Source organism: Phyllobates terribilis, unplaced genomic scaffold (assembly GCF_046119375.1).
Source record: "Phyllobates terribilis strain yellow unplaced genomic scaffold, ASM4611937v1 Scaffold_144__1_contigs__length_4642544, whole genome shotgun sequence".
Lineage (NCBI taxonomy): Eukaryota > Metazoa > Chordata > Amphibia > Anura > Dendrobatidae > Phyllobates > Phyllobates terribilis.
In genome coordinates, this window is record NW_027362904.1 from 2651825 (window position 1) to 2790622 (window position 138798).

The window sequence follows — 138798 nt, forward strand, 5'->3', positions numbered from 1 at the left end:
TTTGTGCATTTCCTCTATAATTCCTCCTGCAAATGTAAGAACTTTACTTTATGCACTTCCTCTGCAATCCCTCCTGGAAATGTAAGAAATCTACTTTGTGCACTTCCTCTGTAATCCCTCCTGGAAATGTAAGAACGTTGTGCATTTCCTCTGTAATTGCTCATGGAAATGTAAGAACATTACTTCATGCACATCCCCTGTAATCCCTCCTGGAAATGTAAGAACTTTACTTTATGCACTTCCTCTGTAAATCCTCCTGGAAATGTAAGAACTTTACATTGTGCACATCCCCTGTAATCCCTCCTGGAAATGTAAGAACTTTACTTTATGCACTTCCTCTGTAAATCCTCCTGGAAATGTAAGAACTTTACTTTATGCACTTTTTCTGTAAATCCTCCTGGAAATGTAAGAAATCTACTTTGTGCACTTCCTCTGTAATCCCTCCTGGGAATGTAAGAATGTTGTGCATTTCCTCTGTAATTCTTCCTGGAAATGTAAGAACTTTCCTTTATGCACGTCCTCTGTAATCCCTCCTGGAAATGTAAGAACTTTACTTTATGCACTTCCTCTGTAAATCCTTCTGGAAATGTAAGAACTTTAATTTGAGCACTTCCTCTGTAATCCCTCCTGGAAATGTAAGGACTCTACTTTGTGCACTTCCTCTGTAATCCCTCCTGGAAATGTAAGAACTTTAATTTGAGCACTTCCTCTGTAATCCCTCCTGGAAATGTAAAAACTCTATTTTGTGCACTTCCTCTGTAATCACTCCTGGAAATGTAATAACTTTGTGCACTTCCTCTGTAATTCCTCCTGGAAATGTAAGAACTCTACTTTATGCAATTCCTCTGTAATTCCTCCTGGAAATGTAAGAAATCTACTTTGTGCATTTCCTCTATAATTCCTCCTGGAAATGTAAGAACTTTACTTTATGCACTTCCTCAGTAATCCCTCCTGGAAATGTAAGAACTTTACTTTGTGCACTTCCTCTGTAAATCCTCCTGAAAATGTAAGAACTTTACTTTATGCACTCACTCTGTAATCACTCCTGGAAATGTAAGAACTTTACTTTATGCACTTCCTCTGTAATCCCTCCTGGAAAAGTAACGACTCTACTTCGTGCATTTCCTCTATAATTCCTCCTGGAAATGTAAGAACTTTACTTTATGCACTTCCTCTGTAATCCCTCCTGGAAATGTAAGAAATCTACTTTGTGCACTTCCTCTGTAATCCCTCCTGGAAATGTAAGAACGTTGTGCATTTCCTCTGTAATTGCTCCTGGAAATGTAAGAACATTACTTTATGCACATCCCCTGTAATCCCTCCTGGAAATGTAAGAACTTTACTTTATGCACTTCCTCTGTAAATCCTCCTGGAAATGTAAGAACTTTACTTTATGCACTTCCTCTGTAATCCCTCCTGGAAATGTAAGAAATCTAATTTGTGCACTTCCTCTGTAATCCCTCCTGGAAATGTAAGAACGTTGTGCATTTCCTCTGTAATCCCTCCTGGAAATGTAAGGACTCTACTTTGTGCACTTCCTCTGTAATCCCTCCTGGAAATGTAAGAACTTTACTTTATGCACTTCCTCTGTAATCCCTCCTGGAAATGTAAGAACTTTACGTTATGCACTTCTTCTGTAATCCCTCCTGGAAATGTAAGAACTCTACTTTGTGCACTTCCTCTGTAATCCCTCCTGGAAATGTAAGAAATTTACTTTCTGCACTTCCTCTTTAATCCCTCCTGGAAATGTAAAAACTCTACTTTGTGCACTTCATCTGTAATCCCTCCTGGAAATGTAAGAACTTTGTGCACTTCCTCTGTAATTCCTCCTGGAAATGTAAGAACTCAACTTTATGCAATTCCTCTGTAATCCCTCCTGGAAATGTAAGAACTCTACTTTGTGCATTTCCTCTATAATTCCTCCTGAAAATGAAAGAACTTTACTTTATGCACTTCCTCAGTAATCCCTCCTGGAAATGTAAGAACGTTGTGCATTTCTTCTGTAATTGCTCCTGGAAATGTAAGAACATTACTTTATGCACATCCCCTGTAATCCCTCCTGGAAATGTAAGAACTTTACTTTATGCACTTCCTCCTGGAAATGTAAGAACTTTACTTTGTGCACATCCCCTGTTATCCCTCCTGGAAATGTAAGAACTTTACTTTATGCACTTCCTCCTGGAAATGTAAGAACTTTACTTTATGCACTTCCTCTGTTATCCCTCCTGGAAATGTAAGAACTCTACTTTGTGCATTTCCTCTATAATTCCTCCTGGTAATGTAAGAACTTTATGCACTTCTTCTGTAATCCCACCTGGAAATGAAAGAACTCTACTTTCTGCACTTCCTCTGTAAATCCTCCTGGAAATGTAAGAACTTTAATTTATGAACTTCCTCTGTAATACCTCCTGGAAATGTAAGAACTCTACTTTGTGCACTTCCTCTGTAATCCCTCCTGGAAATGTAAGAACTCTACTTTGTGCACATCCCCTGTACTCCCTCCTGGAAATGTAAGAAATCTACTTTGTGCACTTCCTCTGTAATCCCTCCTGGGAATGTAAGAATGTTGTGCATTTCCTCTGTAATTCTTCCTGGAAATGTAAGAACTTTACTTTATGCACTTACTCTGTAATCGCTCCTGGAAATGTAAGAACTTTACTTTATGCACTTCCTCAGTAATCCCTCCTGGAAATGTAAGAACTTTACTTTATGTACTTCCTCTGTAAATCCTTCTGGAAATGTAAGAACTTTACTTTGTGCACTTTCTCTGTAATCCCTCCTGGAAATGTAAGAACTTTACTTTATGCACTTCCTCTGTAATCCCTCCTGGAAAAGTAACGACTCTACTTCGTGCATTTCCTCTATAATTCCTCCTGGAAATGTAAGAACTTTACTTTATGCACTTCCTCTGTAATTCCTCCTGGAAATGTAAGAAATCTACTTTGTGCACTTCCTCTGTAATCCCTCCTGGAAATGTAAGAACGTTGTGCATTTCCTCTGTAATTTCTCCTGGAAATATAAGAACATTACTTTATGCACATCACCTGTAATCCCTCCTGGAAATGTAAGAACTTTACTTTATGCACTTCCTCTGTAAATCCTTCTGGAAATGTAAGAACTTTACTTTGAGCACTTGCTCTGTAATCCCTCCTGGAAATGTAAGGACTCTACTTTGTGCACTTCCTCTGTAATCCCTCCTGGAAATGTAAGTACTTTACTTTATGCACTTCCTCTGTAATCCCTCTTGGAAATGTAAGAACTTTACTTTATGCACTTCTTCTGTAAATCCTTCTGGAAATGTAAGAACTTTACTTTATGCACTTCTTCTGTAATCCCTCCTGGAAATGTAAGAACTTTACTTTATGCACTTCCTCCGTAATCTCTCCTAGAAAAGTAAGTACGTTACTTTAGGCACTTCCCCTGTAATCCCTCCTGGAAATGTAAGAAATCTACTTTGTGCACTTCCTCTGAAATCCCTCCTGGGAATGTAAGAATGTTGTGCATTTCCTCTGTAATTTTTCCTGGAAATGTAAGAACTTTACTTTATGCACTTCCTCTGTAATCCCTCCTGGAAATGTAAGAACTTTACTTTATGCACTTCCTCAGTAATCCCTCCAGGAAATGTAAGAACTCTACTTTGTGCACTTCCTCTGTAATCCCTCCTGGAAATGTAAGAAATTTACTTTCTGCACTTCCTCTTTAATCCCTCCTGGAAATGTAAAAACTCTACTTTGTGCACTTCATCTGTAATCCCTCCTGGAAATGTAAGAACTTTGTGCACTTCCTCTGTAATTCCTCCTGGAAATGTAAGAACTCTACTTTATGCAATTCCTCTGTAATCCCTCCTGGAAATGTAAGAACTCTACTTTGTGCATTTCCTCTATAATTCCTCCTGAAAATGAAAGAACTTTACTTTATGCACTTCCTCAGTAATCCCTCCTGGAAATGTAAGAACGTTGTGCATTTCTTCTGTAATTGCTCCTGGAAATGTAAGAACATTACTTTATGCACATCCCCTGTAATCCCTCCTGGAAATGTAAGAACTTTACTTTATGCACTTCCTCCTGGAAATGTAAGAACTTTACTTTGTGCACATCCCCTGTTATCCCTCCTGGAAATGTAAGAACTTTACTTTATGCACTTCCTCCTGGAAATGTAAGAACTTTACTTTATGCACTTCCTCTGTTATCCCTCCTGGAAATGTAAGAACTCTACTTTGTGCATTTCCTCTATAATTCCTCCTGGTAATGTAAGAACTTTATGCACTTCTTCTGTAATCCCACCTGGAAATGAAAGAACTCTACTTTGTGCACTTCCTCTGTAAATCCTCCTGGAAATGTAAGAACTTTAATTTATGAACTTCCTCTGTAATACCTCCTGGAAATGTAAGAACTCTACTTTGTGCACTTCCTCTGTAATCCCTCCTGGAAATGTAAGAACTCTACTTTGTGCACATCCCCTGTACTCCCTCCTGGAAATGTAAGAAATCTACTTTGTGCACTTCCTCTGTAATCCCTCCTGGGAATGTAAGAATGTTGTGCATTTCCTCTGTAATTCTTCCTGGAAATGTAAGAACTTTACTTTATGCACTTACTCTGTAATCGCTCCTGGAAATGTAAGAACTTTACTTTATGCACTTCCTCAGTAATCCCTCCTGGAAATGTAAGAACTTTACTTTATGTACTTCCTCTGTAAATCCTTCTGGAAATGTAAGAACTTTACTTTGTGCACTTTCTCTGTAATCCCTCCTGGAAATGTAAGAACTTTACTTTATGCACTTCCTCTGTAATCCCTCCTGGAAAAGTAACGACTCTACTTCGTGCATTTCCTCTATAATTCCTCCTGGAAATGTAAGAACTTTACTTTATGCACTTCCTCTGTAATTCCTCCTGGAAATGTAAGAAATCTACTTTGTGCACTTCCTCTGTAATCCCTCCTGGAAATGTAAGAACGTTGTGCATTTCCTCTGTAATTTCTCCTGGAAATATAAGAACATTACTTTATGCACATCACCTGTAATCCCTCCTGGAAATGTAAGAACTTTACTTTATGCACTTCCTCTGTAAATCCTTCTGGAAATGTAAGAACTTTACTTTGAGCACTTGCTCTGTAATCCCTCCTGGAAATGTAAGGACTCTACTTTGTGCACTTCCTCTGTAATCCCTCCTGGAAATGTAAGTACTTTACTTTATGCACTTCCTCTGTAATCCCTCTTGGAAATGTAAGAACTTTACTTTATGCACTTCTTCTGTAAATCCTTCTGGAAATGTAAGAACTTTACTTTATGCACTTCTTCTGTAATCCCTCCTGGAAATGTAAGAACTTTACTTTATGCACTTCCTCCGTAATCTCTCCTAGAAAAGTAAGTACGTTACTTTAGGCACTTCCCCTGTAATCCCTCCTGGAAATGTAAGAAATCTACTTTGTGCACTTCCTCTGAAATCCCTCCTGGGAATGTAAGAATGTTGTGCATTTCCTCTGTAATTTTTCCTGGAAATGTAAGAACTTTACTTTATGCACTTCCTCTGTAATCCCTCCTGGAAATGTAAGAACTTTACTTTATGCACTTCCTCAGTAATCCCTCCAGGAAATGTAAGAACTCTACTTTGTGCACTTCCTCTGTAATCCCTCCTGGAAATGTAAGAACTCTACTTTATGCAATTCCTCTGTAAATCCTTCTGGAAATGTAAGAACTGTACTTTGTGCACTTCCTCTGTAATCCCTCCTGGAAATGTAAGGACTCTACTTTGTGCACTTCCTCTGTAATCCCTCCTGGAAATGTAAGAACTTTACTTTATGCACTTCCTCTGTAATCCCTCCTGGAAATGTAAGAACTTTACTTTATGCACTTCTTCTGTAATCCCTCTTGGAAATGTAAGAACTCTACTTTCTGCACTTCCTCTTTCATCCCTCCTGGAAATGTAAAAACTCTACTTTGTGCACTTCCTCTGTAATCCCTCCTGGAAATGTAAGAACTTTGTGCACTTCCTTTGTAATTCCTCCTTGAAATGTAAGAACTCTACTTTATGCAATTCCTCTGTATTTCCTCCTGGAAATGTAAGAACTCTACTTTGTGCATTTCCTCTATAATTCCTCCTGGAAATGTAAGAACTTTACTTTATGCACTTCCTCAGTAATCCCTCCTGGAAATGTAAGAACTTTACTTTGTGCACTTCCTCTGTAAATCCTCCTGGAAATGTAAGAACTTTACTTTATGCACTTACTCTGTAATCCCTCCTGGAAATGTGAGAACTTTATTTATGCACTTCCTCTGTAATCCCTCCTGGAAATGTAACGACTCTACTTTGTGCATTTCCTCTATAATTCCTCCTGGAAATATAAGAACTTTACTTTATGCACTTCCTCTGTAATCCCTCCTGGAAATGTAAGAACGTTGTGCATTTCCTCTGTAATTGCTCCTGGAAATGTAAGAACATTACTTTATGCACATCCCCTGTAATTCCTCCTGGAAATGTAAGTACTTTACTTTATGCACTTCCTCTGTAAATCCTCCTGGAAATGTAAGAACTTTACCTTGTGCACATCCCCTGTAATCCCTCCTGGAAATGTAAGAACTTTACTTTATGCACTTCCTCTGTAAATCCTCCTGGAAATGTAAGAACTTTACTTTATGCACTTCTTCTGTAATCCCACCCGGAAATGTAAGAACTCTACTTTGTGCACTTCCACTTTAATTCCTCATGGAAATGTAAGAACTTAACTTGATGTACTTCCTCTGCAATCCCTCCTGGAAATGTAAGAACTCTACTTTGTGCACATCCTCTGTAATCCCTCCTGGAAATGTAAGGACTCTATTTTGTGCACTTCCTCTTTAATTCCGCATGGAAATGTGAGAACTTAACTTTATGTACTTCCTCTGCAATCCCTCCTGGAAATGTAAGAACTTTACTTTGTGCACTTCCTCTGTAATCCCTCCTGGAAATGTAAGGACTCTATTTTGTGCATTTCCTCTGTAAATCCTCCTGGAAATGTAAGAACTTTACTTTATGCACTTACTCTGTAATCCCTCCTGGAAATGTGAGAACTTTATTTATGCACTTCCTCTGTAATCCCTCCTGGAAATGTAACGACTCTACTTTGTGCATTTCCTCTATAATTCCTCCTGGAAATGTAAGAACTTTACTTTATGCACTTCCTCTGTAATCCCTCGTGGAAATGTAAGAACGTTGTGCATTTCCTCTGTAATTGCTCCTGGAAATGTAAGAACATTACTTTATGCACATCCCCTGTAATTCCTCCTGGAAATGTAAGTACTTTACTTTATGCACTTCCTCTGTAAATCCTCCTGGAAATGTAAGAACTTTACTTTGTGCACATCCCCTGTAATCCCTCCTGGAAATGTAAGAACTTTACTTTATGCACTTCCTCTGTAAATCCTCCTGGAAATGTAAGAACTTTACTTTATGCACTTCTTCTGTAATCCCACCTGGAAATGTAAGAACTCTACTTTGTGCACTTCCACTTTAATTCCTCATGGAAATGTAAGAACTTAACTTTATGTACTTCCTCTGCAATCCCTCCTGGAAATGTAAGAACTCTACTTTGTGCACATCCTCTGTAATCCCTCCTGGAAATGTAAGGACTCTATTTTGTGCACTTCCTCTTTAATTCCTCATGGAAATGTGAGAACTTAACTTTATGTACTTCCTCTGCAATCCCTCCTGGAAATGTAAGAACTTTACTTTGTGCACTTCCTCTGTAATCCCTCCTGGAAATGTAAGGACTCTATTTTGTGCATTTCCTCTATAATTCCTCCTGGAAATGTAAGAACTTTAATTTACGCACTTCCTCTGTAATCTCTCCTGGAAATGTAAGTACTTTACTTTATGCACTTCCTCTGTAATCCCTCCTGGAAATGTAAGAAATCTACTTTGTGCACTTCCTATGTAATCCCTCCTGGAAATGTAAGAAATCTACTTTGTGCACTTCCTCTTTAATCCCTCCTGGAAATGTAAGAAATCTACTTTGTGCACTTCCTCTGTAATCCCTCCTGGGAATGTAAGAATGTTGTGCATTTCCTCTGTAATTCCTCCTGGAAATGTAAGAACTTTACTTTATGCACTTCCTCTGTAATCCCTCCTGAAATGTAAGAACATTATTTTATGCACTTCCTCTGTAATCCCTCCTGGAAATGTAAGAAATCTACTTTGTGTACTTCCTCTGTAATCCCTCCTGGAAATGTAAGAAATCTACTTCATGCACTTCCTCAGTAATCCCTCCTGGAAATGTAAGAACTCTACTTTGTGCACTTCCTCTGTAATCCCTCCTGGAAATGTAAGAACTTTACTTTATGCACTTCCTATGTAATCCCTCCTGGAAATGTAAGAAATCTACTTTGTGCACTTCCTCTGTAATCCCTCCTGGAAATGTAAGAAATCTACTTTGTGCACTTCCTCTGTAATCCCTCCTGGGAATGTAAGAATGTTGTGCATTTCCTCTGTAATTCCTCCTGGAAATGTAAGAACTTTACTTTCTGCACTTCCTCTTTAATCCCTCCTGGAAATGTAAGAACTTTACTTTCTGCACTTCCTCTTTAATCCCTCCTGGAAATGTAAAAACTCTACTTTGTGCACTTCCACTGTAATCCGTCCTGGAAATGTAAGAACTTTGTGCACTTCCTCTGTAATTCCTCCTGGAAATGTAAGAACTCTACTTTATGCAATTCCTTTGTAATTCCTCCTGGAAATGTAAGAACTCTACTTTGTGCATTTCCTTTATAATTCCTCCTGGAAATGTAAGAACTTTACTTTATGCACTTCCTCAGTAATCCCTCCTGGAAATGTAAGAACTTTACTTTGTGCACTTCCTATGTAAATCCTCCTGGAAATGTAAGAACTTTACTTTATGCACTTACTCTGTAATCCCTTCTGGAAATGTAAGAACTTTACTTTATGCACTTCCTCTGTAATCCCTCCTGGAAATGTAAGAAATCTACATTGTGCACTTCCTCTGTAATCCCTCCTGGAAATGTAAAAAGATTACTTTATGCACATCCCCTGTAATCCCTCCTGGAAATGTAAGAACTTTACTTCATGCACTTCCTCTGTAAATCCTCCTGGAAATGTAAGAACTTTACTTTGTGCACATCCCCTGTAATCCCGCCTGGAAATGTAAGAACTTTACTTTATGCACTTCCTCTGTAAATCCTCCTGGAAATGTAAGAACTTTACTTTATGCACTTCATCTGTAAATCCTCCTGGAAATGTAAGAACTTTACTTTGTGCATTTCCTCTATAATTCCTCCTGGAAATGTAAGAACTTTAAGCACTTCTTCTGTAATCCCACCTGGAAATGTAAGAACTCTACTTTGTGCACATCCTCTGTAAGTCATCCTGGAAATGTAAGAACTTTACTTTATGCACTTCCTCTGTAATACCTCCTGGAAATGTAAGAACTTTACTTTGTGCACTTCCTCTTTAATTCCTCATGGAAATGTAAGAACTTTACTTTATGTACTTCCTCTGCAATCCCTCCTGGAAATGTAAGAACTCTACTTTGTGCACATCCCCTGTAATCCCTCCTGGAAATGTAAGGACTCTACTTTGTGCACTTCCTCTGTAATCCCTCCTTTAAATGTAAGAACTTTACTTTATGCACTTCCTCTGTAAATCCTCCTGGAAATGTAAGAACTTTACTTTGTGCACATCCCCTGTAATCCCTCCTGGAAATGTAAGAACTTTACTTTATGCACTTCCTCTGTAAATCCTCCTGGAAATGTAAGAACTTTACTTTATGCACTTCATCTGTAATCCCTCCTGGAAATGTAAGAACTTTACTTTATGCACTTCCTATGTAATCCCTCCTGGAAATGTAAGAAATCTACTTTGTGCACTTCCTCTGTAATCCCTCCTGGAAATGTAAGAAATCTACTTTGTGCACTTCCTCTGTAATCCCTCCTGGGAATGTAAGAATGTTGTGCATTTCCTCTGTAATTCCTCCTGGAAATGTAAGAACTTTACTTTCTGCACTTCCTCTTTAATCCCTCCTGGAAATGTAAGAACTTTACTTTCTGCACTTCCTCTTTAATCCCTCCTGGAAATGTAAAAACTCTACTTTGTGCACTTACTCTGTAATCCGTCCTGGAAATGTAAGAACTTTGTGCACTTCCTCTGTAATTCCTCATGGAAATGTAAGAACTCTACTTTATGCAATTCCTCTATAATTCCTCCTGGAAATGTAAGAACTCTACTTTGTGCATTTCCTCTATAATTCCTCCTGGAAATGTATGAACTTTACTTTATGCACTTCCTCAGTAATCCCTCCTGGAAATGTAAGAACTTTACTTTGTGCACTTCCTATGTAAATCCTCCTGGAAATGTAAGAACTTTACTTTATGCACTTACTCTGTAATCCCTCCTGGAAATGTAAGAACTTTACTTTATGCACTTCCTCTGTAATCCCTCCTGGAAATGTAAGAAATCTACTTTGTGCACTTCCTCTGTAATCGCTCCTGGAAATATAAGAACGTTGTGCATTTCCTCTGTAATTGCTCCTGGAAATGTAAGAACATTACTTTATGCACATACCCTGTAATCCCTCCTGCAAATGTAAGAACTTTACTTTATGCACTTCCTCTGTAAATCCTCCTGGAAATGTAAGAACTTTACTTTGTGCTCATCCCCTGTAATCCCTCCTGGAAATGTAAGAACTTTACTTTATGCACTTCCTCTGTAAATCCTCCTGGAAATGTAAGAACTTTACTTTATGCACTTCATCTGTAAATCCTCCTGGAAATGTAAGAACTTTACTTTATGCACTTCTTCTGTAATCCCTCCTGGAAATGTAAGAACTCTACTTTGTGCATTTCCTCTATAATTCCTCCTGGAAATATAAGAACTTTATGCACTTCTTCTGTAATCCCACCTGGAAATGTAAGAACTCTACTTTGTGCACATCCTCTGTAAGTCATCCTGGAAATGTAAGAACTTTACTTTATGCACTTCCTCTGTAATACCTCCTGGAAATGTAAGAACTTTACTTTGTGCACTTCCTCTTTAATTCCTCATGGAAATGTAAGAACTTTACTTTATGTACTTCCTCTGCAATCCCTCCTGGAAATGTAAGAACTCTACTTTGTGCACATCCCCTGTAATCCCTCCTGGAAATGTAAGGACTCTACTTTGTGCACTTCCTCTGTAATCCCTCCTGGAAATGTAAGGACTCTATGTTGTGCATTTCCTCTATAATTCCTCCTGGAAATGTGAGAACTTTACTTTATGCACTTCCTCTGTAATCCCTCCAGGAAATGTAAGAACTTTACTTTATGCACTTACTCTGTAAATACTCCTGGAAATGTAAGAACTCTACTTTCTGCACTTCCTCTTTAATTACTCATGGAAATGTAAGAAGTTTACTTTATGCGCTTCCTCTGTAATCCCTCCTGAAAATGTAAGGACTCTATTTTGTGCACTTCCTCTGTAATCCCTCCTGGAAATGTAAGGACTCTATTTTCTGCACTTCCACTTTAATTCCTCATGGAAATGTAAGAACTTTACTATATGCACTTCCTCTGTAATCCCTCCTGGAAATGTAAGAACTTTACTTTATGCACTTCCTCTGTAATCCCTCCTGGAAATGTAAGAGCTTTACTTTATGCACTTCCTCTTTAATCCCTCCTGGAAATGTAAGACATCTACTTCGTGCACTTCCTCTGTAATCCCTCCTGGAAATGTAAGAATGTTGTGCATTTCCTCTGTAATGCCTCCTGGAAATTTAAGAACTTTACTTTATGCACTTCCTCTGTAATCCCTCCTGGAAATGTAAGAACTTTACTTTATGCACTTCCTCTGTAATCCCTCCTGTAAATGTAAGAACTTTACTTTATGCACTTCCTCTGTAAATCCTCCTGGAAACGTAAGAATTTTACTTTATGCACTTCCTCTGTAATCCCTTCTGGAAATGTAAGAACTATACTTTGTGCATTTCCACTATAATTCCTCCTGGAAATGTAAGAACTTTACTTTATGCAAGTCCACTGTAATCCCTCCTGGAAATGTAAGAACTTTACTTTATGCACTTCCTCTGTAATCCCTCCTGGAAATGTAAGAAATCTACTTTGTGCACTTCCTCTGTAAGTCCTCCTGGAAATGTAAGAACTTTACTTCATGCACTTCCTCTGTAATCCCTTCTGGAAATGTAAGAACTCTACTTTGTGCACTTCCTCTGTAATCCCTCCTAGAAATGTAAGTACTCTATTTTGTGCATTTCCTCTATAATTCCTCCTGGAAATGTAAGAACTTTACTTTATGCACTTCCTCTGTAATCTCTCCTAGAAAAGTAAGTACTTTACTTTAGGCACTTCCCCTGTAATCCCTCCTGGAAATGTAAGAAATCTACTTTGTGCACTTCCTCTGTAATCCCTCCTGGGAATGTAAGAATGTTGTGCATTTCCTCTGTAATTTTTCCTGGAAATGTAAGAACTTTACTTTATGCACTTCCTCTGTAATCCCTCCTGGAAATGTAAGAACTTTACTTTATGCACTTCCTCAGTAATCCCTCCAGGAAATGTAAGAACTCTACTTTGTGCACTTCCTCTGTAATCCCTCCTGGAAATGTAAGAACTCTACTTTATGCAATTCCTCTGTAAATCCTTCTGGAAATGTAAGAACTGTACTTTGTGCACTTACTCTGTAATCCCTCCTGGAAATGTAAGGACTCTACTTTGTGCACTTCCTCTGTAATCCCTCCTGGAAATGTAAGAACTTTACTTTATGCACTTCCTCTGTAATCCCTCCTGGAAATGTAAGAACTTTACTTTATGCACTTCTTCTGTAATCCCTCCTGGAAATGTAAGAACTCTACTTTCTGCACTTCCTCTTTCATCCCTCCTGGAAATGTAAAAACTCTACTTTGTGCACTTCCTCTGTAATCCCTCCTGGAAATGTAAGAACTTTGTGCACTTCCTATGTAATTCCTCCTTGAAATGTAAGAACTCTACTTTATGCAATTCCTCTGTATTTGCTCCTGGAAATGTAAGAACTCTACTTTGTACATTTCCTCTATAATTCCTCCTGGAAATGTAAGAACTTTACTTTATGCACTTCCTCAGTAATCCCTCCTGGAAATGTAAGAACTTTACTTTATGCACTTACTCTGTAAATACTCCTGGAAATGTAAGAACTCTACTTTCTGCACTTCCTCTTTAATTACTCATGGAAATGTAAGAAGTTTACTTTATGCGCTTCCTCTGTGATCCCTCCTGAAAATGTAAGGACTCTATTTTGTGCACTTCCTCTGTAATCCCTCCTGGAAATGTAAGGACTCTACTTTCTGCACTTCCACTTTAATTCCTCATGGAAATGTAAGAACTTTACTATATGCACTTCCTCTGTAATCCCTCCTGGAAATGTAAGAACTTTACTTTATGCACTTCCTCTGTAATCCCTCCTGGAAATGTAAGACATCTACTTCGTGCACTTCCTCTGTAATCCCTCCTGGAAATGTAAGAATGTTGTGCATTTCCTCTGTAATTGCTCCTGGAAATTTAAGAACTTTACTTTATGCACTTCCTCTGTAATCCCTCCTGGAAATGTAAGAACTTTACTTTATGCACTTCCTCTGTAATCCCTCCTGTAAATGTAAGAACTTTACTTTATGCACTTCCTCTGTAAATCCTCCTGGAAACGTAAGAACTTTACTTTATGCACTTCCTCTGTAATCCCTTCTGGAAATGTAAGAACTATACTTTGTGCATTTCCACTATAATTCCTCCTGGAAATGTAAGAACTTTACTTTATGCAAGTCCACTGTAATCCCTCCTGGAAATGTAAGAACTTTACTTTATGCACTTCCTCTGTAATCCCTCCTGGAAATGTAAGAAATCTACTTTGTGCACTTCCTCTGTAAGTCCTCCTGGAAATGTAAGAACTTTACTTCATGCACTTCCTCTGTAATCCCTTCTGGAAATGTAAGAACTCTACTTTGTGCACTTCCTCTGTAATCCCTCCTAGAAATGTAAGTACTCTATTTTGTGCATTTCCTCTATAATTCCTCCTGGAAATGTAAGAACTTTACTTTATGCACTTCCTCTGTAATCTCTCCTGGAAATGTAAGTACTTTACTTTATGCACTTCCTCTGTAATCCCTCCTGGGAATGTAAGAATGTTGTGCATTTCCTCTGTAATTCCTCCTGGAAATGTAAGAACTTTTACTTTATGCACTTCCTCTGTAATCCCTCCTGGAAATGTAAGAACTTTACTTTATGCACTTCCTCAGTAATCCCTCCAGGAAATGTAAGAACTCTACTTTGTGCACTTCCTCTGTAATCCCTCCTGGAAATGTAAGAACTCTACTTTATGCAATTCCTCTGTAAATCCTTCTGGAAATGTAAGAACTGTACTTTGTGCACTTCCTCTGTAATCCCTCCTGGAAATGTAAGGACTCTACTTTGTGCACTTCCTCTGTAATCCCTCCTGGAAATGTAAGAACTTTACTTTATGCACTTCCTCTGTAATCCCTCCTGGAAATGTAAGAACTTTACTTTATGCACTTCTTCTGTAATCCCTCCTGGAAATGTAAGAACTCTACTTTCTGCAGCACTTCCTCTTTCATCCCTCCTGGAAATGTAAAAACTCTACTTTGTGCACTTCCTCTGTAATCCCTCCTGGAAATGTAAGAACTTTGTGCACTTCCTTTGTAATTCCTCCTTGAAATGTAAGAACTCTACTTTATGCAATTCCTCTGTATTTCCTCCTGGAAATGTAAGAACTCTACTTTGTGCATTTCCTCTATAATTCCTCCTGGAAATGTAAGAACTTTACTTTATGCACTTCCTCAGTAATCCCTCCTGGAAATGTAAGAACTTTACTTTGTGCACTTCCTCTGTAAATCCTCCTGGAAATGTAAGAACTTTACTTTATGCACTTACTCTGTAATCCCTCCTGGAAATGTGAGAACTTTATTTATGCACTTCCTCTGTAATCCCTCCTGGAAATGTAACGACTCTACTTTGTGCATTTCCTCTATAATTCCTCCTGGAAATGTAAGAACTTTACTTTATGCACTTCCTCTGTAATCCCTCCTGGAAATGTAAGAACGTTGTGCATTTCCTCTGTAATTGCTCCTGGAAATGTAAGAACATTACTTTATGCACATCCCCTGTAATTCCTCCTGGAAATGTAAGTACTTTACTTTATGCACTTCCTCTGTAAATCCTCCTGGAAATGTAAGAACTTTACTTTGTGCACATCCCCTGTAATCCCTCCTGGAAATGTAAGAACTTTACTTTATGCACTTCCTCTGTAAATCCTCCTGGAAATGTAAGAACTTTACTTTATGCACTTCTTCTGTAATCCCACCTGGAAATGTAAGAACTCTACTTTGTGCACATCCTCTGTAAGTTATCCTGAAAATGTAAGAACTTTACTTTATGCACTTCCTCTGTAATACCTCCTGGAAATGTAAGAACTTTACTTTGTGCACTTCCTCTTTAATTCCTCATGGAAATGTAAGAACTTAACTTTATGTACTTCCTCTGCAATCCCTCCTGGAAATGTAAGAACTCTACTTTGTGCACATCCTCTGTAATCCCTCCTGGAAATGTAAGGACTCTATTTTGTGCACTTCCTCTTTAATTCCTCATGGAAATGTAAGAACTTAACTTTATGTACTTCCTCTGCAATCCCTCCTGGAAATGTAAGAACTTTACTTTGTGCACTTCCTCTGTAATCCCTCCTGGAAATGTAAGGACTCTATTTTGTGCATTTCCTCTATAATTCCTCCTGGAAATGTAAGAACTTTAATTTACGCACTTCCTCTGTAATCTCTCCTGGAAATGTAAGTACTTTACTTTATGCACTTCCTCTGTAATCCCTCCTGGAAATGTAAGAAATCTACTTTGTGCACTTCCTATGTAATCCCTCCTGGAAATGTAAGAAATCTACTTTGTGCACTTCCTCTTTAATCCCACCTGGAAATGTAAGAAATCTACTTTGTGCACTTCCTCTGTAATCCCTCCTGGGAATGTAAGAATGTTGTGCATTTCCTCTGTAATTCCTCCTGGAAATGTAAGAACTTTACTTTATGCACTTCCTCTGTAATCCCTCCTGAAATGTAAGAACATTATTTTATGCACTTCCTCTGTAATCCCTCCTGGAAATGTAAGAAATCTACTTTGTGTACTTCCTCTGTAATCCCTCCTGGAAATGTAAGAAATCTACTTCATGCACTTCCTCAGTAATCCCTCCTGGAAATGTAAGAACTCTACTTTGTGCACTTCCTCTGTAATCCCTCCTGGAAATGTAAGAACTTTACTTTATGCACTTCCTATGTAATCCCTCCTGGAAATGTAAGAAATCTACTTTGTGCACTTCCTCTGTAATCCCTCCTGGAAATGTAAGAAATCTACTTTGTGCACTTCCTCTGTAATCCCTCCTGGGAATGTAAGAATGTTGTGCATTTCCTCTGTAATTCCTCCTGGAAATGTAAGAACTTTACTTTCTGCACTTCCTCTTTAATCCCTCCTGGAAATGTAAGAACTTTACTTTCTGCACTTCCTCTTTAATCCCTCCTGGAAATGTAAAAACTCTACTTTGTGCACTTCCACTGTAATCCATCCTGGAAATGTAAGAACTTTGTGCACTTCCTCTGTAATTCCTCCTGGAAATGTAAGAACTCTACTTTATGCAATTCCTCTGTAATTCCTCCTGGAAATGTAAGAACTCTACTTTGTGCATTTCCTCTATAATTCCTCCTGGAAATGTAAGAACTTTACTTTATGCACTTCCTCAGTAATCCCTCCTGGAAATGTAAGAACTTTACTTTGTGCACTTCCTATGTAAATCCTCCTGGAAATGTAAGAACTTTACTTTATGCACTTACTCTGTAATCCCTTCTGGAAATGTAAGAACTTTACTTTATGCACTTCCTCTCTAATCCCTCCTGGAAATGTAAGAAATCTACATTGTGCACTTCCTCTGTAATCCCTCCTGGAAATGTAAGAAGATTACTTTATGCACATCCCCTGTAATCCCTCCTGGAAATGTAAGAACTTTACTTCATGCACTTCCTGTGTAAATCCTCCTGGAAATGTAAGAACTTTACTTTGTGCACATCCCCTGTAATCCCGCCTGGAAATGTAAGAACTTTACTTTATGCACTTCCTCTGTAAATCCTCCTGGAAATGTAAGAACTTTACTTTATGCACTTCATCTGTAAATCCTCCTGGAAATGTAAGAACTTTACTTTATGCACTTCCTCTGTAATCCCACCTGGAAATGTAAGAACTCTACTTTGTGCACATCCTCTGTAAGTCATCCTGGAAATGTAAGAACTTTACTTTATGCACTTCCTCTGTAATACCTCCTGGAAATGTAAGAACTTTACTTTGTGCACTTCCTCTTTAATTCCTCATGGAGATGTAAGAACTTTACTTCATGTACTTCCTCTGCAATCCCTCCTGGAAATGTAAGAACTCTACTTTGTGCACATCCCCTGTAATCCCTCCTGGAAATGTAAGGACTCTACTTTGTGCACTTCCTCTGTAATCCCTCCTTTAAATGTAAGAACTTTACTTTATGCACTTCCTCTGTAAATCCTCCTGGAAATGTAAGAACTTTACTTTGTGCACATCCCCTGTAATCCCTCCTGGAAATGTAAGAACTTTACTTTATGCACTTCCTCTGTAAATCCTCCTGGAAATGTAAGAACTTTACTTTATGCACTTCATCTGTAATCCCTCCTGGAAATGTAAGAACTTTCCTTTATGCACTTCCTATGTAATCCCTCCTGGAAATGTAAGAAATCTACTTTGTGCACTTCCTCTGTAATCCCTCCTGGAAATGTAAGAAATCTACTTTGTGCACTTCCTCTGTAATCCCTCCTGGGAATGTAAGAATGTTGTGCATTTCCTCTGTAATTCCTCCTGGAAATGTAAGAACTTTACTTTCTGCACTTCCTCTTTAATCCCTCCTGGAAATGTAAGAACTTTACTTTCTGCACTTCCTCTTTAATCCCTCCTGGAAATGTAAAAACTCTACTTTGTGCACTTCCTCTGTAATCCGTCCTGGAAATGTAAGAACTTTGTGCACTTCCTCTGTAATTCCTCATGGAAATGTAAGAACTCTCCTTTATGCAATTCCTCTGTAATTCCTCCTGGAAATGTAAGAACTCTACTTTGTGCATTTCCTCTATAATTCCTCCTGGAAATGTATGAACTTTACTTTATGCACTTCCTCAGTAATCCCTCCTGGAAATGTAAGAACTTTATTTTGTGCACTTCCTATGTAAATCCTCCTGGAAATGTAAGAACTTTACTTTATGCACTTACTCTGTAATCCCTCCTGGAAATGTAAGAACTTTACTTTATGCACTTCCTCTGTAATCCCTCCTGGAAATGTAAGAAATCTACTTTGTGCACTTCCTCTGTAATCTCTCCTGGAAATATAAGAACGTTGTGCATTTCCTCTGTAATTGCTCCTGGAAATGTAAGAACATTACTTTATGCACATACCCTGTAATCCCTCCTGCAAATGTAAGAACTTTACTTTATGCACTTCCTCTGTAAATCCTCCTGGAAATGTAAGAACTTTACTTTGTGCTCATCCCCTGTAATCCCTCCTGGAAATGTAAGAACTTTACTTTATGCACTTCCTCTGTAAATCCTCCTGGAAATGTAAGAACTTTACTTTATGCACTTCATCTGTAAATCCTCCTGGAAATGTAAGAACTTTACTTTATGCACTTCTTCTGTAATCCCTCCTGGAAATGTAAGAACTCTACTTTGTGCATTTCCTCTATAATTCCTCCTGGAAATATAAGAACTTTATGCACTTCTTCTGTAATCCCACCTGGAAATGTAAGAACTCTACTTTGTGCACATCCTCTGTAAGTCATCCTGGAAATGTAAGAACTTTACTTTATGCACTTCCTCTGTAATACCTCCTGGAAATGTAAGAACTTTACTTTGTGCACTTCCTCTTTAATTCCTCATGGAAATGTAAGAACTTTACTTTATGTACTTCCTCTGCAATCCCTCCTGGAAATGTAAGAACTCTACTTTGTGCACATCCCCTGTAATCCCTCCTGGAAATGTAAGGACTCTACTTTGTGCACTTCCTCTGTAATCCCTCCTGGAAATGTAAGGACTCTATTTTGTGCATTTCCTCTATAATTCCTCCTGGAAATGTGAGAACTTTACTTTATGCACTTCCTCTGTAATCCCTCCAGGAAATGTAAGAACTTTACTTTATGCACTTACTCTGTAAATACTCCTGGAAATGTAAGAACTCTACTTTCTGCACTTCCTCTTTAATTACTCATGGAAATGTAAGAAGTTTACTTTATGCGCTTCCTCTGTAATCCCTCCTGAAAATGTAAGGACTCTATTTTGTGCACTTCCTCTGTAATCCCTCCTGGAAATGTAAGGACTCTACTTTCTGCACTTCCACTTTAATTCCTCATGGAAATGTAAGAACTTTACTATATGCACTTCCTCTGTAATCCCTCCTGGAAATGTAAGAACTTTACTTTATGCACTTCCTCTGTAATCCCTCCTGGAAATGTAAGAGCTTTACTTTATGCACTTCCTCTTTAATCCCTCCTGGAAATGTAAGACATCTACTTCGTGCACTTCCTCTGTAATCCCTCCTGGAAATGTAAGAATGTTGTGCATTTCCTCTGTAATTCCTCCTGGAAATTTAAGAACTTTACTTTATGCACTTCCTCTGTAATCCCTCCTGGAAATGTAAGAACTTTACTTTATGCACTTCCTCTGTAATCCCTCCTGTAAATGTAAGAACTTTACTTTATGCACTTCCTCTGTAAATCCTCCTGGAAACGTAAGAACTTTACTTTATGCACTTCCTCTGTAATCCCTTCTGGAAATGTAAGAACTATACTTTGTGCATTTCCACTATAATTCCTCCTGGAAATGTAAGAACTTTACTTTATGCAAGTCCACTGTAATCCCTCCTGGAAATGTAAGAACTTTACTTTATGCACTTCCTCTGTAATCCCTCCTGGAAATGTAAGAAATCTACTTTGTGCACTTCCTCTGTAAGTCCTCCTGGAAATGTAAGAACTTTACTTCATGCACTTCCTCTGTAATCCCTTCTGGAAATGTAAGAACTTTACTTTATGCACTTCCTCTGTAATCCCTCCTGGAAATGTAAGAACTTTACTTTGTGCACTTCCTCTGTAAGTCCTCCTGGAAATGTAAGAACTTTACTTTATGCACTTCCTCTGTAATCCCTTCTGGAAATGTAAGAACTTTACTTTGTGCACTTCCTCTGTAAGTCCTCCTGGAAATGTAAGAACTTTACTTTATGCACTTCCTCTGTAATCCCTTCTGGAAATGTAAGAACTTTACTTTATGCACTTCCTCTGTAATCCCTCCTGGAAATGTAAGGACTCTACTTTGTGCATTTCCTCTATAATTCCTCCTGGAAATGTAAGAACTTTACTTTATGCACTTCCTCTGTAATCCCTCCTGGAAATGTAAGAACTTTACTTTATGCACTTCCTCTGTAATCCCTACCGGAAATGTAAGAAATCTTCTTTGTGCACCTCCTCTGTAATCCCTCCTGGAAATGTAAGAAATCTACTTTGTGCACTTCCTCTGTAATCCCTCCTGTATATGTAAAAATGTTGTGCATTTCCTCTGTAATTCCTCCTGGAAATGTAAGAACTTTACTTTATGCACTTCCTCTGTAATCCCTTCTGGAAATTTAAGAACTTTACTTTATCCACTTCCTCTGTAATCCCTCCTGGAAATGTAAGAACTTTACTTTATGCACTTCCTCTGTAAATCCTTCTGGAAATCTAAGAACTTTACTTTGTGCACATCCCCTGTAATCCCTCCTGGAAATGTAAGGACTCTACTTTGTGCACTTCCTCTGTAATCCCTCCTGGAAATGTAAGAACTTTACTTTCTGCACTTCCTCTTTAATCCCTCCTGGAAATGTAAAAACTCTACTTTGTGCACTTCCTTTGTAATCCCTCCTGGAAATGTAAGAACTTTACTTTATGCACTTCCTCTGTAATCCCTCCTGGAAATGTAAGAACTTTACTTTATGCACTTCCTCTGTAATCCCTCCTGGAAATGTAAGAAATCTTCTTTGTGCACTTCCTCTGTAATCCCTCCTGGAAATGTAAGAAATCTACTTTGTGCACTTCCTCTGTAATCCCTCCTGGAAATGTAAGAATGTTGTGCATTTCCTCTGTAATCCCTCCTGGAAATGTAAGAACTTTACTTTATGCACTTCCTCTGTAATGCCTCCTGGAAATGTAAGAACTTTACTTTATACACTTCCTCTGTAAATCCTTCTGGAAATGTAAGAACTTTACTTTGTGCACATCCCCTGTAATCCCTCCTGGAAATGTAAGGACTCTACTTTGTGCACTTCCTCTGTAATCCCTCCTGGAAATGTAAGGACTCTACTTTGTGCACTTCCTCTGTAATCCCTCCTGAAAATGTAAGAACTTTACTTTCTGCACTTCCTCTTTAATCCCTCCTGGAAATGTAAAAACTCTACTTTGTGCACTTCCTTTGTAATCCCTCCTGGAAATGTAAGAACTTTGTGTAGTTCCTCTGTAATTTCTCCTGGAAATGTAAGAACTCTACTTTATGCAGTTCCTCTGTAATCCCTCCTGGAAATGTAAGAACTCTACTTTGTGCATTTCCTCTATAATTCCTCCTGGAAATGTAAGAACTTTACTTTATGCACTTCCTCTGTAATCCCTCCTGGAAATGTAAGAATTTTACTTTATGCACTTCCTCTGTAATCCCTCCTGGAAATGTAAGAACTCTACTTTGCGCATTTCCTCTATAATTCCTCCTGGAAATGTAAGAACTTTACTTTATGCACTTCCTCTGTAATCCCTCCTGGAATTGTAAGAACTTTACTTTATGCCCTTCCTCTGTAAATACTCCTGGAAATGTAAGAACTCTACTTTCTTCACTTCCTCTTTAATTTCTCATGGAAATGTAAGAACTTTACTTTAGGCACTTCCTCTGTAATCCCTCCTGGAAATGTAAGAACTTTACTTTTTGCACTTCCTCTGTAAATACTCCTGGAAATGTAAGATCTTTGCTATATGCACTTCCTCTGTAATCCCTCCTGGAAATGTAAGAAATCTACTTTGTGCACTTCCTCTGTAATCCCTCCTGGAAATGTAAGAACGTTGTGCATTTCCTCTGTAATTGCTCCTAGAAATGTAATAAATTTACTTTATGCACTTCCTCTGTAAATCCTCCTGGAAATGTAAGAACTTTACTTTATGCACTTCCTCTATAATCCCTCCTGGAAATGTAAGAACTTTACTTTATGCACTTCCTCTGTAAATCCTCCTGGAAATGTAAGAACTTTACTTTATGCACTTCCTCTGTAAATCCTCCTGGAAATGTAAGAACTTTACTTTATGCACTTCCTCTCTAATCCCTCCTGGAAATGTAAGAACTCTACTTTGTGCATTTCCTCTATAATTCCTCCTGGAAATGTAAGAACTTTATGCACTTCCTCTGTAATCCCTCCTGGAAATGTAAGAACTTTACTTTATGCACTTCCTCTGTAAATCCTCCTGGAAATGTAAGAACTTTACTTTATGCACTTCCTCTGTAAATCCTCCTGGAAATGTAAGAACTTTACTTTGTGCACATCCCCTGTAATCTCTCCTGGAAATGTAAGGACTCTACTTTATGCACTTCTTCTGTAATCCCTCCTGGAAATGTAAGAACTTTACTTTATGCACTTCCTCTGTAATCCCTCCTGGAAATGTAAGAACTTTACTTTATGCACTTCTTCTGTAATCCCACCTGGAAATGTAAGAACTCTACTTTGTACACTTCCTCTGTAATCCCTCCTGGAAATGTAAGAACTTTACTTTCTGCACTTCCTCTTTAATCCCTCCTGGAAATGTAAAAACTCTACTTTGTGCACTTCCTCTGTAATCACTCCTGGAAATGTAAGAACTTTGTGCACTTCCTCTGTAATTCCTCCTGGAAATGTAAGAACTCTACTTTATGCACTTCCTCTGTAATTCCTCCTGGAAATGTAAGAACTCTACTTTGTGCATTTCCTCTATAATTCCTCCTGGAAATGTAAGAACTTTACTTTATGCACTTCCTCTGTAATCTCTCCTGGAAATGTAAGAACTTTACTTTATGCACTTCCTCTGTAATTCCTCCTGGAAATGTAAGAACTCTACTTTGTGCATTTCCTCTATAATTCCTCCTGGAAATGTAAGAACTTTACTTTATGCACTTCCTCTGTAATCTCTCCTGGAAATGTAAGAACTCTACTTTATGCACTTCCTCTGTAATCCCTCCTGGAAATGTAAGAACTCTACTTTGTGCATTTCCTCTATAATTCCTCATGGAAATGTAAGAACTTTACTTTATGCACTTCCTCTGTAATCCCTCCTGGAAATGTAAGAACTTTACGTTATGCACTTCCTCTGTAAATACTCCTGGAAATGTAAGAACTCTACTTTTTGCACTTCCTCTTTAATTCCTCATGGAAATGTAAGAACTTAACTTTATTCTCTTCCTCTGTAATCCATCGTGGAAATGCAAGAACTTAACATTTTGCAATTCCTCTGTAAATACTCCTGGAAATGTAAGAACTTTACTTTATGCACTTCCTCTGTAATCCCTCCTGGAAATGTAAGAACTTTACTTTGTGCACTTCCTCTGTAATCCCTCCTGGAAATGTAAGGACTCTACTTTGTGCACTTCCTCTGTAATCCCTCCTGGAAATGTAAGAACTTTACTTTATGCACTTCCTCTGTAATCCCTCCTGGAAATTTAAGAAATCTACTTTGTGCACTTCCTCTGTAATCCCTCCTGGAAATGTAAGAACGTTGTGCATTTCCTCTGTAATTCCTCCTGGAAATGTAAGAACTTTACTTTATGCACATCCCCTGTAATCCCTCCTGGAAATGTAAGAACTTTACTACATGCACTTCCTCTGTAATCCCTCCTGGAAATGTAAGAACTTTACTTTATGCACTTCCTCTGTAATTCCTCCTGGAAATGTGAGAAATCTACTTTGTGCACTTCCTCTGTAATCCCTCCTGGAAATGTAAGAACGTTGTGCATTTCCTCTGTAATTCCTCCTGGAAAGGTAAGAACTTTACTTTATGCACTTCCTCTGTAATCCTTCCTGGAAATGTAAAAAAAAACATAAAAAATTGACAGCTCTCCTGACAGGTTTATTTTAGTCTATTCCTCAATGAAATACCAATTCAGAAACCTCATTTTTTAAGTAAGGTTTATGCAGTTCCTCTGTTATCCCTCCTGGAAATGTGTGATTAATTTGATTGTTGGTGTTTCCATTCTCCTTGTCAATGGGATGTATCCCTATTCCCTAACCATTCTGTCTTGTCTTTAATGGGGAGGTTTTCCAACCAGTTTTTAATTTATTCATACATTTCCAGGATGGATAACTGAGGAACAGCACAAACCAGTGTTTGATAAAAGATGCTACAGATTTCAGCTCTCCTGACAAGTTTGTTTTAGTGTATTCTTGTCTACCCATTGAAATACCGATTCAGAAACCTCATATTTTAGAAGGTTTTTGCAGTTCCTCCGTTATCCCTTCTGGAAATTTATGACTAAATTGACTGTTGGTGTTATCATTCTCTTCGTCAATGGGTTGTATCCATACATATACTGTCTTTCCTTAATGGGGAGGGTTACCCCCAGCTTTCATTTATTCATACATTTCCAGGAGGGCTAACAAGAGGAACAGTACTGTATAAAGCAGAGTTAAATAAAAGATATTACAAAATTCAGCTATCCAGACATGTTTGTTTTTAATAAATTCCCATATTTCTCATGAAATACCTTTTCAGAAGCCTCATTTCTAAGAACTAAGCTCTATGCAGTTCCTCTGTTATAAATTGACAGCCAAAGTCCCCATTCTGTTTGTCAATGGGATGTCCAATCAAGTGTGTCAATGGCAGACTGTGTAGAGACATCTCCATGGGGAAAGGCAAAGCCTAGCTGTCAATTTAAAAAAAAAAAAAATTCCAGGAGGGGTAAAAGAGGAAAAGCACAAAACAGAGTTCAATAAAATATTTTATAGAATTATCCTTTCCAGACATATCTGTTTTAGTACACTCCCATATTCTGCATGAAATGACAATTTTAGATTATCTCTACTTTCACCCTCTGTTGTCCCTCCTGGGAATGAATGAGTAATCTGAAAACTGGGTGTTGCCATTCCCTTGTCCATACCCACTGTGCAATCAATGATAAAACTGTGTAGAATAACATCCCATGGAGCACAGTAATACTAAGCTGTCAATTTATTTCTACATTTCCAGGAGGGATAACAGAGGAACGGCACAACAGTGAGTGCTAAAATGCTCAGAAGTATCTACTAAAACAGATGGAATTAAGCCCATAGAGATCGTTTGTAAATTGCCGACTTCTCGGAGTCATTTCTCTACACCTAAAAATGCAAATTTTCCTTTCGTACAACAAATAAAAAAAACATTATTATTCGTTTTATGCAGAACGGAGCGAAATAAATAAGGGATTATTATTATCGATCTCCTCTGCCCTCCGCGTATATAGCAGGAGGAAACATCCAAGGATTGTTTTTTAATATGGTTTCACATAAAAGGTTGGATGACAAACATCTTCAAGGAGTTCAACCCCTATTATGTGCAGCATAAAGCAGGATGGAACAGCCACTCGCTCAGTGAGCTCTGCTCGCACTGCGGCTGCTGCCAGGGGATTATACACAGTGACATATTATTTTTTAGCCAATAGATTACTCATCTAAATGGCAGTAAATAAAGATTACCCAAAATAAGGTGCACGTAAGCCGTCCAGTATTGTTATGGGTGTTTTCTAAAAAATAGAGTGAGGAAGCACAGGAATGGTGGAGGAGTGAGGAAGCACAGGAATGGTGGTGGACTGAGGAAGCACAGGAATGGTGGAGGAGTGAGGAAGCACAGGAATGGTGGTGGACTGAGGAAGCACAGGAATGGTGGTGGACTGAGGAAGCACAGGAATGGTGGAGGGGTGAGGAAGCACAGGAATGGTGGAGGAGTGAGGAAGCACAGGAATGGTGGGGGAGTAAGGAAGCACAGGAATGGTGGGGGAGTAAGGAAGCACAGGAATGGTGGACTGAGGAAGCACAGGAATGGTGGAGGAGTGAGGAAGCACAGGAATGGTGGAGGGGTGAGGAAGCACAGGAATGGTGGAGGAGTGAGGAAGCACAAGAATGGTGGAGGAGTGAGGAAGCACAGGAATGGTGGAGGGGTGAGGAAGCACAAGAATGGTGGAGGAGTGAGGAAGCACAGGAATGGTGGAGGAGTGAGGAAGCACAGGAATGGTGGAGGGGTGAGGAAGCACAGGAATGGTGGAGGAGTGAGGAAGCACAAGAATGGTGGAGGGGTGAGGAAGCACAGGAATGGTGGAGGGGTGAGGAAGCACAGGAATGGTGGAGGAGTGAGGAAGCACAGGAATGGTGGAGGGGTGAGGAAGCACAGGAATGGTGGAGGAGTGAGGAAGCACAAGAATGGTGGAGGAGTGAGGAAGCACAGGAATGGTGGAGGGGTGAGGAAGCACAGGAAAAGTGGAGGAGTGAGGAAGCACAGGAATGGTGGAGGGGTGAGAAAGCACAGGAATGGTGGAGGGGTGAGGAAGCACAGGAATGGTGGAGGGGTGAGGAAGCACAGGAATGGTGGAGGGGTGAGGAAGCACAGGAATGGTGAAGGAGTGAGGAAGCACAGGAATGGTGAAGGAGTGAGGAAGCACAGGAATGGCAGAAGACTGAGGAAGCACAGGAATGGTGGAGGGGTCAGGAAGCACAGGAATGGTGGAGGGGTGAGGAAGCACAGGAATGGTGGAGGAGTGAGGAAGCACAGGAATGGCAGAAGACTGAGGAAGCACAGGAATGGCAGAAGACTGAGGAAGCACAGGAATGGCAGAAGACTGAGGAAGCACAGGAATGGCAGAGGACTGAGGAAGCACAGGAATGGCAGAGGACTGAGGAAGCAGAGAAATGGGGGAGGACTGACTGAGGAAGCACAGGAATGGCAGAGGACTAAGGAAGCACAGGAATGGCAGAAGACTGAGGAAGCAGAGGAATGGTGGAGGACTGACTGAGGAAGCACAAGAATGGCGGAGGACTGACTGAAGAAGCACAGGATTGGCGGAGGACTAAGGAAGCACAGGGATGGCAGAAGACTGAGGAAGCACAGGAATGGTGGAGGAGTGAGGAAGCACAGGAATGGTGGAGGAGTGAGGAAGCACAGGAATGGCAGAAGACTGAGGAAGCACAGGAATGGTGGAGGAGTGAGGAAGCACAGGAATGGTGGAGGATTGAGGAAGCACAGGAATGGCAGAAGACTGAGGAAGCACAGGAATGGCAGAAGACTGTGGATGCCCAGGAATGGCAGAAGACTGAGGAAGCAAAGTTGTTAGCTAACCATTACTTACAAATTGCAGGGGATCCTTCCACTGGACGTCCCACCAAGAACCTGTCACCTCCTAAAAATGGGGCTCTGGGTCCTGGAAGCCAGGCTCTCAGCCTAAAAGGAGCAGTAGGGCACATGCTTGACCTCAGCTCCATTCATACAGGACTGTTGGAAACGGTGGAGCGCTGTACTGGGCTTTCTCCAGCAGTAGCAGTCCTATAGACAATGATTCACATGGAGGTTGAGCATTCAAGATGGGACTGATCCTCAAGATCCATAACCGTCTTCCATGGGGAACCTCAAGTAGTGAGTAAACTACCCCCCCCCCGCTATCCTGTAATTTTGGGATTACTTTAAATTCTGGGAATCCTCTCTTCGTAGGGTCTGCAGTGGGATCTCTGAAGGTCAAGGAACCTATGGAGTACTCCCTTTTCTATGGCCCCTGCAATAAAACAATTGAAAGGGGAGAATGGTCCAAGGATCAAGGAGGGGCCAGCACCCTTTTCTCTATGTACGCCCCTGAATATGTCACCGCATTTTTATGAAGAACCACAAATCCTGAAATCCTGTAGGTTCTTGAAATTTGCTGGTGGGTAATCGGAGCCCACTTTTACTCAGCTCCCAATTAACCCTTTGCATGCTACACCGTATATATATATGTGTATATATATATATATATATATCTGTAGCTTTGTCGCGATAAAAACATGGGGGCTCGGACACATTTCTTGCACTTGGGCCCCAAGCTGTTAATGTCCACCCCAACTTTTTTCAACCTATGTAACTATGTAGAATGCACATAAGGAAAATGCTTGAAATGCAATTCCCAATAATATTATTGGTGTATGGCATTACATGTTAAGCAGTTGTCTTTGGTGTATGGCATTGTCTGTTAAGCAGTTGTCTTTAGTTTTTGCCATTGTCTGCTAAGCAGTTGTCTTTAGTTTATGGCGTTGCCTGTTAAGCAGTTGTCTTTGGTGTATGGCATTGCCTGTTAAGCAGTTGTCTTTGGTGTATGGCATTGTCTGTTAAGCAGTTTTCTTTGGTGTATGGCATTGTCTGCTAAGCAGTTGTCTTTAGTTTATGGCGTTGTCTGTTAAACAGTTGTCTTTGGTGTATGGCATTGTCTGTTAAGCAGTTGTGTTTGGTGTATGGCATTGTCTGTTAAGCAGTTGTCTTTGGTGTATGGCATTGTCTGTTAAGCAGTTGTCTTTGGTGTATGGCATTGTCTGTTAAGCAGTTGTCTTTGGTGTATGGCATTGCCTGTTAAGCAGTAATCTTTGGTGTATGGCATTGTCTGTTAAGCAGTTGTCTTTAGTTTATGGCGTTGTCTGTTAAGCAGTTGTCTTTGGTGTATGGCATTGTCTGTTAAGCAGTTGTCTTTAGTGTATGGCATTGTCTGTTAAGCAGTTGTCTTTAGTTTATGGCGTTGTCTGTTAAGCAGTTGTCCTTGGTGTATGGCATTGTCTGTTAAGCAGTTGTCTTTGGTGTATGGCATTGTCTGTTAAGCAGTTGTCTTTGGTGTATGGCATTGTCTGTTAAGCAGTTGTCTTTGGTGTATGGCATTGTCTGTTAAGCAGTTGTCTTTGGTGTATGGCAGTGTCTGTTAAGCAGTTGTCTTTGGTGTATGGCATTGTCTGTTAAGCAGTTGTCTTTAGTTTATGGCATTGTCTGTTAAGCAGTTGTCTTTGGTGTATGGCATTGTCTGTTAAGCAGTTGTCTTTGGTGTATGGCATTGTCTGTTAAGCAGTTGTCTTTGGTGTATGGCATTGTCTCTTAAGCAGTTGTCTTTGGTGTATGGCGTTGTCTGTTAAGCAGTTGTCTTTGGTGTATGGCATTGTCTGTTAAGCAGTTGTCTTTGGTGTATGGCATTGTCTGTTAAGCAGTTGTCTTTGGTGTATGGCATTGTCTGTTAAGCAGTTGTCTTTGGTGTATGGCATTGTCTGTTAAGCAGTTGTCTTTGGTGTATGGCATTGTCTGTTAAGCAGTTGTCTTTGGTGTATGGCAGTGTCTGTTAAGCAGTTGTCTTTAGTTTATGGCGTTGTCTGTTAAGCAGTTGTCTTTGGTGTATGGCATTGCCTGTTAAGCAGTTGTCTTTGGTGTATGGCATTGTCTGTTAAGCAGTTGTCTTTAGTTTATGGCGTTGTCTGTTAAGCAGTTGTCTTTGGTGTATGGCATTGCCTGTTAAGCAGTTGTGTTTGGTGTATGGCATTGTCTGCTAAGCAGTTGTCTTTAGTTTATGGCGTTGTCTGTTAAGCAGTTGTCTTTGGTGTATGGCATTGTCTGTTAAGCAGTTAGTTGTCTTTGGTGTATGGCATTGTCTGTTAAGCAGTTGTCTTTGGTGTATGGCATTACCTGTTAAGCAGTTGTCTTTGGTGTATGGCATTGCCTGTTAAGCAGTTGTCTTTGGTGTATGGCATTGTCTGTTAAGCAGTTGTCTTTTGTGTATGGCATTGTCTGTTAAGCAGTTGTATTTGGTGTATGGCATTGTCTGTTAAGCAGTTGTCTTTGGTGTATGGCATTGTCTGTTAAGCAGTTGTCTTTGGTGTATGGCGTTGTCTGTTAAGCAGTTGTCTTTGGTGTATGGCATTGTCTGCTAAGCAGTTGTCTTTAGTTTATGGCGTTGTCTGTTAAGCAGTTGTCTTTAGTTTATGGCGTTGTCTGTTAAGCAGTTGTCTTTGGTGTATAGCATTGTCTGTTAAGCAGTTGTCTTCGGTGTATGGCATTGTCTGTTAAGCAGTTGTCTTTGGTGTATGGCATTGTCTGTTAAGCAGTTGTCTTTGGTGTATGGCATTGCCTGTTAAGCAGTTGTCTTTGGTGTATGGTGTTGTCTGCTAAGCAGTTGTCTTTGGTGTATGGCGCTGCCTGTTAAGCAGTTGTCTTTAGTTTTTGGCATTGCCTGTTAAGCAGTTGTCTTTGGGGTATGGCATTGCCTGTTAAGCAGTTGTCTTTGGTGTATGGCGTTGTCTGCTAAGCAGTTGTCTTTAGTTTATGGCGTTGCCTGTTAAGCAGTTGTCTTTGGTGTATGGCATTGCCTGTTAAGCAGTTGTATTTGGTGTATGGCATTGTCTGTTAAGCAGTTGTCTTTGGTGTATGGCATTGTCTGTTAAGCAGTTGTCTTTGGTGTATGGCATTGCCTGTTAAGCAGTTGTCTTTAGTTTTTGGCATTGTCTGCTAAGCAGTTGTCTTTAGTTTATGGCGTTGCCTGATAAGCAGTTGTCTTTGGTGTATGGCATTGCCTGTTAAGCAGTTGTCTTTAGTTTATGGCATTGTCTGTTAAGCAGTTGTCTTTGGTGTATGCATTGCTTGTTAAGCAGTTGTCTTTGGTGTATGGCAGTGTCTGTTAAGCAGTTGTCTTTGGTGTATGGCATTGCCTGTTAAGCAGTTGTCTTTGGTGTATGTCATTGTCTGCTAAGCAGTTGTCTTTAGTTTATGGCGTTGTCTGTTAAGCAGTTGTCTTTGGTGTATGGCATTGTCTGTTAAGCAGTTGGCTTTGGTGTATGGCATTGCCTGTTAAGCAGTAATCTTTGGTGTATGGCATTGTCTGTTAAGCAGTTGTCTTTAGTTTATGGCGTTGTCTGTTAAGCAGTTGTCTTTGGTGTATGGCATTGTCTGTTAAGCAGTTGTCTTTAGTTTATAGCGTTGTCTGTTAAGCAGTTGTCTTTGGTGTATGGCATTGTCAGTTAAGCAGTTGTCTTTGGTGTATGGCATTGTCTGTTAAGCAGTTGTATTTGGTGTATGGCATTGTCTGTTAAGCAGTTGTCTTTGGTGTATGGCATTGTCTGTTAAGCAGTTGTCTTTGGTGTATGGCATTGTCTGTTAAGCAGTTGTCTTTGGTGTATGGCATTGTCTGTTAAGCAGTTGTCTTTAGTGTATGGCATTGTCTGTTAAGCAGTTGTCTTTGGTGTATGGCATTGTCTGTTAAGCAGTTGTATTTGGTGTATGGCATTGTCTGTTAAGCAGTTGTCTTTAGTTTATGGCGTTGTCTGTTAAGCAGTTGTCTTTGGTGTATGGCATTGTCTGTTAAGCAGTTGTCTTTGGTGTATGGCATTGTCTGTTAAGCAGTTGTATTTGGTGTATGGCATTGTCTGTTAAGCAGTTGTCTTTAGTTTATGGCGTTGTCTGTTAAGCAGTTGTCTTTGGTGTATGGCATTGTCTGTTAAGCAGTTGTCTTTAGTGTATGGCATTGTCTGTTAAGCAGTTGTATTTGGTGTATGGCATTGACTGTTAAGCAGTTGTCTTTGGTGTATGGCAGTGTCTGTTAAGCAGTTGTCTTTGGTGTATGGCAGTGTCTGTTAAGCAGTTGTCTTTGGTGTATGGCATTGTCTGTTAAGCAGTTGTCTTTGGTGTATGGCATTGTCTGTTAAGCAGTTATCTTTGGTGTATGGCATTGTCTGTTAAGCAGTTGTCTTTGGTGTATGGCATTGTCTGTTAAGCAGTTGTCTTTGGTGTATGGCATTGTCTGTTAAGCAGTTGTCTTTAGTTTATGGCGTTGTCTGTTAAGCAGTTGTCTTTGGTGTATGGCATTGTCTGTTAAGCAGTTGTCTTTGGTGTATGGCATTGTCTGTTAAGCAGTTGTCTTTGGTGTATGGCATTGTCTGTTAAGCAGTTGTCTTTGGTGTATGGCGTTGTCTGTTAAGCAGTTGTCTTTGGTGTATGGCATTGTCTGTTAAGCAGTTGTCTTTGGTGTATGGCATTGTCTGATAAGCAGTTGTCTTTGGTGTATGGCATTGTCTGTTAAGCAGTTGTCTTTGGTGTATGGCATTGTCTGTTAAGCAGTTGTCTTTGGTGTATGGCATTGTCTGTTAAGCAGTTGTCTTTGGTGTATGGCATTGTCTGTTAAGCAGTTGTCTTTGGTGTATGGCATTGTCTGGTAAGCAGTTGTCTTTAGTTTATGGCGTTGTCTGTTAAGCAGTTGTCTTTGGTGTATGGCATTGCCTGTTAAGCAGTTGTCTTTGGTGTATGGCATTGTCTGTTAAGCAGTTGTCTTTAGTTTATGGCATTGTCTGTTAAGCAGTTGTCTTTGGTGTATGGCATTGTCTGCTAAGCAGTTGTCTTTAGTTTATGGCGTTGTCTGTTAAGCAGTTGTCTTTGGTGTATGGCATTGTCTGTTAAGCAGTTGTCTTTGGTGTATGGCATTGTCTGTTAAGCAGTTGTCTTTGGTGTATGGCATTGTCTGTTAAGCAGTTGTCTTTGGTGTATGGCATTACCTGTTAAGCAGTTGTCTTTGGTGTATGGCATTGCCTGTTAAGCAGTTGTCTTTGGTGTATGGCATTGTCTGTTAAGCAGTTGTCTTTGGTGTATGGCATTGTCTGTTAAGCAGTTGTCTTTGGTGTATGGCATTACCTGTTAAGCAGTTGTCTTTGGTGTATGGCATTGCCTGTTAAGCAGTTGTCTTTGGTGTATGGCAGTGTCTGTTAAGCAGTTGTATTTGGTGTATGGCATTGTCTGTTAAGCAGTTGTCTTTGGTGTATGGCATTGTCTGTTAAGCAGTTGTCTTTGGTGTATGGCGTTGTCTGTTAAGCAGTTGTCTTTGGTGTATGGCATTGTGTGCTAAGCAGTTGTCTTTAGTTTATGGCGTTGTCTGTTAAGCAGTTGTCTTTAGTTTATGGCGTTGTCTGTTAAGCAGTTGTCTTCGGTGTATGGCATTGTCTGTTAAGTAGTTGTCTTTGGTTTATGGCATTGTCTGTTAAGCAGTTGTCTTTGGTGCATGGCATTGTCTGTTAAGCAGTTGTCTTTGGTGTATGGCATTGTCTGCTAAGCAGTTGTCTTTGGTGTATGGCGTTGCCTGTTAAGCAGTTGTCTTTAGTTTTTGGCATTGCCTGTTAAGCAGTTGTCTTTGATGTATGGCATTGTCTGTTAAGCAGTTGTCTTTGGTGTATGGCATTGTCTGTTAAGCAGTTGTCTTTGGTGTATGGCGTTGTCTGCTAAGCAGTTGTCTTTAGTTTATGGCGTTGCCTGTTAAGCAGTTGTCTTTGGTGTATGGCATTGCCTGTTAAGCAGTTGTCTTTGGTGTATGGCATTGCCTGTTAAGCAGTTGTCTTTGGTGTATGGCGTTGCCTGTTAAGCAGTTGTCTTTAGTTTTTGGCATTGCCTGTTAAGCAGTTGTCTTTGGGGTATGGCATTGCCTGTTAAGCAGTTGTCTTTGGTGTATGGCGTTGTCTGCTAAGCAGTTGTCTTTAGTTTATGGCGTTGCCTGTTAAGCAGTTGTCTTTGGTGTATGGCATTGCCTGTTAAGCAGTTGTCTTTGGTGTATGGCATTGTCTGTTAAGCAGTTGTCTTTGGTGTATGGCATTGTCTGTTAAGCAGTTGTCTTTGGTGTATGGCATTGCCTGTTAAGCAGTTGTCTTTAGTTTTTGGCATTGTCTGCTAAGCAGTTGTCTTTAGTTTATGGCGTTGCCTGATAAGCAGTTGTCTGTGGTGTATGGCATTGCCTGTTAAGCAGTTGTCTTTAGTTTATGGCATTGTCTGTTAAGCAGTTGTCTTTGGTGTATGGCATTGCTTGTTAAGCAGTTGTCTTTGGTGTATGGCATTGCCTGTTAAGCAGTTGTCTTTGGTGTATGTCATTGTCTGCTAAGCAGTTGTCTTTAGTTTATGGCGTTGTCTGTTAAGCAGTTGTCTTTGGTGTATGGCGTTGTCTGTTAAGCAGTTGTCTTTGGTATATGGCATTGCCTGTTAAGCAGTTGTCTTTGGTGTATGGCATTGTCTGTTAAGCAGTTGTCTTTGGTGTATGGCATTGTCTGTTAAGCAGTTGTCTTTGGTGTATGGCATTGTCTGTTAAGCAGTTGTCTTTGGTATATGGCATTGTCTGTTAAGCAGTTGTCTTTGGTGTATGGCATTGCCTGTTAAGCAGTTGTCTTTGGTGTATGGCATTGTCTGTTAAGCAGTTGTATTTGGTGCATGGCATTGTCTGTTAAGCAGTTGTCTTTTGTGCATGGCATTGCCTGTTAAGCAGTTGTCTATAGTGTATGGCATTGCCTGTTAAGCAGTTGTCTTTGGTGTATGGCAGTGTCTGTTAAGCAGTTGTCTTTGGTGTATGGCATTGCCTGTTAAGCAGTTGTCTTTGGTGTATGGCATTGTCTGTTAAGCAGTTGTCTTTGGTGTATGGCATTGTCTGCTAAGCAGTTGTCTTTAGTTTATGGTGTTGCCTGTTAAGCAGTTGTCTTTGGTGTATGGCATTGCCTGTTAAGCAGTTGTCTTTGGTGTATGGCATTGTCTGTTAAGCAGTTGTCTTTGGTGTATGGCATTGCCTGTTAAGCAGTTGTCTTTGGTGTATGGCATTGTCTGTTAAACAGTTGTATTTGGTGTATGGCATTGTCTGTTAAGCAGTTGTCTTTGGTGTATGGCATTGCCTGTTAAGCAGTTGTCTTTGGTGTATGGCAGTGTCTGTTAAGCAGTTGTCTTTGGTGTATGACATTGCTTGTTAAGCAGTTGTCTTTGGTGTATGGCATTGCCTGTTAAGCAGTTGTCTTTGGTGTATGACACTGCCTGTTAAGCAGTTGTCTTTAGTTTTTGGCATTGTCTGCTAAGCAGTTGTCTTTAGTTTATGGCGTTGCCTGTTAAGCAGTTGTCTTTGGTGTATGGCATTGCCTGTTAAGCAGTTGTCTTTGGTGTATGGCATTGTCTGTTAAGCAGTTGTCTTTGGTGTATGGCATTGCCTGTTAAGCAGTTGTCTTTAGTGTATGCCATTGTCTGTTAAGCAGTTGTATTTGGTGTATGGCATTGTCTGTTAAGCAGTTGTCTTTGGTGTATGGCATTGCTTGTTAAGCAGTAATCTTTGGTGTACGGTAGTGTCTGTTAAGCAGTTGTCTTTGGTGCATGGCATTGTCTGTTAAGCAGTTGTCTTTTGTGTATGGCATTGCCTGTTAAGCAGTTGTCTATAGTGTATGGCATTGTCTGTTAAGCAGTTGTCTTTGGTGTATGGCATTGTCTGTTAAGCAGTTGTCTTTGGTGTATGGCATTGTCTGTTAAGCAGTTGTCTTTGGTGTATGGCATTGCCTGTTAAGCAGTTGTCTTTGGTGTATGGCAGTGTCTGTTAAGCAGTTGTCTTTGGTGTATGGCATTGTCTGTTAAGCAGTTGTCTTTGGTGTATGGCATTGTCTGTTAAGCAGTTGTCTTTGGTGTATGGCATTGTCTGTTAAGCAGTTGTCTTTGGTGTATGGCATTGTCTGTTAAGCAGTTGTCTTTCGTGTATGGCATTGCCTGTTAAGCAGTAATCTTTGGTGTATGGCAGTGTCTGTTAAGCAGTTGTATTTGGTGCATGGCATTGTCTGTTAAGCAGTTGTCTTTTGTGTATGGCATTGCCTGTTAAGCAGTTGTCTATAGTGTATGGCATTGCCTGTTAAGCAGTTGTCTTTGGTGTATGGCAGTGTCTGTTAAGCAGTTGTCTTTGGTGTATGGCATTGCCTGTTAAGCAGTTGTCTTTGGTGTATGGCATTGTCTGTTAAGCAGTTGTCTTTGGTGTATGGCATTGTCTGTTAAGCAGTTGTCTTTGGTGTATGGCATTGCCTGTTAAGCAGTTGTCTTTAGTTTTTGGCATTGTCTGCTAAGCAGTTGTCTTTAGTTTATGGCGTTGCCTGTTAAGCAGTTGTCTTTGGTGTATTTCAGTGTCTGTTAAGCAGTTGTCTTTGGTGTATGGCATTGTCTGTTAAGCAGTTGTCGTTGGTGTATGGCATTGCCTGTTAAGCAGTTGTCTTTAGTTTATGGCATTGTCTGTTAAGCAGTTGTCTTTGGTGTATGGCATTGTCTGTTAAGCAGTTGTCTTTGGTGTATGGCATTACCTGTTAAGCAGTTGTCTTTGGTGTATGGCATTGCCTGTTAAGCAGTTGTCTTTGGTGTATGGCAGTGTCTGTTAAGCAGTTGTATTTGGTGTATGGCATTGTCTGTTAAGCAGTTGTCTTTGGTGTATGGCATTGTCTGTTAAGCAGTTGTCTTTGGTGTATGGCGTTGTGTGTTAAGCAGTTGTCTTTGGTGTATGGCATTGTGTGCTAAGCAGTTGTCTTTAGTTTATGGCGTTGTCTGTTAAGCAGTTGTCTTTAGTTTATGGCGTTGTCTGTTAAGCAGTTGTCTTCGGTGTATGGCATTGTCTGTTAAGCAGTTGTCTTTGGTTTATGGCATTGTCTGTTAAGCAGTTGTCTTTGGTGCATGGCATTGTCTGTTAAGCAGTTGTCTTTGGTGTATGGCATTGTCTGCTAAGCAGTTGTCTTTGGTGTATGGCGTTGCCTGTTAAGCAGTTGTCTTTAGTTTTTGGCATTGCCTGTTAAGCAGTTGTCTTTGGTGTATGGCATTGTCTGTTAAGCAGTTGTCTTTGGTGTATGGCATTGTCTGTTAAGCAGTTGTCTTTGGTGTATGGCGTTGTCTGCTAAGCAGTTGTCTTTAGTTTATGGCGTTGCCTGTTAAGCAGTTGTCTTTGGTGTATGGCATTGCCTGTTAAGCAGTTGTCTTTGGTGTATGGCATTGCCTGTTAAGCAGTTGTCTTTGGTGTATGGCGTTGCCTGTTAAGCAGTTGTCTTTAGTTTTTGGCATTGCCTGTTAAGCAGTTGTCTTTGGGGTATGGCATTGCCTGTTAAGCAGTTGTCTTTGGTGTATGGCGTTGTCTGCTAAGCAGTTGTCTTTAGTTTATGGCGTTGCCTGTTAAGCAGTTGTCTTTGGTGTATGGCATTGCCTGTTAAGCAGTTGTCTTTGGTGTATGGCATTGTCTGTTAAGCAGTTGTCTTTGGTGTATGGCATTGTCTGTTAAGCAGTTGTCTTTGGTGTATGGCATTGCCTGTTAAGCAGTTGTCTTTAGTTTTTGGCATTGTCTGCTAAGCAGTTGTCTTTAGTTTATGGCGTTGCCTGATAAGCAGTTGTCTTTGGTGTATGGCATTGCCTGTTAAGCAGTTGTCTTTAGTTTATGGCGTTGCCTGATAAGCAGTTGTCTTTGGTGTATGGCATTGCCTGTTAAGCAGTTGTCTTTAGTTTATGGCGTTGCCTGATAAGCAGTTGTCTTTGGTGTATGGCATTGCCTGTTAAGCAGTTGTCTTTAGTTTATGGCATTGTCTGTTAAGCAGTTGTCTTTGGTGTATGGCATTGCCTGTTAAGCAGTTGTCTTTGGTGTATGTCATTGTCTGCTAAGCAGTTGTCTTTAGTTTATGGCGTTGTCTGTTAAGCAGTTGTCTTTGGTGTATGGCGTTGTCTGTTAAGCAGTTGTCTTTGGTGTATGGCATTGTCTGTTAAGCAGTTGTCTTTGGTGTATGGCATTGTCTGTTAAGCAGTTGTCTTTGGTATATGGCATTGTCTGTTAAGCAGTTGTCTTTGGTGTATGGCATTGCCTGTTAAGCAGTTGTCTTTGGTGTATGGCATTGCCTGTTAAGCAGTTGTCTTTGGTGTATGGCATTGTCTGTTAAGCAGTTGTATTTGGTGCATGGCATTGTCTGTTAAGCAGGTGTCTTTTGTGCATGGCATTGCCTGTTAAGCAGTTGTCTATAGTGTATGGCATTGCCTGTTAAGCAGTTGTCTTTGGTGTATGGCAGTGTCTGTTAAGCAGTTGTCTTTGGTGTATGGCATTGCCTGTTAAGCAGTTGTCTTTGGTGTATGGCATTGTCTGTTAAGCAGTTGTCTTTGGTGTATGGCATTGTCTGCTAAGCAGTTGTCTTTAGTTTATGGTGTTGCCTGTTAAGCAGTTGTCTTTGGTGTATGGCATTGCCTGTTAAGCAGTTGTCTTTGGTGTATGGCATTGTCTGTTAAGCAGTTGTCTTTGGTGTATGGCATTGCCTGTTAAGCAGTTGTCTTTGGTGTATGGCATTGTCTGTTAAACAGTTGTATTTGGTGTATGGCATTGTCTGTTAAGCAGTTGTCTTTGGTGTATGGCATTGCCTGTTAAGCAGTTGTCTTTGGTGTATGGCAGTGTCTGTTAAGCAGTTGTCTTTGGTGTATGACATTGCCTGTTAAGCAGTTGTCTTTGGTGTATGGCATTGCCTGTTAAGCAGTTGTCTTTGGTGTATGGCATTGCCTGTTAAGCAGTTGTCTTTAGTTTTTGGCATTGTCTGCTAAGCAGTTGTCTTTAGTTTATGGCGTTGCCTGTTAAGCAGTTGTCTTTGGTGTATGGCATTGCCTGTTAAGCAGTTGTCTTTGGTGTATGGCATTGTCTGTTAAGCAGTTGTCTTTGGTGTATGGCATTGCCTGTTAAGCAGTTGTCTTTAGTGTATGCCATTGTCTGTTAAGCAGTTGTATTTGGTGTATGGCATTGTTTGTTAAGCAGTTGTCTTTGGTGTATGGCATTGCCTGTTAAGCAGTTGTCTTTGGTGTATGGCATTGTCTGTTAAGCAGTTGTCTTTGGTGCATGGCATTGTCTGTTAAGCAGTTGTCTTTTGTGTATGGCATTGCCTGTTAAGCAGTTGTCTATAGTGTATGGCATTGTCTGTTAAGCAGTTGTCTTTGGTGTATGGCATTGTCTGTTAAGCAGTTGCCTTTGGTGTATGGCATTGTCTGTTAAGCAGTTGTCTTTGGTGTATGGCATTGCCTGTTAAGCAGTTGTCTTTGGTGTATGGCAGTGTCTGTTAAGCAGTTGTCTTTGGTGTATGGCATTGTCTGTTAAGCAGTTGTCTTTGGTGTATGGCATTGTCTGTTAAGCAGTTGTCTTTGGTGTATGGCATTGTCTGTTAAGCAGTTGTCTTTGGTGTATGGCATTGTCTGTTAAGCAGTTGTCTTTGGTGTATGGCATTGCCTGTTAAGCAGTAATCTTTGGTGTATGGCAGTGTCTGTTAAGCAGTTGTATTTGGTGCATGGCATTGTCTGTTAAGCAGTTGTCTTTTGTGTATGGCATTGCCTATTAAGCAGTTGTCTATAGTGTATGGCATTGCCTGTTAAGCAGTTGTCTTTGGTGTATGGCAGTGTCTGTTAAGCAGTTGTCTTTGGTGTATGGCATTGCCTGTTAAGCAGTTGTCTTTGGTGTATGGCATTGTCTGTTAAGCAGTTGTCTTTGGTGTATGGCATTGTCTGTTAAGCAGTTGTCTTTGGTGTATGGCATTGCCTGTTAAGCAGTTGTCTTTAGTTTTTGGCATTATCTGCTAAGCAGTTGTCTTTAGTTTATGGCGTTGACTGTTAAGCAGTTGTCTTTGGTGTATTTCAGTGTCTGTTAAGCAGTTGTCTTTGGTGTATGGCATTGTCTGTTAAGCAGTTGTCGTTGGTGTATGGCATTGCCTGTTAAGCAGTTGTCTTTAGTTTATGGCATTGTCTGTTAAGCAGTTGTCTTTGGTGTATGGCATTGCCTGTTAAGCAGTTGTCTTTGGTGTATGGTATTGTCTGTTAAGCCGTTGTCTTTCGTGTATGGCATTGTCTGTTAAGCAGTTGTCTTTGGTGTATGGCATTGCCTATTAAGCAGTTGTCTTTGGTGTATGGCATTGCCTGTTAAGCAGTTGTCTTTGGTGTATGGCATTGTCTGTTAAGCAGTTGTCTTTGGTGTATGGCATTGTCTGCTAAGCAGTTGTCTTTAGTTTATGGCGTTGTCTGTTAAGCAGTTGTCTTTAGTTTATGGCGTTGTCTGTTAAGCAGTTGTCTTTGGTGTATAGCATTGTCTGTTAAGCAGTTGTCTTTGGTGTATGGCATTGTCTGTTAAGCAGTTGTCTTTGGTGTATGGCATTGTCTGTTAAGCAGTTGTCTTTGGTGTATGGCATTGCCTGTTAAGCAGTTGTCTTTGGTGTATGGCATTGCCTGTTAAGCAGTTGTCTTTGGTGTATGGCGTTAAGCAGTTGTCTTTGGTGTATGGCATTGCCTGTTAAGCACTTGTCTTTGGTGTATGGCATTGTCTGTTAAGCAGTTGTCTTTGGTGTATGGCATTGTCTGTTAAGCAGTTGTCTTTGGTGTATGGCATTGCCTGTTAAGCAGTTGTCTTTGGTGTATGGCATTGCCTGTTAAGCAGTTGTCTTTAGTTTTTGGCATTGTCTGCTAAGCAGTTGTCTTTAGTTTATGGCGTTGCCTGTTAAGCAGTTGTCTTTGGTGTATGGCATTGCCTGTTAAGCAGTTGTCTTTGGTGTATGGCATTGTCTGTTAAGCAGTTGTCTTTGGTGTATGGCATTGCCTGTTAAGCAGTTGTCTTTAGTGTATGCCATTGTCTGTTAAGCAGTTGTAATTGGTGTATGGCATTGCCTGTTAAGCAGTTGTCTTTGGTGTATGGCATTGTCTGTTAAGCAGTTGTCTTTGGTGCATGGCATTGTCTGTTAAGCAGTTGTCTTTTGTGTATGGCATTGCCTGTTAAGCAGTTGTCTATAGTGTATGGCATTGTCTGTTAAGCAGTTGTCTTTGGTGTATGGCATTGTCTGTTAAGCAGTTGTCTTTGGTGTATGGCATTGTCTGTTAAGCAGTTGTCTTTGGTGTATGGCATTGCCTGTTAAGCAGTTGTCTTTGGTGTATGGCAGTGTCTGTTAAGCAGTTGTCTTTGGTGTATGGCATTGTCTGTTAAGCAGTTGTCTTTGGTGTATGGCATTGTCTGTTAAGCAGTTGTCTTTGGTGTATGGCATTGTCTGTTAAGCAGTTGTCTTTGGTGTATGGCATTGTCTGTTAAGCAGTTGTCTTTGGTGTATGGCATTGTCTGTTAAGCAGTTGTCTTTGGTGTATGGCAGTGTCTGTTAAGCAGTTGTATTTGGTGCATGGCATTGTCTGTTAAGCAGTTGTCTTTTGTGTGTGGCATTGCCTGTTAAGCAGTTGTCTATAGTGTATGGCATTGCCTGTTAAGCAGTTGTCTTTGGTGTATGGCAGTGTCTGTTAAGCAGTTGTCTTTGGTGTATGGCATTGCCTGTTGAGCAGTTGTCTTTGGTGTATGGCATTGCCTGTTAAGCAGTTGTCTTTAGTGTATGTCATTGCCTGTTAAGCAGTTGTCTTTGGTGTATGGCATGGCCTGTTAAGCAGTTGTCTTTGGTGTATGTCATTGTCTGCTAAGCAGTTGTCTTTAGTTTATGGCGTTGTCTGTTAAGCAGTTGTCTTTGGTGTATGGCGTTGTCTGTTAAGCAGTTGTCTTTGGTGTATGGCATTGTCTGTTAAGCAGTTGTCTTTGGTGTATGGCATTGTCTGTTAAGCAGTTGTCTTTGGTGTATGGCATTGTCTGTTAAGCAGTTGTCTTTGGGGTATGGCATTGTCTGTTAAGCAGTTGTCTTTGGTGTATGGCATTGCCTGTTAAGCAGTTGTCTTTGGTGTATGGCATTGCCTGTTAAGCAGTTGTCTTTAGTGTATGGCATTGTCTGTTAAGCAGTTGTCTTTGGGGTATGGCATTGTCTGTTAAGCAGTTGTCTTTGGTGTATGGCATTGCCTGTTAAGCAGTTGTCTTTGGTGTATGGCATTGCCTGTTAAGCAGTTGTCTTTAGTGTATGGCATTGTCTGTTAAGCAGTTGTATTTGGTGTATGGCATTGTCTGTTAAGCAGTTGTCTTTGGTGTATGGCATTGCCTGTTAAGCAGTCATCTTTGGTGTACAGTAGTGTCTGTTAAGCAGTTGTCTTTGGTGTATGCCATTGTCTGTTAAGCAGTTGTCTTTGGTGTATGGCATTGCCTGTTAAGCAGTTGTCTTTAGTGTATGGCATTGTCTGTTAAGCAGTTGTATTTGGTGTATGGCATTGTCTGTTAAGCAGTTGTCTTTGGTGTATGGCATTGTCTGTTAAGCAGTTGTCTTTAGTGTATGGCATTGTCTGTTAAGCAGTTGTATTTGGTGTATGGCATTGCCTGATAAGCAGTCATCTTTGGTGTACGGTAGTGCCTGTTAAGTAGTTGTCTTTGCTGTATGGCATTGTCTATTAAGCAGTTGTCTTTGGTGTATGGCAGTGTCTGTTAAGCAGTTGTATTTGCTGCATGGCATTGTCTGTTAAGCAGTTGTCTTTTGTGTATGGCATTGCCTGTTAAGCAGTTGTCTATAGTGTATGGCATTGCCCGTTAAGCAGTTGTCTTTGGTGTATGGTAGTGTCTGTTAAGCAGTTGTCTTTGGTGTATGGCAGTGTCTGTTAAGCAGTTGTCTTTGGTGTATGGCATTGCCTGTTAAGCAGTAATCTTTGGTGTATGGCAGTGTCTGTTAAGCAGTTGTCTTTGGTGTATGGCATTGTCTGTTAAGCAGTTGTCTTTGGTGTATGGCAGTGTCTGTTAAGCAGTTGTCTTTGGTGTATGGCATTGCCCGTTAAGCAGTTGTCTTTGGTGTATGGCAGTGTCTGTTAAGCAGTTGTCTTTGGTGTATGGCAGTGTCTGTTAAGCAGTTGTCTTTGGTGTATGGCATTGCCTGTTAAGCAGTAATCTTTGGTGTACGGTAGTGTCTGTTAAGCAGTTGTCTTTGGTGTATGGCATTGCCTGTTAAGCAGTTGTCTTTGGTGTATGGTATTGTCTGTTAAGCCGTTGTCTTTCGTGTATGGCATTGTCTGTTAAGCAGTTGTCTTTGGTGTATGGCATTGCCTATTAAGCAGTTGTCTTTGGTGTATGGCATTGCCTGTTAAGCAGTTGTCTTTGGTGTATGGCATTGTCTGTTAAGCAGTTGTCTTTGGTGTATGGCATTGTCTGCTAAGCAGTTGTCTTTAGTTTATGGCGTTGTCTGTTAAGCAGTTGTCTTTAGTTTATGGCGTTGTCTGTTAAGCAGTTGTCTTTGGTGTATAGCATTGTCTGTTAAGCAGTTGTCTTTGGTGTATGGCATTGTCTGTTAAGCAGTTGTCTTTGGTGTATGGCATTGTCTGTTAAGCAGTTGTCTTTGGTGTATGGCATTGCCTGTTAAGCAGTTGTCTTTGGTGTATGGCATTGCCTGTTAAGCAGTTGTCTTTGGTGTATGGCGTTAAGCAGTTGTCTTTGGTGTATGGCATTGCCTGTTAAGCAGTTGTCTTTGGTGTATGGCATTGTCTGTTAAGCAGTTGTCTTTGGTGTATGGCATTGTCTGTTAAGCAGTTGTCTTTGGTGTATGGCATTGCCTGTTAAGCAGTTGTCTTTGGTGTATGGCATTGCCTGTTAAGCAGTTGTCTTTGGTGCATGGCATTGCCTGTTAAGCAGTTGTCTTTGGTGTATGGCATTGTCTGTTAAGCAGTTGTCTTTGGTGTATGGCATTGTCTGTTAAGCAGTTGTCTTTGGTGTATGGCATTGTCTGATAAGCAGTTGTCTTTGGTGTATGGCATTGTCTGTTAAGCAGTTGTCTTTGGTGTATGGCATTGTCTGTTAAGCAGTTGTCTTTGGTGTATGGCATTGTCTGCTAAGCAGTTGTCTTTAGTTTATGGCGTTGTCTGTTAAGCAGTTGTCTTTGGTGTATGGCATTGTCTGTTAAGCAGTTGTCTTTGGTGTATGGCATTGTCTGTTAAGCAGTTGTCTTTGGTGTATGGCATTGTGTGTTAAGCAGTTGTCTTTGGTGTATGGCATTACCTGTTAAGCAGTTGTCTTTGGTGTATGGCATTGCCTGTTAAGCAGTTGTCTTTGGTGTATGGCATTGTCTGTTAAGCAGTTGTCTTTGGTGTATGGCATTGTCTGTTAAGCAGTTGTCTTTGGTGTATGGCATTACCTGTTAAGCAGTTGTCTTTGGTGTATGGCATTGCCTGTTAAGCAGTTGTCTTTGGTGTATGGCAGTGTCTGTTAAGCAGTTGTATTTGGTGTATGGCATTGTCTGTTAAGCAGTTGTCTTTGGTGTATGGCATTGTCTGTTAAGCAGTTGTCTTTGGTGTATGGCGTTGTCTGTTAAGCAGTTGTCTTTGGTGTATGGCATTGTGTGCTAAGCAGTTGTCTTTAGTTTATGGCGTTGTCTGTTAAGCAGTTGTCTTTAGTTTATGGCGTTGTCTGTTAAGCAGTTGTCTTTGGTGTATGGCATTGCCTGTTAAGCAGTTGTCTTTGGTGTATGGCATTGTCTGTTAAGCAGTTGTATTTGGTGCATGGCATTGTCTGTTAAGCAGTTGTCTTTTGTGCATGGCATTGCCTGTTAAGCAGTTGTCTATTGTGTATGGCATTGCCTGTTAAGCAGTTGTCTTTGGTGTATGGCAGTGTCTGTTAAGCAGTTGTCTTTGGTGTATGGCATTGCCTGTTAAGCAGTTGTCTTTGGTGTATGGCATTGTCTGTTAAGCAGTTGTCTTTGGTGTATGGCATTGTCTGCTAAGCAGTTGTCTTTAGTTTATGGTGTTGCCTGTTAAGCAGTTGTCTTTGGTGTATAGCATTGCCTGTTAAGCAGTTGTCTTTGGTGTATGGCATTGTCTGTTAAGCAGTTGTCTTTGGTGTATGGCATTGCCTGTTAAGCAGTTGTCTTTGGTGTATGGCATTGTCTGTTAAACAGTTGTATTTGGTGTATGGCATTGTCTGTTAAGCAGTTGTCTTTGGTGTATGGCATTGCCTGTTAAGCAGTTGTCTTTGGTGTATGGCAGTGTCTGTTAAGCAGTTGTCTTTGGTGTATGACATTGCTTGTTAAGCAGTTGTCTTTGGTGTATGGCATTGCCTGTTAAGCAGTTGTCTTTGGTGTATGGCATTGCCTGTTAAGCAGTTGTCTTTAGTTTTTGGCATTGTCTGCTAAGCAGTTGTCTTTAGTTTATGGCGTTGCCTGTTAAGCAGTTGTCTTTGGTGTATGGCATTGCCTGTTAAGCAGTTGTCTTTGGTGTATGGCATTGTCTGTTAAGCAGTTGTCTTTGGTGTATGGCATTGCCTGTTAAGCAGTTGTCTTTAGTGTATGCCATTGTCTGTTAAGCAGTTGTATTTGGTGTATGGCATTGTCTGTTAAGCAGTTGTCTTTGGTGTATGGCATTGCTTGTTAAGCAGTAATCTTTGGTGTACGGTAGTGTCTGTTAAGCAGTTGTCTTTGGTGCATGGCATTGTCTGTTAAGCAGTTGTCTTTTGTGTATGGCATTGCCTGTTAAGCAGTTGTCTATAGTGTATGGCATTGTCTGTTAAGCAGTTGTCTTTGGTGTATGGCATTGTCTGTTAAGCAGTTGTCTTTGGTGTATGGCATTGTCTGTTAAGCAGTTGTCTTTGGTGTATGGCATTGCCTGTTAAGCAGTTGTCTTTGGTGTATGGCAGTGTCTGTTAAGCAGTTGTCTTTGGTGTATGGCATTGTCTGTTAAGCAGTTGTCTTTGGTGTATGGCATTGTCTGTTAAGCAGTTGTCTTTGGTGTATGGCATTGTCTGTTAAGCAGTTGTCTTTGGTGTATGGCATTGCCTGTTAAGCAGTAATCTTTGGTGTATGGCAGTGTCTGTTAAGCAGTTGTATTTGGTGCATGGCATTGTCTGTTAAGCAGTTGTCTTTTGTGTATGGCATTGCCTGTTAAGCAGTTGTCTATAGTGTATGGCATTGCCTGTTAAGCAGTTGTCTTTGGTGTATGGCAATGTCTGTTAAGCAGTTGTCTTTGGTGTATGGCATTGCCTGTTAAGCAGTTGTCTTTGGTGTATGGCATTGTCTGTTAAGCAGTTGTCTTTGGTGTATGGCATTGTCTGTTAAGCAGTTGTCTTTGGTGTATGGCATTGACTGTTAAGCAGTTGTCTTTAGTTTTTGGCATTGTCTGCTAAGCAGTTGTCTTTAGTTTATGGCGTTGCCTGTTAAGCAGTTGTCTTTGGTGTATTTCAGTGTCTGTTAAGCAGTTGTCTTTGGTGTATGGCATTGTCTGTTAAGCAGTTGTCGTTGGTGTATGGCATTGCCTGTTAAGCAGTTGTCTTTAGTTTATGGCATTGTCTGTTAAGCAGTTGTCTTTGGTGTATGGCATTGTCTGTTAAGCAGTTGTCTTTGGTGTATGGCATTGCCTGTTAAGCAGTTGTCTTTGGTGTATGGCATTGCCTGTTAAGCAGTTGTCTTTGGTGAATGGCATTGTCTGTTAAGCAGTTGTCTTTGGTGTATGGCATTGTCTGTTAAGCAGTTGTCTTTGGTGTATGGCATTGTCTGTTAAGCAGTTGTCTTTGGTGTATGGCGTTGTGTGTTAAGCAGTTGTCTTTGGTGTATGGCATTGTGTGCTGAGCAGTTGTCTTTAGTTTATGGCGTTGTCTGTTAAGCAGTTGTCTTTAGTTTATGGCGTTGTCTGTTAAGCAGTTGTCTTCGGTGTATGGCATTGTCTGTTAAGCAGTTGTCTTTGGTTTATGGCATTGTCTGTTAAGCAGTTGTCTTTGGTGCATGGCATTGTCTGTTAAGCAGTTGTCTTTGGTGTATGGCATTGTCTGCTAAGCAGTTGTCTTTGGTGTATGGCGTTGCCTGTTAAGCAGTTGTCTTTAGTTTTTGGCATTGCCTGTTAAGCAGTTGTCTTTGGTGTATGGCATTGTCTGTTAAGCAGTTGTCTTTGGTGTATGGCATTGTCTGTTAAGCAGTTGTCTTTGGTGTATGGCGTTGTCTGCTAAGCAGTTGTCTTTAGTTTATGGCGTTGCCTGTTAAGCAGTTGTCTTTGGTGTATGGCATTGCCTGTTAAGCAGTTGTCTTTGGTGTATGGCATTGCCTGTTAAGCAGTTGTCTTTGGTGTATGGCGTTGCCTGTTAAGCAGTTGTCTTTAGTTTTTGGCATTGCCTGTTAAGCAGTTGTCTTTGGGGTATGGCATTGCCTGTTAAGCAGTTGTCTTTGGTGTATGGCGTTGTCTGCTAAACAGTTGTCTTTAGTTTATGGCGTTGCCTGTTAAGCAGTTGTCTTTGGTGTATGGCATTGCCTGTTAAGCAGTTGTCTTTGGTGTATGGCATTGTCTGTTAAGCAGTTGTCTTTGGTGTATGGCATTGTCTGTTAAGCAGTTGTCTTTGGTGTATGGCATTGCCTGTTAAGCAGTTGTCTTTAGTTTTTGGCATTGTCTGCTAAGCAGTTGTCTTTAGTTTATGGCGTTGCCTGATAAGCAGTTGTCTTTGGTGTATGGCATTGCCTGTTAAGCAGTTGTCTTTAGTTTATGGCATTGTCTGTTAAGCAGTTGTCTTTGGTGTATGGCATTGCTTGTTAAGCAGTTGTCTTTGGTGTATGGCATTGCCTGTTAAGAAGTTGTCTTTGGTGTATGTCATTGTCTGCTAAGCAGTTGTCTTTAGTTTATGGCGTTGTCTGTTAAGCAGTTGTCTTTGGTGTATGGCGTTGTCTGTTAAGCAGTTGTCTTTGGTGTATGGCATTGTCTGTTAAGCAGTTGTCTTTGGTGTATGGCATTGTCTGTTAAGCAGTTGTCTTTGGTATATGGCATTGTCTGTTAAGCAGTTGTCTTTGGTGTATGGCATTGCCTGTTAAGCAGTTGTCTTTGGTGTATGGCATTGTCTGTTAAGCAGTTGTATTTGGTGCATGGCATTGTCTGTTAAGCAGTTGTCTTTTGTGCATGGCATTGCCTGTTAAGCAGTTGTCTATAGTGTATGGCATTGCCTGTTAAGCAGTTGTCTTTGGTGTATGGTAGTGTCTGTTAAGCAGTTGTCTTTGGTGTATGGCATTGCCTGTTAAGCAGTTGTCTTTGGTGTATGGCATTGTCTGTTAAGCAGTTGTCTTTGGTGTATGGCATTGTCTGCTAAGCAGTTGTCTTTAGTTTATGGTGTTGCCTGTTAAGCAGTTGTCTTTGGTGTATGGCATTGCCTGTTAAGCAGTTGTCTTTGGTGTATGGCATTGTCTGTTAAGCAGTTGTCTTTGGTGTATGGCATTGCCTGTTAAGCAGTTGTCTTTGGTGTATGGCATTGTCTGTTAAACAGTTGTATTTGGTGTATGGCATTGTCTGTTAAGCAGTTGTCTTTGGTGTATGGCATTGCCTGTTAAGCAGTTGTCTTTGGTGTATGGCAGTGTCTGTTAAGCAGTTGTCTTTGGTGTATGACATTGCCTGTTAAGCAGTTGTCTTTGGTGTATGGCATTGCCTGTTAAGCAGTTGTCTTTGGTGTATGGCATTGCCTGTTAAGCAGTTGTCTTTAGTTTTTGGCATTGTCTGCTAAGCAGTTGTCTTTAGTTTATGGCGTTGCCTGTTAAGCAGTTGTCTTTGGTGTATGGCATTGCCTGTTAAGCAGTTGTCTTTGGTGTATGGCATTGTCTGTTAAGCAGTTGTCTTTGGTGTATGGCATTGCCTGTTAAGCAGTTGTCTTTAGTGTATGCCATTGTCTGTTAAGCAGTTGTATTTGGTGTATGGCATTGTTTGTTAAGCAGTTGTCTTTGGTGTATGGCATTGCCTGTTAAGCAGTTGTCTTTGGTGTATGGCATTGTCTGTTAAGCAGTTGTCTTTGGTGCATGGCATTGTCTGTTAAGCAGTTGTCTTTTGTGTATGGCATTGCCTGTTAAGCAGTTGTCTATAGTGTATGGCATTGTCTGTTAAGCAGTTGTCTTTGGTGTATGGCATTGTCTGTTAAGCAGTTGTCTTTGGTGTATGGCATTGTCTGTTAAGCAGTTGTCTTTGGTGTATGGCATTGCCTGTTAAGCAGTTGTCTTTGGTGTATGGCAGTGTCTGTTAAGCAGTTGTCTTTGGTGTATGGCATTGTCTGTTAAGCAGTTGTCTTTGGTGTATGGCATTGTCTGTTAAGCAGTTGTCTTTGGTGTATGGCATTGTCTGTTAAGCAGTTGTCTTTGGTGTATGGCATTGTCTGTTAAGCAGTTGTCTTTGGTGTATGGCATTGCCTGTTAAGCAGTAATCTTTGGTGTATGGCAGTGTCTGTTAAGCAGTTGTATTTGGTGCATGGCATTGTCTGTTAAGCAGTTGTCTTTTGTGTATGGCATTGCCTGTTAAGCAGTTGTCTATAGTGTATGGCATTGCCTGTTAAGCAGTTGTCTTTGGTGTATGGCAGTGTCTGTTAAGCAGTTGTCTTTGGTGTATGGCATTGCCTGTTAAGCAGTTGTCTTTGGTGTATGGCATTGTCTGTTAAGCAGTTGTCTTTGGTGTATGGCATTGTCTGTTAAGCAGTTGTCTTTGGTGTATGGCATTGCCTGTTAAGCAGTTGTCTTTAGTTTTTGGCATTATCTGCTAAGCAGTTGTCTTTAGTTTATGGCGTTGCCTGTTAAGCAGTTGTCTTTGGTGTATTTCAGTGTCTGTTAAGCAGTTGTCTTTGGTGTATGGCATTGTCTGTTAAGCAGTTGTCGTTGGTGTATGGCATTGCCTGTTAAGCAGTTGTCTTTAGTTTATGGCATTGTCTGTTAAGCAGTTGTCTTTGGTGTATGGCATTGCCTGTTAAGCAGTTGTCTTTGGTGTATGGCATTGCCTGTTGAGCAGTTGTCTTCAGTGTATGGCATTGCCTGTTAAGGAGTTGTCTTTAGTGTATGTCATTGCCTGTTAAGCAGTTGTCTTTGGTGTATGGCATTGCCTGTTAAGCAGTTGTCTTTGGTGTATGTCATTGTCTGCTAAGCAGTTGTCTTTAGTTAATGGCGTTGTCTGTTAAGCAGTTGTCTTTGGTGTATGGCGTTGTCTGTTAAGCAGTTGTCTTTGGTGTATGGCATTGCCTGTTAAGCAGTTGTCTTTGGTGTATGGCATTGCCTGTTAAGCAGTTGTCTTTGGTGTATGGCATTGTCTGTTAAGCAGTTGTCTTTGGTGTATGGCATTGTCTGTTAAGCAGTTGTCTTTGGTGTATGGCATTGTCTGTTAAGCAGTTGTCTTTGGTGTATGGCATTGTCTGTTAAGCAGTTGTCTTTGGTGTATGGCATTGCCTGTTAAGCAGTTGTCTTTGGTGTATGGCATTGCCTGTTAAGCAGTTGTCTTTAGTGTATGGCATTGTCTGTTAAGCAGTTGTATTTGGTGTATGGCATTGTCTGTTAAGCAGTTGTCTTTGGTGTATGGCATTGCCTATTAAGCAGTTGTCTTTAGTGTATGGCATTGTCTGTTAAGCAGTTGTATTTGGTGTATGGCATTGTCTGTTAAGCAGTTGTCTTTGGTGTATGGCAGTGTCTGTTAAGCAGTTGTATTTTCTGCATGGCATTGTCTGTTAAGCAGTTGTCTTTTGTGTATGGCATTGCCTGTTAAGCAGTTGTCTATAGTGTATGGCATTGCATGTTAAGCAGTTGTCTTTGGTGTATGGCAGTATCTGTTAAGCAGTTGTCTTTGGTGTATGGCAGTGTCTGTTAAGCAGTTGTCTTTGGTGTATGGCATTGCCTGTTAAGCAGTAATCTTTGGTGTATGGCAGTGTCTGTTAAGCAGTTGTCTTTGGTGTATGGCATTGTCTGTTAAGCAGTTGTCATTGGTGTATGGCAGTGTCTGTTAAGCAGTTGTCTTTCGTGTATGGCATTGTCTGTTAAGCAGTTGTCTTTGGTGTATGGCATTGCCTATTAAGCAGTTGTCTTTCGTGTATGGCATTGCCTGTTAAGCAGTTGTCTTTGGTGTATGGCATTGTCTGCTAAGCAGTTGTCTTTAGTTTATGGCGTTGTCTGTTAAGCAGTTGTCTTTGGTGTATTTCAGTGTCTGTTAAGCAGTTGTCTTTGGTGTATGACATTGTCTGTTAAACAGTTGTCTTTGTTGTATGGCATTGCCTGTTAAGCAGTTGTCTTTAGTTTATGGCATTGTCTGTTAAGCAGTTGTCTTTGGTGTATGGCATTGCCTGTTAAGCAGTTGTCTTTGGTGTATGGCATTGCCTGTTGAGCAGTTGTCTTTGGTGTATGGCATTGCCTGTTAAGCAGTTGTCTTTAGTGTATGTCATTGCCTGTTAAGCAGTTGTCTTTGGTGTATGGCATGGCCTGTTAAGCAGTTGTCTTTGGTGTATGTCATTGTCTGCTAAGCAGTTGTCTTTAGTTTATGGCGTTGTCTGTTAAGCAGTTGTCTTTGGTGTATGGCGTTGTCTGTTAAGCAGTTGTCTTTGGTGTATGGCATTGTCTGTTAAGCAGTTGTCTTTGGTGTATGGCATTGTCTGTTAAGCAGTTGTCTTTGGTGTATGGCATTTTCTGTTAAGCAGTTGTCTTTGGGGTATGGCATTGTCTGTTAAGCAGTTGTCTTTGGTGTATGGCATTGCCTGTTAAGCAGTTGTCTTTGGTGTATGGCATTGCCTGTTAAGCAGTTGTCTTTAGTGTATGGCATTGTCTGTTAAGCAGTTGTATTTGGTGTATGGCATTGTCTGTTAAGCAGTTGTCTTTGGTGTATGGCATTGCCTGTTAAGCAGTCATCTTTGGTGTACAGTAGTGTCTGTTAAGCAGTTGTCTTTGGTGTATGCCATTGTCTGTTAAGCAGTTGTCTTTGGTGTATGGCATTGCCTGTTAAGCAGTTGTCTTTAGTGTATGGCATTGTCTGTTAAGCAGTTGTATTTGGTGTATGGCATTGTCTGTTAAGCAGTTGTCTTTGGTGTATGGTATTGCCTGTTAAGCAGTCATCTTTGGTGTACGGTAGTGCCTGTTAAGCAGTTGTCTTTGCTGTATGGCATTGTCTATTAAGCAGTTGTCTTTGGTGAATGGCAGTGTCTGTTAAGCAGTTGTCTTTGGTGTATGGCATTGTCTGTTAAGCAGTTGTCTTTTGTGTATGGCATTGCCTGTTAAGCAGTTGTCTATAGTGTATGGCATTGCCCGTTAAGCAGTTGTCTTTGGTGTATGGTAGTGTCTGTTAAGCAGTTGTCTTTGGTGTATGGCGTTGTCTGTTAAGCAGTTGTCTTTGGTGTATGGCATTGTGTGCTAAGCAGTTGTCTTTAGTTTATGGCGTTGTCTGTTAAGCAGTTGTCTTTAGTTTATGGCGTTGTCTGTTAAGCAGTTGTCTTTGGTGTATGGCATTGCCTGTTAAGCAGTTGTCTTTGGTGTATGGCATTGTCTGTTAAGCAGTTGTATTTGGTGCATGGCATTGTCTGTTAAGCAGTTGTCTTTTGTGCATGGCATTGCCTGTTAAGCAGTTGTCTATTGTGTATGGCATTGCCTGTTAAGCAGTTGTCTTTGGTGTATGGCAGTGTCTGTTAAGCAGTTGTCTTTGGTGTATGGCATTGCCTGTTAAGCAGTTGTCTTTGGTGTATGGCATTGTCTGTTAAGCAGTTGTCTTTGGTGTATGGCATTGTCTGCTAAGCAGTTGTCTTTAGTTTATGGTGTTGCCTGTTAAGCAGTTGTCTTTGGTGTATGGCATTGCCTGTTAAGCAGTTGTCTTTGGTGTATGGCATTGTCTGTTAAGCAGTTGTCTTTGGTGTATGGCATTGCCTGTTAAGCAGTTGTCTTTGGTGTATGGCATTGTCTGTTAAACAGTTGTATTTGGTGTATGGCATTGTCTGTTAAGCAGTTGTCTTTGGTGTATGGCATTGCCTGTTAAGCAGTTGTCTTTGGTGTATGGCAGTGTCTGTTAAGCAGTTGTCTTTGGTGTATGACATTGCTTGTTAAGCAGTTGTCTTTGGTGTATGGCATTGCCTGTTAAGCAGTTGTCTTTGGTGTATGGCATTGCCTGTTAAGCAGTTGTCTTTAGTTTTTGGCATTGTCTGCTAAGCAGTTGTCTTTAGTTTATGGCGTTGCCTGTTAAGCAGTTGTCTTTGGTGTATGGCATTGCCTGTTAAGCAGTTGTCTTTGGTGTATGGCATTGTCTGTTAAGCAGTTGTCTTTGGTGTATGGCATTGCCTGTTAAGCAGTTGTCTTTAGTGTATGCCATTGTCTGTTAAGCAGTTGTATTTGGTGTATGGCATTGTCTGTTAAGCAGTTGTCTTTGGTGTATGGCATTGCTTGTTAAGCAGTAATCTTTGGTGTACGGTAGTGTCTGTTAAGCAGTTGTCTTTGGTGCATGGCATTGTCTGTTAAGCAGTTGTCTTTTGTGTATGGCATTGCCTGTTAAGCAGTTGTCTATAGTGTATGGCATTGTCTGTTAAGCAGTTGTCTTTGGTGTATGGCATTGTCTGTTAAGCAGTTGTCTTTGGTGTATGGCATTGTCTGTTAAGCAGTTGTCTTTGGTGTATGGCATTGCCTGTTAAGCAGTTGTCTTTGGTGTATGGCAGTGTCTGTTAAGCAGTTGTCTTTGGTGTATGGCATTGTCTGTTAAGCAGTTGTCTTTGGTGTATGGCATTGTCTGTTAAGCAGTTGTCTTTGGTGTATGGCATTGTCTGTTAAGCAGTTGTCTTTGGTGTATGGCATTGCCTGTTAAGCAGTAATCTTTGGTGTATGGCAGTGTCTGTTAAGCAGTTGTATTTGGTGCATGGCATTGTCTGTTAAGCAGTTGTCTTTTGTGTATGGCATTGCCTGTTAAGCAGTTGTCTATAGTGTATGGCATTGCCTGTTAAGCAGTTGTCTTTGGTGTATGGCAATGTCTGTTAAGCAGTTGTCTTTGGTGTATGGCATTGCCTGTTAAGCAGTTGTCTTTGGTGTATGGCATTGTCTGTTAAGCAGTTGTCTTTGGTGTATGGCATTGTCTGTTAAGCAGTTGTCTTTGGTGTATGGCATTGACTGTTAAGCAGTTGTCTTTAGTTTTTGGCATTGTCTGCTAAGCAGTTGTCTTTAGTTTATGGCGTTGCCTGTTAAGCAGTTGTCTTTGGTGTATTTCAGTGTCTGTTAAGCAGTTGTCTTTGGTGTATGGCATTGTCTGTTAAGCAGTTGTCGTTGGTGTATGGCATTGCCTGTTAAGCAGTTGTCTTTAGTTTATGGCATTGTCTGTTAAGCAGTTGTCTTTGGTGTATGGCATTGTCTGTTAAGCAGTTGTCTTTGGTGTATGGCATTGCCTGTTAAGCAGTTGTCTTTGGTGTATGGCATTGCCTGTTAAGCAGTTGTCTTTGGTGAATGGCATTGTCTGTTAAGCAGTTGTCTTTGGTGTATGGCATTGTCTGTTAAGCAGTTGTCTTTGGTGTATGGCATTGTCTGTTAAGCAGTTGTCTTTGGTGTATGGCGTTGTGTGTTAAGCAGTTGTCTTTGGTGTATGGCATTGTGTGCTGAGCAGTTGTCTTTAGTTTATGGCGTTGTCTGTTAAGCAGTTGTCTTTAGTTTATGGCGTTGTCTGTTAAGCAGTTGTCTTCGGTGTATGGCATTGTCTGTTAAGCAGTTGTCTTTGGTTTATGGCATTGTCTGTTAAGCAGTTGTCTTTGGTGCATGGCATTGTCTGTTAAGCAGTTGTCTTTGGTGTATGGCATTGTCTGCTAAGCAGTTGTCTTTGGTGTATGGCGTTGCCTGTTAAGCAGTTGTCTTTAGTTTTTGGCATTGCCTGTTAAGCAGTTGTCTTTGGTGTATGGCATTGTCTGTTAAGCAGTTGTCTTTGGTGTATGGCATTGTCTGTTAAGCAGTTGTCTTTGGTGTATGGCGTTGTCTGCTAAGCAGTTGTCTTTAGTTTATGGCGTTGCCTGTTAAGCAGTTGTCTTTGGTGTATGGCATTGCCTGTTAAGCAGTTGTCTTTGGTGTATGGCATTGCCTGTTAAGCAGTTGTCTTTGGTGTATGGCGTTGCCTGTTAAGCAGTTGTCTTTAGTTTTTGGCATTGCCTGTTAAGCAGTTGTCTTTGGGGTATGGCATTGCCTGTTAAGCAGTTGTCTTTGGTGTATGGCGTTGTCTGCTAAACAGTTGTCTTTAGTTTATGGCGTTGCCTGTTAAGCAGTTGTCTTTGGTGTATGGCATTGCCTGTTAAGCAGTTGTCTTTGGTGTATGGCATTGTCTGTTAAGCAGTTGTCTTTGGTGTATGGCATTGTCTGTTAAGCAGTTGTCTTTGGTGTATGGCATTGCCTGTTAAGCAGTTGTCTTTAGTTTTTGGCATTGTCTGCTAAGCAGTTGTCTTTAGTTTATGGCGTTGCCTGATAAGCAGTTGTCTTTGGTGTATGGCATTGCCTGTTAAGCAGTTGTCTTTAGTTTATGGCATTGTCTGTTAAGCAGTTGTCTTTGGTGTATGGCATTGCTTGTTAAGCAGTTGTCTTTGGTGTATGGCATTGCCTGTTAAGAAGTTGTCTTTGGTGTATGTCATTGTCTGCTAAGCAGTTGTCTTTAGTTTATGGCGTTGTCTGTTAAGCAGTTGTCTTTGGTGTATGGCGTTGTCTGTTAAGCAGTTGTCTTTGGTGTATGGCATTGTCTGTTAAGCAGTTGTCTTTGGTGTATGGCATTGTCTGTTAAGCAGTTGTCTTTGGTATATGGCATTGTCTGTTAAGCAGTTGTCTTTGGTGTATGGCATTGCCTGTTAAGCAGTTGTCTTTGGTGTATGGCATTGTCTGTTAAGCAGTTGTATTTGGTGCATGGCATTGTCTGTTAAGCAGTTGTCTTTTGTGCATGGCATTGCCTGTTAAGCAGTTGTCTATAGTGTATGGCATTGCCTGTTAAGCAGTTGTCTTTGGTGTATGGTAGTGTCTGTTAAGCAGTTGTCTTTGGTGTATGGCATTGCCTGTTAAGCAGTTGTCTTTGGTGTATGGCATTGTCTGTTAAGCAGTTGTCTTTGGTGTATGGCATTGTCTGCTAAGCAGTTGTCTTTAGTTTATGGTGTTGCCTGTTAAGCAGTTGTCTTTGGTGTATGGCATTGCCTGTTAAGCAGTTGTCTTTGGTGTATGGCATTGTCTGTTAAGCAGTTGTCTTTGGTGTATGGCATTGCCTGTTAAGCAGTTGTCTTTGGTGTATGGCATTGTCTGTTAAACAGTTGTATTTGGTGTATGGCATTGTCTGTTAAGCAGTTGTCTTTGGTGTATGGCATTGCCTGTTAAGCAGTTGTCTTTGGTGTATGGCAGTGTCTGTTAAGCAGTTGTCTTTGGTGTATGACATTGCCTGTTAAGCAGTTGTCTTTGGTGTATGGCATTGCCTGTTAAGCAGTTGTCTTTGGTGTATGGCATTGCCTGTTAAGCAGTTGTCTTTAGTTTTTGGCATTGTCTGCTAAGCAGTTGTCTTTAGTTTATGGCGTTGCCTGTTAAGCAGTTGTCTTTGGTGTATGGCATTGCCTGTTAAGCAGTTGTCTTTGGTGTATGGCATTGTCTGTTAAGCAGTTGTCTTTGGTGTATGGCATTGCCTGTTAAGCAGTTGTCTTTAGTGTATGCCATTGTCTGTTAAGCAGTTGTATTTGGTGTATGGCATTGTTTGTTAAGCAGTTGTCTTTGGTGTATGGCATTGCCTGTTAAGCAGTTGTCTTTGGTGTATGGCATTGTCTGTTAAGCAGTTGTCTTTGGTGCATGGCATTGTCTGTTAAGCAGTTGTCTTTTGTGTATGGCATTGCCTGTTAAGCAGTTGTCTATAGTGTATGGCATTGTCTGTTAAGCAGTTGTCTTTGGTGTATGGCATTGTCTGTTAAGCAGTTGTCTTTGGTGTATGGCATTGTCTGTTAAGCAGTTGTCTTTGGTGTATGGCATTGCCTGTTAAGCAGTTGTCTTTGGTGTATGGCAGTGTCTGTTAAGCAGTTGTCTTTGGTGTATGGCATTGTCTGTTAAGCAGTTGTCTTTGGTGTATGGCATTGTCTGTTAAGCAGTTGTCTTTGGTGTATGGCATTGTCTGTTAAGCAGTTGTCTTTGGTGTATGGCATTGTCTGTTAAGCAGTTGTCTTTGGTGTATGGCATTGCCTGTTAAGCAGTAATCTTTGGTGTATGGCAGTGTCTGTTAAGCAGTTGTATTTGGTGCATGGCATTGTCTGTTAAGCAGTTGTCTTTTGTGTATGGCATTGCCTGTTAAGCAGTTGTCTATAGTGTATGGCATTGCCTGTTAAGCAGTTGTCTTTGGTGTATGGCAGTGTCTGTTAAGCAGTTGTCTTTGGTGTATGGCATTGCCTGTTAAGCAGTTGTCTTTGGTGTATGGCATTGTCTGTTAAGCAGTTGTCTTTGGTGTATGGCATTGTCTGTTAAGCAGTTGTCTTTGGTGTATGGCATTGCCTGTTAAGCAGTTGTCTTTAGTTTTTGGCATTATCTGCTAAGCAGTTGTCTTTAGTTTATGGCGTTGCCTGTTAAGCAGTTGTCTTTGGTGTATTTCAGTGTCTGTTAAGCAGTTGTCTTTGGTGTATGGCATTGTCTGTTAAGCAGTTGTCGTTGGTGTATGGCATTGCCTGTTAAGCAGTTGTCTTTAGTTTATGGCATTGTCTGTTAAGCAGTTGTCTTTGGTGTATGGCATTGCCTGTTAAGCAGTTGTCTTTGGTGTATGGCATTGCCTGTTGAGCAGTTGTCTTCAGTGTATGGCATTGCCTGTTAAGGAGTTGTCTTTAGTGTATGTCATTGCCTGTTAAGCAGTTGTCTTTGGTGTATGGCATTGCCTGTTAAGCAGTTGTCTTTGGTGTATGTCATTGTCTGCTAAGCAGTTGTCTTTAGTTAATGGCGTTGTCTGTTAAGCAGTTGTCTTTGGTGTATGGCGTTGTCTGTTAAGCAGTTGTCTTTGGTGTATGGCGTTGCCTGTTAAGCAGTTGTCTTTGGTGTATGGCATTGCCTGTTAAGCAGTTGTCTTTGGTGTATGGCATTGTCTGTTAAGCAGTTGTCTTTGGTGTATGGCATTGTCTGTTAAGCAGTTGTCTTTGGTGTATGGCATTGTCTGTTAAGCAGTTGTCTTTGGTGTATGGCATTGTCTGTTAAGCAGTTGTCTTTGGTGTATGGCATTGCCTGTTAAGCAGTTGTCTTTGGTGTATGGCATTGCCTGTTAAGCAGTTGTCTTTAGTGTATGGCATTGTCTGTTAAGCAGTTGTATTTGGTGTATGGCATTGTCTGTTAAGCAGTTGTCTTTGGTGTATGGCATTGCCTATTAAGCAGTTGTCTTTAGTGTATGGCATTGTCTGTTAAGCAGTTGTATTTGGTGTATGGCATTGTCTGTTAAGCAGTTGTCTTTGGTGTATGGCAGTGTCTGTTAAGCAGTTGTATTTTCTGCATGGCATTGTCTGTTAAGCAGTTGTCTTTTGTGTATGGCATTGCCTGTTAAGCAGTTGTCTATAGTGTATGGCATTGCATGTTAAGCAGTTGTCTTTGGTGTATGGCAGTATCTGTTAAGCAGTTGTCTTTGGTGTATGGCAGTGTCTGTTAAGCAGTTGTCTTTGGTGTATGGCATTGCCTGTTAAGCAGTAATCTTTGGTGTATGGCAGTGTCTGTTAAGCAGTTGTCTTTGGTGTATGGCATTGTCTGTTAAGCAGTTGTCATTGGTGTATGGCAGTGTCTGTTAAGCAGTTGTCTTTCGTGTATGGCATTGTCTGTTAAGCAGTTGTCTTTGGTGTATGGCATTGCCTATTAAGCAGTTGTCTTTCGTGTATGGCATTGCCTGTTAAGCAGTTGTCTTTGGTGTATGGCATTGTCTGCTAAGCAGTTGTCTTTAGTTTATGGCGTTGTCTGTTAAGCAGTTGTCTTTGGTGTATTTCAGTGTCTGTTAAGCAGTTGTCTTTGGTGTATGACATTGTCTGTTAAACAGTTGTCTTTGTTGTATGGCATTGCCTGTTAAGCAGTTGTCTTTAGTTTATGGCATTGTCTGTTAAGCAGTTGTCTTTGGTGTATGGCATTGCCTGTTAAGCAGTTGTCTTTGGTGTATGGCATTGCCTGTTGAGCAGTTGTCTTTGGTGTATGGCATTGCCTGTTAAGCAGTTGTCTTTAGTGTATGTCATTGCCTGTTAAGCAGTTGTCTTTGGTGTATGGCATGGCCTGTTAAGCAGTTGTCTTTGGTGTATGTCATTGTCTGCTAAGCAGTTGTCTTTAGTTTATGGCGTTGTCTGTTAAGCAGTTGTCTTTGGTGTATGGCGTTGTCTGTTAAGCAGTTGTCTTTGGTGTATGGCATTGTCTGTTAAGCAGTTGTCTTTGGTGTATGGCATTGTCTGTTAAGCAGTTGTCTTTGGTGTATGGCATTTTCTGTTAAGCAGTTGTCTTTGGGGTATGGCATTGTCTGTTAAGCAGTTGTCTTTGGTGTATGGCATTGCCTGTTAAGCAGTTGTCTTTGGTGTATGGCATTGCCTGTTAAGCAGTTGTCTTTAGTGTATGGCATTGTCTGTTAAGCAGTTGTATTTGGTGTATGGAATTGTCTGTTAAGCAGTTGTCTTTGGTGTATGGCATTGCCTGTTAAGCAGTCATCTTTGGTGTACAGTAGTGTCTGTTAAGCAGTTGTCTTTGGTGTATGCCATTGTCTGTTAAGCAGTTGTCTTTGGTGTATGGCATTGCCTGTTAAGCAGTTGTCTTTAGTGTATGGCATTGTCTGTTAAGCAGTTGTATTTGGTGTATGGCATTGTCTGTTAAGCAGTTGTCTTTGGTGTATGGTATTGCCTGTTAAGCAGTCATCTTTGGTGTACGGTAGTGCCTGTTAAGCAGTTGTCTTTGCTGTATGGCATTGTCTATTAAGCAGTTGTCTTTGGTGAATGGCAGTGTCTGTTAAGCAGTTGTCTTTGGTGTATGGCATTGTCTGTTAAGCAGTTGTCTTTTGTGTATGGCATTGCCTGTTAAGCAGTTGTCTATAGTGTATGGCATTGCCCGTTAAGCAGTTGTCTTTGGTGTATGGTAGTGTCTGTTAAGCAGTTGTCTTTGGTGTATGGCAGTGTCTGTTAAGCAGTTTTCTTTGGTGTATGGCATTGCCCGTTAAGCAGTTGTCTTTGGTGTATGGCATTGTCTGTTAAGCAGTTGTCTTTCGTGTATGGCATTGTCTGTTAAGCAGTTGTCTTTGGTGTATGGCATTGCCTATTAAGCAGTTGTCTTTGGTGTATGGCATTGCCTGTTAAGCAGTTGTCTTTGGTGTATGGCATTGTCTGTTAAGCAGTTGTCTTTGGTGTATGGCATTGTCTGCTAAGCAGTTGTCTTTAGTTTATGGCGTTGTCTGTTAAGCAGTTGTCTTTAGTTTATGGCGTTGTCTGTTAAGCAGTTGTCTTTGGTGTATAGCATTGTCTGTTAAGCAGTTGTCTTTGGTGTATGGCATTGTCTGTTAAGCAGTTGTCTTTGGTGTATGGCATTGTCTGTTAAGCAGTTGTCTTTGGTGTATGGCATTGCCTGTTAAGCAGTTGTCTTTGGTGTATGGCATTGCCTGTTAAGCAGTTGTCTTTGGTGTATGGCGTTAAGCAGTTGTCTTTGGTGTATGGCATTGCCTGTTAAGCAGTTGTCTTTGGTGTATGGCATTGTCTGTTAAGCAGTTGTCTTTGGTGTATGGCATTGTCTGTTAAGCAGTTGTCTTTGGTGTATGGCATTGCCTGTTAAGCAGTTGTCTTTGGTGTATGGCATTGCCTGTTAAGCAGTTGTCTTTAGTTTTTGGCATTGTCTGCTAAGCAGTTGTCTTTAGTTTATGGCGTTGCCTGTTAAGCAGTTGTCTTTGGTGTATGGCATTGCCTGTTAAGCAGTTGTCTTTGGTGTATGGCATTGTCTGTTAAGCAGTTGTCTTTGGTGTATGGCATTGCCTGTTAAGCAGTTGTCTTTAGTGTATGCCATTGTCTGTTAAGCAGTTGTATTTGGTGTATGGCATTGTTTGTTAAGCAGTTGTCTTTGGTGTATGGCATTGCCTGTTAAGCAGTTGTCTTTGGTGTATGGCATTGTCTGTTAAGCAGTTGTCTTTGGTGCATGGCATTGTCTGTTAAGCAGTTGTCTTTTGTGTATGGCATTGCCTGTTAAGCAGTTGTCTATAGTGTATGGCATTGTCTGTTAAGCAGTTGTCTTTGGTGTATGGCATTGTCTGTTAAGCAGTTGTCTTTGGTGTATGGCATTGTCTGTTAAGCAGTTGTCTTTGGTGTATGGCATTGCCTGTTAAGCAGTTGTCTTTGGTGTATGGCAGTGTCTGTTAAGCAGTTGTCTTTGGTGTATGGCATTGTCTGTTAAGCAGTTGTCTTTGGTGTATGGCATTGTCTGTTAAGCAGTTGTCTTTGGTGTATGGCATTGTCTGTTAAGCAGTTGTCTTTGGTGTATGGCATTGTCTGTTAAGCAGTTGTCTTTGGTGCATGGCATTGCCTGTTAAGCAGTAATCTTTGGTGTATGGCAGTGTCTGTTAAGCAGTTGTATTTGGTGCATGGCATTGTCTGTTAAGCAGTTGTCTTTTGTGTATGGCATTGCCTGTTAAGCAGTTGTCTATAGTGTATGGCATTGCCTGTTAAGCAGTTGTCTTTGGTGTATGGCAGTGTCTGTTAAGCAGTTGTCTTTGGTGTATGGCATTGCCTGTTAAGCAGTTGTCTTTGGTGTATGGCATTGTCTGTTAAGCAGTTGTCTTTGGTGTATGGCATTGTCTGTTAAGCAGTTGTCTTTGGTGTATGGCATTGCCTGTTAAGCAGTTGTCTTTAGTTTTTGGCATTATCTGCTAAGCAGTTGTCTTTAGTTTATGGCGTTGCCTGTTAAGCAGTTGTCTTTGGTGTATTTCAGTGTCTGTTAAGCAGTTGTCTTTGGTGTATGGCATTGTCTGTTAAGCAGTTGTCGTTGGTGTATGGCATTGCCTGTTAAGCAGTTGTCTTTAGTTTATGGCATTGTCTGTTAAGCAGTTGTCTTTGGTGTATGGCATTGCCTGTTAAGCAGTTGTCTTTGGTGTATGGCATTGCCTGTTGAGCAGTTGTCTTCAGTGTATGGCATTGCCTGTTAAGCAGTTGTCTTTAGTGTATGTCATTGCCTGTTAAGCAGTTGTCTTTGGTGTATGTCATTGTCTGCTAAGCAGTTGTCTTTAGTTTATGGCGTTGTCTGTTAAGCAGTTGTCTTTGGTGTATGGCGTTGTCTGTTAAGCAGTTGTCTTTGGTGTATGGCGTTGTCTGTTAAGCAGTTGTCTTTGGTGTATGGCATTGCCTGTTGAGCAGTTGTCTTCAGTGTATGGCATTGCCTGTTAAGCAGTTGTCTTTAGTGTATGTCATTGCCTGTTAAGCAGTTGTCTTTGGTGTATGTCATTGCCTGTTAAGCAGTTGTCTTTGGTGTATGTCATTGTCTGCTAAGCAGTTGTCTTTAGTTTATGGCGTTGTCTGTTAAGCAGTTGTCTTTGGTGTATGGCGTTGTCTGTTAAGCAGTTGTCTTTGGTGTATGGCATTGCCTGTTAAGCAGTTGTCTTTGGTGTATGGCATTGCCTGTTAAGCAGTTGTCTTTGGTGTATGGCATTGTCTGTTAAGCAGTTGTCTTTGGTGTATGGCATTGTCTGTTAAGCAGTTGTCTTTGGTGTATGGCATTGTCTGTTAAGCAGTTGTCTTTGGTGTATGGCATTGTCTGTTAAGCAGTTGTCTTTGGTGTATGGCATTGCCTGTTAAGCAGTTGTCTTTGGTGTATGGCATTGCCTGTTAAGCAGTTGTCTTTAGTGTATGGCATTGTCTGTTAAGCAGTTGTATTTGGTGTATGGCATTGTCTGTTAAGCAGTTGTCTTTGGTGTATGGCATTGCCTATTAAGCAGTTGTCTTTAGTGTATGGCATTGTCTGTTAAGCAGTTGTATTTGGTGTATGGCATTGTCTGTTAAGCAGTTGTCTTTGGTGTATGGCAGTGTCTGTTAAGCAGTTGTATTTTCTGCATGGCATTGTCTGTTAAGCAGTTGTCTTTTGTGTATGGCATTGCCTGTTAAGCAGTTGTCTATAGTGTATGGCATTGCCTGTTAAGCAGTTGTCTTTGGTGTATGGCAGTATCTGTTAAGCAGTTGTCTTTGGTGTATGGCAGTGTCTGTTAAGCAGTTGTCTTTGGTGTATGGCATTGCCTGTTAAGCAGTAATCTTTGGTGTATGGCAGTGTCTGTTAAGCAGTTGTCTTTGGTGTATGGCATTGTCTGTTAAGCAGTTGTCATTGGTGTATGGCAGTGTCTGTTAAGCAGTTGTCTTTCGTGTATGGCATTGTCTGTTAAGCAGTTGTCTTTGGTGTATGGCATTGCCTATTAAGCAGTTGTCTTTCGTGTATGGCATTGCCTGTTAAGCAGTTGTCTTTGGTGTATGGCATTGTCTGCTAAGCAGTTGTCTTTAGTTTATGGCGTTGTCTGTTAAGCAGTTGTCTTTGGTGTATTTCAGTGTCTGTTAAGCAGTTGTCTTTGGTGTATGACATTGTCTGTTAAACAGTTGTCTTTGTTGTATGGCATTGCCTGTTAAGCAGTTGTCTTTAGTTTATGGCATTGTCTGTTAAGCAGTTGTCTTTGGTGTATGGCATTGCCTGTTAAGCAGTTGTCTTTGGTGTATGGCATTGCCTGTTGAGCAGTTGTCTTTGGTGTATGGCATTGCCTGTTAAGCAGTTGTCTTTAGTGTATGTCATTGCCTGTTAAGCAGTTGTCTTTGGTGTATGGCATGGCCTGTTAAGCAGTTGTCTTTGGTGTATGTCATTGTCTGCTAAGCAGTTGTCTTTAGTTTATGGCGTTGTCTGTTAAGCAGTTGTCTTTGGTGTATGGCCTTGTCTGTTAAGCAGTTGTCTTTGGTGTATGGCATTGTCTGTTAAGCAGTTGTCTTTGGTGTATGGCATTGTCTGTTAAGCAGTTGTCTTTGGTGTATGGCATTGTCTGTTAAGCAGTTGTCTTTGGGGTATGGCATTGTCTGTTAAGCAGTTGTCTTTGGTGTATGGCATTGCCTGTTAAGCAGTTGTCTTTGGTGTATGGCATTGCCTGTTAAGCAGTTGTCTTTAGTGTATGGCATTGTCTGTTAAGCAGTTGTATTTGGTGTATGGCATTGTCTGTTAAGCAGTTGTCTTTGGTGTATGGCATTGCCTGTTAAGCAGTCATCTTTGGTGTACAGTAGTGTCTGTTAAGCAGTTGTCTTTGGTGTATGCCATTGTCTGTTAAGCAGTTGTCTTTGGTGTATGGCATTGCCTGTTAAGCAGTTGTCTTTAGTGTATGGCATTGTCTGTTAAGCAGTTGTATTTGGTGTATGGCATTGTCTGTTAAGCAGTTGTCTTTGGTGTATGGTATTGCCTGTTAAGCAGTCATCTTTGGTGTACGGTAGTGCCTGTTAAGCAGTTGTCTTTGCTGTATGGCATTGTCTATTAAGCAGTTGTCTTTGGTGTATGGCAGTGTCTGTTAAGCAGTTGTATTTGCTGCATGGCATTGTCTGTTAAGCAGTTGTCTTTTGTGTATGGCATTGCCTGTTAAGCAGTTGTCTATAGTGTATGGCATTGCCCATTAAGCAGTTGTCTTTGGTGTATGGTAGTGTCTGTTAAGCAGTTGTCTTTGGTGTATGGCAGTGTCTGTTAAGCAGTTGTCTTTGGTGTATGGCATTGCCTGTTAAGCAGTAATCTTTGGTGTATGGCAGTGTCTGTTAAGCAGTTGTCTTTGGTGTATGGCATTGTCTGTTAAGCAGTTGTCTTTGGTGTATGGCAGTGTCTGTTAAGCAGTTGTCTTTGGTGTATGGCATTGCCCGTTAAGCAGTTGTCTTTGGTGTATGGCAGTGTCTGTTAAGCAGTTGTCTTTGGTGTATGGCAGTGTCTGTTAAGCAGTTGTCTTTGGTGTATGGCATTGCCTGTTAAGCAGTAATCTTTGGTGTACGGTAGTGTCTGTTAAGCAGTTGTCTTTGTTGTATGGCATTGCCTGTTAAGCAGTTGTCTTTGGTGTATGGTATTGTCTGTTAAGCCGTTGTCTTTCGTGTATGGCATTGTCTGTTAAGCAGTTGTCTTTGGTGTATGGCATTGCCTATTAAGCAGTTGTCTTTGGTGTATGGCATTGCCTGTTAAGCAGTTGTCTTTGGTGTATGGCATTGTCTGTTAAGCAGTTGTCTTTGGTGTATGGCATTGTCTGCTAAGCAGTTGTCTTTAGTTTATGGCGTTGTCTGTTAAGCAGTTGTCTTTAGTTTATGGCGTTGTCTGTTAAGCAGTTGTCTTTGGTGTATAGCATTGTCTGTTAAGCAGTTGTCTTTAGTGTATGGCATTGTCTGTTAAGCAGTTGTCTTTGGTGTATGGCATTGTCTGTTAAGCAGTTGTCTTTGGTGTATGGCATTGCCTGTTAAGCAGTTGTCTTTGGTGTATGGCATTGCCTGTTAAGCAGTTGTCTTTGGTGTATGGCGTTAAGCAGTTGTCTTTGGTGTATGGCATTGCCTGTTAAGCAGTTGTCTTTGGTGTATGGCATTGTCTGTTAAGCAGTTGTCTTTGGTGTATGGCATTGTCTGTTAAGCAGTTGTCTTTGGTGTATGGCATTGCCTGTTAAGCAGTTGTCTTTGGTGTATGGCATTGCCTGTTAAGCAGTTGTCTTTGGTGCATGGCATTGCCTGTTAAGCAGTTGTCTTTGGTGTATGGCATTGTCTGTTAAGCAGTTGTCTTTGGTGTATGGCATTGTCTGTTAAGCAGTTGTCTTTGGTGTATGGCATTGTCTGATAAGCAGTTGTCTTTGGTGTATGGCATTGTCTGTTAAGCAGTTGTCTTTGGTGTATGGCATTGTCTGTTAAGCAGTTGTCTTTGGTGTATGGCATTGTCTGCTAAGCAGTTGTCTTTAGTTTATGGCGTTGTCTGTTAAGCAGTTGTCTTTGGTGTATGGCATTGTCTGTTAAGCAGTTGTCTTTGGTGTATGGCATTGTCTGTTAAGCAGTTGTCTTTGGTGTATGGCATTGTCTGTTAAGCAGTTGTCTTTGGTGTATGGCATTACCTGTTAAGCAGTTGTCTTTGGTGTATGGCATTGCCTGTTAAGCAGTTGTCTTTGGTGTATGGCATTGTCTGTTAAGCAGTTGTCTTTGGTGTATGGCATTGTCTGTTAAGCAGTTGTCTTTGGTGTATGGCATTACCTGTTAAGCAGTTGTCTTTGGTGTATGGCATTGCCTGTTAAGCAGTTGTCTTTGGTGTATGGCAGTGTCTGTTAAGCAGTTGTATTTGGTGTATGGCATTGTCTGTTAAGCAGTTGTCTTTGGTGTATGGCATTGTCTGTTAAGCAGTTGTCTTTGGTGTATGGCGTTGTCTGTTAAGCAGTTGTCTTTGGTGTATGGCATTGTGTGCTAAGCAGTTGTCTTTAGTTTATGGCGTTGTCTGTTAAGCAGTTGTCTTTAGTTTATGGCGTTGTCTGTTAAGCAGTTGTCTTCGGTGTATGGCATTGTCTGTTAAGCAGTTGTCTTTGGTTTATGGCATTGTCTGTTAAGCAGTTGTCTTTGGTGCATGGCATTGTCTGTTAAGCAGTTGTCTTTGGTGTATGGCATTGTCTGCTAAGCAGTTGTCTTTGGTGTATGGCGTTGCCTGTTAAGCAGTTGTCTTTAGTTTTTGGCATTGCCTGTTAAGCAGTTGTCTTTGGTGTATGGCATTGTCTGTTAAGCAGTTGTCTTTGGTGTATGGCATTGTCTGTTAAGCAGTTGTCTTTGGTGTATGGCGTTGTCTGCTAAGCAGTTGTCTTTAGTTTATGGCGTTGCCTGTTAAGCAGTTGTCTTTGGTGTATGGCATTGCCTGTTAAGCAGTTGTCTTTGGTGTATGGCATTGCCTGTTAAGCAGTTGTCTTTGGTGTATGGCGTTGCCTGTTAAGCAGTTGTCTTTAGTTTTTGGCATTGCCTGTTAAGCAGTTGTCTTTGGGGTATGGCATTGCCTGTTAAGCAGTTGTCTTTGGTGTATGGCGTTGTCTGCTAAGCAGTTGTCTTTAGTTTATGGCGTTGCCTGTTAAGCAGTTGTCTTTGGTGTATGGTATTGCCTGTTAAGCAGTTGTCTTTGGTGTATGGCATTGTCTGTTAAGCAGTTGTCTTTGGTGTATGGCATTGTCTGTTAAGCAGTTGTCTTTGGTGTATGGCATTGCCTGTTAAGCAGTTGTCTTTAGTTTTTGGCATTGTCTGCTAAGCAGTTGTCTTTAGTTTATGGCGTTGCCTGATAAGCAGTTGTCTTTGGTGTATTGCATTGCCTGTTAAGCAGTTGTCTTTAGTTTATGGCATTGTCTGTTAAGCAGTTGTCTTTGGTGTATGGCATTGCTTGTTAAGCAGTTGTCTTTGGTGTATGGCATTGCCTGTTAAGCAGTTGTCTTTGGTGTATGTCATTGTCTGCTAAGCAGTTGTCTTTAGTTTATGGCGTTGTCTGTTAAGCAGTTGTCTTTGGTGTATGGCGTTGTCTGTTAAGCAGTTGTCTTTGGTGTATGGCATTGTCTGTTAAGCAGTTGTCTTTGGTGTATGGCATTGTCTGTTAAGCAGTTGTCTTTGGTATATGGCATTGTCTGTTAAGCAGTTGTCTTTGGTGTATGGCATTGCCTGTTAAGCAGTTGTCTTTGGTGTATGGCATTGTCTGTTAAGCAGTTGTATTTGGTGCATGGCATTGTCTGTTAAGCAGTTGTCTTTTGTGCATGGCATTGCCTGTTAAGCAGTTGTCTATAGTGTATGGCATTGCCTGTTAAGCAGTTGTCTTTGGTGTATGGCAGTGTCTGTTAAGCAGTTGTCTTTGGTGTATGGCATTGCCTGTTAAGCAGTTGTCTTTGGTGTATGGCATTGTCTGTTAAGCAGTTGTCTTTGGTGTATGGCATTGTCTGCTAAGCAGTTGTCTTTAGTTTATGGTGTTGCCTGTTAAGCAGTTGTCTTTGGTGTATGGCATTGCCTGTTAAGCAGTTGTCTTTGGTGTATGGCATTGTCTGTTAAGCAGTTGTCTTTGGTGTATGGCATTGCCTGTTAAGCAGTTGTCTTTGGTGTATGGCATTGTCTGTTAAACAGTTGTATTTGGTGTATGGCATTGTCTGTTAAGCAGTTGTCTTTGGTGTATGGCATTGCCTGTTAAGCAGTTGTCTTTGGTGTATGGCAGTGTCTGTTAAGCAGTTGTCTTTGGTGTATGACATTGCTTGTTAAGCAGTTGTCTTTGGTGTATGGAATTGCCTGTTAAGCAGTTGTCTTTGGTGTATGGCATTGCCTGTTAAGCAGTTGTCTTTAGTTTTTGGCATTGTCTGCTAAGCAGTTGTCTTTAGTTTATGGCGTTGCCTGTTAAGCAGTTGTCTTTGGTGTATGGCATTGCCTGTTAAGCAGTTGTCTTTGGTGTATGGCATTGTCTGTTAAGCAGTTGTCTTTGGTGTATGGCATTGCCTGTTAAGCAGTTGTCTTTAGTGTATGCCATTGTCTGTTAAGCAGTTGTATTTGGTGTATGGCATTGTCTGTTAAGCAGTTGTCTTTGGTGTATGGCATTGCTTGTTAAGCAGTAATCTTTGGTGTACGGTAGTGTCTGTTAAGCAGTTGTCTTTGGTGCATGGCATTGTCTGTTAAGCAGTTGTCTTTTGTGTATGGCATTGCCTGTTAAGCAGTTGTCTATAGTGTATGGCATTGTCTGTTAAGCAGTTGTCTTTGGTGTATGGCATTGTCTGTTAAGCAGTTGTCTTTGGTGTATGGCATTGTCTGTTAAGCAGTTGTCTTTGGTGTATGGCATTGCCTGTTAAGCAGTTGTCTTTGGTGTATGGCAGTGTCTGTTAAGCAGTTGTCTTTGGTGTATGGCATTGTCTGTTAAGCAGTTGTCTTTGGTGTATGGCATTGTCTGTTAAGCAGTTGTCTTTGGTGTATGGCATTGTCTGTTAAGCAGTTGTCTTTGGTGTATGGCATTGTCTGTTAAGCAGTTGTCTTTGGTGTATGGTATTGCCTGTTAAGCAGTAATCTTTGGTGTATGGCAGTGTCTGTTAAGCAGTTGTATTTGGTGCATGGCATTGTCTGTTAAGCAGTTGTCTTTTGTGTATGGCATTGCCTGTTAAGCAGTTGTCTATAGTGTATGGCATTGCCTGTTAAGCAGTTGTCTTTGGTGTATGGCAGTGTCTGTTAAGCAGTTGTCTTTGGTGTATGGCATTGCCTGTTAAGCAGTTGTCTTTGGTGTATGGCATTGTCTGTTAAGCAGTTGTCTTTGGTGTATGGCATTGTCTGTTAAGCAGTTGTCTTTGGTGTATGGCATTGCCTGTTAAGCAGTTGTCTTTAGTTTTTGGCATTGTCTGCTAAGCAGTTTTCTTTAGTTTATGGCGTTGCCTGTTAAGCAGTTGTCTTTGGTGTATTTCAGTGTCTGTTAAGCAGTTGTCTTTGGTGTATGGCATTGTCTGTTAAGCAGTTGTCGTTGGTGTATGGCATTGCCTGTTAAGCAGTTGTCTTTAGTTTATGGCATTGTCTGTTAAGCAGTTGTCTTTGGTGTATGGCATTGTCTGTTAAGCAGTTGTCTTTGGTGTATGGCATTACCTGTTAAGCAGTTGTCTTTGGTGTATGGCATTGCCTGTTAAGCAGTTGTCTTTGGTGTATGGCAGTGTCTGTTAAGCAGTTGTATTTGGTGTATGGCATTGTCTGTTAAGCAGTTGTCTTTGGTGTATGGCATTGTCTGTTAAGCAGTTGTCTTTGGTGTATGGCGTTGTGTGTTAAGCAGTTGTCTTTGGTGTATGGCATTGTGTGCTAAGCAGTTGTCTTTAGTTTATGGCGTTGTCTGTTAAGCAGTTGTCTTTAGTTTATGGCGTTGTCTGTTAAGCAGTTGTCTTCGGTGTATGGCATTGTCTGTTAAGCAGTTGTCTTTGGTTTATGGCATTGTCTGTTAAGCAGTTGTCTTTGGTGCATGGCATTGTCTGTTAAGCAGTTGTCTTTGGTGTATGGCATTGTCTGCTAAGCAGTTGTCTTTGGTGTATGGCGTTGCCTGTTAAGCAGTTGTCTTTAGTTTTTGGCATTGCCTGTTAAGCAGTTGTCTTTGGTGTATGGCATTGTCTGTTAAGCAGTTGTCTTTGGTGTATGGCATTGTCTGTTAAGCAGTTGTCTTTGGTGTATGGCGTTGTCTGCTAAGCAGTTGTCTTTAGTTTATGGCGTTGCCTGTTAAGCAGTTGTCTTTGGTGTATGGCATTGCCTGTTAAGCAGTTGTCTTTGGTGTATGGCATTGCCTGTTAAGCAGTTGTCTTTGGTGTATGGCGTTGCCTGTTAAGCAGTTGTCTTTAGTTTTTGGCATTGCCTGTTAAGCAGTTGTCTTTGGGGTATGGCATTGCCTGTTAAGCAGTTGTCTTTGGTGTATGGCGTTGTCTGCTAAGCAGTTGTCTTTAGTTTATGGCGTTGCCTGTTAAGCAGTTGTCTTTGGTGTATGGCATTGCCTGTTAAGCAGTTGTCTTTGGTGTATGGCATTGTCTGTTAAGCAGTTGTCTTTGGTGTATGGCATTGTCTGTTAAGCAGTTGTCTTTGGTGTATGGCATTGCCTGTTAAGCAGTTGTCTTTAGTTTTTGGCATTGTCTGCTAAGCAGTTGTCTTTAGTTTATGGCGTTGCCTGATAAGCAGTTGTCTTTGGTGTATGGCATTGCCTGTTAAGCAGTTGTCTTTAGTTTATGGCATTGTCTGTTAAGCAGTTGTCTTTGGTGTATGGCATTGCTTGTTAAGCAGTTGTCTTTGGTGTATGGCATTGCCTGTTAAGCAGTTGTCTTTGGTGTATGTCATTGTCTGCTAAGCAGTTGTCTTTAGTTTATGGCATTGTCTGTTAAGCAGTTGTCTTTGGTGTATGGCGTTGTCTGTTAAGCAGTTGTCTTTGGTGTATGGCATTGTCTGTTAAGCAGTTGTCTTTGGTGTATGGCATTGCCTGTTAAGCAGTTGTCTTTGGTGTATGGCATTGTCTGTTAAGCAGTTGTATTTGGTGCATGGCATTGTCTGTTAAGCAGTTGTCTTTTGTGCATGGCATTGCCTGTTAAGCAGTTGTCTATAGTGTATGGCATTGCCTGTTAAGCAGTTGTCTTTGGTGTATGGCAGTGTCTGTTAAGCAGTTGTCTTTGGTGTATGGCATTGCCTGTTAAGCAGTTGTCTTTGGTGTATGGCATTGTCTGTTAAGCAGTTGTCTTTGGTGTATGGCATTGTCTGTTAAGCAGTTGTCTTTGGTGTATGGCATTGCCTGTTAAGCAGTTGTCTTTAGTTTTTGGCATTGTCTGCTAAGCAGTTGTCTTTAGTTTATGGCGTTGCCTGTTAAGCAGTTGTCTTTGGTGTATTTCAGTGTCTGTTAAGCAGTTGTCTTTGGTGTATGGCATTGTCTGTTAAGCAGTTGTCGTTGGTGTATGGCATTGCCTGTTAAGCAGTTGTCTTTAGTTTATGGCATTGTCTGTTAAGCAGTTGTCTTTGGTGTATGGCATTGTCTGTTAAGCAGTTGTCTTTGGTGTATGGCATTACCTGTTAAGCAGTTGTCTTTGGTGTATGGCATTGCCTGTTAAGCAGTTGTCTTTGGTGTATGGCAGTGTCTGTTAAGCAGTTGTATTTGGTGTATGGCATTGTCTGTTAAGCAGTTGTCTTTGGTGTATGGCATTGTCTGTTAAGCAGTTGTCTTTGGTGTATGGCGTTGTGTGTTAAGCAGTTGTCTTTGGTGTATGGCATTGTGTGCTAAGCAGTTGTCTTTAGTTTATGGCGTTGTCTGTTAAGCAGTTGTCTTTAGTTTATGGCGTTGTCTGTTAAGCAGTTGTCTTCGGTGTATGGCATTGTCTGTTAAGCAGTTGTCTTTGGTTTATGGCATTGTCTGTTAAGCAGTTGTCTTTGGTGCATGGCATTGTCTGTTAAGCAGTTGTCTTTGGTGTATGGCATTGTCTGCTAAGCAGTTGTCTTTGGTGTATGGCGTTGCCTGTTAAGCAGTTGTCTTTAGTTTTTGGCATTGCCTGTTAAGCAGTTGTCTTTGGTGTATGGCATTGTCTGTTAAGCAGTTGTCTTTGGTGTATGGCATTGTCTGTTAAGCAGTTGTCTTTGGTGTATGGCGTTGTCTGCTAAGCAGTTGTCTTTAGTTTATGGCGTTGCCTGTTAAGCAGTTGTCTTTGGTGTATGGCATTGCCTGTTAAGCAGTTGTCTTTGGTGTATGGCATTGCCTGTTAAGCAGTTGTCTTTGGTGTATGGCGTTGCCTGTTAAGCAGTTGTCTTTAGTTTTTGGCATTGCCTGTTAAGCAGTTGTCTTTGGGGTATGGCATTGCCTGTTAAGCAGTTGTCTTTGGTGTATGGCGTTGTCTGCTAAGCAGTTGTCTTTAGTTTATGGCGTTGCCTGTTAAGCAGTTGTCTTTGGTGTATGGCATTGCCTGTTAAGCAGTTGTCTTTGGTGTATGGCATTGTCTGTTAAGCAGTTGTCTTTGGTGTATGGCATTGTCTGTTAAGCAGTTGTCTTTGGTGTATGGCATTGCCTGTTAAGCAGTTGTCTTTAGTTTTTGGCATTGTCTGCTAAGCAGTTGTCTTTAGTTTATGGCGTTGCCTGATAAGCAGTTGTCTTTGGTGTATGGCATTGCCTGTTAAGCAGTTGTCTTTAGTTTATGGCATTGTCTGTTAAGCAGTTGTCTTTGGTGTATGGCATTGCTTGTTAAGCAGTTGTCTTTGGTGTATGGCATTGCCTGTTAAGCAGTTGTCTTTGGTGTATGTCATTGTCTGCTAAGCAGTTGTCTTTAGTTTATGGCGTTGTCTGTTAAGCAGTTGTCTTTGGTGTATGGCGTTGTCTGTTAAGCAGTTGTCTTTGGTGTATGGCATTGTCTGTTAAGCAGTTGTCTTTGGTGTATGGCATTGTCTGTTAAGCAGTTGTCTTTGGTATATGGCATTGTCTGTTAAGCAGTTGTCTTTGGTGTATGGCATTGCCTGTTAAGCAGTTGTCTTTGGTGTATGGCATTGTCTGTTAAGCAGTTGTATTTGGTGCATGGCATTGTCTGTTAAGCAGTTGTCTTTTGTGCATGGCATTGCCTGTTAAGCAGTTGTCTATAGTGTATGGCATTGCCTGTTAAGCAGTTGTCTTTGGTGTATGGCAGTGTCTGTTAAGCAGTTGTCTTTGGTGTATGGCATTGCCTGTTAAGCAGTTGTCTTTGGTGTATGGCATTGTCTGTTAAGCAGTTGTCTTTGGTGTATGGCATTGTCTGCTAAGCAGTTGTCTTTAGTTTATGGCGTTGCCTGTTAAGCAGTTGTCTTTGGTGTATGGCATTGCCTGTTAAGCAGTTGTCTTTGGTGTATGGCATTGTCTGTTAAGCAGTTGTCTTTGGTGTATGGCATTGCCTGTTAAGCAGTTGTCTTTGGTGTATGGCATTGTCTGTTAAACAGTTGTATTTGGTGTATGGCATTGTCTGTTAAGCAGTTGTCTTTGGTGTATGGCATTGCCTGTTAAGCAGTTGTCTTTGGTGTATGGCAGTGTCTGTTAAGCAGTTGTCTTTGGTGTATGACATTGCCTGTTAAGCAGTTGTCTATGGTGTATGGCATTGCCTGTTAAGCAGTTGTCTTTGGTGTATGGCATTGCCTGTTAAGCAGTTGTCTTTAGTTTTTGGCATTGTCTGCTAAGCAGTTGTCTTTAGTTTATGGCGTTGCCTGTTAAGCAGTTGTCTTTGGTGTATGGCATTGCCTGTTAAGCAGTTGTCTTTGGTGTATGGCATTGTCTGTTAAGCAGTTGTCTTTGGTGTATGGCATTGCCTGTTAAGCAGTTGTCTTTAGTGTATGCCATTGTCTGTTAAGCAGTTGTATTTGGTGTATGGCATTGTTTGTTAAGCAGTTGTCTTTGGTGTATGGCATTGCCTGTTAAGCAGTTGTCTTTGGTGTATGGCATTGTCTGTTAAGCAGTTGTCTTTGGTGCATGGCATTGTCTGTTAAGCAGTTGTCTTTTGTGTATGGCATTGCCTGTTAAGCAGTTGTCTATAGTGTATGGCATTGTCTGTTAAGCAGTTGTCTTTGGTGTATGGCATTGTCTGTTAAGCAGTTGTCTTTGGTGTATGGCATTGTCTGTTAAGCAGTTGTCTTTGGTGTATGGCATTGCCTGTTAAGCAGTTGTCTTTGGTGTATGGCAGTGTCTGTTAAGCAGTTGTCTTTGGTGTATGGCATTGTCTGTTAAGCAGTTGTCTTTGGTGTATGGCATTGTCTGTTAAGCAGTTGTCTTTGGTGTATGGCATTGTCTGTTAAGCAGTTGTCTTTGGTGTATGGCATTGTCTGTTAAGCAGTTGTCTTTGGTGTATGGCATTGCCTGTTAAGCAGTAATCTTTGGTGTATGGCAGTGTCTGTTAAGCAGTTGTATTTGGTGCATGGCATTGTCTGTTAAGCAGTTGTCTTTTGTGTATGACATTGCCTGTTAAGCAGTTGTCTATAGTGTATGGCATTGCCTGTTAAGCAGTTGTCTTTGGTGTATGGCAGTGTCTGTTAAGCAGTTGTCTTTGGTGTATGGCATTGCCTGTTAAGCAGTTGTCTTTGGTGTATGGCATTGTCTGTTAAGCAGTTGTCTTTGGTGTATGGCATTGTCTGTTAAGCAGTTGTCTTTGGTGTATGGCATTGCCTGTTAAGCAGTTGTCTTTAGTTTTTGGCATTATCTGCTAAGCAGTTGTCTTTAGTTTATGGCGTTGCCTGTTAAGCAGTTGTCTTTGGTGTATTTCAGTGTCTGTTAAGCAGTTGTCTTTGGTGTATGGCATTGTCTGTTAAGCAGTTGTCGTTGGTGTATGGCATTGCCTGTTAAGCAGTTGTCTTTAGTTTATGGCATTGTCTGTTAAGCAGTTGTCTTTGGTGTATGGCATTGCCTGTTAAGCAGTTGTCTTTGGTGTATGGCATTGCCTGTTGAGCAGTTGTCTTCAGTGTATGGCATTGCCTGTTAAGCAGTTGTCTTTAGTGTATGTCATTGCCTGTTAAGCAGTTGTCTTTGGTGTATGGCATTGCCTGTTAAGCAGTTGTCTTTGGTGTATGTCATTGTCTGCTAAGCAGTTGTCTTTAGTTTATGGCGTTGTCTGTTAAGCAGTTGTCTTTGGTGTATGGCGTTGTCTGTTAAGCAGTTGTCTTTGGTGTATGGCATTGCCTGTTAAGCAGTTGTCTTTGGTGTATGGCATTGCCTGTTAAGCAGTTGTCTTTGGTGTATGGCATTGTCTGTTAAGCAGTTGTCTTTGGTGTATGGCATTGTCTGTTAAGCAGTTGTCTTTGGTGTATGGCATTGTCTGTTAAGCAGTTGTCTTTGGTGTATGGCATTGTCTGTTAAGCAGTTGTCTTTGGTGTATGGCATTGCCTGTTAAGCAGTTGTCTTTGGTGTATGGTATTGCCTGTTAAGCAGTTGTCTTTAGTGTATGGCATTGTCTGTTAAGCAGTTGTATTTGGTGTATGGCATTGTCTGTTAAGCAGTTGTCTTTGGTGTATGGCATTGCCTATTAAGCAGTTGTCTTTAGTGTATGGCATTGTCTGTTAAGCAGTTGTATTTGGTGTATGGCATTGTCTGTTAAGCAGTTGTCTTTGGTGTATGGCAGTGTCTGTTAAGCAGTTGTATTTTCTGCATGGCATTGTCTGTTAAGCAGTTGTCTTTTGTGTATGGCATTGCCTGTTAAGCAGTTGTCTATAGTGTATGGCATTGCCTGTTAAGCAGTTGTCTTTGGTGTATGGCAGTATCTGTTAAGCAGTTGTCTTTGGTGTATGGCATTGCCTGTTAAGCAGTAATCTTTGGTGTATGGCAGTGTCTGTTAAGCAGTTGTCTTTGGTGTATGGCATTGTCTGTTAAGCAGTTGTCATTGGTGTATGGCAGTGTCTGTTAAGCAGTTGTCTTTCGTGTATGGCATTGTCTGTTAAGCAGTTGTCTTTGGTGTATGGCATTGCCTATTAAGTAGTTGTCTTTCGTGTATGGCATTGCCTGTTAAGCAGTTGTCTTTGGTGTATGGCATTGTCTGCTAAGCAGTTGTCTTTAGTGTATGGCGTTGTCTGTTAAGCAGTTGTCTTTGGTGTATTTCAGTGTCTGTTAAGCAGTTGTCTTTGGTGTATGACATTGTCTGTTAAACAGTTGTCTTTGTTGTATGGCATTGCCTGTTAAGCAGTTGTCTTTAGTTTATGGCATTGTCTGTTAAGCAGTTGTCTTTGGTGTATGGCATTGCCTGTTGAGCAGTTGTCTTTGGTGTATGGCATTGCCTGTTAAGCAGTTGTCTTTAGTGTATGTCATTGCCTGTTAAGCAGTTGTCTTTTGTGTATGGCATGGCCTGTTAAGCAGTTGTCTTTGGTGTATGTCATTGTCTGCTAAGCAGTTGTCTTTAGTGTATGGCGTTGTCTGTTAAGCAGTTGTCTTTGGTGTATTTCAGTGTCTGTAAAGCAGTTGTCTTTGGTGTATGACATTGTCTGTTAAACAGTTGTCTTTGTTGTATGGCATTGCCTGTTAAGCAGTTGTCTTTAGTTTATGGCATTGTCTGTTAAGCAGTTGTCTTTGGTGTATGGCATTGCCTGTTGAGCAGTTGTCTTTGGTGTATGGCATTGCCTGTTAAGCAGTTGTCTTTAGTGTATGTCATTGCCTGTTAAGCAGTTGTCTTTTGTGTATGGCATGGCCTGTTAAGCAGTTGTCTTTGGTGTATGTCATTGTCTGCTAAGCAGTTGTCTTTAGTTTATGGCGTTGTCTGTTAAGCAGTTGTCTTTGGTGTATGGCGTTGTCTGTTAAGCAGTTGTCTTTGGTGTATGGCATTGTCTGTTAAGCAGTTGTCTTTGGTGTATGGCATTGTCTGTTAAGCAGTTGTCTTTGGTGTATGGCATTGTCTGTTAAGCAGTTGTCTTTGGGGTATGGCATTGTCTGTTAAGCAGTTGTCTTTGGTGTATGGCATTGCCTGTTAAGCAGTTGTCTTTGGTGTATGGCATTGCCTGTTAAGCAGTTGTCTTTAGTGTATGGCATTGTCTGTTAAGCAGTTGTATTTGGTGTATGGCATTGTCTGTTAAGCAGTTGTCTTTGGTGTATGGCATTGCCTGTTAAGCAGTTGTCTTTAGTTTATGGCATTGTCTGTTAAGCAGTTGTCTTTGGTGTATGGCATTGCCTGTTGAGCAGTTGTCTTTGGTGTATGGCATTGCCTGTTAAGCAGTTGTCTTTAGTGTATGGCATTGCCTGTTAAGCAGTTGTCTTTAGTTTTTGGCATTGTCTGCTAAGCAGTTGTCTTTAGTTTATGGCGTTGCCTGTTAAGCAGTTGTCTTTGGTGTATGGCATTGCCTGTTAAGCAGTTGTCTTTGGTGTATGGCATTGTCTGTTAAGCAGTTGTCTTTGGTGTATGGCATTGCCTGTTAAGCAGTTGTCTTTAGTGTATGCCATTGTCTGTTAAGCAGTTGTATTTGGTGTATGGCATTGTTTGTTAAGCAGTTGTCTTTGGTGTATGGCATTGCCTGTTAAGCAGTTGTCTTTGGTGTATGGCATTGTCTGTTAAGCAGTTGTCTTTGGTGCATGGCATTGTCTGTTAAGCAGTTGTCTTTTGTGTATGGCATTGCCTGTTAAGCAGTTGTCTATAGTGTATGGCATTGTCTGTTAAGCAGTTGTCTTTGGTGTATGGCATTGTCTGTTAAGCAGTTGTCTTTGGTGTATGGCATTGTCTGTTAAGCAGTTGTCTTTGGTGTATGGCATTGCCTGTTAAGCAGTTGTCTTTGGTGTATGGCAGTGTCTGTTAAGCAGTTGTCTTTGGTGTATGGCATTGTCTGTTAAGCAGTTGTCTTTGGTGTATGGCATTGTCTGTTAAGCAGTTGTCTTTGGTGTATGGCATTGTCTGTTAAGCAGTTGTCTTTGGTGTATGGCATTGCCTATTAAGCAGTTGTCTTTAGTGTATGGCATTGTCTGTTAAGCAGTTGTATTTGGTGTATGGCATTGTCTGTTAAGCAGTTGTCTTTGGTGTATGGCATTGTCTGTTAAGCAGTTGTATTTTCTGCATGGCATTGTCTGTTAAGCAGTTGTCTTTTGTGTATGGCATTGCCTGTTAAGCAGTTGTCTATAGTGTATGGCATTGCCTGTTAAGCAGTTGTCTTTGGTGTATGGCAGTATCTGTTAAGCAGTTGTCTTTGGTGTATGGCATTGCCTGTTAAGCAGTAATCTTTGGTGTATGGCAGTGTCTGTTAAGCAGTTGTCTTTGGTGTATGGCATTGTCTGTTAAGCAGTTGTCATTGGTGTATGGCAGCGTCTGTTAAGCAGTTGTCTTTCGTGTATGGCATTGCCTATTAAGCAGTTGTCTTTCGTGTATGGCATTGCCTGTTAAGCAGTTGTCTTTGGTGTATGGCATTGTCTGCTAAGCAGTTGTCTTTAGTGTATGGCGTTGTCTGTTAAGCAGTTGTCTTTGGTGTATTTCAGTGTCTGTTAAGCAGTTGTCTTTGGTGTATGACATTGTCTGTTAAACAGTTGTCTTTGTTGTATGGCATTGCCTGTTAAGCAGTTGTCTTTAGTTTATGGCATTGTCTGTTAAGCAGTTGTCTTTGGTGTATGGCATTGCCTGTTAAGCAGTTGTCTTTGGTGTATGGCATTGCCTGTTGAGCAGTTGTCTTTGGTGTATGGCATTGCCTGTTAAGCAGTTGTCTTTAGTGTATGTCATTGCCTGTTAAGCAGTTGTCTTTTGTGTATGGCATGGCCTGTTAAGCAGTTGTCTTTGGTGTATGTCATTGTCTGCTAAGCAGTTGTCTTTAGTTTATGGCGTTGTCTGTTAAGCAGTTGTCTTTGGTGTATGGCGTTGTCTGTTAAGCAGTTGTCTTTGGTGTATGGCATTGTCTGTTAAGCAGTTGTCTTTGGTGTATGGCATTGTCTGTTAAGCAGTTGTCTTTGGTGTATGGCATTGTCTGTTAAGCAGTTGTCTTTGGGGTATGGCATTGTCTGTTAAGCAGTTGTCTTTGGTGTATGGCATTGCCTGTTAAGCAGTTGTCTTTGGTGTATGGCATTGCCTGTTAAGCAGTTGTCTTTAGTGTATGGCATTGTCTGTTAAGCAGTTGTATTTGGTGTATGGCATTGTCTGTTAAGCAGTTGTCTTTGGTGTATGGCATTGCCTGTTAAGCAGTCATCTTTGGTGTACAGTAGTGTCTGTTAAGCAGTTGTCTTTGGTGTATGCCATTGTCTGTTAAGCAGTTGTCTTTGGTGTATGGCATTGCCTGTTAAGCAGTTGTCTTTAGTGTATGGCATTGTCTGTTAAGCAGTTGTATTTGGTGTATGGCATTGTCTGTTAAGCAGTTGTCTTTGGTGTATGGTATTGCCTGTTAAGCAGTCATCTTTGGTGTACGGTAGTGCCTGTTAAGCAGTTGTCTTTGCTGTATGGCATTGTCTATTAAGCAGTTGTCTTTGGTGTATGGCAGTGTCTGTTAAGCAGTTGTATTTGCTGCATGGCATTGTCTGTTAAGCAGTTGTCTTTTGTGTATGGCATTGCCTGTTAAGCAGTTGTCTATAGTGTATGGCATTGCCCGTTAAGCAGTTGTCTTTGGTGTATGGTAGTGTCTGTTAAGCAGTTGTCTTTGGTGTATGGCAGTGTCTGTTAAGCAGTTGTCTTTGGTGTATGGCATTGCCTGTTAAGCAGTAATCTTTGGTGTATGGCAGTGTCTGTTAAGCAGTTGTCTTTGGTGTATGGCATTGTCTGTTAAGCAGTTGTCTTTGGTGTATGGCAGTGTCTGTTAAGCAGTTGTCTTTGGTGTATGGCATTGCCCGTTAAGCAGTTGTCTTTGGTGTTTGGCAGTGTCTGTTAAGCAGTTGTCTTTGGTGTATGGCAGTGTCTGTTAAGCAGTTGTCTTTGGTGTATGGCATTGCCTGTTAAGCAGTTGTCTTTGGTGTATGGTATTGTCTGTTAAGCCGTTGTCTTTCGTGTATGGCATTGTCTGTTAAGCAGTTGTCTTTGGTGTATGGCATTGCCTATTAAGCAGTTGTCTTTGGTGTATGGCGTTGTCTGTTAAGCAGTTGTCTTTGGTGTATAGCATTGTCTGTTAAGCAGTTGTCTTTGGTGTATGGCATTGTCTGTTAAGCAGTTGTCTTTGGTGTATGGCATTGTCTGTTAAGCAGTTGTCTTTGGTGTATGGCATTGCCTGTTAAGCAGTTGTCTTTGGTGTATGGCATTGCCTGTTAAGCAGTTGTCTTTGGTGTATGGCGTTAAGCAGTTGTCTTTGGTGTATGGCATTGCCTGTTAAGCAGTTGTCTTTGGTGTATGGCATTGTCTGTTAAGCAGTTGTCTTTGGTGTATGGCATTGTCTGTTAAGCAGTTGTCTTTGGTGTATGGCATTGCCTGTTAAGCAGTTGTCTTTGGTGTATGGCATTGCCTGTTAAGCAGTTGTCTTTGGTGCATGGCATTGCCTGTTAAGCAGTTGTCTTTGGTGTATGGCATTGTCTGTTAAGCAGTTGTCTTTGGTGTATGGCATTGTCTGTTAAGCAGTTGTCTTTGGTGTATGGCATTGCCTGTTAAGCAGTTGTCTTTGGTGTATGGCATTGTCTGTTAAGCAGTTGTCTTTGGTGTATGGCATTGTCTGTTAAGCAGTTGTCTTTAGTGTATGGCGTTGTCTGTTAAGCAGTTGTCTTTGGTGTATGCCATTGCCTGTTAAGCAGTTGTCTTTGGTGTATGGCATTGTCTGTTAAGCAGTTATCTTTGGTGTATGGCATTGTCTGTTAAGCAGTTGTCTTTGGTGCATGGCATTGTCTGTTAAGCAGTTGTCTATTGTGTATGGCATTGTCTGTTAAGCAGTTGTCTTTGGTGTATGGCATTGTCTGTTAAACAGTTGTCTTTGGTGTATGGCATTGTCTGTTAAGCAGTTGTCTTTGGTGCATGGCTTTGTCTGTTAAGCAGTTGTCTTTGGTGTATGGCATTGTCTGTTAAGCAGTTGTCTTTGGTGTATGGCATTGTCTGTTAAGCAGTTGTCTTTGGTGCATGGCATTGTCTGTTAAGCAGTTGTCTTTGGTGTATGGCATTGTCTGTTAAGCAGTTGTCTTTGGTGTATGGCATTGTCTGTTAAGCAGTTGTCTTTGGTGTATGGCATTGTCTGTTAAGCAGTTGTCTTTGGTGTATGGCATTGTCTGTTAAGCAGTTGTCTTTGGTGTATGGCATTGTCTGTTAAGCAGTTGTCTTTGGTGTATGGCATTGTCTGTTAAGCAGTTGTCTTTGGTGTATGGCAGTGTCTGTTAAGCAGTTGTCTTTTGTGTATGGCATTGTCTGTTAAGCAGTTGTCTTTGGTGTATGGCATTGCCTGTTAAGCAGTTGTCTTTAGTGTATGGCATTGTCTTAAGCAGTTGTCTTTGGTGTATGGCGTTGCCTGTTAAGCAGTTGTCTTTGGTGTATGGCGTTGCCTGTTAAGCAGTTGTCTTTGGTGTATGGCATTGTCTGTTAAGCAGTTGTATTTGGTGTATGGCATTGTCTGTTAAGCAATTGTCTTTGGTGCATGGCATTGCCTGTTAAGCAGTTGTCTTTGGTGTATGGCATTGCCTGTTAAGCAGTTGTCTTTGGTGCATGGCGTTGCCTGTTAAGCTGTTGTCTTTGGTGTATGGCTGTGTCTGTTAAGCAGTTGTCTTTGGTGTATGGCATTGTCTGTTAAGCAGTTGTCTTTGGTGTATGGCATTGCCTGTTAAGCAGTTGTCTTTGGTGTATGGCAGTGTCTGTTAAGCAGTTGTCTTTAGTGTATGGCATTGCCTGTTAAGCAGTTGTCTTTGGTGTATGGCATTGCCTGTTAAGCAGTTGTCTTTGGTGTATGGCAGTGTTTGTTAAGCAGTTGTCCTTGGTTTATGGCAGTGTCTGTTAAGCAGTTGTCTTTGGTGTATGGCATTGTCTGTTAAGCAGTTGTCTTTGGTGTATGGCATTGCCTGTTAAGCAGTTGTCTTTGGTGTATGGCAGTGTTTGTTAAGCAGTTGTCCTTGGTTTATGGCAGTGTCTGTTAAGCAGTTGTCTTTGGTGTATGGCATTGTCTGTTAAGCAGTTGTCTTTGTTGCATGGCGTTACGTGTTAAGCAGTTGTCTTTGGTGTATGGCAGTGTCTGTTAAGCAGTTGTCTTTGGTGTATGGCATTGTCTGTTAAGCAGTTGTCTTTGGTGTATGGCATTGCCTGTTAAGCAGTTGTCTTTGGTGTATGGCATTGCCTGTTAAGCAGTTGTCTTTGGTGTATGGCAGTGTCTGTTAAGCAGTTGTCTTTGGTGTATGGCATTGTCTCTTAAGCAGTTGTCTTTGGTGTATGGCATTGCCTGTTAAGCAGTTGTCTTTGGTGTATGGCATTGTCTGTTAAGCAGTTGTCTTTGGTGTATGGCGTTGTGTGTTAAGCAGTTGTCTTTGGTGTATGGCATTGTGTGCTAAGCAGTTGTCTTTAGTTTATGGCGTTGTCTGTTAAGCAGTTGTCTTTAGTTTATGGCGTTGTCTGTTAAGCAGTTGTCTTCGGTGTATGGCATTGTCTGTTAAGCAGTTGTCTTTGGTGCATGGCATTGTCTGTTAAGCAGTTGTCTTTGGTGTATGGCATTGTCTGCTAAGCAGTTGTCTTTGGTGTATGGCGTTGCCTGTTAAGCAGTTGTCTTTAGTTTTTGGCATTGCCTGTTAAGCAGTTGTCTTTGGTGTATGGCATTGTCTGTTAAGCAGTTGTCTTTGGTGTATGGCATTGTCTGTTAAGCAGTTGTCTTTGGTGTATGGCGTTGTCTGCTAAGCAGTTGTCTTTAGTTTATTGCGTTGCCTGTTAAGCAGTTGTCTTTGGTGTATGGCATTGCCTGTTAAGCAGTTGTCTTTGGTGTATGGCATTGCCTGTTAAGCAGTTGTCTTTGGTGTATGGCGTTGCCTGTTAAGCAGTTGTCTTTAGTTTTTGGCATTGCCTGTTAAGCAGTTGTCTTTGGGGTATGGCATTGCCTGTTAAGCAGTTGTCTTTGGTGTATGGCGTTGTCTGCTAAGCAGTTGTCTTTAGTTTATGGCGTTGCCTGTTAAGCAGTTGTCTTTGGTGTATGGCATTGCCTGTTAAGCAGTTGTCTTTGGTGTATGGCATCGCCTGTTAAGCAGTTGTCTTTGGTGTATGGCATTGTCTGTTAAGCAGTTGTCTTTGGTGTATGGCATTGCCTGTTAAGCAGTTGTCTTTAGTTTTTGGCATTGTCTGCTAAGCAGTTGTCTTTAGTTTATGGCGTTGCCTGATAAGCAGTTGTCTTTGGTGTATGGCATTGCCTGTTAAGCAGTTGTCTTTAGTTTATGGCATTGTCTGTTAAGCAGTTGTCTTTGGTGTATGGCATTGCTTGTTAAGCAGTTGTCTTTGGTGTATGGCATTGCCTGTTAAGCAGTTGTCTTTGGTGTATGTCATTGTCTGCTAAGCAGTTGTCTTTAGTTTATGGCGTTGTCTGTTAAGCAGTTGTCTTTGGTGTATGGCGTTGTCTGTTAAGCAGTTGTCTTTGGTGTATGGCATTGTCTGTTAAGCAGTTGTCTTTGGTGTATGGCATTGTCTGTTAAGCAGTTGTCTTTGGTATATGGCATTGTCTGTTAAGCAGTTGTCTTTGGTGTATGGCATTGCCTGTTAAGCAGTTGTCTTTGGTGTATGGCATTGTCTGTTAAGCAGTTGTATTTGGTGCATGGCATTGTCTGTTAAGCAGTTGTCTTTTGTGCATGGCATTGCCTGTTAAGCAGTTGTCTATAGTGTATGGCATTGCCTGTTAAGCAGTTGTCTTTGGTGTATGGCAGTGTCTGTTAAGCAGTTGTCTTTGGTGTATGGCATTGCCTGTTAAGCAGTTGTCTTTGGTGTATGGCATTGTCTGTTAAGCAGTTGTCTTTGGTGTATGGCATTGTCTGCTAAGCAGTTGTCTTTAGTTTATGGTGTTGCCTGTTAAGCAGTTGTCTTTGGTGTATGGCATTGCCTGTTAAGCAGTTGTCTTTGGTGTATGGCATTGTCTGTTAAGCAGTTGTCTTTGGTGTATGGCATTGCCTGTTAAGCAGTTGTCTTTGGTGTATGGCATTGTCTGTTAAACAGTTGTATTTGGTGTATGGCATTGTCTGTTAAGCAGTTGTCTTTGGTGTATGGCATTGCCTGTTAAGCAGTTGTCTTTGGTGTATGGCAGTGTCTGTTAAGCAGTTGTCTTTGGTGTATGACATTGCCTGTTAAGCAGTTGTCTTTGGTGTATGGCATTGCCTGTTAAGCAGTTGTCTTTGGTGTATGGCATTGCCTGTTAAGCAGTTGTCTTTAGTTTTTGGCATTGTCTGCTAAGCAGTTGTCTTTAGTTTATGGCGTTGCCTGTTAAGCAGTTGTCTTTGGTGTATGGCATTGCCTGTTAAGCAGTTGTCTTTGGTGTATGGCATTGTCTGTTAAGCAGTTGTCTTTGGTGTATGGCATTGCCTGTTAAGCAGTTGTCTTTAGTGTATGCCATTGTCTGTTAAGCAGTTGTATTTGGTGTATGGCATTGTTTGTTAAGCAGTTGTCTTTGGTGTATGGCATTGCCTGTTAAGCAGTTGTCTTTGGTGTATGGCATTGTCTGTTAAGCAGTTGTCTTTGGTGCATGGCATTGTCTGTTAAGCAGTTGTCTTTTGTGTATGGCATTGCCTGTTAAGCAGTTGTCTATAGTGTATGGCATTGTCTGTTAAGCAGTTGTCTTTGGTGTATGGCATTGTCTGTTAAGCAGTTGTCTTTGGTGTATGGCATTGTCTGTTAAGCAGTTGTCTTTGGTGTATGGCATTGCCTGTTAAGCAGTTGTCTTTGGTGTATGGCAGTGTCTGTTAAGCAGTTGTCTTTGGTGTATGGCATTGTCTGTTAAGCAGTTGTCTTTGGTGTATGGCATTGTCTGTTAAGCAGTTGTCTTTGGTGTATGGCATTGTCTGTTAAGCAGTTGTCTTTGGTGTATGGCATTGTCTGTTAAGCAGTTGTCTTTGGTGTATGGCATTGCCTGTTAAGCAGTAATCTTTGGTGTATGGCAGTGTCTGTTAAGCAGTTGTATTTGGTGCATGGCATTGTCTGTTAAGCAGTTGTCTTTTGTGTATGGCATTGCCTGTTAAGCACTTGTCTATAGTGTATGGCATTGCCTGTTAAGCAGTTGTCTTTGGTGTATGGCAGTGTCTGTTAAGCAGTTGTCTTTGGTGTATGGCATTGCCTGTTAAGCAGTTGTCTTTGGTGTATGGCATTGTCTGTTAAGCAGTTGTCTTTGGTGTATGGCATTGTCTGTTAAGCAGTTGTCTTTGGTGTATGGCATTGCCTGTTAAGCAGTTGTCTTTAGTTTTTGGCATTATCTGCTAAGCAGTTGTCTTTAGTTTATGGCGTTGCCTGTTAAGCAGTTGTCTTTGGTGTATTTCAGTGTCTGTTAAGCAGTTGTCTTTGGTGTATGGCATTGTCTGTTAAGCAGTTGTCGTTGGTGTATGGCATTGCCTGTTAAGCAGTTGTCTTTAGTTTATGGCATTGTCTGTTAAGCAGTTGTCTTTGGTGTATGGCATTGCCTGTTAAGCAGTTGTCTTTGGTGTATGGCATTGCCTGTTGAGCAGTTGTCTTCAGTGTATGGCATTGCCTGTTAAGCAGTTGTCTTTAGTGTATGTCATTGCCTGTTAAGCAGTTGTCTTTGGTGTATGGCATTGCCTGTTAAGCAGTTGTCTTTGGTGTATGGCATTGTCTGTTAAGCAGTTGTCTTTGGTGTATGGCATTGTCTGTTAAGCAGTTGTCTTTGGTGTATGGCATTGCCTGTTAAGCAGTTGTCTTTGGTGTATGGCATTGTCTGTTAAGCAGTTGTCTTTGGTGTATGGCATTGTCTGTTAAGCAGTTGTCTTTAGTGTATGGCGTTGTCTGTTAAGCAGTTGTCTTTGGTGTATGCCATTGCCTGTTAAGCAGTTGTCTTTGGTGTATGGCATTGTCTGTTAAGCAGTTATCTTTGGTGTATGGCATTGTCTGTTAAGCAGTTGTCTTTGGTGCATGGCATTGTCTGTTAAGCAGTTGTCTATTGTGTATGGCATTGTCTGTTAAGCAGTTGTCTTTGGTGTATGGCATTGTCTGTTAAACAGTTGTCTTTGGTGTATGGCATTGTCTGTTAAGCAGTTGTCTTTGGTGCATGGCTTTGTCTGTTAAGCAGTTGTCTTTGGTGTATGGCATTGTCTGTTAAGCAGTTGTCTTTGGTGTATGGCATTGTCTGTTAAGCAGTTGTCTTTGGTGCATGGCATTGTCTGTTAAGCAGTTGTCTTTGGTGTATGGCATTGTCTGTTAAGCAGTTGTCTTTGGTGTATGGCATTGTCTGTTAAGCAGTTGTCTTTGGTGTATGGCATTGTCTGTTAAGCAGTTGTCTTTGGTGTATGGCATTGTCTGTTAAGCAGTTGTCTTTGGTGTATGGCATTGTCTGTTAAGCAGTTGTCTTTGGTGTATGGCAGTGTCTGTTAAGCAGTTGTCTTTTGTGTATGGCATTGTCTGTTAAGCAGTTGTCTTTGGTGTATGGCATTGCCTGTTAAGCAGTTGTCTTTAGTGTATGGCATTGTCTTAAGCAGTTGTCTTTGGTGTATGGCGTTGCCTGTTAAGCAGTTGTTTTTGGTGTATGGCGTTGCCTGTTAAGCAGTTGTCTTTGGTGTATGGCATTGTCTGTTAAGCAGTTGTCTTTGGTGTATGGCATTGTCTGTTAAGCAATTGTCTTTGGTGCATGGCATTGCCTGTTAAGCAGTTGTCTTTAGTGTATGGCATTGCCTGTTAAGCAGTTGTCTTTGGTGCATGGCGTTGCCTGTTAAGCTGTTGTCTTTGGTGTATGGCTGTGTCTGTTAAGCAGTTGTCTTTGCTGTATGGCATTGTCTGTTAAGCAGTTGTCTTTGGTGTATGGCATTGCCTGTTAAGCAGTTGTCTTTGTTGTATGGCAGTGTCTGTTAAGCAGTTGTCTTTAGTGTATGGCATTGCCTGTTAAGCAGTTGTCTTTGGTGTATGGCATTGTCTGTTAAGCAGTTGTCCTTGGTGTATGGCAGTGTCTGTTAAGCAGTTGTCTTTGGTGTATGGCATTGTCTGTTAAGCAGTTGTCTTTGTTGCATGGCGTTACGTGTTAAGCAGTTGTCTTTGGTGTATGGCAGTGTCTGTTAAGCAGTTGTCTTTGGTGTATGGCATTGTCTGTTAAGCAGTTGTCTTTGGTGTATGGCATTGCCTGTTAAGCAGTTGTCTTTGGTGTATGGCATTGCCTGTTAAGCAGTTGTCTTTGGTGTATGGCAGTGTCTGTTAAGCAGTTGTCTTTGGTGTATGGCATTGTCTCTTAAGCAGTTGTCTTTGGTGTATGGCATTGCCTGTTAAGCAGTTGTCTTTGGTGTATGGCATTGCCTGTTAAGCAGTTGTCTTTAGTGTATGGCATTGTCTCTTAAGCAGTTGTCTTTGGTATATGGCATTGCATGTTAAGCAGTTGTCTTTGTTGTATGGCATTGTCTGTTAAGAAGTTGTTTTTGGTATATGGCATTGCCTGTTAAGCAGTTGTCTTTGGTGTATGGCAGTGTCTGTTAATCAGTTGTCTTTGGTGTATGGCATTGTCTCTTAAGCAGTTGTCTTTGGTATATGACATTGCCTGTTAAGCAGTTGTCTTTGGTGTATGGCATTGTCTGTTAAGCAGTTGTCTTTGGTGTATGGCATTGTCTGTTAAGCAGTTATCTTTGGTGTATGGCATTGCCTGTTAAGCAGTTGTCTTTGGTGTATGGCATTGCCTGTTAAGCAGTTGTCTTTGGTGTATGGCAGTGTCTGTTAAGCAGTTGTCTTTGGTGTATGGCAGTGTCTGTTAAGCAGTTGTCTTTGGTGTATGGCATTGCCTGTTAAGCAGTAATCTTTGGTGTATGGCAGTGTCTGTTAAGCAGTTGTCTTTGGTGTATGGCATTGCCTATTAAGCAGTTGTCTTTGGTGTATGGCATTGCCGGTTAAGCAGTTGTCTTTGTTGTATGGCATTGTCTGCTAAGCAGTTGTCTTTAGTTTATGGCGTTGCCTGTTAAGCAGTTGTGTTTGGTGTATGGCATTGCCTGTTAAGCAGTTGTCTTTAGTTTATGGCATTGTCTGTTAAGCAGTTGTCTTTGGTGTATGGCATTGTCTGTTAAGCAGTTGTCTTTGGTGTATGGCATTGTCTGTTAAGCAGTTGTCTTTAGTTTATGGCGTTGCCTGTTAAGCAGTTGTCTTTGGTGTATGGCATTGCCTGTTAAGCAGTTGTCTTTGGTGTATGGCATTGCCTGTTAAGCAGTTGTCTTTGGTGTATGGCATTGTCTGTTAAGCAGTTGTCTTTGATGTATGGCATTGTCTGTTAAGCAGTTGTCTTTGGTGTATGGCATTGTCTGTTAAGCAGTTGTCTTTAGTGTATGGCGTTGTCTGTTAAGCAGTTGTCTTTGGTGTATGCCATTGCCTGTTAAGCAGTTGTCTTTGGTGTATGGCATTGTCTGTCAAGCAGTTATCTTTGGTGTATGGCATTGTCTGTTAAGCAGTTGTCTTTGGTGCATGGCATTGTCTGTTAAGCAGTTGTCTTTGGTGTATGGCACTGTCTGTTAAGCAGTTGTCTTTGGTGTATGGCACTGTCTGTTAAGCAGTTGTCTTTGGTGTATGGCATTGTCTGTTAAGCAGTTGTCTTTGGTGTATGGCATTGTCTGTTAAGCAGTTGTCTTTGGTGCATGGCTTTGTCTGTTAAGCAGTTGTCTTTGGTGTATGGCATTGTCTGTTAAGCAGTTGTCTTTGGTGTATGGCATTGTCTGTTAAGCAGTTGTCTTTGGTGCATGGCATTGTCTGTTAAGCAGTTGTCTTTTGTGTATGGCATTGTCTGTTAAGCAGTTGTCTTTGGTGTATGGCATTGCCTGTTAAGCAGTTGTCTTTAGTGTATGGCATTGTCTTAAGCAGTTGTCTTTGGTGTATGGCGTTGCCTGTTAAGCAGTTGTCTTTGGTGTATGGCGTTGCCTGTTAAGCAGTTGTCTTTGGTGTATGGCATTGTCTGTTAAGCAGTTGTCTTTGGTGTATGGCATTGTCTTAAGCAGTTGTCTTTGGTGTATGGCATTGCCTGTTAAGCAGTTGCCTTTTGTGTATGGCATTGCCTGTTAAGCAGTTGTCTTTGGTGTATGGCATTGCCTGTTAAGCAGTTGTCTTTGGTGTATGGCGTTGGCTGTTAAGCAGTTGTCTTTGGTGTATGGCATTGTCTGTTAAGCAGTTGTCTTTGGTGTATGGCATTGTCTGTTAAGCAGTTGTCTTTGGTGCATAGCATTGCCTGTTAAGCAGTTGTCTTTGTTGTATGGCATTGCCTGTTAAGCAGTTGTCTTTGGTGCATGGCGTTGCCTGTTAAGCTGTTGTCTTTGGTGTATGGCTGTGTCTTTTAAGCAGTTGTCTTTGGTGTATGGCATTGTCTGTTAAGCAGTTGTCTTTGGTTTATGGCATTGCCTGTTAAGCAGTTGTCTTTGGTGTATAGCATTGTCTGTTAAGCAGTTGTCTTCGGTGTATGGCATTGTCTGTTAAGCAGTTGGCTTTGTTGCATGGCGTTACGTGTTAAGCAGTTGTCTTTGGTGTATGGCATTGCCTGTTAAGCAGTTGTCTTTGGTGTATGGCATTGCCTGTTAAGCAGTTGTCTTTGGTGCGTGGCAGTGTCTGTTAAGCAGTTGTCTTTGGTGTATGGCATTGTCTCTTAAGCAGTTGTCTTTGGTGTATGGCATTGCCTGTTAAGCAGTTGTCTTTGGTGTATGGCATTACCTGTTAAGCAGTTGTCTTTAGTGTATGGCATTGTCTCTTAAGCAGTTGTCTTTGGTATATGGCTTTGCCTGTTAAGCAGTTGTCTTTGGTGTATGGCATTGTCTGTTAAGCAGTTATCTTTGGTGTATGGCATTGTCTGTTAAGCAGTTATCTTTGGTGTATGGCATTGCCTGTTAAGCAGTTGTCTTTGGTGTATGGCATTGCCTGTTAAGCAGTTGTCTTTGGTGTATGGCATTGTCTGTTAAGCTGTTGTCTTTGGTGTATGGCGTTGCATGTTAAGCAGTTGTCTATAGTGTATGGCATTGCCTGTTAAGCAGTTGTCTTTGGTGTATGGCAGTGTCTGTTAAGCAGTTGTCTTTGGTGTATGGCATTGCCTGTTAAGCAGTTGTCTTTGGTGTATGGCAGTGTCTGTTAAGCAGTTGTCTTTGGTGTATGGCAGTGTCTGTTAAGCAGTTGTCTTTGGTGTATGGCATTGTCTCTTAAGCAGTTGTCTTTGGTGTATGGCATTGCCTGTTAAGCAGTAATCTTTGGTGTATGGCAGTGTCTTTTAAGCAGTTGTCTTTGGTGTATGGCATTGTCTGTTAAGCAGTTGTCTTTGGTGTATGGCAGTGTCTGTTAAGCAGTTGTCTTTGGTGTATGGCATTGTCTGTTAAGCAGTTGTCTTTGGTGTATGGCATTGTCTGTTAAGCAGTTGTCTTTGGTGTATGGCATTGCCTGTTAAGCAGTTGTCTTTGGTGTATGGCGTTGCCTGTTAAGCAGTTGTCTTTGGTGTATGGCAGTGTCTGTTAAGCAGTTGTCTTTGGTGTATGGCATTGTCTGTTAAGCAGTTGTCTTTGGTGTATGGCAGTGTCTGTTAAGCAGTTGTCTTTGGTGTATGGCATTGTCTGTTAAGCAGTTTTCTTTGGTGTATGGCATTGCCTGTTAAGCAGTTGTCTTTGGTGTATGGCATTGCCTGTTAAGCAGTTGTCTTTGGTGTATGGCATTGCCTGTTAAGCAGTTGTCTTTGGTGTATGGCATTGTCTGTTAAGCAGTTGTCTTTGGTGTATGGCATTGTCTGTTAAGCAGTTGTCTTTGGTGTATGGCATTGTCTGTTAAGCAGTTGTCTTTGGTGTATGGCAATGCCTGTTAAGCAGTTGTCTTTGGTGTATGGCATTGCCTGTTAAGCAGTTGTCTTTGGTGTATGGCATTGCCTGTTAAGCAGTTGTCTTTGGTGTATGGCATTGTCTGTTAAGCAGTTGTCTTTGGTGTATGGCATTGTCTGTTAAGTAGTTGTCTTTGGTGTATGGCATTGTCTGTTAAGCAGTTGTCTTTGGTGTATGGCATTGCCTGTTAAGCAGTTGTCTTTGGTGTATGGCATTGCCTGTTAAGCAGTTGTCTTTGGTGTATGGCATTGCCTGTTAAGCAGTTGTCTTTGGTGTTTGGCATTGTCTGTTAAGCAGTTGTCTTTGGTGTATGGCATTGTCTGTTAAGTAGTTGTCTTTGGTGTATGGCAGTGTCTGTTAAGCAGTTGTCTTTGGTGTATGGCATTGTCTGTTAAGCAGTTGTCTTTAGTGTATGGCGTTGTCTGTTAAGCAGTTGTCTTTGGTGTATGCCATTGCCTGTTAAGCAGTTGTCTTTGGTGTATGGCATTGTCTGTTAAGCAGTTGTCTTTAGTTAATGGCGTTGTCTGTTAAGCAGTTGTCTTTGGTGTATGGCATTGTCTGTTAAGCAGTTGTCTTTGGTGTATGGCATTGTCTTAAGCAGTTGTCTTTGGTGTATGGCATTGCCTGTTAAGCAGTTGCCTTTTGTGTATGGCATTGCCTGTTAAGCAGTTGTCTTTGGTGTATGGCATTGCCTGTTAAGCAGTTGTCTTTGGTGTATGGCGTTGCCTGTTAAGCAGTTGTCTTTGGTGTATGGCATTGTCTGTTAAGCAGTTGTCTTTGGTGTATGGCATTGTCTGTTAAGCAGTTGTCTTTGGTGCATGGCATTGCCTGTTAAGCAGTTGTCTTTGTTGTATGGCATTGCCTGTTAAGCAGTTGTCTTTGGTGCATGGCGTTGCCTGTTAAGCTGTTGTCTTTGGTGTATGGCTGTGTCTTTTAAGCAGTTGTCTTTGGTGTATGGCATTGTCTGTTAAGCAGTTGTCTTTGGTTTATGGCATTGCCTGTTAAGCAGTTGTCTTTGGTGTATAGCATTGTCTGTTAAGCAGTTGTCTTCGGTGTATGGCATTGTCTGTTAAGCAGTTGTCTTTGTTGCATGGCGTTACGTGTTAAGCAGTTGTCTTTGGTGTATGGCATTGCCTGTTAAGCAGTTGTCTTTGGTGTATGGCATTGCCTGTTAAGCAGTTGTCTTTGGTGCATGGCAGTGTCTGTTAAGCAGTTGTCTTTGGTGTATGGCATTGTCTCTTAAGCAGTTGTCTTTGGTGTATGGCATTGCCTGTTAAGCAGTTGTCTTTGGTGTATGGCATTACCTGTTAAGCAGTTGTCTTTAGTGTATGGCATTGTCTCTTAAGCAGTTGTCTTTGGTATATGGCATTGCCTGTTAAGCAGTTGTCTTTGGTGTATGGCATTGTCTGTTAAGCAGTTATCTTTGGTGTATGGCATTGTCTGTTAAGCAGTTATCTTTGGTGTATGGCATTGCCTGTTAAGCAGTTGTCTTTGGTGTATGGCATTGCCTGTTAAGCAGTTGTCTTTGGTGTATGGCATTGTCTGTTAAGCAGTTGTCTTTGGTGTATGGCGTTGCATGTTAAGCAGTTGTCTATAGTGTATGGCATTGCCTGTTAAGCAGTTGTCTTTGGTGTATGGCAGTGTCTGTTAAGCAGTTGTCTTTGGTGTATGGCATTGCCTGTTAAGCAGTTGTCTTTGGTGTATGGCAGTGTCTGTTAAGCAGTTGTCTTTGGTGTATGGCAGTGTCTGTTAAGCAGTTGTCTTTGGTGTATGGCATTGTCTCTGAAGCAGTTGTCTTTGGTGTATGGCATTGCCTGTTAAGCAGTAATCTTTGGTGTATGGCAGTGTCTTTTAAGCAGTTGTCTTTGGTGTATGGCATTGTCTGTTAAGCAGTTGTCTTTGGTGTATGGCAGTGTCTGTTAAGCAGTTGCCTTTGGTGTATGGCATTGTCTGTTAAGCAGTTGTCTTTGGTGTATGGCATTGCTTATTAAGCAGTTGTCTTTGGTGTATGGCATTGCCTGTTAAGCAGTTGTCTTTGGTGTATGGCATTGCCTGTTAAGCATTTGTCTTTGGTGTATGGCATTGCCTGTTAAGCAGTTGTCTTTGGTGTATGGCATTGTCTGTTAAGCAGTTGTCTTTGGTGTATGGCATTGTCTGTTAAGCAGTTGTCTTTGGTGTATGGCATTGTCTGTTAAGCAGTTGTCTTTGGTGTATGGCATTGCCTGTTAAGCAGTTGTCTTTGGTGTATGGCATTGCCTGTTAAGCAGTTGTCTTTGGTGTATGCCATTGTCTGTTAAGCAGTTGTCTTTAGTGTATGACATTGCCTGTTAAGCAGTTGTCTATAGTGTATGGCATTGCCTGTTAAGCAGTTGTCTTTGGTGTATGGCATTGTCTGTTAAGCAGTTATCTTTGGTGTATGGCATTGTCTGTTAAGTAGTTGTCTTTGGTGTATGGCATTGTCTGTTAAGCAGTTGTCTTTAGTGTATGGCGTTGTCTGTTAAGCAGTTGTCTTTGGTGTATGCCATTGCCTGTTAAGCAGTTGTCTTTGGTGTATGGCATTGTCTGTTAAGCAGTTGTCTTTGGTGTATGGCATTGTCTGTTAAGCAGTTGTCTTTGGTGCATGGCATTGTCTGTTAAGCAGTTGTCTTTGGTGTATGGCATTGTCTGTTAAGCAGTTGTCTTTGGTGTATGGCATTGTCTGTTAAGCAGTTGTCTTTGGTGCATGGCATTGTCTGTTAAGCAGTTGTCTTTGGTGTATGGCATTGTCTGTTAAGCAGTTGTCTTTGGTGTATGGCATTGTCTGTTAAGCAGTTGTCTTTGGTGTATGGCATTGTCTGTTAAGCAGTTGTCTTTGGTGTATGGCATTGTCTGTTAAGCAGTTGTCTTTGGTGTATGGCATTGTCTGTTAAGCAGTTGTCTTTGGTGCATGGCATTGTCTGTTAAGCAGTTGTCTATTGTGTATGGCATTGTCTGTTAAGCAGTTGTCTTTGGTGTATGGCATTGTCTGTTAAACAGTTGTCTTTGGTGTATGGCATTGTCTGTTAAGCAGTTGTCTTTGGTGCATGGCTTTGTCTGTTAAGCAGTTGTCTTTGGTGTATGGCATTGTCTGTTAAGCAGTTGTCTTTGGTGTATGGCATTGTCTGTTAAGCAGTTGTCTTTGGTGCATGGCATTGTCTGTTAAGCAGTTGTCTTTGGTGTATGGCATTGTCTGTTAAGCAGTTGTCTTTGGTGTATGGCATTGTCTGTTAAGCAGTTGTCTTTGGTGTATGGCATTGTCTGTTAAGCAGTTGTCTTTGGTGTATGGCATTGTCTGTTAAGCAGTTGTCTTTGGTGTATGGCATTGTCTGTTAAGCAGTTGTCTTTGGTGTATGGCAGTGTCTGTTAAGCAGTTGTCTTTTGTGTATGGCATTGTCTGTTAAGCAGTTGTCTTTGGTGTATGGCATTGCCTGTTAAGCAGTTGTCTTTAGTGTATGGCATTGTCTTAAGCAGTTGTCTTTGGTGTATGGCGTTGCCTGTTAAGCAGTTGTTTTTGGTGTATGGCGTTGCCTGTTAAGCAGTTGTCTTTGGTGTATGGCATTGTCTGTTAAGCAGTTGTCTTTGGTGTATGGCATTGTCTGTTAAGCAATTGTCTTTGGTGCATGGCATTGCCTGTTAAGCAGTTGTCTTTAGTGTATGGCATTGCCTGTTAAGCAGTTGTCTTTGGTGCATGGCGTTGCCTGTTAAGCTGTTGTCTTTGGTGTATGGCTGTGTCTGTTAAGCAGTTGTCTTTGGTGTATGGCATTGTCTGTTAAGCAGTTGTCTTTGGTGTATGGCATTGCCTGTTAAGCAGTTGTCTTTGGTGTATGGCAGTGTCTGTTAAGCAGTTGTCTTTAGTGTATGGCATTGCCTGTTAAGCAGTTGTCTTTGGTGTATGGCATTGTCTGTTAAGCAGTTGTCCTTGGTGTATGGCAGTGTCTGTTAAGCAGTTGTCTTTGGTGTATGGCATTGTCTGTTAAGCAGTTGTCTTTGTTGCATGGCGTTACGTGTTAAGCAGTTGTCTTTGGTGTATGGCAGTGTCTGTTAAGCAGTTGTCTTTGGTGTATGGCATTGTCTGTTAAGCAGTTGTCTTTGGTGTATGGCATTGCCTGTTAAGCAGTTGTCTTTGGTGTATGGCATTGCCTGTTAAGCAGTTGTCTTTGGTGTATGGCAGTGTCTGTTAAGCAGTTGTCTTTGGTGTATGGCATTGTCTCTTAAGCAGTTGTCTTTGGTGTATGGCATTGCCTGTTAAGCAGTTGTCTTTGGTGTATGGCATTGCCTGTTAAGCAGTTGTCTTTAGTGTATGGCATTGTCTCTTAAGCAGTTGTCTTTGGTATATGGCATTGCATGTTAAGCAGTTGTCTTTGTTGTATGGCATTGTCTGTTAAGAAGTTGTTTTTGGTATATGGCATTGCCTGTTAAGCAGTTGTCTTTGGTGTATGGCAGTGTCTGTTAATCAGTTGTCTTTGGTGTATGGCATTGTCTCTTAAGCAGTTGTCTTTGGTATATGACATTGCCTGTTAAGCAGTTGTCTTTGGTGTATGGCATTGTCTGTTAAGCAGTTGTCTTTGGTGTATGGCATTGTCTGTTAAGCAGTTATCTTTGGTGTATGGCATTGCCTGTTAAGCAGTTGTCTTTGGTGTATGGCATTGCCTGTTAAGCAGTTGTCTTTGGTGTATGGCATTGTCTGTTAAGCAGTTGTCTTTGGTGTATGGCATTGTCTGTTAAGCAGTTGTCTTTGGTGTATGGCATTGTCTGTTAAGCAGTTGTCTTTGGTGTATGGCATTGTCTGTTAAGCAGTTGTCTTTGGTGTATGGCATTGTCTGTTAAGCAGTTGTCTTTGGTGTATGGCATTGTCTGTTAAGCAGTTGTCTTTGGTGTATGGCAGTGTCTGTTAAGCAGTTGTCTTTTGTGTATGGCATTGTCTGTTAAGCAGTTGTCTTTGGTGTATGGCATTGCCTGTTAAGCAGTTGTCTTTAGTGTATGGCATTGTCTTAAGCAGTTGTCTTTGGTGTATGGCGTTGCCTGTTAAGCAGTTGTTTTTGGTGTATGGCGTTGCCTGTTAAGCAGTTGTCTTTGGTGTATGGCATTGTCTGTTAAGCAGTTGTCTTTGGTGTATGGCATTGTCTGTTAAGCAATTGTCTTTGGTGCATGGCATTGCCTGTTAAGCAGTTGTCTTTAGTGTATGGCATTGCCTGTTAAGCAGTTGTCTTTGGTGCATGGCGTTGCCTGTTAAGCTGTTGTCTTTGGTGTATGGCTGTGTCTGTTAAGCAGTTGTCTTTGGTGTATGGCATTGTCTGTTAAGCAGTTGTCTTTGGTGTATGGCATTGCCTGTTAAGCAGTTGTCTTTGGTGTATGGCAGTGTCTGTTAAGCAGTTGTCTTTAGTGTATGGCATTGCCTGTTAAGCAGTTGTCTTTGGTGTATGGCATTGTCTGTTAAGCAGTTGTCCTTGGTGTATGGCAGTGTCTGTTAAGCAGTTGTCTTTGGTGTATGGCATTGTCTGTTAAGCAGTTGTCTTTGTTGCATGGCGTTACGTGTTAAGCAGTTGTCTTTGGTGTATGGCAGTGTCTGTTAAGCAGTTGTCTTTGGTGTATGGCATTGTCTGTTAAGCAGTTGTCTTTGGTGTATGGCATTGCCTGTTAAGCAGTTGTCTTTGGTGTATGGCATTGCCTGTTAAGCAGTTGTCTTTGGTGTATGGCAGTGTCTGTTAAGCAGTTGTCTTTGGTGTATGGCATTGTCTCTTAAGCAGTTGTCTTTGGTGTATGGCATTGCCTGTTAAGCAGTTGTCTTTGGTGTATGGCATTGCCTGTTAAGCAGTTGTCTTTAGTGTATGGCATTGTCTCTTAAGCAGTTGTCTTTGGTATATGGCATTGCATGTTAAGCAGTTGTCTTTGTTGTATGGCATTGTCTGTTAAGAAGTTGTTTTTGGTATATGGCATTGCCTGTTAAGCAGTTGTCTTTGGTGTATGGCAGTGTCTGTTAATCAGTTGTCTTTGGTGTATGGCATTGTCTCTTAAGCAGTTGTCTTTGGTATATGACATTGCCTGTTAAGCAGTTGTCTTTGGTGTATGGCATTGTCTGTTAAGCAGTTGTCTTTGGTGTATGGCATTGTCTGTTAAGCAGTTATCTTTGGTGTATGGCATTGCCTGTTAAGCAGTTGTCTTTGGTGTATGGCATTGCCTGTTAAGCAGTTGTCTTTGGTGTATGGCATTGTCTGTTAAGCAGTTGTCTTTGGTGTATGGCATTGCCTGTTAAGCAGTTGTCTTTGGTGTATGGCATTGTCTGTTAAGCAGTTGTCTTTGGTGTATGGCATTGCATGTTAAGCAGTTGTCTATAGTGTATGGCATTGCCTGTTAAGCAGTTGTCTTTGGTGTATGGCAGTGTCTGTTAAGCAGTTGTCTTTGGTGTATGGCAGTGTCTGTTAAGCAGTTGTCTTTGGTGTATGGCATTGCCTGTTAAGCAGTAATCTTTGGTGTATGGCAGTGTCTGTTAAGCAGTTGTCTTTGGTGTATGGCATTGCCTATTAAGCAGTTGTCTTTGGTGTATGGCATTGCCGGTTAAGCAGTTGTCTTTGTTGTATGGCATTGTCTGCTAAGCAGTTGTCTTTAGTTTATGGCGTTGTCTGTTAAGCAGTTGTGTTTGGTGTATGGCATTGCCTGTTAAGCAGTTGTCTTTAGTTTATGGCATTGTCTGTTAAGCAGTTGTCTTTGGTGTATGGCATTGTCTGTTAAGCAGTTGTCTTTGGTGTATGGCATTGTCTGTTAAGCAGTTGTCTTTAGTTTATGGCGTTGCCTGTTAAGCAGTTGTCTTTGGTGTATGGCATTGCCTGTTAAGCAGTTGTCTTTGGTGTATGGCATTGCCTGTTAAGCAGTTGTCTTTGGTGTATGGCATTGTCTGTTAAGCAGTTGTCTTTGATGTATGGCATTGTCTGTTAAGCAGTTGTCTTTGGTGTATGGCATTGTCTGTTAAGCAGTTGTCTTTAGTGTATGGCGTTGTCTGTTAAGCAGTTGTCTTTGGTGTATGCCATTGCCTGTTAAGCAGTTGTCTTTGGTGTATGGCATTGTCTGTCAAGCAGTTATCTTTGGTGTATGGCATTGTCTGTTAAGCAGTTGTCTTTGGTGCATGGTATTGTCTGTTAAGCAGTTGTCTTTGGTGTATGGCACTGTCTGTTAAGCAGTTGTCTTTGGTGTATGGCACTGTCTGTTAAGCAGTTGTCTTTGGTGTATGGCATTGTCTGTTAAGCAGTTGTCTTTGGTGTATGGCATTGTCTGTTAAGCAGTTGTCTTTGGTGCATGGCTTTGTCTGTTAAGCAGTTGTCTTTGGTGTATGGCATTGTCTGTTAAGCAGTTGTCTTTGGTGTATGGCATTGTCTGTTAAGCAGTTGTCTTTGGTGCATGGCATTGTCTGTTAAGCAGTTGTCTTTTGTGTATGGCATTGTCTGTTAAGCAGTTGTCTTTGGTGTATGGCATTGCCTGTTAAGCAGTTGTCTTTAGTGTATGGCATTGTCTTAAGCAGTTGTCTTTGGTGTATGGCGTTGCCTGTTAAGCAGTTGTCTTTGGTGTATGGCGTTGCCTGTTAAGCAGTTGTCTTTGGTGTATGGCATTGTCTGTTAAGCAGTTGTCTTTGGTGTATGGCGTTGCATGTTAAGCAGTTGTCTATAGTGTATGGCATTGCCTGTTAAGCAGTTGTCTTTGGTGTATGGCAGTGTCTGTTAAGCAGTTGTCTTTGGTGTATGGCATTGCCTGTTAAGCAGTTGTCTTTGGTGTATGGCAGTGTCTGTTAAGCAGTTGTCTTTGGTGTATGGCAGTGTCTGTTAAGCAGTTGTCTTTGGTGTATGGCATTGTCTCTTAAGCAGTTGTCTTTGGTGTATGGCATTGCCTGTTAAGCAGTAATCTTTGGTGTATGGCAGTGTCTTTTAAGCAGTTGTCTTTGGTGTATGGCATTGTCTGTTAAGCAGTTGTCTTTGGTGTATGGCAGTGTCTGTTAAGCAGTTGCCTTTGGTGTATGGCATTGTCTGTTAAGCAGTTGTCTTTGGTGTATGGCATTGCTTATTAAGCAGTTGTCTTTGGTGTATGGCATTGCCTGTTAAGCAGTTGTCTTTGGTGTATGGCATTGCCTGTTAAGCAGTTGTCTTTGGTGTATGGCATTGCCTGTTAAGCAGTTGTCTTTGGTGTATGGCATTGTCTGTTAAGCAGTTGTCTTTGGTGTATGGCATTGTCTGTTAAGCAGTTGTCTTTGGTGTATGGCATTGTCTGTTAAGCAGTTGTCTTTGGTGTATGGCATTGCCTGTTAAGCAGTTGTCTTTGGTGTATGGCATTGCCTGTTAAGCAGTTGTCTTTGGTGTATGGCATTGCCTGTTAAGCAGTTGTCTTTGGTGTATGGCATTGTCTGTTAAGCAGTTATCTTTGGTGTATGGCATTGTCTGTTAAGTAGTTGTCTTTGGTGTATGGCATTGTCTGTTAAGCAGTTGTCTTTGGTGTATGGCATTGCCTGTTAAGCAGTTGTCTTTGGTGTATGGCATTGCCTGTTAAGCAGTTGTCTTTGGTGTATGGCATTGCCTGTTAAGCAGTTGTCTTTGGTGTTTGGCATTGTCTGTTAAGCAGTTTTCTTTGGTGTATGGCATTGTCTGTTAAGCAGTTGTCTTTGGTGTATGGCAGTGTCTGTTAAGCAGTTGTCTTTAGTGTATGGCGTTGTCTGTTAAGCAGTTGTCTTTGGTGTATGCCATTGCCTGTTAAGCAGTTGTCTTTGGTGTATGGCATTGTCTGTTAAGCAGTTGTCTTTGGTGTATGGCATTGTCTGTTAAGCAGTTGTCTTTGGTGCATGGCATTGTCTGTTAAGCAGTTGTCTTTGGTGTATGGCATTGTCTGTTAAGCAGTTGTCTTTGGTGTATGGCATTGTCTGTTAAGCAGTTGTCTTTGGTGCATGGCATTGTCTGTTAAGCAGTTGTCTTTGGTGTATGGCATTGTCTGTTAAGCAGTTGTCTTTGGTGTATGGCATTGTCTGTTAAGCAGTTGTCTTTGGTGTATGGCATTGTCTGTTAAGCAGTTGTCTTTGGTGTATGGCATTGTCTGTTAAGCAGTTGTCTTTGGTGTATGGCATTGTCTGTTAAGCAGTTGTCTTTGGTGCATGGCATTGTCTGTTAAGCAGTTGTCTATTGTGTATGGCATTGTCTGTTAAGCAGTTGTCTTTGGTGTATGGCATTGTCTGTTAAACAGTTGTCTTTGGTGTATGGCATTGTCTGTTAAGCAGTTGTCTTTGGTGCATGGCTTTGTCTGTTAAGCAGTTGTCTTTGGTGTATGGCATTGTCTGTTAAGCAGTTGTCTTTGGTGTATGGCATTGTCTGTTAAGCAGTTGTCTTTGGTGCATGGCATTGTCTGTTAAGCAGTTGTCTTTGGTGTATGGCATTGTCTGTTAAGCAGTTGTCTTTGGTGTATGGCATTGTCTGTTAAGCAGTTGTCTTTGGTGTATGGCATTGTCTGTTAAGCAGTTGTCTTTGGTGTATGGCATTGTCTGTTAAGCAGTTGTCTTTGGTGTATGGCAGTGTCTGTTAAGCAGTTGTCTTTTGTGTATGGCATTGTCTGTTAAGCAGTTGTCTTTGGTGTATGGCATTGCCTGTTAAGCAGTTGTCTTTAGTGTATGGCATTGTCTTAAGCAGTTGTCTTTGGTGTATGGCGTTGCCTGTTAAGCAGTTGTTTTTGGTGTATGGCGTTGCCTGTTAAGCAGTTGTCTTTGGTGTATGGCATTGTCTGTTAAGCAGTTGTCTTTGGTGTATGGCATTGTCTGTTAAGCAATTGTCTTTGGTGCATGGCATTGCCTGTTAAGCAGTTGTCTTTAGTGTATGGCATTGCCTGTTAAGCAGTTGTCTTTGGTGCATGGCGTTGCCTGTTAAGCTGTTGTCTTTGGTGTATGGCTGTGTCTGTTAAGCAGTTGTCTTTGGTGTATGGCATTGTCTGTTAAGCAGTTGTCTTTGGTGTATGGCATTGCCTGTTAAGCAGTTGTCTTTGGTGTATGGCAGTGTCTGTTAAGCAGTTGTCTTTAGTGTATGGCATTGCCTGTTAAGCAGTTGTCTTTGGTGTATGGCATTGTCTGTTAAGCAGTTGTCCTTGGTGTATGGCAGTGTCTGTTAAGCAGTTGTCTTTGGTGTATGGCATTGTCTGTTAAGCAGTTGTCTTTGTTGCATGGCGTTACGTGTTAAGCAGTTGTCTTTGGTGTATGGCAGTGTCTGTTAAGCAGTTGTCTGTGGTGTATGGCATTGTCTGTTAAGCAGTTGTCTTTGGTGTATGGCATTGCCTGTTAAGCAGTTGTCTTTGGTGTATGGCATTGCCTGTTAAGCAGTTGTCTTTGGTGTATGGCAGTGTCTGTTAAGCAGTTGTCTTTGGTGTATGGCATTGTCTCTTAAGCAGTTGTCTTTGGTGTATGGCATTGCCTGTTAAGCAGTTGTCTTTGGTGTATGGCATTGCCTGTTAAGCAGTTGTCTTTAGTGTATGGCATTGTCTCTTAAGCAGTTGTCTTTGGTATATGGCATTGCATGTTAAGCAGTTGTCTTTGTTGTATGGCATTGTCTGTTAAGAAGTTGTTTTTGGTATATGGCATTGCCTGTTAAGCAGTTGTCTTTGGTGTATGGCAGTGTCTGTTAATCAGTTGTCTTTGGTGTATGGCATTGTCTCTTAAGCAGTTGTCTTTGGTATATGACATTGCCTGTTAAGCAGTTGTCTTTGGTGTATGGCATTGTCTGTTAAGCAGTTGTCTTTGGTGTATGGCATTGTCTGTTAAGCAGTTATCTTTGGTGTATGGCATTGCCTGTTAAGCAGTTGTCTTTGGTGTATGGCATTGCCTGTTAAGCAGTTGTCTTTGGTGTATGGCATTGTCTGTTAAGCAGTTGTCTTTGGTGTATGGCATTGCCTGTTAAGCAGTTGTCTTTGGTGTATGGCATTGTCTGTTAAGCAGTTGTCTTTGGTGTATGGCATTGCATGTTAAGCAGTTGTCTATAGTGTATGGCATTGCCTGTTAAGCAGTTGTCTTTGGTGTATGGCAGTGTCTGTTAAGCAGTTGTCTTTGGTGTATGGCAGTGTCTGTTAAGCAGTTGTCTTTGGTGTATGGCATTGCCTGTTAAGCAGTAATCTTTGGTGTATGGCAGTGTCTGTTAAGCAGTTGTCTTTGGTGTATGGCATTGCCTATTAAGCAGTTGTCTTTGGTGTATGGCATTGCCGGTTAAGCAGTTGTCTTTGTTGTATGGCATTGTCTGCTAAGCAGTTGTCTTTAGTTTATGGCGTTGTCTGTTAAGCAGTTGTGTTTGGTGTATGGCATTGCCTGTTAAGCAGTTGTCTTTAGTTTATGGCATTGTCTGTTAAGCAGTTGTCTTTGGTGTATGGCATTGTCTGTTAAGCAGTTGTCTTTGGTGTATGGCATTGTCTGTTAAGCAGTTGTCTTTAGTTTATGGCGTTGCCTGTTAAGCAGTTGTCTTTGGTGTATGGCATTGCCTGTTAAGCAGTTGTCTTTGGTGTATGGCATTGCCTGTTAAGCAGTTGTCTTTGGTGTATGGCATTGTCTGTTAAGCAGTTGTCTTTGATGTATGGCATTGTCTGTTAAGCAGTTGTCTTTGGTGTATGGCATTGTCTGTTAAGCAGTTGTCTTTAGTGTATGGCGTTGTCTGTTAAGCAGTTGTCTTTGGTGTATGCCATTGCCTGTTAAGCAGTTGTCTTTGGTGTATGGCATTGTCTGTCAAGCAGTTATCTTTGGTGTATGGCATTGTCTGTTAAGCAGTTGTCTTTGGTGCATGGTATTGTCTGTTAAGCAGTTGTCTTTGGTGTATGGCACTGTCTGTTAAGCAGTTGTCTTTGGTGTATGGCACTGTCTGTTAAGCAGTTGTCTTTGGTGTATGGCATTGTCTGTTAAGCAGTTGTCTTTGGTGTATGGCATTGTCTGTTAAGCAGTTGTCTTTGGTGCATGGCTTTGTCTGTTAAGCAGTTGTCTTTGGTGTATGGCATTGTCTGTTAAGCAGTTGTCTTTGGTGTATGGCATTGTCTGTTAAGCAGTTGTCTTTGGTGCATGGCATTGTCTGTTAAGCAGTTGTCTTTTGTGTATGGCATTGTCTGTTAAGCAGTTGTCTTTGGTGTATGGCATTGCCTGTTAAGCAGTTGTCTTTAGTGTATGGCATTGTCTTAAGCAGTTGTCTTTGGTGTATGGCGTTGCCTGTTAAGCAGTTGTCTTTGGTGTATGGCGTTGCCTGTTAAGCAGTTGTCTTTGGTGTATGGCATTGTCTGTTAAGCAGTTGTCTTTGGTGTATGGCATTGTCTTAAGCAGTTGTCTTTGGTGTATGGCATTGCCTGTTAAGCAGTTGTCTTTGGTGTATGGCATTGCCTGTTAAGCAGTTGTCTTTGGTGTATGGCGTTGCCTGTTAAGCAGTTGTCTTTGGTGTATGGCGTTGCCTGTTAAGCAGTTGTCTTTGGTGTATGGCATTGTCTGTTAAGCAGTTGTCTTTGGTGTATGGCATTGTCTGTTAAGCAGTTGTCTTTGGTGCATGGCATTGCCTGTTAAGCAGTTGTCTTTGTTGTATGGCATTGCCTGTTAAGCAGTTGTCTTTGGTGCATGGCGTTGCCTGTTAAGCTGTTGTCTTTGGTGTATGGCTGTGTCTTTTAAGCAGTTGTCTTTGGTGTATGGCATTGTCTGTTAAGCAGTTGTCTTTGGTTTATGGCATTGCCTGTTAAGCAGTTGTCTTTGGTGTATAGCATTGTCTGTTAAGCAGTTGTCTTCGGTGTATGGCATTGTCTGTTAAGCAGTTGTCTTTGTTGCATGGCGTTACGTGTTAAGCAGTTGTCTTTGGTGTATGGCATTGCCTGTTAAGCAGTTGTCTTTGGTGTATGGCATTGCCTGTTAAGCAGTTGTCTTTGGTGCATGGCAGTGTCTGTTAAGCAGTTGTCTTTGGTGTATGGCATTGTCTCTTAAGCAGTTGTCTTTGGTGTATGGCATTGCCTGTTAAGCAGTTGTCTTTGGTGTATGGCATTACCTGTTAAGCAGTTGTCTTTAGTGTATGGCATTGTCTCTTAAGCAGTTGTCTTTGGTATATGGCATTGCCTGTTAAGCAGTTGTCTTTGGTGTATGGCATTGTCTGTTAAGCAGTTATCTTTGGTGTATGGCATTGTCTGTTAAGCAGTTATCTTTGGTGTATGGCATTGCCTGTTAAGCAGTTGTCTTTGGTGTATGGCATTGCCTGTTAAGCAGTTGTCTTTGGTGTATGGCATTGTCTGTTAAGCAGTTGTCTTTGGTGTATGGCGTTGCATGTTAAGCAGTTGTCTATAGTGTATGGCATTGCCTGTTAAGCAGTTGTCTTTGGTGTATGGCAGTGTCTGTTAAGCAGTTGTCTTTGGTGTATGGCATTGCCTGTTAAGCAGTTGTCTTTGGTGTATGGCAGTGTCTGTTAAGCAGTTGTCTTTGGTGTATGGCAGTGTCTGTTAAGCAGTTGTCTTTGGTGTATGGCATTGTCTCTTAAGCAGTTGTCTTTGGTGTATGGCATTGCCTGTTAAGCAGTAATCTTTGGTGTATGGCAGTGTCTTTTAAGCAGTTGTCTTTTGTGTATGGCATTGTCTGTTAAGCAGTTGTCTTTGGTGTATGGCAGTGTCTGTTAAGCAGTTGTCTTTGGTGTATGGCATTGTCTGTTAAGCAGTTGTCTTTGGTGTATGGCATTGTCTGTTAAGCAGTTGTCTTTGGTGTATGGCATTGCCTGTTAAGCAGTTGTCTTTGGTGTATGGCGTTGCCTGTTAAGCAGTTGTCTTTGGTGTATGGCAGTGTCTGTTAAGCAGTTGTTTTTGGTGTATGGCATTGTCTGTTAAGCAGTTGTCTTTGGTGTATGGCAGTGTCTGTTAAGCAGTTGTCTTTGGTGTATGGCATTGTCTGTTAAGCAGTTTTCTTTGGTGTATGGCATTGCCTGTTAAGCAGTTGTCTTTGGTGTATGGCATTGCCTGTTAAGCAGTTGTCTTTGGTGTATGGCATTGCCTGTTAAGCAGTTGTCTTTGGTGTATGGCATTGTCTGTTAAGCAGTTGTCTTTGGTGTATGGCATTGTCTGTTAAGCAGTTGTCTTTGGTGTATGGCATTGTCTGTTAAGCAGTTGTCTTTGGTGTATGGCAATGCCTGTTAAGCAGTTGTCTTTGGTGTATGGCATTGCCTGTTAAGCAGTTGTCTTTGGTGTATGGCATTGCCTGTTAAGCAGTTGTCTTTGGTGTATGGCATTGTCTGTTAAGCAGTTGTCTTTGGTGTATGGCATTGTCTGTTAAGTAGTTGTCTTTGGTGTATGGCATTGTCTGTTAAGCAGTTGTCTTTGGTGTATGGCATTGCCTGTTAAGCAGTTGTCTTTGGTGTATGGCATTGCCTGTTAAGCAGTTGTCTTTGGTGTATGGCATTGCCTGTTAAGCAGTTGTCTTTGGTGTTTGGCATTGTCTGTTAAGCAGTTGTCTTTGGTGTATGGCATTGTCTGTTAAGTAGTTGTCTTTGGTGTATGGCAGTGTCTGTTAAGCAGTTGTCTTTGGTGTATGGCATTGTCTGTTAAGCAGTTGTCTTTAGTGTATGGCGTTGTCTGTTAAGCAGTTGTCTTTGGTGTATGCCATTGCCTGTTAAGCAGTTGTCTTTGGTGTATGGCATTGTCTGTTAAGCAGTTGTCTTTAGTTAATGGCGTTGTCTGTTAAGCAGTTGTCTTTGGTGTATGGCATTGTCTTAAGCAGTTGTCTTTGGTGTATGGCATTGTCTTAAGCAGTTGTCTTTGGTGTTTGGCATTGCCTGTTAAGCAGTTGCCTTTTGTGTATGGCATTGCCTGTTAAGCAGTTGTCTTTGGTGTATGGCATTGCCTGTTAAGCAGTTGTCTTTGGTGTATGGCGTTGCCTGTTAAGCAGTTGTCTTTGGTGTATGGCATTGTCTGTTAAGCAGTTGTCTTTGGTGTATGGCATTGTCTGTTAAGCAGTTGTCTTTGGTGCATGGCATTGCCTGTTAAGCAGTTGTCTTTGTTGTATGGCATTGCCTGTTAAGCAGTTGTCTTTGGTGCATGGCGTTGCCTGTTATGCTGTTGTCTTTGGTGTATGGCTGTGTCTTTTAAGCAGTTGTCTTTGGTGTATGGCATTGTCTGTTAAGCAGTTGTCTTTGGTTTATGGCATTGCCTGTTAAGCAGTTGTCTTTGGTGTATAGCATTGTCTGTTAAGCAGTTTTCTTCGGTGTATGGCATTGTCTGTTAAGCAGTTGTCTTTGTTGCATGGCGTTACGTGTTAAGCAGTTGTCTTTGGTGTATGGCATTGCCTGTTAAGCAGTTGTCTTTGGTGTATGGCATTGCCTGTTAAGCAGTTGTCTTTGGTGCATGGCAGTGTCTGTTAAGCAGTTGTCTTTGGTGTATGGCATTGTCTCTTAAGCAGTTGTCTTTGGTGTATGGCATTGCCTGTTAAGCAGTTGTCTTTGGTGTATGGCATTACCTGTTAAGCAGTTGTCTTTAGTGTATGGCATTGTCTCTTAAGCAGTTGTCTTTGGTATATGGCATTGCCTGTTAAGCAGTTGTCTTTGGTGTATGGCATTGTCTGTTAAGCAGTTATCTTTGGTGTATGGCATTGTCTATTAAGCAGTTATCTTTGGTGTATGGCATTGCCTGTTAAGCAGTTGTCTTTGGTGTATGGCATTGCCTGTTAAGCAGTTGTCTTTGGTGTATGGCATTGTCTGTTAAGCAGTTGTCTTTGGTGTATGGCGTTGCATGTTAAGCAGTTGTCTATTATGTATGGCATTGCCTGTTAAGCAGTTGTCTTTGGTGTATGGCAGTGTCTGTTAAGCAGTTGTCTTTGGTGTATGGCATTGCCTGTTAAGCAGTTGTCTTTGGTGTATGGCAGTGTCTGTTAAGCAGTTGTCTTTGGTGTATGGCAGTGTCTGTTAAGCAGTTGTCTTTGGTGTATGGCATTGTCTCTTAAGCAGTTGTCTTTGGTGTATGGCATTGCCTGTTAAGCAGTAATCTTTGGTGTATGGCAGTGTCTTTTAAGCAGTTGTCTTTGGTGTATGGCATTGTCTGTTAAGCAGTTGTCTTTGGTGTATGGCAGTGTCTGTTAAGCAGTTGCCTTTGGTGTATGGCATTGTCTGTTAAGCAGTTGTCTTTGGTGTATGGCATTGCTTATTAAGCAGTTGTCTTTGGTGTATGGCATTGCCTGTTAAGCAGTTGTCTTTGGTGTATGGCATTGCCTGTTAAGCAGTTGTCTTTGGTGTATGGCATTGCCTGTTAAGCAGTTGTCTTTGGTGTATGGCATTGTCTGTTAAGCAGTTGTCTTTGGTGTATGGCATTGTCTGTTAAGCAGTTGTCTTTGGTGTATGGCATTGCCTGTTAAGCAGTTGTCTTTGGTGTATGGCATTGCCTGTTAAGCAGTTGTCTTTGGTGTATGGCATTGCCTGTTAAGCAGTTGTCTTTGGTGTATGGCATTGTCTGTTAAGCAGTTATCTTTGGTGTATGGCATTGTCTGTTAAGTAGTTGTCTTTGGTGTATGGCATTGTCTGTTAAGCAGTTGTCTTTGGTGTATGGCATTGCCTGTTAAGCAGTTGTCTTTGGTGTATGGCATTGTCTGTTAAGCAGTTGTCTTTGGTGTATGGCGTTGCATGTTAAGCAGTTGTCTATAGTGTATGGCATTGCCTGTTAAGCAGTTGTCTTTGGTGTATGGCAGTGTCTGTTAAGCAGTTGTCTTTGGTGTATGGCATTGCCTGTTAAGCAGTTGTCTTTGGTGTATGGCAGTGTCTGTTAAGCAGTTGTCTTTGGTGTATGGCAGTGTCTGTTAAGCAGTTGTCTTTGGTGTATGGCATTGTCTCTTAAGCAGTTGTCTTTGGTGTATGGCATTGCCTGTTAAGCAGTAATCTTTGGTGTATGGCAGTGTCTTTTAAGCAGTTGTCTTTGGTGTATGGCATTGTCTGTTAAGCAGTTGTCTTTGGTGTATGGCAGTGTCTGTTAAGCAGTTGCCTTTGGTGTATGGCATTGTCTGTTAAGCAGTTGTCTTTGGTGTATGGCATTGCTTATTAAGCAGTTGTCTTTGGTGTATGGCATTGCCTGTTAAGCAGTTGTCTTTGGTGTATGGCATTGCCTGTTAAGCAGTTGTCTTTGGTGTATGGCATTGCCTGTTAAGCAGTTGTCTTTGGTGTATGGCATTGTCTGTTAAGCAGTTGTCTTTGGTGTATGGCATTGTCTGTTAAGCAGTTGTCTTTGGTGTATGGCATTGTCTGTTAAGCAGTTGTCTTTGGTGTATGGCATTGCCTGTTAAGCAGTTGTCTTTGGTGTATGGCATTGCCTGTTAAGCAGTTGTCTTTGGTGTATGGCATTGCCTGTTAAGCAGTTGTCTTTGGTGTATGGCATTGTCTGTTAAGCAGTTATCTTTGGTGTATGGCATTGTCTGTTAAGTAGTTGTCTTTGGTGTATGGCATTGTCTGTTAAGCAGTTGTCTTTGGTGTATGGCATTGCCTGTTAAGCAGTTGTCTTTGGTGTATGGCATTGCCTGTTAAGCAGTTGTCTTTGGTGTATGGCATTGCCTGTTAAGCAGTTGTCTTTGGTGTTTGGCATTGTCTGTTAAGCAGTTGTCTTTGGTGTATGGCATTGTCTGTTAAGTAGTTGTCTTTGGTGTATGGCAGTGTCTGTTAAGCAGTTGTCTTTGGTGTATGGCATTGTCTGTTAAGCAGTTGTCTTTAGTGTATGGCGTTGTCTGTTAAGCAGTTGTCTTTGGTGTATGCCATTGCCTGTTAAGCAGTTGTCTTTGGTGTATGGCATTGTCTGTTAAGCAGTTGTCTTTAGTTAATGGCGTTGTCTGTTAAGCAGTTGTCTTTGGTGTATGGCATTGTCTGTTAAGCAGTTGTCTTTGGTGTGTGACATTGTCTGTTAAGCAGTTGTCTTTGGTGTATGGCATTGTCTCTTAAGCAGTTGTCTTTGGTGTATGACATTGTCTGTTAAGCAGTTGTCTTTGGTGTATGGCATTGCCTGTTAAGCAGTTGTCTTTGGTGTATGGCATTGTCTGTTAAGCAGTTGTCTTTGGTGCATGGCTTTGTCTGTTAAGCAGTTGTCTTTGGTGTATGGCATTGTCTGTTAAGCAGTTGTCTTTGGTGTATGGCATTGTCTGTTAAGCAGTTGTCTTTGGTGCATGGCTTTGTCTGTTAAGCAGTTGTCTTTGGTGTATGGCATTGTCTGTTAAGCAGTTGTCTTTGGTGTATGGCATTGTCTGTTAAGCAGTTGTCTTTGGTGTATGGCATTGTCTCTTAAGCAGTTGTCTTTGGTGTATGACATTGTCTGTTAAGCAGTTGTCTTTGGTGTATGGCATTGTCTCTTAAGCAGTTGTCTTTGGTGTATGACATTGTCTGTTAAGCAGTTGTCTTTGGTGTATGGCATTGCCTGTTAAGCAGTTGTCTTTGGTGTATGGCATTGTCTGTTAAGCAGTTGTCTTTGGTGCATGGCTTTGTCTGTTAAGCAGTTGTCTTTGGTGCATGGCATTGTCTGTTAAGCAGTTGTCTTTTGTGTATGTCATTGTCTGTTAAGCAGTTGTCTTTGGTGTATGGCATTGCCTGTTAAGCAGTTGTCTTTAGTGTATGGCATTGTCTTAAGCAGTTGTCTTTGGTGTATGGCGTTGCCTGTTAAGCAGTTGTCTTTGGTGTATGGCGTTGCCTGTTAAGCAGTTGTCTTTGGTGTATGGCATTGTCTGTTAAGCAGTTGTCTTTGGTGTATGGCATTGTCTGTTATGCAGTTGTCTTTGGTGCATGGCATTGCCTGTTAAGCAGTTGTCTTTGGTGTATGGCGTTGCCTGTTAAGCAGTTGTCTTTGGTGTATGGCATTGTCTGTTAAGCAGTTGTCTTTGGTGTATGGCATTGTCTGTTAAGCAGTTGTCTTTGGTGCATGGCATTGCCTGTTAAGCAGTTGTCTTTGGTGTATGGCATTGCCTGTTAAGCAGTTGTCTTTGGTGCATGGCGTTGCCTGTTAAGCAGTTGTCTTTGGTGTATGGCAGTGTCTGTTAAGCAGTTGTCTTCGGTGTATGGCATTGTCTGTTAAGCAGTTGTCTTTGTTGCATGGCGTTACGTGTGAAGCAGTTGTCTTTGGTGTATGGCATTGTCTGTTAAGCAGTTGTCTTTGGTATATGGCATTGCCTGTTAAGCAGTTGTCTTTGGTGTATGACATTGTCTGTTAAGCAGTTGTCTTTGGTGTATGGCATTGCCTGTTAAGCAGTTGTCTTTGGTGTATGGCATTGTCTGTTAAGCAGTTGTCTTTGGTGCATGGCTTTGTCTGTTAAGCAGTTGTCTTTGGTGCATGGCATTGTCTGTTAAGCAGTTGTCTTTTGTGTATGTCATTGTCTGTTAAGCAGTTGTCTTTGGTGTATGGCATTGTCTGTTAAGCAGTTGTCTTTGGTGCATGGCATTGTCTGTTAAGCAGTTGTCTATTGTGTATGGCATTGTCTGTTAAGCAGTTGTCTTTGGTGTATGGCATTGTCTGTTAAACAGTTGTCTTTGGTGTATGGCATTGTCTGTTAAGCAGTTGTCTTTGGTGCATGGCTTTGTCTGTTAAGCAGTTGTCTTTGGTGTATGGCATTGTCTGTTAAGCAGTTGTCTTTGGTGTATGGCATTGTCTGTTAAGCAGTTGTCTTTGGTGCATGGCATTGTCTGTTAAGCAGTTGTCTTTGGTGTATGGCATTGTCTGTTAAGCAGTTGTCTTTGGTGTATGGCATTGTCTGTTAAGCAGTTGTCTTTGGTGTATGGCATTGTCTGTTAAGCAGTTGTCTTTGGTGTATGGCATTGTCTGTTAAGCAGTTGTCTTTGGTGTATGGCATTGTCTGTTAAGCAGTTGTCTTTGGTGTATGGCAGTGTCTGTTAAGCAGTTGTCTTTTGTGTATGGCATTGTCTGTTAAGCAGTTGTCTTTGGTGTATGGCATTGCCTGTTAAGCAGTTGTCTTTAGTGTATGGCATTGTCTTAAGCAGTTGTCTTTGGTGTATGGCGTTGCCTGTTAAGCAGTTGTCTTTGGTGTATGGCGTTGCCTGTTAAGCAGTTGTCTTTGGTGTATGGCATTGTCTGTTAAGCAGTTGTCTTTGGTGTATGGCATTGTCTGTTAAGCAATTGTCTTTGGTGCATGGCATTGCCTGTTAAGCAGTTGTCTTTGGTGTATGGCATTGCCTGTTAAGCAGTTGTCTTTGGTGCATGGCGTTGCCTGTTAAGCTGTTGTCTTTGGTGTATGGCTGTGTCTGTTAAGCAGTTGTCTTTGGTGTATGGCATTGTCTGTTAAGCAGTTGTCTTTGGTGTATGGCATTGCCTGTTAAGCAGTTGTCTTTGGTGTATGGCAGTGTCTGTTAAGCAGTTGTCTTTAGTGTATGGCATTGCCTGTTAAGCAGTTGTCTTTGGTGTATGGCATTGCCTGTTAAGCAGTTGTCTTTGGTGTATGGCAGTGTTTGTTAAGCAGTTGTCCTTGGTTTATGGCAGTGTCTGTTAAGCAGTTGTCTTTGGTGTATGGCATTGTCTGTTAAGCAGTTGTCTTTGGTGTATGGCATTGCCTGTTAAGCAGTTGTCTTTGGTGTATGGCAGTGTTTGTTAAGCAGTTGTCCTTGGTTTATGGCAGTGTCTGTTAAGCAGTTGTCTTTGGTGTATGGCATTGTCTGTTAAGCAGTTGTCTTTGTTGCATGGCGTTACGTGTTAAGCAGTTGTCTTTGGTGTATGGCAGTGTCTGTTAAGCAGTTGTCTTTGGTGTATGGCATTGTCTGTTAAGCAGTTGTCTTTGGTGTATGGCATTGCCTGTTAAGCAGTTGTCTTTGGTGTATGGCATTGCCTGTTAAGCAGTTGTCTTTGGTGTATGGCAGTGTCTGTTAAGCAGTTGTCTTTGGTGTATGGCATTGTCTCTTAAGCAGTTGTCTTTGGTGTATGGCATTGCCTGTTAAGCAGTTGTCTTTGGTGTATGGCATTGTCTGTTAAGCAGTTGTCTTTGGTGTATGGCGTTGTGTGTTAAGCAGTTGTCTTTGGTGTATGGCATTGTGTGCTAAGCAGTTGTCTTTAGTTTATGGCGTTGTCTGTTAAGCAGTTGTCTTTAGTTTATGGCGTTGTCTGTTAAGCAGTTGTCTTCGGTGTATGGCATTGTCTGTTAAGCAGTTGTCTTTGGTGCATGGCATTGTCTGTTAAGCAGTTGTCTTTGGTGTATGGCATTGTCTGCTAAGCAGTTGTCTTTGGTGTATGGCGTTGCCTGTTAAGCAGTTGTCTTTAGTTTTTGGCATTGCCTGTTAAGCAGTTGTCTTTGGTGTATGGCATTGTCTGTTAAGCAGTTGTCTTTGGTGTATGGCATTGTCTGTTAAGCAGTTGTCTTTGGTGTATGGCGTTGTCTGCTAAGCAGTTGTCTTTAGTTTATTGCGTTGCCTGTTAAGCAGTTGTCTTTGGTGTATGGCATTGCCTGTTAAGCAGTTGTCTTTGGTGTATGGCATTGCCTGTTAAGCAGTTGTCTTTGGTGTATGGCGTTGCCTGTTAAGCAGTTGTCTTTAGTTTTTGGCATTGCCTGTTAAGCAGTTGTCTTTGGGGTATGGCATTGCCTGTTAAGCAGTTGTCTTTGGTGTATGGCGTTGTCTGCTAAGCAGTTGTCTTTAGTTTATGGCGTTGCCTGTTAAGCAGTTGTCTTTGGTGTATGGCATTGCCTGTTAAGCAGTTGTCTTTGGTGTATGGCATCGCCTGTTAAGCAGTTGTCTTTGGTGTATGGCATTGTCTGTTAAGCAGTTGTCTTTGGTGTATGGCATTGCCTGTTAAGCAGTTGTCTTTAGTTTTTGGCATTGTCTGCTAAGCAGTTGTCTTTAGTTTATGGCGTTGCCTGATAAGCAGTTGTCTTTGGTGTATGGCATTGCCTGTTAAGCAGTTGTCTTTAGTTTATGGCATTGTCTGTTAAGCAGTTGTCTTTGGTGTATGGCATTGCTTGTTAAGCAGTTGTCTTTGGTGTATGGCATTGCCTGTTAAGCAGTTGTCTTTGGTGTATGTCATTGTCTGCTAAGCAGTTGTCTTTAGTTTATGGCGTTGTCTGTTAAGCAGTTGTCTTTGGTGTATGGCGTTGTCTGTTAAGCAGTTGTCTTTGGTGTATGGCATTGTCTGTTAAGCAGTTGTCTTTGGTGTATGGCATTGTCTGTTAAGCAGTTGTCTTTGGTATATGGCATTGTCTGTTAAGCAGTTGTCTTTGGTGTATGGCATTGCCTGTTAAGCAGTTGTCTTTGGTGTATGGCATTGTCTGTTAAGCAGTTGTATTTGGTGCATGGCATTGTCTGTTAAGCAGTTGTCTTTTGTGCATGGCATTGCCTGTTAAGCAGTTGTCTATAGTGTATGGCATTGCCTGTTAAGCAGTTGTCTTTGGTGTATGGCAGTGTCTGTTAAGCAGTTGTCTTTGGTGTATGGCATTGCCTGTTAAGCAGTTGTCTTTGGTGTATGGCATTGTCTGTTAAGCAGTTGTCTTTGGTGTATGGCATTGTCTGCTAAGCAGTTGTCTTTAGTTTATGGTGTTGCCTGTTAAGCAGTTGTCTTTGGTGTATGGCATTGCCTGTTAAGCAGTTGTCTTTGGTGTATGGCATTGTCTGTTAAGCAGTTGTCTTTGGTGTATGGCATTGCCTGTTAAGCAGTTGTCTTTGGTGTATGGCATTGTCTGTTAAACAGTTGTATTTGGTGTATGGCATTGTCTGTTAAGCAGTTGTCTTTGGTGTATGGCATTGCCTGTTAAGCAGTTGTCTTTGGTGTATGGCAGTGTCTGTTAAGCAGTTGTCTTTGGTGTATGACATTGCCTGTTAAGCAGTTGTCTTTGGTGTATGGCATTGCCTGTTAAGCAGTTGTCTTTGGTGTATGGCATTGCCTGTTAAGCAGTTGTCTTTAGTTTTTGGCATTGTCTGCTAAGCAGTTGTCTTTAGTTTATGGCGTTGCCTGTTAAGCAGTTGTCTTTGGTGTATGGCATTGCCTGTTAAGCAGTTGTCTTTGGTGTATGGCATTGTCTGTTAAGCAGTTGTCTTTGGTGTATGGCATTGCCTGTTAAGCAGTTGTCTTTAGTGTATGCCATTGTCTGTTAAGCAGTTGTATTTGGTGTATGGCATTGTTTGTTAAGCAGTTGTCTTTGGTGTATGGCATTGCCTGTTAAGCAGTTGTCTTTGGTGTATGGCATTGTCTGTTAAGCAGTTGTCTTTGGTGCATGGCATTGTCTGTTAAGCAGTTGTCTTTTGTGTATGGCATTGCCTGTTAAGCAGTTGTCTATAGTGTATGGCATTGTCTGTTAAGCAGTTGTCTTTGGTGTATGGCATTGTCTGTTAAGCAGTTGTCTTTGGTGTATGGCATTGTCTGTTAAGCAGTTGTCTTTGGTGTATGGCATTGCCTGTTAAGCAGTTGTCTTTGGTGTATGGCAGTGTCTGTTAAGCAGTTGTCTTTGGTGTATGGCATTGTCTGTTAAGCAGTTGTCTTTGGTGTATGGCATTGTCTGTTAAGCAGTTGTCTTTGGTGTATGGCATTGTCTGTTAAGCAGTTGTCTTTGGTGTATGGCATTGTCTGTTAAGCAGTTGTCTTTGGTGTATGGCATTGCCTGTTAAGCAGTAATCTTTGGTGTATGGCAGTGTCTGTTAAGCAGTTGTATTTGGTGCATGGCATTGTCTGTTAAGCAGTTGTCTTTTGTGTATGGCATTGCCTGTTAAGCACTTGTCTATAGTGTATGGCATTGCCTGTTAAGCAGTTGTCTTTGGTGTATGGCAGTGTCTGTTAAGCAGTTGTCTTTGGTGTATGGCATTGCCTGTTAAGCAGTTGTCTTTGGTGTATGGCATTGTCTGTTAAGCAGTTGTCTTTGGTGTATGGCATTGTCTGTTAAGCAGTTGTCTTTGGTGTATGGCATTGCCTGTTAAGCAGTTGTCTTTAGTTTTTGGCATTATCTGCTAAGCAGTTGTCTTTAGTTTATGGCGTTGCCTGTTAAGCAGTTGTCTTTGGTGTATTTCAGTGTCTGTTAAGCAGTTGTCTTTGGTGTATGGCATTGTCTGTTAAGCAGTTGTCGTTGGTGTATGGCATTGCCTGTTAAGCAGTTGTCTTTAGTTTATGGCATTGTCTGTTAAGCAGTTGTCTTTGGTGTATGGCATTGCCTGTTAAGCAGTTGTCTTTGGTGTATGGCATTGCCTGTTGAGCAGTTGTCTTCAGTGTATGGCATTGCCTGTTAAGCAGTTGTCTTTAGTGTATGTCATTGCCTGTTAAGCAGTTGTCTTTGGTGTATGGCATTGCCTGTTAAGCAGTTGTCTTTGGTGTATGGCATTGTCTGTTAAGCAGTTGTCTTTGGTGTATGGCATTGTCTGTTAAGCAGTTGTCTTTGGTGTATGGCATTGCCTGTTAAGCAGTTGTCTTTGGTGTATGGCATTGTCTGTTAAGCAGTTGTCTTTGGTGTATGGCATTGTCTGTTAAGCAGTTGTCTTTAGTGTATGGCGTTGTCTGTTAAGCAGTTGTCTTTGGTGTATGCCATTGCCTGTTAAGCAGTTGTCTTTGGTGTATGGCATTGTCTGTTAAGCAGTTATCTTTGGTGTATGGCATTGTCTGTTAAGCAGTTGTCTTTGGTGCATGGCATTGTCTGTTAAGCAGTTGTCTATTGTGTATGGCATTGTCTGTTAAGCAGTTGTCTTTGGTGTATGGCATTGTCTGTTAAACAGTTGTCTTTGGTGTATGGCATTGTCTGTTAAGCAGTTGTCTTTGGTGCATGGCTTTGTCTGTTAAGCAGTTGTCTTTGGTGTATGGCATTGTCTGTTAAGCAGTTGTCTTTGGTGTATGGCATTGTCTGTTAAGCAGTTGTCTTTGGTGCATGGCATTGTCTGTTAAGCAGTTGTCTTTGGTGTATGGCATTGTCTGTTAAGCAGTTGTCTTTGGTGTATGGCATTGTCTGTTAAGCAGTTGTCTTTGGTGTATGGCATTGTCTGTTAAGCAGTTGTCTTTGGTGTATGGCATTGTCTGTTAAGCAGTTGTCTTTGGTGTATGGCATTGTCTGTTAAGCAGTTGTCTTTGGTGTATGGCAGTGTCTGTTAAGCAGTTGTCTTTTGTGTATGGCATTGTCTGTTAAGCAGTTGTCTTTGGTGTATGGCATTGCCTGTTAAGCAGTTGTCTTTAGTGTATGGCATTGTCTTAAGCAGTTGTCTTTGGTGTATGGCGTTGCCTGTTAAGCAGTTGTTTTTGGTGTATGGCGTTGCCTGTTAAGCAGTTGTCTTTGGTGTATGGCATTGTCTGTTAAGCAGTTGTCTTTGGTGTATGGCATTGTCTGTTAAGCAATTGTCTTTGGTGCATGGCATTGCCTGTTAAGCAGTTGTCTTTAGTGTATGGCATTGCCTGTTAAGCAGTTGTCTTTGGTGCATGGCGTTGCCTGTTAAGCTGTTGTCTTTGGTGTATGGCTGTGTCTGTTAAGCAGTTGTCTTTGCTGTATGGCATTGTCTGTTAAGCAGTTGTCTTTGGTGTATGGCATTGCCTGTTAAGCAGTTGTCTTTGTTGTATGGCAGTGTCTGTTAAGCAGTTGTCTTTAGTGTATGGCATTGCCTGTTAAGCAGTTGTCTTTGGTGTATGGCATTGTCTGTTAAGCAGTTGTCCTTGGTGTATGGCAGTGTCTGTTAAGCAGTTGTCTTTGGTGTATGGCATTGTCTGTTAAGCAGTTGTCTTTGTTGCATGGCGTTACGTGTTAAGCAGTTGTCTTTGGTGTATGGCAGTGTCTGTTAAGCAGTTGTCTTTGGTGTATGGCATTGTCTGTTAAGCAGTTGTCTTTGGTGTATGGCATTGCCTGTTAAGCAGTTGTCTTTGGTGTATGGCATTGCCTGTTAAGCAGTTGTCTTTGGTGTATGGCAGTGTCTGTTAAGCAGTTGTCTTTGGTGTATGGCATTGTCTCTTAAGCAGTTGTCTTTGGTGTATGGCATTGCCTGTTAAGCAGTTGTCTTTGGTGTATGGCATTGCCTGTTAAGCAGTTGTCTTTAGTGTATGGCATTGTCTCTTAAGCAGTTGTCTTTGGTATATGGCATTGCATGTTAAGCAGTTGTCTTTGTTGTATGGCATTGTCTGTTAAGAAGTTGTTTTTGGTATATGGCATTGCCTGTTAAGCAGTTGTCTTTGGTGTATGGCAGTGTCTGTTAATCAGTTGTCTTTTTTGTATGGCATTGTCTCTTAAGCAGTTGTCTTTGGTATATGACATTGCCTGTTAAGCAGTTGTCTTTGGTGTATGGCATTGTCTGTTAAGCAGTTGTCTTTGGTGTATGGCATTGTCTGTTAAGCAGTTATCTTTGGTGTATGGCATTGCCTGTTAAGCAGTTGTCTTTGGTGTATGGCATTGCCTGTTAAGCAGTTGTCTTTGGTGTATGGCAGTGTCTGTTAAGCAGTTGTCTTTGGTGTATGGCAGTGTCTGTTAAGCAGTTGTCTTTGGTGTATGGCATTGCCTGTTAAGCAGTAATCTTTGGTGTATGGCAGTGTCTGTTAAGCAGTTGTCTTTGGTGTATGGCATTGCCTATTAAGCAGTTGTCTTTGGTGTATGGCATTGCCGGTTAAGCAGTTGTCTTTGTTGTATGGCATTGTCTGCTAAGCAGTTGTCTTTAGTTTATGGCGTTGTCTGTTAAGCAGTTGTGTTTGGTGTATGGCATTGCCTGTTAAGCAGTTGTCTTTAGTTTATGGCATTGTCTGTTAAGCAGTTGTCTTTGGTGTATGGCATTGTCTGTTAAGCAGTTGTCTTTGGTGTATGGCATTGTCTGTTAAGCAGTTGTCTTTAGTTTATGGCGTTGCCTGTTAAGCAGTTGTCTTTGGTGTATGGCATTGCCTGTTAAGCAGTTGTCTTTGGTGTATGGCATTGCCTGTTAAGCAGTTGTCTTTGGTGTATGGCATTGTCTGTTAAGCAGTTGTCTTTGATGTATGGCATTGTCTGTTAAGCAGTTGTCTTTGGTGTATGGCATTGTCTGTTAAGCAGTTGTCTTTAGTGTATGGCGTTGTCTGTTAAGCAGTTGTCTTTGGTGTATGCCATTGCCTGTTAAGCAGTTGTCTTTGGTGTATGGCATTGTCTGTCAAGCAGTTATCTTTGGTGTATGGCATTGTCTGTTAAGCAGTTGTCTTTGGTGCATGGCATTGTCTGTTAAGCAGTTGTCTTTGGTGTATGGCACTGTCTGTTAAGCAGTTGTCTTTGGTGTATGGCACTGTCTGTTAAGCAGTTGTCTTTGGTGTATGGCATTGTCTGTTAAGCAGTTGTCTTTGGTGTATGGCATTGTCTGTTAAGCAGTTGTCTTTGGTGCATGGCTTTGTCTGTTAAGCAGTTGTCTTTGGTGTATGGCATTGTCTGTTAAGCAGTTGTCTTTGGTGTATGGCATTGTCTGTTAAGCAGTTGTCTTTGGTGCATGGCATTGTCTGTTAAGCAGTTGTCTTTTGTGTATGGCATTGTCTGTTAAGCAGTTGTCTTTGGTGTATGGCATTGCCTGTTAAGCAGTTGTCTTTAGTGTATGGCATTGTCTTAAGCAGTTGTCTTTGGTGTATGGCGTTGCCTGTTAAGCAGTTGTCTTTGGTGTATGGCGTTGCCTGTTAAGCAGTTGTCTTTGGTGTATGGCATTGTCTGTTAAGCAGTTGTCTTTGGTGTATGGCATTGTCTTAAGCAGTTGTCTTTGGTGTATGGCATTGCCTGTTAAGCAGTTGCCTTTTGTGTATGGCATTGCCTGTTAAGCAGTTGTCTTTGGTGTATGGCATTGCCTGTTAAGCAGTTGTCTTTGGTGTATGGCGTTGGCTGTTAAGCAGTTGTCTTTGGTGTATGGCATTGTCTGTTAAGCAGTTGTCTTTGGTGTATGGCATTGTCTGTTAAGCAGTTGTCTTTGGTGCATAGCATTGCCTGTTAAGCAGTTGTCTTTGTTGTATGGCATTGCCTGTTAAGCAGTTGTCTTTGGTGCATGGCGTTGCCTGTTAAGCTGTTGTCTTTGGTGTATGGCTGTGTCTTTTAAGCAGTTGTCTTTGGTGTATGGCATTGTCTGTTAAGCAGTTGTCTTTGGTTTATGGCATTGCCTGTTAAGCAGTTGTCTTTGGTGTATAGCATTGTCTGTTAAGCAGTTGTCTTCGGTGTATGGCATTGTCTGTTAAGCAGTTGGCTTTGTTGCATGGCGTTACGTGTTAAGCAGTTGTCTTTGGTGTATGGCATTGCCTGTTAAGCAGTTGTCTTTGGTGTATGGCATTGCCTGTTAAGCAGTTGTCTTTGGTGCGTGGCAGTGTCTGTTAAGCAGTTGTCTTTGGTGTATGGCATTGTCTCTTAAGCAGTTGTCTTTGGTGTATGGCATTGCCTGTTAAGCAGTTGTCTTTGGTGTATGGCATTACCTGTTAAGCAGTTGTCTTTAGTGTATGGCATTGTCTCTTAAGCAGTTGTCTTTGGTATATGGCTTTGCCTGTTAAGCAGTTGTCTTTGGTGTATGGCATTGTCTGTTAAGCAGTTATCTTTGGTGTATGGCATTGTCTGTTAAGCAGTTATCTTTGGTGTATGGCATTGCCTGTTAAGCAGTTGTCTTTGGTGTATGGCATTGCCTGTTAAGCAGTTGTCTTTGGTGTATGGCATTGTCTGTTAAGCTGTTGTCTTTGGTGTATGGCGTTGCATGTTAAGCAGTTGTCTATAGTGTATGGCATTGCCTGTTAAGCAGTTGTCTTTGGTGTATGGCAGTGTCTGTTAAGCAGTTGTCTTTGGTGTATGGCATTGCCTGTTAAGCAGTTGTCTTTGGTGTATGGCAGTGTCTGTTAAGCAGTTGTCTTTGGTGTATGGCAGTGTCTGTTAAGCAGTTGTCTTTGGTGTATGGCATTGTCTCTTAAGCAGTTGTCTTTGGTGTATGGCATTGCCTGTTAAGCAGTAATCTTTGGTGTATGGCAGTGTCTTTTAAGCAGTTGTCTTTGGTGTATGGCATTGTCTGTTAAGCAGTTGTCTTTGGTGTATGGCAGTGTCTGTTAAGCAGTTGTCTTTGGTGTATGGCATTGTCTGTTAAGCAGTTGTCTTTGGTGTATGGCATTGTCTGTTAAGCAGTTGTCTTTGGTGTATGGCATTGCCTGTTAAGCAGTTGTCTTTGGTGTATGGCGTTGCCTGTTAAGCAGTTGTCTTTGGTGTATGGCAGTGTCTGTTAAGCAGTTGTCTTTGGTGTATGGCATTGTCTGTTAAGCAGTTGTCTTTGGTGTATGGCAGTGTCTGTTAAGCAGTTGTCTTTGGTGTATGGCATTGTCTGTTAAGCAGTTTTCTTTGGTGTATGGCATTGCCTGTTAAGCAGTTGTCTTTGGTGTATGGCATTGCCTGTTAAGCAGTTGTCTTTGGTGTATGGCATTGCCTGTTAAGCAGTTGTCTTTGGTGTATGGCATTGTCTGTTAAGCAGTTGTCTTTGGTGTATGGCATTGTCTGTTAAGCAGTTGTCTTTGGTGTATGGCATTGTCTGTTAAGCAGTTGTCTTTGGTGTATGGCAATGCCTGTTAAGCAGTTGTCTTTGGTGTATGGCATTGCCTGTTAAGCAGTTGTCTTTGGTGTATGGCATTGCCTGTTAAGCAGTTGTCTTTGGTGTATGGCATTGTCTGTTAAGCAGTTGTCTTTGGTGTATGGCATTGTCTGTTAAGTAGTTGTCTTTGGTGTATGGCATTGTCTGTTAAGCAGTTGTCTTTGGTGTATGGCATTGCCTGTTAAGCAGTTGTCTTTGGTGTATGGCATTGCCTGTTAAGCAGTTGTCTTTGGTGTATGGCATTGCCTGTTAAGCAGTTGTCTTTGGTGTTTGGCATTGTCTGTTAAGCAGTTGTCTTTGGTGTATGGCATTGTCTGTTAAGTAGTTGTCTTTGGTGTATGGCAGTGTCTGTTAAGCAGTTGTCTTTGGTGTATGGCATTGTCTGTTAAGCAGTTGTCTTTAGTGTATGGCGTTGTCTGTTAAGCAGTTGTCTTTGGTGTATGCCATTGCCTGTTAAGCAGTTGTCTTTGGTGTATGGCATTGTCTGTTAAGCAGTTGTCTTTAGTTAATGGCGTTGTCTGTTAAGCAGTTGTCTTTGGTGTATGGCATTGTCTGTTAAGCAGTTGTCTTTGGTGTATGGCATTGTCTTAAGCAGTTGTCTTTGGTGTATGGCATTGCCTGTTAAGCAGTTGCCTTTTGTGTATGGCATTGCCTGTTAAGCAGTTGTCTTTGGTGTATGGCATTGCCTGTTAAGCAGTTGTCTTTGGTGTATGGCGTTGCCTGTTAAGCAGTTGTCTTTGGTGTATGGCATTGTCTGTTAAGCAGTTGTCTTTGGTGTATGGCATTGTCTGTTAAGCAGTTGTCTTTGGTGCATGGCATTGCCTGTTAAGCAGTTGTCTTTGTTGTATGGCATTGCCTGTTAAGCAGTTGTCTTTGGTGCATGGCGTTGCCTGTTAAGCTGTTGTCTTTGGTGTATGGCTGTGTCTTTTAAGCAGTTGTCTTTGGTGTATGGCATTGTCTGTTAAGCAGTTGTCTTTGGTTTATGGCATTGCCTGTTAAGCAGTTGTCTTTGGTGTATAGCATTGTCTGTTAAGCAGTTGTCTTCGGTGTATGGCATTGTCTGTTAAGCAGTTGTCTTTGTTGCATGGCGTTACGTGTTAAGCAGTTGTCTTTGGTGTATGGCATTGCCTGTTAAGCAGTTGTCTTTGGTGTATGGCATTGCCTGTTAAGCAGTTGTCTTTGGTGCATGGCAGTGTCTGTTAAGCAGTTGTCTTTGGTGTATGGCATTGTCTCTTAAGCAGTTGTCTTTGGTGTATGGCATTGCCTGTTAAGCAGTTGTCTTTGGTGTATGGCATTACCTGTTAAGCAGTTGTCTTTAGTGTATGGCATTGTCTCTTAAGCAGTTGTCTTTGGTATATGGCATTGCCTGTTAAGCAGTTGTCTTTGGTGTATGGCATTGTCTGTTAAGCAGTTATCTTTGGTGTATGGCATTGTCTGTTAAGCAGTTATCTTTGGTGTATGGCATTGCCTGTTAAGCAGTTGTCTTTGGTGTATGGCATTGCCTGTTAAGCAGTTGTCTTTGGTGTATGGCATTGTCTGTTAAGCAGTTGTCTTTGGTGTATGGCGTTGCATGTTAAGCAGTTGTCTATAGTGTATGGCATTGCCTGTTAAGCAGTTGTCTTTGGTGTATGGCAGTGTCTGTTAAGCAGTTGTCTTTGGTGTATGGCATTGCCTGTTAAGCAGTTGTCTTTGGTGTATGGCAGTGTCTGTTAAGCAGTTGTCTTTGGTGTATGGCAGTGTCTGTTAAGCAGTTGTCTTTGGTGTATGGCATTGTCTCTGAAGCAGTTGTCTTTGGTGTATGGCATTGCCTGTTAAGCAGTAATCTTTGGTGTATGGCAGTGTCTTTTAAGCAGTTGTCTTTGGTGTATGGCATTGTCTGTTAAGCAGTTGTCTTTGGTGTATGGCAGTGTCTGTTAAGCAGTTGCCTTTGGTGTATGGCATTGTCTGTTAAGCAGTTGTCTTTGGTGTATGGCATTGCTTATTAAGCAGTTGTCTTTGGTGTATGGCATTGCCTGTTAAGCAGTTGTCTTTGGTGTATGGCATTGCCTGTTAAGCATTTGTCTTTGGTGTATGGCATTGCCTGTTAAGCAGTTGTCTTTGGTGTATGGCATTGTCTGTTAAGCAGTTGTCTTTGGTGTATGGCATTGTCTGTTAAGCAGTTGTCTTTGGTGTATGGCATTGTCTGTTAAGCAGTTGTCTTTGGTGTATGGCATTGCCTGTTAAGCAGTTGTCTTTGGTGTATGGCATTGCCTGTTAAGCAGTTGTCTTTGGTGTATGGCATTGTCTGTTAAGCAGTTGTCTTTAGTGTATGACATTGCCTGTTAAGCAGTTGTCTATAGTGTATGGCATTGCCTGTTAAGCAGTTGTCTTTGGTGTATGGCATTGTCTGTTAAGCAGTTATCTTTGGTGTATGGCATTGTCTGTTAAGTAGTTGTCTTTGGTGTATGGCATTGTCTGTTAAGCAGTTGTCTTTAGTGTATGGCGTTGTCTGTTAAGCAGTTGTCTTTGGTGTATGCCATTGCCTGTTAAGCAGTTGTCTTTGGTGTATGGCATTGTCTGTTAAGCAGTTGTCTTTGGTGTATGGCATTGTCTGTTAAGCAGTTGTCTTTGGTGCATGGCATTGTCTGTTAAGCAGTTGTCTTTGGTGTATGGCATTGTCTGTTAAGCAGTTGTCTTTGGTGTATGGCATTGTCTGTTAAGCAGTTGTCTTTGGTGCATGGCATTGTCTGTTAAGCAGTTGTCTTTGGTGTATGGCATTGTCTGTTAAGCAGTTGTCTTTGGTGTATGGCATTGTCTGTTAAGCAGTTGTCTTTGGTGTATGGCATTGTCTGTTAAGCAGTTGTCTTTGGTGTATGGCATTGTCTGTTAAGCAGTTGTCTTTGGTGTATGGCATTGTCTGTTAAGCAGTTGTCTTTGGTGCATGGCATTGTCTGTTAAGCAGTTGTCTATTGTGTATGGCATTGTCTGTTAAGCAGTTGTCTTTGGTGTATGGCATTGTCTGTTAAACAGTTGTCTTTGGTGTATGGCATTGTCTGTTAAGCAGTTGTCTTTGGTGCATGGCTTTGTCTGTTAAGCAGTTGTCTTTGGTGTATGGCATTGTCTGTTAAGCAGTTGTCTTTGGTGTATGGCATTGTCTGTTAAGCAGTTGTCTTTGGTGCATGGCATTGTCTGTTAAGCAGTTGTCTTTGGTGTATGGCATTGTCTGTTAAGCAGTTGTCTTTGGTGTATGGCATTGTCTGTTAAGCAGTTGTCTTTGGTGTATGGCATTGTCTGTTAAGCAGTTGTCTTTGGTGTATGGCATTGTCTGTTAAGCAGTTGTCTTTGGTGTATGGCATTGTCTGTTAAGCAGTTGTCTTTGGTGTATGGCAGTGTCTGTTAAGCAGTTGTCTTTTGTGTATGGCATTGTCTGTTAAGCAGTTGTCTTTGGTGTATGGCATTGCCTGTTAAGCAGTTGTCTTTAGTGTATGGCATTGTCTTAAGCAGTTGTCTTTGGTGTATGGCGTTGCCTGTTAAGCAGTTGTTTTTGGTGTATGGCGTTGCCTGTTAAGCAGTTGTCTTTGGTGTATGGCATTGTCTGTTAAGCAGTTGTCTTTGGTGTATGGCATTGTCTGTTAAGCAATTGTCTTTGGTGCATGGCATTGCCTGTTAAGCAGTTGTCTTTAGTGTATGGCATTGCCTGTTAAGCAGTTGTCTTTGGTGCATGGCGTTGCCTGTTAAGCTGTTGTCTTTGGTGTATGGCTGTGTCTGTTAAGCAGTTGTCTTTGGTGTATGGCATTGTCTGTTAAGCAGTTGTCTTTGGTGTATGGCATTGCCTGTTAAGCAGTTGTCTTTGGTGTATGGCAGTGTCTGTTAAGCAGTTGTCTTTAGTGTATGGCATTGCCTGTTAAGCAGTTGTCTTTGGTGTATGGCATTGTCTGTTAAGCAGTTGTCCTTGGTGTATGGCAGTGTCTGTTAAGCAGTTGTCTTTGGTGTATGGCATTGTCTGTTAAGCAGTTGTCTTTGTTGCATGGCGTTACGTGTTAAGCAGTTGTCTTTGGTGTATGGCAGTGTCTGTTAAGCAGTTGTCTTTGGTGTATGGCATTGTCTGTTAAGCAGTTGTCTTTGGTGTATGGCATTGCCTGTTAAGCAGTTGTCTTTGGTGTATGGCATTGCCTGTTAAGCAGTTGTCTTTGGTGTATGGCAGTGTCTGTTAAGCAGTTGTCTTTGGTGTATGGCATTGTCTCTTAAGCAGTTGTCTTTGGTGTATGGCATTGCCTGTTAAGCAGTTGTCTTTGGTGTATGGCATTGCCTGTTAAGCAGTTGTCTTTAGTGTATGGCATTGTCTCTTAAGCAGTTGTCTTTGGTATATGGCATTGCATGTTAAGCAGTTGTCTTTGTTGTATGGCATTGTCTGTTAAGAAGTTGTTTTTGGTATATGGCATTGCCTGTTAAGCAGTTGTCTTTGGTGTATGGCAGTGTCTGTTAATCAGTTGTCTTTGGTGTATGGCATTGTCTCTTAAGCAGTTGTCTTTGGTATATGACATTGCCTGTTAAGCAGTTGTCTTTGGTGTATGGCATTGTCTGTTAAGCAGTTGTCTTTGGTGTATGGCATTGTCTGTTAAGCAGTTATCTTTGGTGTATGACATTGCCTGTTAAGCAGTTGTCTTTGGTGTATGGCATTGCCTGTTAAGCAGTTGTCTTTGGTGTATGGCATTGTCTGTTAAGCAGTTGTCTTTGGTGTATGGCATTGCCTGTTAAGCAGTTGTCTTTGGTGTATGGCATTGTCTGTTAAGCAGTTGTCTTTGGTGTATGGCATTGCATGTTAAGCAGTTGTCTATAGTGTATGGCATTGCCTGTTAAGCAGTTGTCTTTGGTGTATGGCAGTGTCTGTTAAGCAGTTGTCTTTGGTGTATGGCAGTGTCTGTTAAGCAGTTGTCTTTGGTGTATGGCATTGCCTGTTAAGCAGTAATCTTTGGTGTATGGCAGTGTCTGTTAAGCAGTTGTCTTTGGTGTATGGCATTGCCTATTAAGCAGTTGTCTTTGGTGTATGGCATTGCCGGTTAAGCAGTTGTCTTTGTTGTATGGCATTGTCTGCTAAGCAGTTGTCTTTAGTTTATGGCGTTGTCTGTTAAGCAGTTGTGTTTGGTGTATGGCATTGCCTGTTAAGCAGTTGTCTTTAGTTTATGGCATTGTCTGTTAAGCAGTTGTCTTTGGTGTATGGCATTGTCTGTTAAGCAGTTGTCTTTGGTGTATGGCATTGTCTGTTAAGCAGTTGTCTTTAGTTTATGGCGTTGCCTGTTAAGCAGTTGTCTTTGGTGTATGGCATTGCCTGTTAAGCAGTTGTCTTTGGTGTATGGCATTGCCTGTTAAGCAGTTGTCTTTGGTGTATGGCATTGTCTGTTAAGCAGTTGTCTTTGATGTATGGCATTGTCTGTTAAGCAGTTGTCTTTGGTGTATGGCATTGTCTGTTAAGCAGTTGTCTTTAGTGTATGGCGTTGTCTGTTAAGCAGTTGTCTTTGGTGTATGCCATTGCCTGTTAAGCAGTTGTCTTTGGTGTATGGCATTGTCTGTCAAGCAGTTATCTTTGGTGTATGGCATTGTCTGTTAAGCAGTTGTCTTTGGTGCATGGTATTGTCTGTTAAGCAGTTGTCTTTGGTGTATGGCACTGTCTGTTAAGCAGTTGTCTTTGGTGTATGGCACTGTCTGTTAAGCAGTTGTCTTTGGTGTATGGCATTGTCTGTTAAGCAGTTGTCTTTGGTGTATGGCATTGTCTGTTAAGCAGTTGTCTTTGGTGCATGGCTTTGTCTGTTAAGCAGTTGTCTTTGGTGTATGGCATTGTCTGTTAAGCAGTTGTCTTTGGTGTATGGCATTGTCTGTTAAGCAGTTGTCTTTGGTGCATGGCATTGTCTGTTAAGCAGTTGTCTTTTGTGTATGGCATTGTCTGTTAAGCAGTTGTCTTTGGTGTATGGCATTGCCTGTTAAGCAGTTGTCTTTAGTGTATGGCATTGTCTTAAGCAGTTGTCTTTGGTGTATGGCGTTGCCTGTTAAGCAGTTGTCTTTGGTGTATGGCGTTGCCTGTTAAGCAGTTGTCTTTGGTGTATGGCATTGTCTGTTAAGCAGTTGTCTTTGGTGTATGGCGTTGCATGTTAAGCAGTTGTCTATAGTGTATGGCATTGCCTGTTAAGCAGTTGTCTTTGGTGTATGGCAGTGTCTGTTAAGCAGTTGTCTTTGGTGTATGGCATTGCCTGTTAAGCAGTTGTCTTTGGTGTATGGCAGTGTCTGTTAAGCAGTTGTCTTTGGTGTATGGCAGTGTCTGTTAAGCAGTTGTCTTTGGTGTATGGCATTGTCTCTTAAGCAGTTGTCTTTGGTGTATGGCATTGCCTGTTAAGCAGTAATCTTTGGTGTATGGCAGTGTCTTTTAAGCAGTTGTCTTTGGTGTATGGCATTGTCTGTTAAGCAGTTGTCTTTGGTGTATGGCAGTGTCTGTTAAGCAGTTGCCTTTGGTGTATGGCATTGTCTGTTAAGCAGTTGTCTTTGGTGTATGGCATTGCTTATTAAGCAGTTGTCTTTGGTGTATGGCATTGCCTGTTAAGCAGTTGTCTTTGGTGTATGGCATTGCCTGTTAAGCAGTTGTCTTTGGTGTATGGCATTGCCTGTTAAGCAGTTGTCTTTGGTGTATGGCATTGTCTGTTAAGCAGTTGTCTTTGGTGTATGGCATTGTCTGTTAAGCAGTTGTCTTTGGTGTATGGCATTGTCTGTTAAGCAGTTGTCTTTGGTGTATGGCATTGCCTGTTAAGCAGTTGTCTTTGGTGTATGGCATTGCCTGTTAAGCAGTTGTCTTTGGTGTATGGCATTGCCTGTTAAGCAGTTGTCTTTGGTGTATGGCATTGTCTGTTAAGCAGTTATCTTTGGTGTATGGCATTGTCTGTTAAGTAGTTGTCTTTGGTGTATGGCATTGTCTGTTAAGCAGTTGTCTTTGGTGTATGGCATTGCCTGTTAAGCAGTTGTCTTTGGTGTATGGCATTGCCTGTTAAGCAGTTGTCTTTGGTGTATGGCATTGCCTGTTAAGCAGTTGTCTTTGGTGTTTGGCATTGTCTGTTAAGCAGTTTTCTTTGGTGTATGGCATTGTCTGTTAAGCAGTTGTCTTTGGTGTATGGCAGTGTCTGTTAAGCAGTTGTCTTTAGTGTATGGCGTTGTCTGTTAAGCAGTTGTCTTTGGTGTATGCCATTGCCTGTTAAGCAGTTGTCTTTGGTGTATGGCATTGTCTGTTAAGCAGTTGTCTTTGGTGTATGGCATTGTCTGTTAAGCAGTTGTCTTTGGTGCATGGCATTGTCTGTTAAGCAGTTGTCTTTGGTGTATGGCATTGTCTGTTAAGCAGTTGTCTTTGGTGTATGGCATTGTCTGTTAAGCAGTTGTCTTTGGTGCATGGCATTGTCTGTTAAGCAGTTGTCTTTGGTGTATGGCATTGTCTGTTAAGCAGTTGTCTTTGGTGTATGGCATTGTCTGTTAAGCAGTTGTCTTTGGTGTATGGCATTGTCTGTTAAGCAGTTGTCTTTGGTGTATGGCATTGTCTGTTAAGCAGTTGTCTTTGGTGTATGGCATTGTCTGTTAAGCAGTTGTCTTTGGTGCATGGCATTGTCTGTTAAGCAGTTGTCTATTGTGTATGGCATTGTCTGTTAAGCAGTTGTCTTTGGTGTATGGCATTGTCTGTTAAACAGTTGTCTTTGGTGTATGGCATTGTCTGTTAAGCAGTTGTCTTTGGTGCATGGCTTTGTCTGTTAAGCAGTTGTCTTTGGTGTATGGCATTGTCTGTTAAGCAGTTGTCTTTGGTGTATGGCATTGTCTGTTAAGCAGTTGTCTTTGGTGCATGGCATTGTCTGTTAAGCAGTTGTCTTTGGTGTATGGCATTGTCTGTTAAGCAGTTGTCTTTGGTGTATGGCATTGTCTGTTAAGCAGTTGTCTTTGGTGTATGGCATTGTCTGTTAAGCAGTTGTCTTTGGTGTATGGCATTGTCTGTTAAGCAGTTGTCTTTGGTGTATGGCAGTGTCTGTTAAGCAGTTGTCTTTTGTGTATGGCATTGTCTGTTAAGCAGTTGTCTTTGGTGTATGGCATTGCCTGTTAAGCAGTTGTCTTTAGTGTATGGCATTGTCTTAAGCAGTTGTCTTTGGTGTATGGCGTTGCCTGTTAAGCAGTTGTTTTTGGTGTATGGCGTTGCCTGTTAAGCAGTTGTCTTTGGTGTATGGCATTGTCTGTTAAGCAGTTGTCTTTGGTGTATGGCATTGTCTGTTAAGCAATTGTCTTTGGTGCATGGCATTGCCTGTTAAGCAGTTGTCTTTAGTGTATGGCATTGCCTGTTAAGCAGTTGTCTTTGGTGCATGGCGTTGCCTGTTAAGCTGTTGTCTTTGGTGTATGGCTGTGTCTGTTAAGCAGTTGTCTTTGGTGTATGGCATTGTCTGTTAAGCAGTTGTCTTTGGTGTATGGCATTGCCTGTTAAGCAGTTGTCTTTGGTGTATGGCAGTGTCTGTTAAGCAGTTGTCTTTAGTGTATGGCATTGCCTGTTAAGCAGTTGTCTTTGGTGTATGGCATTGTCTGTTAAGCAGTTGTCCTTGGTGTATGGCAGTGTCTGTTAAGCAGTTGTCTTTGGTGTATGGCATTGTCTGTTAAGCAGTTGTCTTTGTTGCATGGCGTTACGTGTTAAGCAGTTGTCTTTGGTGTATGGCAGTGTCTGTTAAGCAGTTGTCTGTGGTGTATGGCATTGTCTGTTAAGCAGTTGTCTTTGGTGTATGGCATTGCCTGTTAAGCAGTTGTCTTTGGTGTATGGCATTGCCTGTTAAGCAGTTGTCTTTGGTGTATGGCAGTGTCTGTTAAGCAGTTGTCTTTGGTGTATGGCATTGTCTCTTAAGCAGTTGTCTTTGGTGTATGGCATTGCCTGTTAAGCAGTTGTCTTTGGTGTATGGCATTGCCTGTTAAGCAGTTGTCTTTAGTGTATGGCATTGTCTCTTAAGCAGTTGTCTTTGGTATATGGCATTGCATGTTAAGCAGTTGTCTTTGTTGTATGGCATTGTCTGTTAAGAAGTTGTTTTTGGTATATGGCATTGCCTGTTAAGCAGTTGTCTTTGGTGTATGGCAGTGTCTGTTAATCAGTTGTCTTTGGTGTATGGCATTGTCTCTTAAGCAGTTGTCTTTGGTATATGACATTGCCTGTTAAGCAGTTGTCTTTGGTGTATGGCATTGTCTGTTAAGCAGTTGTCTTTGGTGTATGGCATTGTCTGTTAAGCAGTTATCTTTGGTGTATGGCATTGCCTGTTAAGCAGTTGTCTTTGGTGTATGGCATTGCCTGTTAAGCAGTTGTCTTTGGTGTATGGCATTGTCTGTTAAGCAGTTGTCTTTGGTGTATGGCATTGCCTGTTAAGCAGTTGTCTTTGGTGTATGGCATTGTCTGTTAAGCAGTTGTCTTTGGTGTATGGCATTGCATGTTAAGCAGTTGTCTATAGTGTATGGCATTGCCTGTTAAGCAGTTGTCTTTGGTGTATGGCAGTGTCTGTTAAGCAGTTGTCTTTGGTGTATGGCAGTGTCTGTTAAGCAGTTGTCTTTGGTGTATGGCATTGCCTGTTAAGCAGTAATCTTTGGTGTATGGCAGTGTCTGTTAAGCAGTTGTCTTTGGTGTATGGCATTGCCTATTAAGCAGTTGTCTTTGGTGTATGGCATTGCCGGTTAAGCAGTTGTCTTTGTTGTATGGCATTGTCTGCTAAGCAGTTGTCTTTAGTTTATGGCGTTGTCTGTTAAGCAGTTGTGTTTGGTGTATGGCATTGCCTGTTAAGCAGTTGTCTTTAGTTTATGGCATTGTCTGTTAAGCAGTTGTCTTTGGTGTATGGCATTGTCTGTTAAGCAGTTGTCTTTGGTGTATGGCATTGTCTGTTAAGCAGTTGTCTTTAGTTTATGGCGTTGCCTGTTAAGCAGTTGTCTTTGGTGTATGGCATTGCCTGTTAAGCAGTTGTCTTTGGTGTATGGCATTGCCTGTTAAGCAGTTGTCTTTGGTGTATGGCATTGTCTGTTAAGCAGTTGTCTTTGATGTATGGCATTGTCTGTTAAGCAGTTGTCTTTGGTGTATGGCATTGTCTGTTAAGCAGTTGTCTTTAGTGTATGGCGTTGTCTGTTAAGCAGTTGTCTTTGGTGTATGCCATTGCCTGTTAAGCAGTTGTCTTTGGTGTATGGCATTGTCTGTCAAGCAGTTATCTTTGGTGTATGGCATTGTCTGTTAAGCAGTTGTCTTTGGTGCATGGTATTGTCTGTTAAGCAGTTGTCTTTGGTGTATGGCACTGTCTGTTAAGCAGTTGTCTTTGGTGTATGGCACTGTCTGTTAAGCAGTTGTCTTTGGTGTATGGCATTGTCTGTTAAGCAGTTGTCTTTGGTGTATGGCATTGTCTGTTAAGCAGTTGTCTTTGGTGCATGGCTTTGTCTGTTAAGCAGTTGTCTTTGGTGTATGGCATTGTCTGTTAAGCAGTTGTCTTTGGTGTATGGCATTGTCTGTTAAGCAGTTGTCTTTGGTGCATGGCATTGTCTGTTAAGCAGTTGTCTTTTGTGTATGGCATTGTCTGTTAAGCAGTTGTCTTTGGTGTATGGCATTGCCTGTTAAGCAGTTGTCTTTAGTGTATGGCATTGTCTTAAGCAGTTGTCTTTGGTGTATGGCGTTGCCTGTTAAGCAGTTGTCTTTGGTGTATGGCGTTGCCTGTTAAGCAGTTGTCTTTGGTGTATGGCATTGTCTGTTAAGCAGTTGTCTTTGGTGTATGGCATTGTCTTAAGCAGTTGTCTTTGGTGTATGGCATTGCCTGTTAAGCAGTTGTCTTTGGTGTATGGCATTGCCTGTTAAGCAGTTGTCTTTGGTGTATGGCGTTGCCTGTTAAGCAGTTGTCTTTGGTGTATGGCGTTGCCTGTTAAGCAGTTGTCTTTGGTGTATGGCATTGTCTGTTAAGCAGTTGTCTTTGGTGTATGGCATTGTCTGTTAAGCAGTTGTCTTTGGTGCATGGCATTGCCTGTTAAGCAGTTGTCTTTGTTGTATGGCATTGCCTGTTAAGCAGTTGTCTTTGGTGCATGGCGTTGCCTGTTAAGCTGTTGTCTTTGGTGTATGGCTGTGTCTTTTAAGCAGTTGTCTTTGGTGTATGGCATTGTCTGTTAAGCAGTTGTCTTTGGTTTATGGCATTGCCTGTTAAGCAGTTGTCTTTGGTGTATAGCATTGTCTGTTAAGCAGTTGTCTTCGGTGTATGGCATTGTCTGTTAAGCAGTTGTCTTTGTTGCATGGCGTTACGTGTTAAGCAGTTGTCTTTGGTGTATGGCATTGCCTGTTAAGCAGTTGTCTTTGGTGTATGGCATTGCCTGTTAAGCAGTTGTCTTTGGTGCATGGCAGTGTCTGTTAAGCAGTTGTCTTTGGTGTATGGCATTGTCTCTTAAGCAGTTGTCTTTGGTGTATGGCATTGCCTGTTAAGCAGTTGTCTTTGGTGTATGGCATTACCTGTTAAGCAGTTGTCTTTAGTGTATGGCATTGTCTCTTAAGCAGTTGTCTTTGGTATATGGCATTGCCTGTTAAGCAGTTGTCTTTGGTGTATGGCATTGTCTGTTAAGCAGTTATCTTTGGTGTATGGCATTGTCTGTTAAGCAGTTATCTTTGGTGTATGGCATTGCCTGTTAAGCAGTTGTCTTTGGTGTATGGCATTGCCTGTTAAGCAGTTGTCTTTGGTGTATGGCATTGTCTGTTAAGCAGTTGTCTTTGGTGTATGGCGTTGCATGTTAAGCAGTTGTCTATAGTGTATGGCATTGCCTGTTAAGCAGTTGTCTTTGGTGTATGGCAGTGTCTGTTAAGCAGTTGTCTTTGGTGTATGGCATTGCCTGTTAAGCAGTTGTCTTTGGTGTATGGCAGTGTCTGTTAAGCAGTTGTCTTTGGTGTATGGCAGTGTCTGTTAAGCAGTTGTCTTTGGTGTATGGCATTGTCTCTTAAGCAGTTGTCTTTGGTGTATGGCATTGCCTGTTAAGCAGTAATCTTTGGTGTATGGCAGTGTCTTTTAAGCAGTTGTCTTTTGTGTATGGCATTGTCTGTTAAGCAGTTGTCTTTGGTGTATGGCAGTGTCTGTTAAGCAGTTGTCTTTGGTGTATGGCATTGTCTGTTAAGCAGTTGTCTTTGGTGTATGGCATTGTCTGTTAAGCAGTTGTCTTTGGTGTATGGCATTGCCTGTTAAGCAGTTGTCTTTGGTGTATGGCGTTGCCTGTTAAGCAGTTGTCTTTGGTGTATGGCAGTGTCTGTTAAGCAGTTGTTTTTGGTGTATGGCATTGTCTGTTAAGCAGTTGTCTTTGGTGTATGGCAGTGTCTGTTAAGCAGTTGTCTTTGGTGTATGGCATTGTCTGTTAAGCAGTTTTCTTTGGTGTATGGCATTGCCTGTTAAGCAGTTGTCTTTGGTGTATGGCATTGCCTGTTAAGCAGTTGTCTTTGGTGTATGGCATTGCCTGTTAAGCAGTTGTCTTTGGTGTATGGCATTGTCTGTTAAGCAGTTGTCTTTGGTGTATGGCATTGTCTGTTAAGCAGTTGTCTTTGGTGTATGGCATTGTCTGTTAAGCAGTTGTCTTTGGTGTATGGCAATGCCTGTTAAGCAGTTGTCTTTGGTGTATGGCATTGCCTGTTAAGCAGTTGTCTTTGGTGTATGGCATTGCCTGTTAAGCAGTTGTCTTTGGTGTATGGCATTGTCTGTTAAGCAGTTGTCTTTGGTGTATGGCATTGTCTGTTAAGTAGTTGTCTTTGGTGTATGGCATTGTCTGTTAAGCAGTTGTCTTTGGTGTATGGCATTGCCTGTTAAGCAGTTGTCTTTGGTGTATGGCATTGCCTGTTAAGCAGTTGTCTTTGGTGTATGGCATTGCCTGTTAAGCAGTTGTCTTTGGTGTTTGGCATTGTCTGTTAAGCAGTTGTCTTTGGTGTATGGCATTGTCTGTTAAGTAGTTGTCTTTGGTGTATGGCAGTGTCTGTTAAGCAGTTGTCTTTGGTGTATGGCATTGTCTGTTAAGCAGTTGTCTTTAGTGTATGGCGTTGTCTGTTAAGCAGTTGTCTTTGGTGTATGCCATTGCCTGTTAAGCAGTTGTCTTTGGTGTATGGCATTGTCTGTTAAGCAGTTGTCTTTAGTTAATGGCGTTGTCTGTTAAGCAGTTGTCTTTGGTGTATGGCATTGTCTTAAGCAGTTGTCTTTGGTGTATGGCATTGTCTTAAGCAGTTGTCTTTGGTGTTTGGCATTGCCTGTTAAGCAGTTGCCTTTTGTGTATGGCATTGCCTGTTAAGCAGTTGTCTTTGGTGTATGGCATTGCCTGTTAAGCAGTTGTCTTTGGTGTATGGCGTTGCCTGTTAAGCAGTTGTCTTTGGTGTATGGCATTGTCTGTTAAGCAGTTGTCTTTGGTGTATGGCATTGTCTGTTAAGCAGTTGTCTTTGGTGCATGGCATTGCCTGTTAAGCAGTTGTCTTTGTTGTATGGCATTGCCTGTTAAGCAGTTGTCTTTGGTGCATGGCGTTGCCTGTTATGCTGTTGTCTTTGGTGTATGGCTGTGTCTTTTAAGCAGTTGTCTTTGGTGTATGGCATTGTCTGTTAAGCAGTTGTCTTTGGTTTATGGCATTGCCTGTTAAGCAGTTGTCTTTGGTGTATAGCATTGTCTGTTAAGCAGTTTTCTTCGGTGTATGGCATTGTCTGTTAAGCAGTTGTCTTTGTTGCATGGCGTTACGTGTTAAGCAGTTGTCTTTGGTGTATGGCATTGCCTGTTAAGCAGTTGTCTTTGGTGTATGGCATTGCCTGTTAAGCAGTTGTCTTTGGTGCATGGCAGTGTCTGTTAAGCAGTTGTCTTTGGTGTATGGCATTGTCTCTTAAGCAGTTGTCTTTGGTGTATGGCATTGCCTGTTAAGCAGTTGTCTTTGGTGTATGGCATTACCTGTTAAGCAGTTGTCTTTAGTGTATGGCATTGTCTCTTAAGCAGTTGTCTTTGGTATATGGCATTGCCTGTTAAGCAGTTGTCTTTGGTGTATGGCATTGTCTGTTAAGCAGTTATCTTTGGTGTATGGCATTGTCTATTAAGCAGTTATCTTTGGTGTATGGCATTGCCTGTTAAGCAGTTGTCTTTGGTGTATGGCATTGCCTGTTAAGCAGTTGTCTTTGGTGTATGGCATTGTCTGTTAAGCAGTTGTCTTTGGTGTATGGCGTTGCATGTTAAGCAGTTGTCTATTATGTATGGCATTGCCTGTTAAGCAGTTGTCTTTGGTGTATGGCAGTGTCTGTTAAGCAGTTGTCTTTGGTGTATGGCATTGCCTGTTAAGCAGTTGTCTTTGGTGTATGGCAGTGTCTGTTAAGCAGTTGTCTTTGGTGTATGGCAGTGTCTGTTAAGCAGTTGTCTTTGGTGTATGGCATTGTCTCTTAAGCAGTTGTCTTTGGTGTATGGCATTGCCTGTTAAGCAGTAATCTTTGGTGTATGGCAGTGTCTTTTAAGCAGTTGTCTTTGGTGTATGGCATTGTCTGTTAAGCAGTTGTCTTTGGTGTATGGCAGTGTCTGTTAAGCAGTTGCCTTTGGTGTATGGCATTGTCTGTTAAGCAGTTGTCTTTGGTGTATGGCATTGCTTATTAAGCAGTTGTCTTTGGTGTATGGCATTGCCTGTTAAGCAGTTGTCTTTGGTGTATGGCATTGCCTGTTAAGCAGTTGTCTTTGGTGTATGGCATTGCCTGTTAAGCAGTTGTCTTTGGTGTATGGCATTGTCTGTTAAGCAGTTGTCTTTGGTGTATGGCATTGTCTGTTAAGCAGTTGTCTTTGGTGTATGGCATTGCCTGTTAAGCAGTTGTCTTTGGTGTATGGCATTGCCTGTTAAGCAGTTGTCTTTGGTGTATGGCATTGCCTGTTAAGCAGTTGTCTTTGGTGTATGGCATTGTCTGTTAAGCAGTTATCTTTGCTGTATGGCATTGTCTGTTAAGTAGTTGTCTTTGGTGTATGGCATTGTCTGTTAAGCAGTTGTCTTTGGTGTATGGCATTGCCTGTTAAGCAGTTGTCTTTGGTGTATGGCATTGTCTGTTAAGCAGTTGTCTTTGGTGTATGGCGTTGCATGTTAAGCAGTTGTCTATAGTGTATGGCATTGCCTGTTAAGCAGTTGTCTTTGGTGTATGGCAGTGTCTGTTAAGCAGTTGTCTTTGGTGTATGGCATTGCCTGTTAAGCAGTTGTCTTTGGTGTATGGCAGTGTCTGTTAAGCAGTTGTCTTTGGTGTATGGCAGTGTCTGTTAAGCAGTTGTCTTTGGTGTATGGCATTGTCTCTTAAGCAGTTGTCTTTGGTGTATGGCATTGCCTGTTAAGCAGTAATCTTTGGTGTATGGCAGTGTCTTTTAAGCAGTTGTCTTTGGTGTATGGCATTGTCTGTTAAGCAGTTGTCTTTGGTGTATGGCAGTGTCTGTTAAGCAGTTGCCTTTGGTGTATGGCATTGTCTGTTAAGCAGTTGTCTTTGGTGTATGGCATTGCTTATTAAGCAGTTGTCTTTGGTGTATGGCATTGCCTGTTAAGCAGTTGTCTTTGGTGTATGGCATTGCCTGTTAAGCAGTTGTCTTTGGTGTATGGCATTGCCTGTTAAGCAGTTGTCTTTGGTGTATGGCATTGTCTGTTAAGCAGTTGTCTTTGGTGTATGGCATTGTCTGTTAAGCAGTTGTCTTTGGTGTATGGCATTGTCTGTTAAGCAGTTGTCTTTGGTGTATGGCATTGCCTGTTAAGCAGTTGTCTTTGGTGTATGGCATTGCCTGTTAAGCAGTTGTCTTTGGTGTATGGCATTGCCTGTTAAGCAGTTGTCTTTGGTGTATGGCATTGTCTGTTAAGCAGTTATCTTTGGTGTATGGCATTGTCTGTTAAGTAGTTGTCTTTGGTGTATGGCATTGTCTGTTAAGCAGTTGTCTTTGGTGTATGGCATTGCCTGTTAAGCAGTTGTCTTTGGTGTATGGCATTGCCTGTTAAGCAGTTGTCTTTGGTGTATGGCATTGCCTGTTAAGCAGTTGTCTTTGGTGTTTGGCATTGTCTGTTAAGCAGTTGTCTTTGGTGTATGGCATTGTCTGTTAAGTAGTTGTCTTTGGTGTATGGCAGTGTCTGTTAAGCAGTTGTCTTTGGTGTATGGCATTGTCTGTTAAGCAGTTGTCTTTAGTGTATGGCGTTGTCTGTTAAGCAGTTGTCTTTGGTGTATGCCATTGCCTGTTAAGCAGTTGTCTTTGGTGTATGGCATTGTCTGTTAAGCAGTTGTCTTTAGTTAATGGCGTTGTCTGTTAAGCAGTTGTCTTTGGTGTATGGCATTGTCTGTTAAGCAGTTGTCTTTGGTGTGTGACATTGTCTGTTAAGCAGTTGTCTTTGGTGTATGGCATTGTCTCTTAAGCAGTTGTCTTTGGTGTATGACATTGTCTGTTAAGCAGTTGTCTTTGGTGTATGGCATTGCCTGTTAAGCAGTTGTCTTTGGTGTATGGCATTGTCTGTTAAGCAGTTGTCTTTGGTGCATGGCTTTGTCTGTTAAGCAGTTGTCTTTGGTGTATGGCATTGTCTGTTAAGCAGTTGTCTTTGGTGTATGGCATTGTCTGTTAAGCAGTTGTCTTTGGTGCATGGCTTTGTCTGTTAAGCAGTTGTCTTTGGTGTATGGCATTGTCTGTTAAGCAGTTGTCTTTGGTGTATGGCATTGTCTGTTAAGCAGTTGTCTTTGGTGTATGGCATTGTCTCTTAAGCAGTTGTCTTTGGTGTATGACATTGTCTGTTAAGCAGTTGTCTTTGGTGTATGGCATTGTCTCTTAAGCAGTTGTCTTTGGTGTATGACATTGTCTGTTAAGCAGTTGTCTTTGGTGTATGGCATTGCCTGTTAAGCAGTTGTCTTTGGTGTATGGCATTGTCTGTTAAGCAGTTGTCTTTGGTGCATGGCTTTGTCTGTTAAGCAGTTGTCTTTGGTGCATGGCATTGTCTGTTAAGCAGTTGTCTTTTGTGTATGTCATTGTCTGTTAAGCAGTTGTCTTTGGTGTATGGCATTGCCTGTTAAGCAGTTGTCTTTAGTGTATGGCATTGTCTTAAGCAGTTGTCTTTGGTGTATGGCGTTGCCTGTTAAGCAGTTGTCTTTGGTGTATGGCGTTGCCTGTTAAGCAGTTGTCTTTGGTGTATGGCATTGTCTGTTAAGCAGTTGTCTTTGGTGTATGGCATTGTCTGTTATGCAGTTGTCTTTGGTGCATGGCATTGCCTGTTAAGCAGTTGTCTTTGGTGTATGGCGTTGCCTGTTAAGCAGTTGTCTTTGGTGTATGGCATTGTCTGTTAAGCAGTTGTCTTTGGTGTATGGCATTGTCTGTTAAGCAGTTGTCTTTGGTGCATGGCATTGCCTGTTAAGCAGTTGTCTTTGGTGTATGGCATTGCCTGTTAAGCAGTTGTCTTTGGTGCATGGCGTTGCCTGTTAAGCAGTTGTCTTTGGTGTATGGCAGTGTCTGTTAAGCAGTTGTCTTCGGTGTATGGCATTGTCTGTTAAGCAGTTGTCTTTGTTGCATGGCGTTACGTGTGAAGCAGTTGTCTTTGGTGTATGGCATTGTCTGTTAAGCAGTTGTCTTTGGTATATGGCATTGCCTGTTAAGCAGTTGTCTTTGGTGTATGACATTGTCTGTTAAGCAGTTGTCTTTGGTGTATGGCATTGCCTGTTAAGCAGTTGTCTTTGGTGTATGGCATTGTCTGTTAAGCAGTTGTCTTTGGTGCATGGCTTTGTCTGTTAAGCAGTTGTCTTTGGTGCATGGCATTGTCTGTTAAGCAGTTGTCTTTTGTGTATGTCATTGTCTGTTAAGCAGTTGTCTTTGGTGTATGGCATTGCCTGTTAAGCAGTTGTCTTTAGTGTATGGCATTGTCTTAAGCAGTTGTCTTTGGTGTATGGCGTTGCCTGTTAAGCAGTTGTCTTTGGTGTATGGCGTTGCCTGTTAAGCAGTTGTCTTTGGTGTATGGCATTGTCTGTTAAGCAGTTGTCTTTGGTGTATGGCATTGTCTGTTATGCAGTTGTCTTTGGTGCATGGCATTGCCTGTTAAGCAGTTGTCTTTGGTGTATGGCGTTGCCTGTTAAGCAGTTGTCTTTGGTGTATGGCATTGTCTGTTAAGCAGTTGTCTTTGGTGTATGGCATTGTCTGTTAAGCAGTTGTCTTTGGTGCATGGCATTGCCTGTTAAGCAGTTGTCTTTGGTGTATGGCATTGCCTGTTAAGCAGTTGTCTTTGGTGCATGGCGTTGCCTGTTAAGCAGTTGTCTTTGGTGTATGGCAGTGTCTGTTAAGCAGTTGTCTTCGGTGTATGGCATTGTCTGTTAAGCAGTTGTCTTTGTTGCATGGCGTTACGTGTGAAGCAGTTGTCTTTGGTGTATGGCATTGTCTGTTAAGCAGTTGTCTTTGGTATATGGCATTGCCTGTTAAGCAGTTGTCTTTGGTGTATGGCATTGTCTGTTAAGCAGTTGTCTTTGGTATGTGGCATTGCCTGTTAAGCAGTTGTCTTTGGTGTATGGCATTGTCTCTTAAGCAGTTGTCTTTGGTGTATGGCATTGCCTGTTAAGCAGTTGTCTTTGGTGTATGGCATTTCCTGTTAAGCAGTTGTCTTTAGTGTATGGCATTGTCTCTTAAGCAGTTGTCTTTGGTATATGGCATTGCATGTTAAGCAGTTGTCTTTGGTGTATGGCATTGTCTGTTAAGAAGTTGTCTTTGGTATATGGCATTGCCTGTTAAGCAGTTGTCTTTGGTGTATGGCATTGTCTGTTAAGCAGTTGTCTTTGGTATATGGCATTGCCTGTTAAGCAGTTGTCTTTGGTGTATGGCAATGTCTGTTAATCAGTTGTCTTTGGTGTATGGCATTGTCTCTTAAGCAGTTGTCTTTGGTATATGGCATTGCCTGTTAAGCAGTTGTCTTTGGTGTATGGCATTGTCTGTTAAGCAGTTGTCTTTGGTGTATGGCATTGTCTGTTAAGCAGTTGTCTTTGGTGTATGGCATTGCCTGTTAAGCAGTTGTCTTTAGTGTATGGCATTGCCTGTTAAGCAGTTGTCTTTAGTGTATGGCATTGCCTGTTAAGCAGTTGTCTTTAGTGTATGGCATTGCCTGTTAAGCAGTTGTCTTTAGTGTATGGCATTGCCTGTTAAGCAGTTGTCTTTAGTGTATGGCATTGCCTGTT